The 144,179-nt window shown below is 36.5% G+C and overlaps 1 protein-coding gene and 1 pseudogene across 2 annotated transcripts in view; both read left to right on the forward strand.

The window, feature by feature from the left end:
* Positions 1–1,104, forward strand: part of LOC149158518 (bidirectional sugar transporter SWEET3b-like) — a 2,583-nt gene extending 1,479 nt beyond the window's left edge. For both annotated transcript variants that reach the window (XM_089437759.1, XM_089437760.1), the window contains exon 6: positions 473–1,104. In XM_089437759.1, the coding sequence (XP_089293885.1) occupies positions 473–715 (243 nt within the window). In that variant the 3' untranslated portion in view covers positions 716–1,104. The remainder of the gene's footprint in view (positions 1–472) is intronic.
* A 17,297-nt stretch (positions 1,105–18,401) lies between these two features.
* On the forward strand, positions 18,402–67,487 carry LOC149158519 (NAC domain-containing protein 13-like; annotated as a pseudogene).
* Positions 67,488–144,179: the final 76,692 nt, after the last annotated feature.

Consider the following 144,179-nt stretch of genomic DNA (forward strand, 5'->3'; position numbering starts at 1 on the left):
CTATCAAGTATTTCTTTTTAGATTTGTTAGTTTAGTTTTGAATTTGCGGTAACGCCATATGCAGTACCTCTCTATCCAGTATTTCTTTTTAGATTTGTTAGTTTAGTTTTGAATTTACGTTGATGGTAGATTTTGGGAATATCCCAAAATCTCGAAATTTGATTTCTTTAGAGAAATTAATTTTTCAAATTTTTCAAATTCTAAAATATTTTCAAAATCTACCATCACAAAAAAAAAATAACAAAAAAATGACCTTCCACCGAAAAAACCTGAACAATATTTTCAAAATCTACCATCCACAAAAAAGAATGGCCTCTGTTCAGAGTATGTATTGTTTAAAATGTATGTACTAAAGATTAATTTTTAAAATGGTTTAAAATCTATGTACCAAAGATTTATTTTTAAAACCTGAGATCTATGCTGTCAGATTCATTTTTAAAATGAGTTCTATGCTGTGTTGTGGTCAATGCAGTGTCCAAATATAATTGGCGTACCATTAGGCATAGGTCAGATAGTGTTGTATTGTATGTACCGGGAGCAACCAAGTAATAAAGAAAAGAAAGTGGGTCCATTTGATCCAGAGATTGGGTTGAAAGAGAAGGCAGTTGCAGAAGAGACAGATTCAACAGATGCAGAGGAAACAGGTCAACAAAGCCTGGAAATGGCGCAGATCCAGAAGATGGAACATACCTTCGATCGGGTTGCGGAGAAGTGACAAATCATGTATGCAATGAGGTCAGGTTGGAGGCAGTCAGGAAATATAAAACGAGATTGAACTGTTCATGCAACTTTTGTTATTAGTTTTTGTGAGGGTTATTACTAATAGACGTGGCTATATCCGAAAGAGAGGATGCCCGAGGTTGTAAAATTTTACTTGTGAATTTTTTAATTACAAAATTAGTATCATATGATCTTCCGCCGTTAGTCATCGAAAGAGAGAATGCGCGAGGTTGTAAGATTTTATTTCAGAATTTTTTAGTTACAAATATTAGTATCATATGATGTTCCGCCGGAATCTGTTTGTCATCGTGCTTGTCCAATACTACTTTTTAGCTTTTTAAAAATAATAATAACTTTTTTCTAATAAAAAAATATTTTCCTTTATATAGTTTTTTTATATTATTACTTAATAAAATAAATAGTTAAATTTATTAAAATATTTATATTTCATAAATGTTCATTAACTATTTAATATTGATATAATCACAAATCACATAAATTATTAAAAATTATGTATAAATTCAAAATATTTACTTTAATAAACAGTCGTCTACTGTTTAATTGATATGGTCTCATAATACTATTAAATTTCCAAATTTTTATCACCCTATTACATAATATTCTTTTTCAATGGCTTGTTCACTTCTTCCTCTGTCAGGCTGTCCACCTTATAAGCCGGTTGATAATCGTAATCTGGCCCCACGTCATTTCCCAATGTTCGCAATGATGAGTACTATAATATAAATTAATGTTTCCAAAATCGGATTCAGTTTCACCTTCTCTGTAACTGTTCATAGGAATGACACTTTTTCGGATTTGAACATTGCCATGACTCATTTGCCGATTTTGTTGACTTAAACCTTGAATAGAATTGAAATGCTTAAATACCATATAATTTAATATTGAAAACATGCTAATTATATAAAATTTACGAATCACTATCGATATATTTTAAGATTTTGGTATAAGTTGAAAAATGAAGGGGATTTTTAATATTAATTTTTTTTGAACTATTAATAAAATTAATAAAAATTGTTGATTTTAATTAGTTGCTATATTTTAATGGTTAGTTTGTTGTTATGATTTGGTTACTCATTTTTGTTTTGAAGATCAACCATATTTTTTATCTTGTCCTGAAGATTAACCACAAAAGCCTATTATGGATCACAAAAGCTTAAATTAAAAAAAAAATTAAATATTTTTACCAAGATAAAAGTTAAAAGTAAAATAATGATACGGATAAATAAGAAAATGACTTAGTAATGTTATTGAAACATAAGTAGATTTTTTCCCATAATTATATTATTTAAAAATATATTATTTTAATATTTATATATTAAATTATAACATAATTTTATTAATTCAAATTAGATTAAGTGATTTAAATTAATTATATAAATAATATTGTTAATATTTATTAATTTTTTTTTATTTTAATTTGATATATTTTGTATAACTAAAAATTTCTTTAACTTTTGCAAACAAGAATTTTAAGGATTTTTTTGGCTTTCAATATAAGTATGATTATTGATACTATTAAATCTAATAAATTTATTTATCATATTTTTATATATAATAAACTATTTTGGAAGAAATGTTTTTGAACAAATATTTTGGAATCAATATTCATCACAAATTTAATTAGAGTCATAGTATTGAAAAATGACCAATAGAGGGTGGAAAACATATTATAGGCTTGAAAATAATTGTAAATTGTTACTCTTACTATTTTATATTGATGCAAATTGTGGGAATTTGGTATCTTTAAAGAGTTCTAAAAAAGCAAGAGCATATCTAAATTCTTTTATAACCTATAATCTCAAAATTAAAGGAAATATGTTTTTTTATGTTCTCACAGAAGCAAGTCTTTTCCTATTGAGAGCATAATCATGAACAAGTTAAACAACATGAAATACGAGGGTCTTATTAAAATATCCTTAAACTCCATCCAAAATGACGTTCAGTTCAAGCGGGGTTGGCATAAGGATGCCTAATCTTGACCAAACCATCAACAAATAAATACAAATATTCTTTGATGCAATAAGGAGAATATTAAAAGTATTATTATATCAAAATTTAAGGAGAAAATGTGGATGTTAAGCATTACCATTATTTCCATTATTACAACTCTCTAATTTTGACCTTAGAAGGTTTTAGAGGAAAATTGAAATTCATAAGACTAAAGAAAATCATTTAATTCTCTTGAAGAACTGGTATATTTACCTTAAAAACATTTATGGATACCGTAATGCTATGGACACCATTTTGAATGCCCCTATAGAGGATGATATTTTTTCTTTGGAAACAGTGAGTTTAGGGTTAAGCAACTCGCTAATGGGAAAACTAGGGACATTGAAGGCTACCAACCTAGAATTTCTAAAATGGAAGAACAGATTCTCATCCTGCACATACACAAGCTCTTTAATTTGGCAATGAAGCAAGGATTCCTTAAACCTTTGGTACAAAACTTGATTGTAACTATCTTTAAGAGTGGGAATAAAATAATTCCCTCTAATTACAAGACCATTATGATTAACCACATTTTAGCCAAGTTGTACAAGATTATTTTGGAAAATAAGATTAATCTTTGGCTTGAAATCCATGTGAAATGAGCCAAAGACCAAACTACATTTAGGAGATATCATTCTCCATGGACAATATTGTTACTCTTAGGATAATTGTAGAGAAATGCCACAATAATAAAATTGAACTTCTCTTATTGTTTTGTTGACTTTAGAAAAACTTTTAACATATTTTCTAAAACAAATCTATGGAAGTGACTAGAAGAGAATAGTTTCTCCTGAGATGAGGATTGTTGTGACAAGGTTGTATGTAAATGTTATTTCCAAGCTTAGAACCATTGAGGGTTAGTCGAAAGAAATTAAATGCAATATTAGAGTCACGTCGATTTCACTAGGGGAGTAATACCATACCACGTACACTCATATTGGGGGATATATATTAAGGAAAAAATGATATAATATATAGATCATATAATAGGGGGTAAAGGATTTTATATGTTGTGTATAAAAAATGAAGCTCAAAGTTAATGAAAAAAATGGATACCTACAATATCTAGTGAAAGTAGGGGTTTTTTAAATTAGGAAGGTGTATTGGGTTTGTATTGGTAGGGGGTTAACTAAAGTGATTTTTAGAGGTATTTTATAATATGTATTCAAATTAAGGGTATTGTTTAGTATGCCACAAACACACGTGCTATATCAGAGATTCATTGAGTGAAGCCCCTCTGATAAGAGTCAAGAAAAGGTATCCCTTATCCCCTACTCTTTTCGGCATATACATTGATAAGATACACAAGTGTTTGGAAGATGAAGGTTGTGTTGGCTCCACACTCACTAGTATGGCCATAACTCTTCTCCCTTATTCTAACGATGTTGTTGTTTAAGAAAGGAACCATTATGATCTTAGCAAGAAATTCAGATCGTCTAGGATTTATCCTTCAAGAGTGGTATTAATGATAATACTCACAAAACTAAAGTCATGATAATTAAATCCAAAGTGATCACCTATGATACTTTTAATTTATGTCAAACACTCCTTTGGAGGAAGCTCCTTCATACAAATATCTAGGATACGACATCTATCATAAGCTCACTAGGAATTATAACATTAAGAAAAGGATAATTGGAGGTTGGAAATCTTACTATCAGCTTGAAAACAATTGTAAGTCAAAAAATCCTTGTCTATGGGATTTAAAAAAATTCATTTTTGAAACTCTCGTCAGTCCTTTTATTTTATATGGATGTGAGGTTTGGTGTTGCAGTATATCTAAGGAGTTATGGAGGAAGATTGAATAGATCCAAAAGAAACTTATAACTTACAACCCAAATATTAAGGAAATACTCCCTACCCTATCGTTTTGATTAAAACAAGACTTTCCCCATTAAAGGATGTATCTGAATATGTATCTTATGTATAATAAGTTATACAAGATGGTGGCCAAGAGGTTCCCTAAAATTGCTTATAACTCTAACCCAAATCCCCACCTTCAACTCAAGTAGGGCTACCTTAAGTATGCCCATTCTTGGCAAGATCATTAGGGAATAAAGGAGGAAATCATATTGCAGAATCCAAATAGTATTCAAATATTGTTACTTCCACATTTAAGAAGAAATTGTGGGGAAATTGAGAGTTCGAGAGAAAAAGGAAACTACAATATTATAAGGAGGTGATAAACCCCAATTTCAAAAACCAAAATTATCTTTCTATCTTGACTACAGTTAAGAAGAAATTGGACATTTCCAAATTAAGAACTATTTCTCATTAGCTTCATAGTGAAACTAGGAGTTGGTCAATTCCAAAAACACCATGCAAGAAAGAGTTTGTCACATTTGTAATCCTAAGAGGGTTGAAGACGAAAAGCACAAATTGTCCATCGTTTACACAAATTCAATATAGTTTTCAAAATATTTTTCACATTACCAACTTTCTTGACCTTTTAAGTCAGCAAAACTATGGTTATCTTGGAATACTTTCACACTTCCTTTTGAGCATTGAAATAAAATTTTAAACAATTATGGTTAATTTCTCACCTCATTAAGGTTCATAGACCATATAGGTATTAGTGGATGTATTTATTTATATCGTATAGAGGAATTGACAACTAGGTTGGGATCGTATTCACGTCACATCGGGTCAATTTCAGCCATTACCACCATAGCCTCTAAGTGAATCCATAAGCGCCCCAATGCACAAACCACATGGTACAATAGAGGGGATTTCAACCTTGAAACTCAAACTTCACAAAGACTTCATATCATGCTGATTGCTAATTAAGTTGCCCCACAAGAGAATAGTGGATGTTGATAATCATCATCATATATTTAAATTAAAATAATCACATAAATAAAATTAATGTATAAAAAAACAATATATATAATTATTTATATAAAAAATATATATTCTTTGTGGAGTAAAATTTTGTTTTTCCTTCTTGACAATAAATTACGTAAAAGTATTGAAAATTTTATGTCATTTGGTCACTAAGAAAACCTGACCATGTCAAAAAATTCACCATCCTTTGAGAAGAATAAGACATAAAGGTGCCTAGAAGTTTAAAATTTACCATATAGAGGCTAAAATACAAGCCTTTTCGATCATGGAAACAAACTGGAAAAAATAGGAGAAGACGAAAATAGGGAAACAGTAAGAGACTAAAGAGCGGGGTTTGAATTAGTAGTTCTGACCTAGATGGGATTCTTATTGTCACCAGGTGTGCCTCCAATTGGGGGAGGGATGCCAAGTTGTTTCTCAATGTGCTCCAACCGTTGATCTAGGTTCTTCCTGTGTTTGTGCAAGTGTACCATGGAGTAGAGAATATTTTCTCTATCCTCATACTCGTTTAGGAGAGCCCTTCCTAAGAGAAATTCCATATGCCAATACAAATCCATAGTGTGCATTTACTAGTTAAAGAACCCACATGCCATGCCCGATGTTCGACACCCAATCAGCCAGCTTAGCTAGAACCTCAGTATCCGAGAGGTGATGCATTTGGGAGGTCCCCTCTCTCTTTGCATCGGTGAGCTCATCTTGAATAGGGTTTGTGGTAATATCTCTAAACCGAGCAACAATTTCCTCCAATTAGTGTTGAGTATGTGTAGTACCTCAAGTGGCTCATTTGTGCTAATATGCTACTCCCTTGAAGACACGGGAACATTAACGATGCATGATGGGAGCACAAGAAAGGGGAAATGGCCAAGGAACTAAAATATGGATGTTAGGTGGAAAACAAAGACCCATGCGTGGGAGATTCAAGTGAGCAGGATGAAGCCACGAATGTGACCAAAATAAAAGAGTGAGGTTAATGAGACACAAAGGAGATGGGAGGGGAGCATGTGAGGAAAAGTGCCTAGTGGGGGACATGCTACTAGAGAAGGAGAGCCATGAGGGGGAGAGAGGATCCCAAAGAGGCAATGCACATAGAACTAATTGAAGAAACAACACTAAATGGCCACAAGGGTTGGTCATCCAAGCAATAATACTATGAATAGAAAACCAGAAAAGGAACCAAAAGGGAAGAAGTATGATCATGAAGAAGAGAAAGGATATCTGACAAGTATAAATATGTTCCATGGTGGTGGGATGCTTTGTCCAATTTTAGGAGATACCATAACCATTCACGCAATGAGTTTTGATCTCAAGAAAAGTGGAGTGCCCAACAATCCTATAGGGAAAGAGTGACAACTTTGTGAAGCAAATCTCTCGAGTGAACAAATAGTATTTTTCTTCAAAATTGCTTTTCAAATTGGAAATGGGTGGAGCTCCCTCGATGGATTTTTAGGGATGAACCAGAGTTTGTTCATCCTCACCTAAAAAGCTCTCGTGATTTACAGGGAGATGAATCAACATAACATCCTAATAATTGTTTACAATTTTTTCATTTCTTGGTAATGGCCATGGAACAAAATTCTCCCACGATTGGTGTCATTGAAATTGTGGAGTGCCAGAATTGAGATTGAAGTTTCCATGCTTGGCATTTGCAAAGAGTGATGCTTCACACAGGAGAAACTTTGAAATATAGATTGGAGATTTAGGTTGCAGTCGAGCCAAATGTGACTAGTGTGAGGGTTGCAGTGGTATTTAATGACCTTGATGTGTTTACAAAGTGGTGCCCGCTCATACCAAACCAAACATTTAATATGCTTTATGGGGTGTGCTACCATATCCCCTAATCGCATGGCTAAGAAAAACAACGACAACCTACCACAACCCTTTTTCTTAGATAACACCCGGTCCAAAATATTTATGTAATATAATTATAAAAATAAAAATAATTTATAAATTTAAATATCTAATATAAATAAAAAATATCAAGTTGGATTGTCATTATAAAATAAGAACTATTTTCTATATTATGATTATTTTAATATTTCAAATTTTATATTTCTACTCTGTATTTATTTTTATATGTTTGAAAAAAATAATAAAAAGATAAAGTTGATATTTTTGTCTGGCCCACGATACTTTACGATTCCATAATGATAAGACGTAAATTCTTATCATTTATGTATCCATTGAATTTTCTTATTTTCTAAGATGAACTTCTCAAAATAATAATTTTTTAACATTAAAAAATTATATTATATATTTTTTTATTAATAAAAAAAATATTTACTTTAATTTGAAAATTTAATATAATTAATAAATAAAAATTTAAATTATTGCTAGGCCAAAAAGTCACAAAATGTGACCATTCCAAAGTATAAGAATAAATGACATATATATCTATATGAAAAAAATAAAATAAAAAATGTTAAAATAAATGTTGATATTGTTCAATAATTTAAAAAAAAAATTCAAAATTTAAAACATAAACGAAAATATAATTATTAAAAAATTATATAAATTTATTGTAAATTTGGAGTTATTTTGGACATACTTTTTTGGTTGAATTTGTCTTGAATTTCGTAACTATTTGTTAGAATCACAAATTTAAGTTATGAATTCTTCACATAGAGCTTCATATTTTTAAGATATCGAATCCAAGTATACAATCAAAAACACATTTCAAATAACATAAAATCACAACTTGACCAAAAATTCTATTACTTAATTTCACCAAAAATTCTAAAATATATAATAATTAAACCATACTTAAATATACCACAAATTTATTATTAATTCAACAATAAATTATAACATTATTATACTAAATAAATAAAATACAATGTATAATAATAAGTCTAAAACCTATCAAAACCAACTTAAATATGTGAAATGCTAACCATAATAATATACTTTATAATTCCATATGAGGAATGTTTGTAATACACAATTAAGATAAAGATATTTAAGACAAAGATGATTGATCGGCCCAAACTTTCATAAAGTTAAGGATAAATAGTTTCCTTCTATTGTCCCTTAATGTCAATAAATACAACGATATGTCAAATCAGACTAGACCATCAAACAAGGAGATCAGAGTTTATGAATTAGGTTTGCCCACTCAAGTTTGTCCATAGACTAATGGTCTCTCAGCTGCTCAACAGTTTACCTTTACCTCAACACTTTCTCTGCTTGTTCTTAAGATCATGGGGGGCGATCGTCAGTGTTTTTCCATTACTGTGACGCTTTTTGTTAGTGGAATTTCTAAGGTTTTATTTTGATATTTGCGTCAAATACGGACTGACTGTAGTGAAATTCCATTTGCTATACTGTCTGAAGGGATTCTTGATACGGTTTGTGGGGTTTATGTTTATCTATTCCTTCCTGTTCACACTCATGGAATGTTTTCTTGTGGGAAAGGACCTCATCTTAACGGTAACATCCCTCCACGCAATTCGCAAAATCTCAGTAAAATTCACGTGTAAAAACTGAGTTTTATGATGTGTTATTTAGGGTGTCTGAATTATGCAAATATATAGCAATTATGTACATGGATAATTTTTGAAAATATAAATTTATAGTAGCGTTATATACATATAATGGATTATATGAGTTGAATTTTGTGTTGCAAAATATATATAAAAATGAAAATTCGCTTGCATCCACTTTTTTTTTATGAAATGACGTCATTAGGTTTTTAAATTTTTATTATCATTGACATGATTTAGGTTGGAATTAGTTTATTAAGCTATTGCAGTGTCACATGCGTTTAAGTTAAAAAATAAAGAATTAGGAATGGTGATTGATATAGTTTTGTAGGTTTATATTATATAAATTGAAAGAGTTGAATTTTGTGTTGCAAAATATATATAAAAATGAGAATTCGCTTGCATCCACTTTTTTTTTTTTTTATGAAATGACGTCATTAGGTTTTTAAATTTTTATTATCATTGACATGATTTAGGTTGGAATTAGTTTATTAAGCTATTGCAGTGTCACGTGCGTTTAAGTTAAAAAATAAAGAATTAGGAATGGTGATTGATATAGTTTTGTAGGTTTATATTATATAAATTGAAAGTGCATATTAAAAAAAAGAATTGAAAATTATATAATTCCATGATTAGTTACAAGTTGAGAAGAATATTAAGCATTGAGACTGACATGGTATTTTTAATAATGATAATAAGTTGAAAAGAAGGATGGACAATCATATGGTTAAGAAATGAGATAGATATGGTAGATATTTTTAATAATATATAAGATAAGAAAAATATATAAGATAAAAGGATTAAGAATTGATATTGATATAGTTGATATTTTTAATAGTGATATTAGTTGAAAGATATTAGAAATTGACATTAATATTGTCGAATTTTTAGTTATAAATTGAAAGAAATTAAGAACTCACATTAATGGGATGGAGATTTTAGGAATTGACATCAATATGGTTAAATTTTTATTTGTGATATAGACTTAAAAAGAAAAAAAATGGGAAAATTGTTAAGGAAAACCCATTTTTTTGTTTTTAACTTATTATTTAGTGTTTCTATGATGTTTAATGATTATATTAAATTGTAAACATAATTTTTTAAGTTCAATAATTTATATTAATTGTATATTATATATCTATATGTAATAATTATGTAAACAAGACAATTATATAAGTTATTAAGCTTTTAATATTCATTTTTTTTTATATATTATAACATTTTTAATATTTTGAAACAATATTTGGTTTATGTCTTATTTTGTAGATCTTTTACTAGAAGTACATTATTTTTTGAAAAATTCCACATTTGCAACACTAATTAACTATGAAATTCAATAGACAGAAAGATGGTGTTAAAGGAATGACATTCACATGGTCATGATGACCCTAAAAGTGGCAATGGGTCCATCAAGAATATGCACCCACAAGAACATGTTCACATTCCTAGAAACATGGATGTGTTCATGGGCACTAAGGCTCAACAAGCTCTAAACTACCATCCAAGATACCATCCAGGGAATCATACAGGAATGGCTTATGAACATGCATGCATTCTTAGGAATGTCCATGCATTTTTAATAATGCACACATCACTCTAGTGTGTTTTAATTTTTATATGTTTGCAGCCCTTTTTTTCATCATTTTGGATTGCACGATGCATTTTTGGAATGTCATTGAACCAAATATTGCTTCTTTGGACTGCATCAAGTGCCAATTCTATAAACTTGATCTTCTTTGGATTCAAGCTAAGCATTCCAATCAATTTTTTCACTTTAATGTTTTTTTTTTCAAATTTGATTTGAAATTGGAAAAAAATATAAATGATTCTTCATACACAATTATATTATTGAATTGTGAGAAACTTGGTTACCATGGAACATAATGAGAACCCAAACACACCATTGCAAACCCCCAACTTGGAACAACTAAACCCCAACCTAGAATAAAGAAATCTCAATGCCAAAATGAATGCATCATTGACTACTTTGAGGGCACTCATACATGATCTCCAAAGCACTAGAGATCCCTCATGATTGTATCTAGCAAGTTTGTTAAATCCAATCATATCATCCATTTCTAATGCCCAATGCCTATTAGCTAATTTTTTCTATTGCAAGGTTAGAATGTATGAATACTATAAAATTGATATAATTAAAAACCAAACTAGATACTTGAACATTTATAAATAAAATTTTCTATCATTGTTTATTGACCCTAGAAACAACCAATATATACCATTCAACAAGAGACACATTTATATGAACTAGTGCACCTACTAAGGTTTTTGAGACCATTGAATGGATAGGTAATTCATGTCTTTTGATAAAAATCCTTATAATAATAGGGAGGTACCTCTACATTTCTTGAGGAAATTATGGGCAAAGTTCAGGCTAGTACTCAATGTCCACTACTTTGATATGGGAGAATTCTAGGGGGTGGGTTTTGGGTCTACACAAGATAGAGATAATGTTAGGAACAACCCAACACTAGGTCCTTATTCACCTAGACAAAGGTATAACCTTGTTTCCCAACATCCTGTGGTAGTGGATAACATTATTAAAACCCAAACCATAATAAATACTTGACTTGCACCTTCGTGTAACATGTTACTTTGGTAGTGTCATTGTGCCACAAGTGACTAGCAGGAGATGTTGCATGAGGGGTAAGACCATCGAATTTTGCAACACAGTTCGACTAAGAAAGGCCACATGGAGGCTTATGTGAACCTCATAGATGTACCAATTGTAGAAAAATTTCCTATGAGTCAATGAAGGCCAATTGAAAATAAATGTTTATGGATGGCAATGTATTTTAGGTAAGTTAGAAAAAATATGACCATATTCCTCTTCTTCACTTCCAGCCAACCGTTTTAGTGATGCTTGCAACTTTTTGGTAAGATTACATGAAGTTTTCTTCTTTCCCCAAGGAAAATAGACAAGAAGTGGTGGATGATAATTTCAACAATTCGTCCCCTTCTCTAAAGGCTTGAATTTTGTACAATAACCTCTTCTGTATCATCCTATAGGAATATGCAGCCAACTCTTGATCATCCCCTTGAATTCTTGTTTCTCTCAACTTTCCTATTCATCCACTACATTGTTCATTTTATCTCTCTCTCTCTCTCTCTCTCTCTCTCTCTCTCTCTCTCTCTCTCTCTCTCTCTCTCTCTCTCTATATATATATATATATATATATATATATATATATATATATATATATATATATTTATAAATGTATATATGCGTATGTATGTATGGATGTATGTAATCCACTCATTTTTCCCTCACTATTGTCCATTTCCCTACTTTTTGTGATCCAAATTATCTCCATGGGGGAGCTTCCATCATTGCTACAAAAAATAGGGGTTAATCACCACCCACCTCCACCACCTTTTCCATACCATCCACCCATGAATGTTGCATCCATAGACCATCCAATAGTGTCCCTCCTTATCAGTACCATTATTTAATTTTTTGATGGCTTCTCCACATAACCCCCATGCACCCCCCAATCCATCAAGCCATGCTGGATTTAAATTCGATGTAACAATAGATGTTTCCTTTAAGCATGTTACACTACACCTACCAATAAATTTTTATTATTACTTAACACATTCAAAATGAGATTATTCGTTGATGAACATTTTTTGTTTCATGAATGGAATTGATTTTAGACATTTTTATTTAAATTCCATGTTTTGACTATTGTAACCATTACATGGTGGTGTAGTAGAGAGGTTGGTATTATAAAGGAGGGAAACACCCTTCCTATTGGTTATATGTTCTATAGTGAGTTTTCTTGTCTCGATTTAACAAGTATTAGTCTGTATGTGTTAATTCATTGTGAAATAAATCTTATGAGAATGATGTTTCTTTGTAAAATCCATAGAGAGATGAAGCACACCAAACAAGTAAAACTCAAGCTGTTATTTTTAATAAGAGGAGAAAGATAAACTTCGAGGATGAAAATGATGGTGTTGAGGGTGGAAGTGGGTAATGTGTGACCAATCAAAGCCATTTTGTATATAGGTAATCATACACCATACTTACATGTTTGGTCATGAGATTTCATTTGTATAGTAGATCCATTTTCTATATAGGGTACCATACTCCACACTTCCATGTTTGGCCATGACATCCCATTTTGGATTTTCAAGACATCTCAGTTAGGTATAGTCTTGGTGATACATGTAGTTGATGTTCATTCAAAACTAGCAAGATCACACTAGTATTGCACTATCACCAGGCTTCTTCAGTAGTATGAGACTATTATGTGAAATGAAATGTATAACCTTGTGGAAATTCCTTTCCAATCTCATTATGATAAAAAAAAAATGAGTATTTCATTTAACTTGGGATATTTATTCTCAACGAAATATGAATTAATTTTTTGTAGCATTCATCATATAAATCAAATTTTCTATCATTAATAGAATATTATTGTGAATCATTAATGCAGTGAGCCTAAAATCCTTTACAAAACCAACTATACAAACCCCATAGAATGCACAACTACTTTTATGCTATCACTAACCGAATTTAAAGACTAACAAAAACAAAGAGGAATTGAGAGTTATATGAAACAAGACAAGATATAATAACATTTTCTCCATTTTTTATTCATATTCACATCAATTTATTCTTACAATCTATGTATATACCTACTATGCACTATGAATATACATACATATTGTTTGGTCACCACCAAATAAATCAATTTTTTTTGTCTTCTCTTTGTTCCTCTATTCCTTTCTAGCTTCACAATATCCTCTATCCTTTGATTCTCCTCCATTTTTTTTTTCTATTGATCCTCTATCCATCTTCACTCTTAAATGTTAGTTTGGAAGTTGGAAAATTGTAGTGTTTAAACTTCATAGTTTGTTTCCGAATCCCTTCATTATTTCCTAAGATAGGTAGCCCACCGATTTTCCACAAAGTTCTATAAGACACATGGAATCATATAAAGATATGATCCATAGTGTTTTAGCCATGTTACTACACTACAGTAGCAATGGAAAGTTGAAAAGTTATAATAGTGATGACAACGTCACAACATGTAACAACAATGATGGAGTCATAACATTATAACAACAAGGAAGAGTCATATAAGCATTGCAATGGAAATGGTAGAGTCATAACATTGTAACAACAACGATAGATTCACAACACTATAAAAATAATGACATAGTCACAAAAATGGTGGAGTTGCAACAATGTAGCAGCAATGGCAAAGTGGCAACATTGTAACAACAATGGTGGAGTTGTAGCAATATAAAATTAATGACAAAGTTGCAACACTATAATAGCAAGGTGGAGTCATGAAACTATAACAAAACTCTTATTTCATCCTCTATATTAACTAAAATATGTCAATGTAGATAGATTTAGGCCAAATATGCTCATAAATCAATCATTATCACTAATTTTTATAGCTAAGAATATGGATTTTAAAAAAATGAGGTAAAAAGAAAGTGTATAAAATAAGACTTAATCATAATCATAAATTATTATTTAAAAGTGATGTATATGTTTTATCGTAGAAATTTTAAAACATACATTAACACAACTCTTTGTTGATCAAGTAATAATAATTTGTAAAATATTTTCATGTATATTTGATCGTTAATTGTTTCCACACTTGAAATTAAAAATAAGGGTCTACATTTCATCATAATAAAAAAAAAAAAAAAAAAAAAATCTACATTAAACATATGATGAAAGCACTATATCTACTAATGGGCTATAAAATTCAACTACGTGCTTCATAAAGTGTTGGGTAATTTATTCTATAAATGCATTTTCTTTCAAAGGAAAATTGAACTCTTTACAAATTGGAATATTATAAAGTGGTAGATTTAAATCTTGGCATGCCATCTTCATACATTGTAGTAACATTGCCTCCTTTCAATGAAATTCTTCTACACTTTATAATACAAAACCTCATGAAAAGATAACTTAAATAATTTCTATAAATAACAATGATTGACTATTGTGTTACATCTCTATTACTCTTTATGCAATGTTAATAATGTTTATTTAACCATATTTTCTATATCCACATTAACTAATAAATTGGAAATGTGACATTTCACATTATAACTACAAGAAAAAGTTAGATTGAAGACATTAATATTCATTTAATAACATATTTTTTCCCCAATGGGGGTGCTTTCACACTCATTGGTTCTCAGTAGGAGGTATAACCAAAACATCGACTTCCAACAAGTGGTTTAATGGGAATGAGGTTTTTCAGTGTAATTTTTTGGTTGAAGTTATAATTGACATGCGAACATCATGTATGGTTTATAAGATGGTGGCCCTAAATGTTAGAGACTTTCTCTACACCTCTCATCGCATGCCCCTCACATGGTGATCTCATGGGGTCCAAACCATGCCAGACCATCCTAGGTCCAATTGACTAAAATGTGAGAAGGTAGGAGGATGTAGTTTTGTGTACAAAAGTGTTCTTCGCAATGAATTCTTTTTTTATTATTTTAGATGGGTTTCCGCTCTCATGGTGGATTGGTTACGGATGGAGAAATCCTTGACAGTTGGGTAACTCCATTTATGAGCTTATCATGCCTAAGTGTTTTGGGAAGAAAGAGTACTAGTTTGCACTATACACTTGGCTCACCATGATGAGCATTGTTGCTTCTGAACTTAATCAACAAGCTCGACCTCTCACATCCTCAATTTGTTATGTTTGCATGGGCCTTGACCCAGGGTGGTAAAAAATATTGTGTTTTGGTTGTTGCTAGTGTATATCAATAATCGTTAATTTCTTCATGGTAGATAAGAGATGTTTATACTAGGCTATGTGGAGGTTTTCTTTCATTGTATTCTCCTCATGATGTCATTGTCTAGTTTCCTTTTAGCCTCCCATAGGTTTGATCTTTACTTGGTCGTATTGTCTCTAACTATAAGATAGTCACCTCTTCTCTGGTTTGTTGGTTCTTTCTCCATAGGTGTCAATTATATTTGTGCTCTTTCTACACAATTCAAAGTCTAGTCTGTCATTAGAATTGGTAGTAGTATTACCCTCAGCAACACCTCAAAACTCTGACCCTATCCGTATTCAGTTTAGTTGCCCTATGTTAGCTTGTAGAGTGTGGTACCTAGGTACCTTATCTATTTAGTTTTGAAAGGGAATAAAGCTTCATTAGAATCTCAGTCTTTCAAGTATTTCTGACTCTTTCGTTTCTTGGTGCTAAAAAATATTGGGGTTATGGGAAACTTCAGCAGGTTTCAATCTCAAAGAGTCATGGACTTCTAATTTTTTTTCCTTCATCCACATAATTTTCTCTCTTGTTTCACTTCTTGGTTTAGGGTTCATACTATTCTAGGCTCCTACCCTCCCCTTGTTTTGTTCGTCTATGTCGTTCATTTTTCTAGTGTCTCTCCTTTCTCTTTTTACAGGGCATTTGCCTATATGGCTCCTCGGGAAAAGCTTTCTAGTCGCAGGGGTGGCACACCTAGGTCATCCTCTTTGTAATATCGGTGTTTGTTTGGATGGGAATCAATGACCATTTTTTTGATGCATCTCCTCTACAGGTCCGAAAGGAAATTCTTCAATTGGAGGCCAAGGAGTTTGGTGATCATGTTTACTTTTTTGATTCAAATATTGGAGGCAGTAACCTTAAGTGAGTTCTAGATCTAGGGAAGTTTCATAAGAGAAGGCTTCATTTCTTTTATTCTATTAGTTTACATCATTAATTGAAAACTCTACTGAGCATGGTAATTCGAGATAAGAAAGTAGAAACTACAAGGTGTTTGCAGGCCAGGAGGAGATCAAGAGAATATTGAGGTATATTAGGTATATCTTGGATGCCATTGTGGTCATATTAACTCGGGTGGAGTGTTATGTGGTATTTTATTTTGAAACTGAAACCAATGAGATTCCATAGGTTCCTGGGGTCATCAACGCTCTAGCTCAGAACTCTCCTTACACTATCTCTTCTTCCATTTCACCAGTTATGATTTTGGACTAATAAGTCCACCATGCACTCTGTTTCAATGTCTATTGTGGGGTAAAACTAGTGTTCTGTAAGAAATATTATCATATTTTTTCATTATTTCCATTGGGTTGATATATGTATTAATGTAGTTCACTTTGGGTACTTTGCATGGCTCAGTACTAGAGCCTTAGTGAAACTGGATGATTGAAATTGTCTATGTTATAGTTTTAAGTTCTTAGGCATTAGAGTAGGGTACTCTTGTCTTTCTACTTTTGTATATTATTGGTTAAGTTGTGTTTGTAGTTATCCCTGGTGGTCCATACAACCTCCCAAGACACTCTTTTGGATATATTTTGAACAACTTTCACTGTAAAATCTTTTGATATTAATAGAAATCTATCGAAGAAATTTACAAAAAAGACTAACATATTTTTTTTGTTATTATTACTATTAATAAAGTGTTATAATTAAATTCATTAAAATACTTATATTTTATAAATATTGATCAACTATTTAATTGATATAATCACATAAAACTATTAAAAAATTATAAATAAATTCAAAATACTTAGTTTTTATATAAACGTTCATCAACCATGATATGATGTTATAAAACTATCAAATTTCCAATTTGTTGATCACCATATTATATATATATATATATATATATATATATATATATAATTCAATAGTTTGTAGTGTTGTTCACCTTATCAAGAGGAATTACCTATTTTAAACCATCACTTCTCTCTAAGGTTTTCCACCTGATAAGATGGTTGACACTTTAAAGTCTTATTAGCCTAATGATTGTAACCTAGCCACACCTCATTTCCCTGTGTAAATTAATGATTCCAAAATTCGATTCCATTTCATAGCTTCCATCATTTCTCTATAAAACTATTCAATTTATAAAAGGAATGACACATTTTTATATTTCAACGTTGCGAGGACTCATTTTCCGATTTTATTGACTTAAACCTTGAATGGTATTGAAATGTTTGAACATTATATAAATTAGTATTGAAAACATGCTAATTATATACAAGTTGCAAATAAATATTGATATATTTACACTGAAGGTATTCCTACGATGGATTTGGCTTGGAAGCTTCAACCAATAGAAGAGGCTCAATTTCTTCCTCCTCCATCAAAAAATTTTTCACCACATGGTAAAGAATTCACTAAGCACGATTATATTTTTTTCGATCCTTTGATAGGCATGGTGAATATGTAGCAAGGTTTCTGTGTTTTTTTGTTTGACTTTGCGGTCATTTTATGAAAGGAGGCAACACCATGGAAAGAGGTGCAGTCGACCATGAAATAAAAACCCTCGACCCTTCAGTAAGCATAGCTTTACATTCAGTTCACATCATATCACAAGTTTGGGTGTTCATGGTCCACTTGAATTTCTTACTTCCAGTATTTCGATTTCATCCAACAGATGAAGAGTTGGTCTACTATTATCTCAGAAGGAAGCTTTCTAACTCAAAATTGAAGTTGAAGTCCGAGTCAAAACATGTTTAATTGAATGCAATTACAGATATTGATCTTTACAAGTATGAGCCATCTGTCTTAGTAGTGAGGGCATGCTTCCAAGCTAGGTATCAATACTCATTTTTCTTTATAGAGGGGAATAGGATGAAATACCCTAATGGATCGCAGAAGAACCGAGCTATCGAACATGGGTACTGGAAAACCACTAGTAAAGACCACCTGGATTTGTTGAGAAGGGTGATTGGTGGGATGAAGAAGACTTTGGTGTTCCATAGAGGCTTCTCACCTGCCACAAATTGTGACGACTATGAGTAGAAATGCTATGATGGTCTTCTCGTCAGACGATTTCGAGATACCCTTTTCGACCCTTAGAAGCACACCTTCAAATATGAAGGGGAAGGAAGAGTACAAAGAAAGTGGGGACGAAACTGTCAAATTGGTAGGGATAATGGAGGAATTGGCCCAATAGATCGGAGTATTAATTATGAACGAATATATCATATATTTAGAGGGTGCAATATTGGTTAGGGTTAGATCCAAGGATAAAAACCATAAATATGGGTTATATATATCCTTTCATGTTGACACTCTTGTTTCATGCTTTGTATGTGTAACACCCCTACCTTATGTACTAAATTATTGTAAACCTAAGTTGAGTTAAAGCTAGGTGTGATATCCTCCCTTGTGTTGATCCAAAATGGATCCAAAACACCCTCTAAGTCTTCAAATATTCAAAACTATCACATGAGAAGAATTTTTGGAAAAAAAAGTTGGATAACACTATTGGGAGGCAAAAACATAGAGAAAACATTGAAAAACAGAGTATCGGTGGTCTAAAACTATTTTGCATGAGAGCCGCCAGATCTGGCCGATCAATGGTCCAAATTCGATCCACATATCGCAAATTGGCGGAGGCTATCAGAGGCGGTCACATAAATGTTGCGATAATGATCAAAGGGGTCAACAAGGACCATCGATCAAGCACGCAGATCGACAACCCACGTTAACCCACCATATCGCATCGGCAAATTATAGGGGAAGTGCTTACAACAGTCTTGGGCTCATGCGACATGAGATTGCAAAACGTCAGATCGCAAAATTACATCGGAGCAACACAGAGGAGCAGGGATATATATATATATATATATATATATATATATATATATATATATATATATATATATATATATGTGCGATGCGATAGCTAGACTTGATAGAGGTATCAACGATATTCCATAAAATTTGAGATCCGTCAAATGACAGTTTCTATGTATTTTCGCGTATTTCGTTTATTAAACGAAATATGAAGGGAAGCACTGATGCGATGAAAACCAGACCCGAAAGGGTTTGTGAATGAAAATATATATATATATATATATATATATATTGTTTCAAGTTTGATATAAGTGGGATTTTCATATTTTAATGTATCTTTTAATACAAAGGAAACAAGCAGGATTTCAGGAGGACCAAAGTTGTAAAGAGGTTTTGGCTGGGCTCCAGCCGAGCCCATACATTGGCTGCCACGTGTCCAGGCTAAGGAGAGAGAAAACCACCCTTATTCAGCGGTTAACCCCCATACGAAAGAGCTACCCGAAATGAACCACAACTGTTGGATCCAAATCTCCCAGATCAACAGTGGAGATGTGATACGATTAAAAGGTGGACCCGATAGGAGTTATAAGGTAGAATTGATAACATTTCAAATCCAATAAACAGAAGTTTGGTGATTTTTCACAGTTTTTAGTGTATTTATTTGTGAACATAGAGAACGTTGTTTCCGAGGATTTCAAAGGCCCGATGACCCATTATGTTATAGAACAGGTGGCCACCATCCCTAAAAGTGTTTAATAATGATTGCTAACGCTCAAAGGGGGATCTGAGTGGACAGAGGTTAGGAAGTCAGAGAGCCTGAGAAGGAGAAATGAATAGACAACGCCAATTGGCTTTAAAGCCACAGACAGAGAGAAAATAGTGGTAGGCAGTGCTGGGACAGAGCAATAGAGATAGAGAGTCTGTGAGGAGAGTCTGTGTACTCAAAAGAGACTTGGGGGATCCAAGTAAAGCCTTATCATTTTATATCTATTGTGTGAGGCTCAATTTGAGCTCATTGTTGTAAAAATCTATTTTTGAAGACATAATAGAGAGGTCACCATTGAAGGCTGGACCAGGAGACATAGCCCAGGAGTGTTGGGTGAACTCCTTATTAAACTTGTTGTGTTTATATGTGTTTGTCTATTATGTTATTTAACTACTTCATTGTCTATGTATTTCGCAATCTTATCGATCCATTGCACAAAGTAACATAGGCATATCCATGCAGATGGGTCTATAATACCTTAATAGTTATCTAAGATCTTATTATCAGATCAAGTGGTATTAGAGCTTTAGGTTTGCTAAGGTTAGACAAGCTTGTGCTGGATTGTTGAATGCTAACTAGGTCAAAGCTCAAATTAGGAGAAGGAGAACTGGTTGAAGCTAACCCAAAAATTGGAAGAGTCTATCCAAGGAGGAAAATGGCAGAAGAAATTCCCTTGGAATCAGACCCTCAGTTCATGGACAGTGTTATCACCCCAAGAATCTCACCTAGGTTGTAAATCAGTGATGCTCAGAAACATTACAAATTCAACACTTATGGTTGGATAAGATGATGGATAAATGAAGATATGTAGCACATTTAAGCTAGATAATCACTCCTACTATGATTATCCCCAGACATGGGTGAAAACCCCCAAACTACAGGGCTTTTAACTACCAACTACTCACAGTTTAAGATAAAGGTGATGATGGAGAAGACTAATTACACCAGCAGATGCACAGGACCCTGTGATGGCCAGCTGCAACCAGTTAGAAGATCTGTAAAACTATTGCTTAATACACAGACAGGATGACAGCTCCCTGATATTAAAACAACAGCAATCTGCAAGCAATTTCAATGAACCACTACATTATAACACAGAGGTGGGATGACAGCCCCTCTAATGTTAAACATTTACAGCACATCAAACAAATGCAAGCAGGCACAACCTGGAACAAGAAAGAGAAGTGGAAAGTGAGCAAATGACAGCAAAAGAAGCTTGTATTAGTTGAAAATCAAGACCAGAAGCTGCAGGTCTCATAGTATTTACAGTCTCCAGAAGTTAAAGGCTACAACAAAACATTCATTCATCAAATACTCATCAACCCCATTACATCTGTGTTCTCAGTATATATGGTGTCTCATTACACAATATCTCTGCTACCCATGCGTGGAGGAGCCCATAAATGGTCACCAACCACATTTACATTCAGAAATGGGCCTCTGATACAAATCTGGCTGTGTTGTAAATGGATTTGACCCCTCTGGTGCTCTGTAGTCCTCCTCTAAGCAGGTGGCGTGAAATAGAAAAGGAACCATAACCATTGAATGCTTTGATAAGATAAGCGGTGTCCTGCTTCCTCCTTGGCCATATTGTAGATTAATTGCGGCTGTTGAACATTGAAATGGCTCAATCATGACTGTGTTGCTTTTAAACAGTGAAACGCTGCCAAACTGCCCATTCCCGCCCATCACTGCTTCAATTTTGACTTTTAAAAGGTTCAAGCATGGTTCATTCAACTATCGTGTCCGCCTTTCAGGTCGCAATGCATATTTTAACAGGCCAATCCTTTGTTTTTTAATATTTGAAAAATACTCATAAAACTGCTGCAAAATCATGAAAAATGGCTTTGGCGGACCTGAATAATATATATATTTGACTTTCGAACCCTTTCAGATCTGAGACCCATCGCAATCGGCACCTACCAGGCATCCTTTGTATTTCCTTATATTTCATTATATACAGAAAATGTGCCCAAAACCATTGAAAATGGCTTTAGCGCGGACTTGAAATTTTATCAAAAATCATTCATAATCCCATCGAGTCTGGGCTTCATCGCTATCGGCACCCACCAAGGCTTCCTTTGTATTTTCTTTATACAAAGAAAATACACCAAAAACATTGAAAATGCGACGGGCGCGGCCCTAAAATTTTATGAAATGGAGCGTTGTATAGCCGTCAGGTCTGGCCCATCGCATCGCAACATAACTCATGTTAAAAGCCCTGCCCCTTTGACATCGCCGATAGCGATATCGACGATTGCAAATATATATGAGAAAGGCCCATACTCCATTGGAAACACTGATAGTGATACGCTGATATCGCTATCGGCGATCGCTCATTGTGCAATAATAAAGCCCAACTCTTTTGTCAGTCCTCCATTGCGATACACCGATGCGATATCGGTGATTGCTTATCGGCGATATTTCATATTGCTGCCACTGCCTGCCTCCTCCGACTTGCGATATGCCGATGCGATCTGGACCGTTGATCGGCCAGATCCAACGGCTGAGATGAATGCAGATCTTTAAGCCTGTAATTTTGATTTTGCATGGTTTTTGGAGTGTTTTTGCTCCCGATAGTATATTTCCACCCTCCTAAGGGCTTTCCTCTTGCAACTTTTTCAATCGGTGGAAGGCTTTTAATCAAAATTTGAGGATTTCAACAGCAACAATGGATCCTTTGGCATGATTATAAGTGTATTTGCAGCCTTTGAGAGTGTTTGAATCCATTTTTTATCCTTTTGCATAGCAAAGCTAACACTGGCTCCTTCTGGGGATGAGATCCTCCCTGTGAGGTCTCAAGAACCTGCAGATCAATGCCTTTCCAGCAACAAACAAATTAGCCAAAATTCCTAGTGTTCCATTGGGCATGGAGTCTACTACAGCTATACTAAAACTGATGAAAGCACAATATTTACAGCTTTTAAGGCCAAAAGACCTTAAATCACATAAGTTTTTAAGAACTGCCCATTAACTGGGCCATCAAAAACTGGTTCTCCTCCCATACTTTTCAGTATGAAGGTGTTGTTTCCTTGAATCTGTGAAATGATGAAAGGGCTTGTCCAGAGAGCATCAAACTTCCCATGATTGCCTTTCTTTTCTTCAAATGCATACCATTTTAGAACCAAATCCCCAACCTGCAAATTATTTCTTTTTGCCTTCTTGTCAAAGACTTCGTTGATCTTTTGCTGATGTGCTATAGCTTTTTCAATCAACTGCTCTCTGATCTGATATAATTCTGTTAAACCAGTGATTCTATTGGCCATATCATCTTCTTCATTCTGCGTTGTTTGGAGCAACTTTGCCACAGGGAGGGTAAGTTGAATTGGAAAAACAGCATCGGTACCATATACTAGCTTGAAAGGAGAGTAGCCTGTAGATTTCTTGATGGTTACCCTGTCCGCCCAAAGTGCATATTTGAGCTTGGCATCCCAATTCTTCTTATTATCCTCCAACAACTTCTTAATTATCCTGATCGGACTTTTATTAGAGGATTCTGGTAGACCATTCCCTTGGGGGTAATAGGAGGTGGAATGAACAAGTTTAATGCCCATTGAATCACACATTTCCGCTAACTCTTTTGCCCTGAAGGCTATTGCATTATCTGTTATAAGCTTATGTGGGCAACCAAATCTGCTGAAAATGTTTTCTGATAAGAATTTCATGACCACATTATGATCAGCCTTCCTTGTTGGGATTGCTTCAATCCATTTTGTAAATAATCAGTGGCAACTAATATCTACCTGTGCTGGCCACTGGAGTGTGGGTTGATTTCACCAATGAAATCCAAGCCCCACTGCTGAAATGGTCCTTTTGCAATTATTGGCTTTAGGGGCAGGGATTTTAACTGCTGCTTACCTTCAAATCTTTGGCACCTGTCACAAGTTTTAACAAAAGCAAATGCATCAGAAAATAAAGAGGGCCAATAGTACCCAGCTCTGAGAATCTTATGGGCTGTAGTTCTCCAATAATGATGTCCTCCACACATGCTGTTATGGAATTGCTGCATAACTTCTATTGACTGTTCTTTGTCCAGGCATCTTAAAAGCACTCAGATGGATCCCTCCAATAAAGCAAGCTATCGTTGATGCAATATTTCGTTGCTTTGAGCTTTAGCGTTCTTGCTTGGCTTTGAGAAAATTCTGAAGGAACTTCTAGCTTTAGAAGGAAATTAATTATTGCAGCATACCATCTACATGAAGCTAGGTTCTCGGCCACTGACTGTCCTCTCTGCGATTCAGCCATTTCATGCTCTTGTATCTGACCATTTTCTGCTACAGTGAACAAGAAATCAATGTCCAAAGACCTGCAATTTTCTTCAGACAACAACTTAGCAATCCCATGACCTTTTACCAGCTTTGAGGGCTTCAGCTCTATGTTGAATTCTATCATTTTTGCAATCCATTTCGCTCTTTTTCCATTAGTATCAGGCTGCTTTTAAGACATCCTTTATTGCAGCAGAAGGCACATATGCAACTATTTTGGAATGCAAGATGTACACTCTGAAAGCTTTCAGAGATTTGATAAGAGCATAAGCCTGCCTTTCAATAATATCATACCTTAGTTCAGCATCCCTCAGATTCTTGCTGAAAAAGGTCACTGGATGCTCTTGACCTGCTTCATCTTGCTGCAACAGGACAATTGCAATGGTATCCTTAGAGGCGAATGAAAATAGGTGAAACTCCTTACTATAGTCAGGGCTTATTAAAGTAGGAGCCTCCACAATAGCCATCTTAATGGACTCAAAATATTTTCTAGCCGCATCAGTCCACTTTACCTCTGCTCCCTTTTTCAACATGGAGGTTATGTGCTTGACTAGCTCAGCAAAATTAGGAATGAACCTCCTAACAAAGTTAATTTTGCTAAGAAAAGACTGTATGTCTTTCTTTGATCTTGGGAGAGCCAAGGCCTGAATTGCTTTGACTCTTTCTGGGTCAATTTGAACACCTGCAGCAGACACTACATGCCCCAACAGTTTGCCTTCTTCCAAAGCAAATTGGGATTTTTTGGGATTGAGTGAAATTCCAAATTTCCTGCACTTTAAAAACACCTTTTTAAAATGTTGTAGATGATCATGATGGCTGCCAAAATAAACAGTTATGTCATCAAGATATATTAGCATGAATTTATCCTTTTCACCCACAAAAGCAATATCCATAGCGCGCTGAAAGGTGGCTCCAACATTCATAAGCCCAAATGGCATTTTGGCACACATGAACGTGCCCCAAGGAGTGGTAAATGTTGTCTTTTCTTGATCATCTGGATGCAAAACGATTTGATTAAAGCCTGAAAATCCATCTATAAAAGACATTACTTTGGCACTTGAGACTTGCTGCAACAAATGCTCCATTTTTGGCAGGGGATAATTATCCTTTTTAGAGCATTTATTTACATTCCTGAAATCCATGCACAATCTGATTTCTCCATTCTTCTTCCTCACAACAACCAGATTGGCCACCCATTTAGAATATCTGAGAGGCACTATAATCTTAGCAGCCAGCAACTTTTTAATTTCTTTCTCAACCAGAGGAAGGAGCATAGGATTCATTGGTCTCAGCTTCTGTTTGAAAGGAATAGTGCCTTTCTCAAGAAGAATTTTATGCTGAATTATATTCCTGTCATATGTTTTCAGATCACTGTATTCCCAAGCGAACACATCAGCAAATTGCCTCATTAATTTGCAGTATTCAGCACTCTGGTCAGCAGATAGATTAGTAGACAGATTTATAAATTTGGGCTGACCTGGACCTCCTATATCATGCTTGCAAACTGTAGACTGATCTTCTTTTTGGGCAACTTTGTAAGGCACATCATTGTGGTCAAACAACCTCTCAAGAGGAATTAGACCCTTAGGGATATGGTTACTAGGAAGCTGGACTATGCTATTCTTACCAATTGTTATTTCTAAGCTGGGACTTGGGATCTTCTAACAAAGCATCATTATTTTGGTCAATTTGCATTTCAGAGAACTCATCAATGACTTGAAGGAACCTATTTAACTCATCATCATCATCAAAAACCTTCCAATGGTGGACATTATCAGGCAAGGAGGGTCTATACTTCATTTGTACCTCATAAACTAGTTTGGGAGGCGATGGAGGGATGAACAAACTAGCTGAAACAACAAGCTGATTTTGGGCTCTAGGAATATATGAAATGCAGAAAAAATCAAAGAACTCTTTGACTCTCCATACCTCATCTCTATAAGCTCTCAGCCTTCGATGCTTTGCCTGGAATGTTTTATTTACTTGCTGAATTATCAGATCAGCATCTCCAAACGCCTTCAGATTTTTTATCCCTCTATCTTTGGCTGCATGAAGGCCCAACAACAGTGCTTCATATTATGCTATGTTTTTTGTCACCCGAAAAACCAGCTTTAGAGACAATTGAACTGTTTCTTGTTGTGGAGATACTAGCACCACCCCTACTCCTGCAGTCTCCTTGGTACATGCTCCATCAAAGAACATCTCCCAAATCTGACCTCTTGTATCATGCTCAGCCTGAGCTATTGGTTTCCTGATCTGCAATGCAGCCTTCTGAGATTCTTCTATTTGGAGAATGCAAGCTCCAAAATCAGTGTCCACTGCATATATGGGATGGTTTGTAGGATTCTTCTCATCACTAATGATATATGCCAGCTGTGCTTCTTTGTATAACCTCCTTCTTTCTCCTCCAAACACTGGAACAGTTGCATATGATAGATCATTCTGCAATGTCCCACCTAGTCTCTTAATCCACCCTCTAGACAACAGCATACCAAACTTCGGAGGAACATCAACCACCACTATATCCATCATCATACTTTTCATGGGCAGCTGGGTTAAGGTAACGGCCAGATCCTTAATTAATCCAAGGCATTTTACCTTCCTTGAATCAAAAGAGAACAAATCATGATAAGGTCTAGTGATATCAAGGCCTAACTCTTCCATGACAATTTTAGGCATTAGATTGTGGCTGGCCCTTGTTTCTAGCAGGCAATTGTGGAGGATTTTATCATGGATAGTTAATGAAACATAGAAATATGGAGAACTATTATCAGTAGGTTCAATCATGGGGCTAAGCACAATAGTAGGCTTGTCATCTTGCAAATTGACAAAGTCAATGGAGGTTTGTTTAGATTCTAGTTCAAGGGCCTCAAGGATGGGTTTTATAAATAATTCACTCTTCACCAACTCAGCCAGAGGCATGGATATTTTCAATTTCTGAATTTCTGACTCAAAACTAAAAGAAGAGAATACTTTATCAGCAGTTTTTACCTCTTGAACTGGAGCTTTGAGGGTGACAGGATCAGCTGTTGGTCTTCTTTGCCTGCTATTCTGTGGCATTATTTGAGTAGCTGCTTCTTGTGCAACATTTTCTTTGACATTCTTTGCATTGGATCTTAGATTATATTTTTGCTACTGCTCACTAGATTGCAGAAAAATACCACTGTCCCACCTCTGACTGTTTTGCTCTTGCAGCAATGACTCTTCATATTTGGCCAATGTTAAAAATGTAGCGCTGCCCCTATCTTCCAAGCAGTGAATTTCATCCTCATCTTCTTCAAATTGTTCCCCCTCCATGACTACATTTTGAAAGGGAGCTTTAACTTGATGATCTTCTTTTGTTTCTTCACCCCTTTGCATAATTTGTAGCTGCTCATTTGCTTTTCTAAATGGGTTTGGATTTCTTGGAGCAAATGTGTTTTGCTACCTTGTTTTGCCTGAAGTCTGCTCGACCTTTAACTTAGAAATTTCAGCAGCCAATGACTCAATCATTTTAGTCATTTTGTCTAATTTAGGCTCTGAAGTTGAGGCAGGGGAAGAAGAAGCCTCACCTCTCAGCCTTCTTCTATCAGCTTGACTCTTTAACTTCTCTGCTGCCATAATATTGGATTCCACCTCCAGGGCTGCTTCTTACATATCACCCAGAGTAGCACAACGTCTTTCTATTAACAATAAGCAGAAATCAAAGTCAAAAGCATTGGCATATGTGAGTTTGGCAGCAGTGGGGGTAGGCTTTACCTCAGCTGGTATTTTACTATACATTCTATTAAATCTTTTATTGAAGTCAGGCAAAGACTCACCCTTTTCTCTTTTCAAGTTTCCAAACTCTGTATGATAATACAACAAGTCCTTCTTATCTCCCCATTGCTTCAAAAATACCTCATCTAATGCTTCAATATCTGTTATGGATCTTTGGGGTAATTCTCTAAACCACTTCCTAGCCTCTCCATCAAGGCTTTGGACAAAAACTCTCATCCATACATCATTCTCATTTATATCTAAATTATCAGCATAAATGTAAAAGGCTTCAAGATGTTCTTCTGCTGTCACTCCCTCTATTCCAGTAAATTTAGGCATATATTTTTGATATTCTCCTATAGGCATGGCATTTAAAGGTGTAGGCAATACCAAAGGTCCATATCTAGCGGCAACAATCCTCTCAATCCTAGTAGGTGCATGCTGTCCTGCCATGTTTGGAATATGTGGAAGAACACTAACAGATGGAGCGGTAGGAAATAATGTAATGGATGGCAGAGGTAATGGGATGTTTTGGACAGTATGGGAAGCTTTCTTTGGACTGAGATTCAAAGGGGAACTAACTGCACAAGGGGCTGAACTAATCTCTGAAGGAATTTCTATATTAACATTGCTGGGCTTTAAGCCTTCAAGCTGTAATTCTCCAGTTATGAATTCATCTTTCAGAGATAAATCGGAGCTTTTAGGCTTACCTGATCCTGATGCCCATTTCTGTGATGATTTCTTCGATTTAACAATTTTCTCAGGGTCATGCAACGGTTCAGCTGGAGACTTCTACGGATTTCTTCTAGTATGCCTCACAAACTGAGCCAGAACTTCAATGTGGAGTCACCAAAGGATGGTCTCCCACCAATGGAGTCGCCAGAGAGAAGATTACAACCAATACTGTGTTCAAACCTTGTCTGTCATCAAAGCTTGAAACTATGTCGTTCTCCCAAGGAAGCTTGAGCTCCGATTCTCCTCTCCCCGGCAACGGCACCAATTTATGTTATCACCCCAAGAAACTCACCTAGGTTGTAAATCAGTGATGCTCATGAACATTACAAATTCAACACTTATGGTTCGATAAGATGATGGATAAATGAAGATATGTAGCACATTTAAGCCAGATAACCACTCCTACTATGATTATCCTCAGACATGGGTGAAGACCGCCAAACTACAAGGCTTTTAACTACCAACTACTCACAATTTAAGATAAAGGTGATGATGGAGAAGACTAATTACACCAGCAGATGCACAGGACCCTGTGATGGCCAACTGCAACCAGTTAGAAGATCTGTAAAACTATTGCTTAATACACAGACAGGATGACAGCTCCCTGATATTAAAACAACAACAATCTACAAGCAACTTCAATGAACCACTACATTATAACACAGAGGTGGGATGACAGCCCCTCTAATGTTAAAAATTTACAGCACATCAAACAAATGCAAGCAGGCATAGCCTGGAACAAGAAAGAGAAGTGGAAAGTGAGCAAATGACAGCAAAAGAAGCTTGTATTAGTTGAAAATCAAGACTAGAAGTTGCAGGTCTCATAGTATTTACAGTCTCCAGAAGTTAAAGGCTACAACAAAACATTCATTCATCAAACAGTCATCAACCCCATTACATCTGTGTTCTCAGTCTATATGGTGTCTCATTACACAATATCTCTGCTACCCATGCGTGGAGGAGCCCATAAATGGTCACCAACCACATTTACATTCAGAAATGGGCCTCTGATACAAATCTGGCTATGTTGTAAATGGATTTGACCCCTCTGGTGCTCTGCAGTCCTCCTCTAAGTAGGTGGCGTGAAATAGAAAAGGAACCATAACCATTGAATGCTCTGATAAGATAAGCGGTGTCATGCTTCCTCCTCGGCCATACTGTAGATTAGTTGTGGCTGCTGAACATTGAAACGGCTCAATCATGACTATGTTGCTTTTAAACAATGAAACGCTGCCAAACTGCCCATTCCCGCCCATCACTGCTTCAATTTTGACTTTTAAAAGGTTCAGGCATGGTTCATTCAACTATCGGGTCCGCCTTTCAGGTCGCAATGCATATTTTAACAGGCCAATCCTTTGTTTTTTAATATTTGAAAAATACTCATAAAACTGCTGCAAAATCATGAAAAATGGCTTTGCCAAACCTGAATAATATATATATTTCACTTTCGAACCCTTTCGGATCTGAGACCCATCGCAATCAGCACCTGCCAGGCATCCTTTGTATTTCCTTATATTTCATTATATACAGAAAATGCGCCCAAAACCATTGAAAATGGCTTTAGCGCGGACTTGAAATTTTATCAAAAATCATTCATAATCCCATTGGGTCCGGGCTTCATCGCTATCGGCACCCACCAAGGCTTCCTTTGTATTTTCTTTATACAAAGAAAATACACAAAAAACATTGAAAATGCGACGGGCGCGGACCTGAAATTTTATGAAATGGAGCGTTGTATAGCCGTCGGGTCCGGCCCATCGCATCGCAATATAACTCATGTTAAAAGCCCCGCCCATTTGACATCGCCGATAGCGATATCGGCGATCGCAAATATATATGCGAAAGGCCCATGCTCCATTGGAAACGCCGATAGCGATATGCCGATATCGCTATCGGCGATCGCTCATTGCGCAATAATAAAGCCCAACTCTTTTGTAAGTCCTCCATTGCGATATGCCGATGAGATAGCGGCGATCGCTCATCGGCGATATTTCATATCTCTACCACTGCCTGCCTCCTCCGACTTGCGATATGCCGACTTGCGGATCTTTAAGCCTGTAATTTTGATTTTGCATGATTTTTGGAGTGTTTTTGCCTCCCAATAGTATATTTCCACCCTCTTAAGGGCTTTCCTCTTGCAACTTTTTCAATCGGTGGAAGGATTTTAATCAAAATTTGAGGATTTCAACAGCAACAATGGATCCTTTGGCATGATTATAAGTGTATTTGTAGCCTTTGAGAGTGTTTGAATCCATTTTTTATCCTTTTGCATAGCAAAGATAACAAACAGTTTCATGACCATGAGATCCATGGTGGAAGAAATGTATCAGGAATTTAAGAAGGATCGAGGTGAAAGCACCTCAACACCTGAATGAAGAAAAGGAGAAGAGGAACCTCTTCTATTTGCCCATTCAGACAGCAAAGGGAAAGGAGAAAATCCTCCTCCGTCAACACCTCCTTCTATCCCTGAAAATAAATAGAAGAAAACATCTTTGATTAAATTAGATGTAAAATTTGATTTGCCAGTCTATGATGGAGAATTAAATGTAGAAAAGCTAGATAACTGGATTAGACAGATTGATGTGTATTGTAGGGTGCAAAACATTGTTTCAAAAAGGAGTAAAATTCAGCTAGCTAGCCTTCACCTTTGAGGAACTGCCTTGGTGTGGTGGGAAGGCAGGACCCAAGCTGATTTGAAGAAGCATGGTAAAATTCTTTCTACCTAGAATGAATTTGTTTCTACCCTTAAAAGATAGTTCTATCCACTAGCTTATATGCAGCAAGCCATGATGAGTTGGCAAACTCTTCACCAATTAAAGGGGCAAAGTGTACAAATCTATACCCAGGAATTTAGAAAAAGAGCTTTAATTCTAGGCATTTCTCTAGACTCACTTGAAACTTTGTTGAAGTATGTAGGTGGTCTGCATAGCTATTTGAGGCACACCATTCTCATGTTTAACCCCACTAGCATAGATGAGGTATCCATTCAGGCTACACATCTGGAGGCTAGAGGCAAAAATGTGAACCCAGAGATTGGGGGATCATCAAAACCAACTGCAAGCAATAACAAGGAAAAGAAGAAGCAAAAATGGAAAGAGAGGAAGGAAAACATTGTACAAAAAGGAAAACCTTCATGCACTCACTACAAGAAGGATGGACACGATGATGAATATTTATGGGCTTTGCATCTGGAGCTGAAATCCAAGAAGTTCGATAGCAAGAAGAAGAAGACTTCTGTTGTTATTCAGAAAGATTTGGGGTTAGACTCAGGGGATGAAACAATAGTCACAACCACAGGTATAAAAGGTAAAAATTTAGAAGCATCTACTAGTAATTCTGCATAATCTATTGATAATGAAGAAAATGAGAGGATAAGACATGAACTTTTTCATATTAGAGTTATTTCCAAGCATCAAAAGATTGATACTTTATTTGATAGTGGATCACAAGTAAACTTGATTTCTAAAGCAATTGTAAAGAAGCTGGGATTACTAACCAAACCTCACAAGAAACCATATCCATTAGGTTGGGTATGTGATAAAGCAAAGCTACAAGTGACTAAACAATGTAAACTTAGGTTTGCTATTAGGTCAGCATTTGTAGATGAGGTTGAGTTAGATATAGTTCCCTTGGACATATGTGGAATTGTTTTAGGAAGTCCTTACTTGTATGATAGAAAAGCCATTTCTTGTAGAGCTGAAAATAAGTATCAACTCACCAAAAGGAATAGAATATATTGTAAGAGCTCATAAACTCAACAATAACTATACTCTCATAAACTCAGGGTAGATGAAAAGAATTGTAAATTCATGCAAGCAATTTTTACTAATGGTTGTAAAGGAAAAGAAACCTGATAAAAACAATGTATTTGAGTGCTGTGATGCTAAATAGAAAGCTAATTTAGAAAAAGTTGTTTTAGAATATGATATCCTATTTCAAGAACCTAAAGGTCTGCCACCCAAAAGGGAAATAGTACATGATATTCATTTGCATCAAGATGCTCCATTGCCTAACATCAGAATGTACAGGTTATCCGCTTTAGAGAATGTAGAGATCAAGAAGTAGGTATAGGAGTTTCTCGATAAAGGGTTTATAAGACCAAGCACATCACCATGTGGATCTCCAATTGTGTTGGTGAGAAAGAAATATGGTTCGTGGAGGATTTACATTGATTATAGAGCACTGAATAAAATAATGATCAGTAATCGTTATCCTCTTCCTCACATTGATGATCTATTAGATCAGCTGAAAGAAGTTGTCTACTTTTCCAAGTTGGACTTGTGTAGTGGCTACCATTAGGTCAAAGTTGCAGAACAAGATGCATGGAAGACTACTTTCAAAACAAAGCAAGGGCTGTATGAATGGCTAGTTATGCGTTTTGGCTTAACTAATGCTCGTGACACTTTCATGAGAGTTATGAATGATGCACTCTGACCTTTTATTGATGATCTTGTAATTATATATTTATATGACATTCTTGTTTTCAGTAAAACATGGGAAAAACATTTAAAGCATGTAAAGCAGACTCTAGATGTTTTGAAAAAATAATATCTCTGTGTTAAGTTATCAAAATGTGAATTTGGAAAAACATCTTTGAATTATTTGGGTCATATTGTAGGGGGTGGTGAATTGAAGATAAATCCCTCTAAGGTCGAAGTCATTGTGAACTGGCCTAAACCCAAATCTGCTATAGAAGTTAGGAGCTTCCTAGGAGTAGCACAATATTGGAGAAAGTTTATTGCTAACTTTTCCTTGATTGTAGCTCCCTTACATGCTTTAACAGGTTTGAACAAGGTGTTTCAGTGGGGTGGCAAACAACAGAAAGCCTTCGACACCTTCAAAGAAAAGATTAGTACACCACCAGTACTTGCATTTCCAGATCTTTAAAGACAATTTGAGATTGAAACAGATGCCAGTGACTATGCCATGGGAGCAGTGTTGATGCAACATGGTAAACCCATATGTTATCATTCTGATACATTTAATTCTGTAGTAGTTAATTATCCCACATATGATAAAGAATTGTATGCATTAGTATAGAGTGTGAAAAAGTGGAAACATTACCTAATGGGCAAAGAAATGTTTATACATACTGATCATCAACCCCTTCAATATTTACAGTCACAAACTAAATTGCAGCAATCAAGACACTATAGGTGGATGGGTTTTCTACAACAGTTTCATCTTGTCATCAGATATAAGAAAGCCATACACAATAAGGTTGTAGATATGTTGTCCAGACCAATCATAAATGCATCTACTATACTTAAGCATAACTCAGTATTGCATGAAAGCTACATTGAACAATATGCTCAAGATGTAGATTTTAAAGATGTATATGCAACTTTAAGTCATGGCAAACAAGTAGAAGAATTGAATTATCATGTTAAGGACCAACTCTTGTATCATTTGGGAAAGTTATGCATTCCTCAAACTGAAAGAGTTAACATAATCTAAGAAGCACATACTTCTCTAATATCAGGTCATTTTGGTGTAAGTAAAACAGTTGCACAGCTGCAAAGATTCTACTATTGGCCAAAAACACATGAAACAATTTCTATATATATTAAAGGGTGTACCATGTGTGCTAAAAGCAAGCCCAACAATAGAAAATTAGGCTTGTACACTCCACTTCCAATTCCTTCTCGTCCTTGGGAAAGTGTTTCCATGGACTTTGTTGGGGGATTGCCAAAATCTAGAAAAGGTCATGACTATTTATATGTTATTGTGGACAGGTTCAGCAAAATGTGTATTTTAATACCTTGTAACAAGCAGATTATAGTTGAACAAACAACGAAGTTGTTCTTTCAGCATGTCTGGGTTCATTTTGGGTTACCCACTTCCATTGTATCTGATCGAGATTCCCGGTTTGTTGGGAAGTTTTGGTCAAGTCTATGGGAATTGATGGATACCAGACTGAAGAAAAGCACAACCTTTCATCCACAAACAGATGGCCAAACAGAGGTGGTCAACAAGATAGTGATCCATTTGCTCAAGGGCTATTGCAACAAACATCCCAAGCTTTGGGATGAACATTTGTGTTATGTGGAACATGCTTACAACCATGCTAAACATTCTTCTACACAAAGATCTCCTTTTGAGAATTGTTTTGGTTTTATACCAAGATCTCCATTGGATTTTGTCTTTAGTAAAGACATAGCAGTTGATGGACATAGTGATGTGGACAAAGCAACCAAGTTCATTGAACAGATCCAAGAAATTCACTAGGCAGTGTAGGAACAGCTAGAACAATGCCAGGCCACGTACAAGGCATGGCATGATAAGCATCGAATTGAGCATAGCTTCCAAGTTGGTGACCAAGTTTGGCTGTACATCAGCAAAGACAAAATGCAAGGTGAGGGAATGAAGCTGAAGCTAATAAGGTATGGGCCTTTCAGGTTACTTGAGAAAATTGCTGAGAACACTTTTTGCCTTGATTTTCTAGCTCACATGCACATCTATTTAGTGGTTAATGCAGAAAATTTGAGATTGTTTGAACCTTCTTTAATTGAAGATCCCAAAGAGCAAAGTCAATTGCCTTCTATTGATGATCTGTTGCCAGAATATCTCAATGAGTTGCAGGAGGATACGGTGAAAACTATGCACAAAGGGGATATTGAGTACCTCAAAATTGGACTCAAAGGTTCAAAACCAAGCAGTGAATGATGGATGGAAATTGGACAAGTGAGGAAGCTATATCCTCACTTGATTGATGCCTAGAAACCAACTTTTGGTGGTCCAAAAGCCTTTTCAATGGGAAGGCGTGATCCAAAATGGATCCAAAACACCCTCTAAGTCTTCAAATATTCAAAACTATCGCATGAGAAGAATTTTTGGAAAAGTCAGATAACACTATCGGGAGGCAAAAACATAGAGAAAACATTGAAAAACAGAGTATCGGTAGTTTAAAACTATTTTGCATGAGAGCCATCGGATCTTGCCAATCAATGGTCCAGATCCAATTGACATATCGCAAATCGGCAGAGGCTATTGGAGGCGGTCACATAAATGTTGTGATAGTGATCAGCGAGGTCAACGAGGACCATCGATCAAGTGCATAGATCGACGGCCCATGTTAACCCACCATATCACATAGGAAGATTACAATGGAAGCGCTTACAATGGTCCGGGGCTCATGCGACATGTGATTCCGACAAGTCGCATCACAAAATTGCATCGGAGTTACATAGAGGAGTGGGGCTATATGCATATATATATGTACGATGCAATAGCCGGACTCGATAGAGCTATTAACTATATTCCATAAAATTTGAGATCCATCAAATGATAGTTTCTATGTATTTTCACATATTTCATTTATTAAACGAAATACGAAGGGAAGTGGCAATGCGATGAAAATTGGAACTGAAAGGGTTTGTGAACGAAAATATATATATATATATATATTGTTTCAAGTCTGATATAAGTGAGATTTTTATGTTTTAATGTATTTTTTAATACAAAGGAAACAAGCGGGATTTTGGGAGGACTGAAGGTGGAAAGAGGTTTTGGCCGGGCTCCACCTGAGCCCATACATTGGTTGCCACGTGTCCAGGCTAAGGAGAGAGAAAACCACCCTTATTGGGCGGTTAACCCCCGTACGAAAGAGCTGCCCGAAATGAACCACAACCGTTGGATCTAGATCTCCCAGATCAATGGTGGAGATGCGATGCGATTAAAAGGCGGACCCGATAGGAGTTATAAGGCAGAATTGATAACATTTCAAATCCAATAAACAGAAGTTTGGTGATTTTTCACAGTTTTTAGTGTATTTCTCTGTGAACACAGAGAACACTGTTTCCGGGGATTTCAAAGGCCCAATGACCCATTTCGTTATAGAACAGGTGGCCACCATCCCTGAAATCATTTAGCAATGATTGCTAATGCTCAGAGGGGGATCTGAGCAAACAGTGGTCGGGAAGCCTGAGAGCCCGAGAAGGAGAAATGAGCAGACAGCGCCGATTAGCTTTAAAGCCACATACAGAGAGAAAACAGAGGCAGGTAGTGCTGAGACAAAGAAATAGAGACAGAGAGTTAGTGAAGAGAGTCTGTGTACTCAAAAGAGACTTGGGGGATCCAAGTAAGGCCTTATTGTTTTGTATCTATTATGTGTGGCTCAATTTGAGCTCACTGTTGTAAAACTCTGTTTTTGAAGACATAATAGAGAGGTCACCACTGAAGGCTAGACCAGGAGATGTAGCCTAGGATTGTAGGGTTAACTCCTTATTAAACTTGTTGTATTTATATGTGTTTGTCTATTATGTCCTTTAACTGCTTCATTGTCTATGTATTTCACAATCTTATCGATCCATTGCACAAAGTAACATAGGCATATCCATGCACATGATTCTGTAATACCTTAATAATTATCTAAGATCTTATTATCAAATCATGTGTGTTAAATTATTGTAAACCTAAGATGAGGAAAGCTAGGTGTGATACCCTCCTTTTTGGGTTAAACTATTCTAAACCTAAGCTGAGGAAAGCTAGGTGATATGTAATATGAAAAGAAAATGTGTTATTAAATAAATTAATAAAATAAATCACTTGGAGGGTGGAGCACCAAGAGAGAAGAGATTGTTGCCAAATCCCACTAAAGAATGGGATAGAGATGAATCTTTCATGATAAATCTTCTCGAAGATTCTAGATAAGCTTGGATGGATTGGTGATCCATTGGATGGATGGGAGATAAAGATCCATCGAACATAAAATATTTGCGGGAGATAAAGGCAAGATTTTATGAGGAAAAGCCTCGTGGGAGATAAAGACGAGATTTTCCAAAAAAGACCTAGGCAAATGGAAAAATCCATAAAAGAAAGATACCTCTAATGGAAACTAAATCATGAAATAGGGTATTAAATACCCAGTGCATCGATCAATTGAGGACAATTGATCCTTGGCAAGATCTTCAGCTCGGGGGGAATCAGAGGTGATTCATGGTTGGGTGGTGGTGCTCCTCCCTCCAAGTGAGGTTTTAGTTGGTTTCAGATGCATGGAATGTTTTGTATGATGACTCTTACTCTCTCTCTCTCTCTCTCTGTTATAGTTCTAGTTTGTTTATGAGAAGAGTTCTTAAGTTTCTTCGCCATGAGAATGTTTGAGTGAATTACATATGCTTATGTATTAATAGATTTAATGGTGTTTCCCTCTAATATGATGAGATTCACTTGCATGGAATGTGTTTTATGTTAATCCTTACTTGTTATGAGGTTAAATCATTTAGCTCAGATATACTGATGGTTGAATTTATCTCTATTATGGGAATGCTAGATTTTCTTATGCATGTTGCAATCCAGTGTGAAGTTAACTATAGAAGAATATTCAGTGGGTAACAGTTCTAGTACCCATTCATGGTAGAATTTGCATGTGACAGTTATTCATAAATAGATTACCTGTGTTAATGTTTTTCTTATGAGAAGGATTGCAGTTTTATACATGTGACCCCTTTTTCATTCAAGAGCAGAGTTAATAGCAGAAGCATAATATGTAGTTGTAAATACTAACTTTGTTTATGAGGAGATCATATATAAATATACCTGATCATCTTGCATTTAATAATGGATTATAGTATGCTTATAATTTCCTAAATTGGTAATTTCTTATGCAAGCATAACAATTGTAGAAATAATGCTTCTCATGGTATGACCAATGGTTCAATTATCTGTGTTTGTGTGTTTAATAAGACTGCCACTACTTAGGCTAATTCTATCTAGCTATGCATGGGAATGAAAGGTTGGCCGATAACATATTGAATATGTGTACAAAAATATGATCATGATGTACAACCATGATAGCTACAATAAACTTAAATTAATGTCGATTAATGCTTGCAAGAGTTATTTCATAGTTTTGTTGGTTTCATATCAGGATTCATTCCCTTTCTGCAAGTTTAGATTAAGTTGAAGGACTAATCTAAGAGTGTTAAATATGGTTCATTATCTTACTGGTATTAAATAGCTAAGATTTTGAGTATAGTTGCCTAGATGATTAATGTGCATGTAATGATTTAGTTAACTCCACCTATGACTCCATTGAAATTTAACTATAAATAAAAAGAAAATTTTAATTAATGGAGCCTAGTAGCTATTTTTCCGAGGTAGTCACAAAGGGGTATGTTACAAATGTTATCATAGTATTAAGTTCAAAATTTTTGGCCTATGTGACAATCTGCCTCTGCGGGATATGACAAAGTAGGAGAACCAAATAAAAAAAAAAAACGCCCAAAATTTATAAAGGGCAAAGCTAAATTTTGAAACATAGAACATGTGTATATTACATTGATTTTTTGGAGGATATGATTCCTTGACGAGGAATCCCAATATTTATATGATTATGGAGGTGGCATGTATATGCTACTCCACTGTATATAACCTTTCCAAGCAGTTAAAAGTGATGAGGGTTTTATGCATTCGAGGAGAAATGCGGACCTTGTAAATGAGTTAACCTTGTGGCATCATGGGAAAATATTAAGAAATTTTTGACTTCTTTCCCATCTTGGGTGAAGTTTAAACTTAGAATATGTTCCTTGGCGTTAAAGGAAATTAGGATTCTTTGAGAATGAATCCAAATACTAATATGGTTATTGAGTGGTCAATAATATAAATTTCACTTGTATATAATATGGCCCTTATAAAATAAGGATTTAATGACTCGGGAGGATCTCGTTAGATCAGTTGCACAGGTTCATCGTCAGTGTTCAGTGTCGTCATCAACATTCAATTCAATGTCGTCAACTTCAATAGTGTTGTTTATGGTTCAGGTTGATCAGGTGATGTCAATGGTTTTCATGGTGATATGGTTTGTATCTGGCCGTCGACATGTGCTTGTCAATTAGTTCCACTAGAATTTGGTCGTCGACATGTGTTTTTCGTTTGCCTCGTAGGATTTGGTTTTCAACATGTGGTTGTCTTCCACCTTCACAGGATTTCGGTGTCAACAAAGGTTTGTCGTCACAAATGTATCTTGTGTCGACGATATGTATGTGGGTGAAAGTCACTTTGTGAAATTTAGTTGTAAAGGGGTTTTTCTTATTTGATGTAAAGTCCTAATGAATAAAACCCTAAACCTAAAACATTATGTTATGCAAACCTAATCCTAAACCTATGTTACATTACATACCATACACCTATTGTAACAATCATTATATTCCAATACATTAAAAGAACCTAACCTTAATCCTATACCTATCAGACCTCTTCATAATACAAACTATCTGTTAAACAATACACATAAAACCTAACACATAAAATCCATGTAACAACTCTCGGCTTTTACAACATTGTAAAACAATATAAATACATACCCACATTCCTAACTGTGGAGGAGACTGCAGAGGAACCGCGGCTCATGTGTGTGGAGTCAGAGTTAACCATTGCATCAACCTTAATGATGCAGAAGCATGAGGCTTCAAGCCAAAAGGCTTCAAACTTATTCCAAAAATCCAAAAAAAGTTTACAAGCAAAGGAGTGGGGTCCTTTAGCTGTCAATTTACAAAGCTTTCTAGTTAGGATTCGAATTAGAATCTAGGATTTGGATTATCATATAATAAATTCAAGTAGTTAGTTGTAGTGGAGATTCTCGAGGAGAATATCATGCAGATTAGATAGGATTAGTTAGTTCTATCCTTTGATTTAGGATCTGGTTGTTAATGAACTAGTACTTATGTAAGTTCTAAATCATTGGAAGGGGATTTTCACTGATTCGGCTTGTTTTAGCTATATATGATTAAGTTGCAGAAAACATAACTCTGTGTATATTTTGTGTGAAATTGGTCAATCCCGAAGGTGTTGCGTTCCTCCGCAATGTTTCTGTGTATCTTTGAATTTCTAGCTTGGCTTAAACCTCAGAGTTCTATTGTTCTATGTGATCGCATTTAATTTGATTTTATCGAGTATTAGTGACTGCGGCGTTAGAAGTGTATGTTTTCTTGATCTGGGATTGAAGTCCCGCACTTGTTATTAACCGTTGATTTCATTTTCAACGCATTGTGGCATAATCAACAGCGGCGGTTGGCCCTATTGTTAAACCTTATGTTAATCAAAGTCCCGCGAGCTGTAGATTCTGAAAAACTCTGTCATTCGGCATTAATCTCAAGTCCGGAACTAAATTGTTATAAATTGGGTATTATAAGTATATCAGCTCCGTGAGGTGGTATTGTCACATAGCTTTCCATGCAACATCACAGTGACTGTTGGATCACTGTTGATGTTGACTATTGGATCATTGGTTAATATCGCATCGCAAGGTTCAAGAGTAAACGACCCTGGTCGGCGAGGTTGCGAAATGCAACTTGCGAAATGAAGCGTGGCGATAAATATCGCATCACATCGTTAATAATGAACCTTCCCGATGAGCTTGTGATTGCGATATGTGATGTTTAGAGGGTCTGTAATGCATTTAGCGATTGCAGCTAAATCAGTGGTTCTGCTAATTTAGTAGAGTATCTAACTCTATTGGTAAATGACAGAGACTCCGAGGGAAATCCAAGAAGAAATTCCACCAGAATTAGAGGAAATTGTTTCCGGAATTGAACGTTTGTCTCTTACACCTACACCGTAGCCACCATTTGTGGTATCAGAGAAGCCTACTGACATTGGATAGGGTCTCAAGGATCAAAGAAAGAAATCAACCATGGCTTTCAGAGTTGGAAGAGGATGTGGTAGAAGAGGAAGACCTATTGCAAATGCTGAAGTGATGGAGGCTATGCAACAAATGCAAGCTGTATTAGAAGCAATGGAAATAGGGAGAGATGTAGATGCTAGAGATGTCAATGAACCTAAAGCTGAAGCTGTAGAGGAGGAGGAACCTGTAGAAGTTACTCCTGAGATGAGGTTCTTTAAGTTAGTGTTCAAATCCACATCTAGCCCTAGAACTGAGGTTTCAATTTATGTAGGAGGATTAAATCCTGAGGAGTTGATAGACTGGATTAATGACATGGAGAAATTCTTCGATTATGAAGAAACAGAGGATGAAAAGAAGGTGAAGTTTGTTGTCACAAAGTTGAAAGGGCATGCAAAACTTTGGTGGGCAGGGAAAAAGAAGAAGACTTGGCAAACAACCAATTAAGGATTGGAACAAGATGGTGGCAAAACTGAAAGGTAAGTTTCTGCCAAGTGATTACCAGCAAACATTATTTAGACATATGTAGAATCTTAGAAAGAGGTCTATGACCGTAATGGAGTACATAGAGGAATTCTACAAGGTGAGCATAAGAGCTGGACAAATCCAAGATATAGATGAGAAGGTTGCCAGATATGTGAATGATCTTAGAATGGACATTCAAGATGAGATACGTGCATTGTCTCCTAAAACAGTATAAGAAGCTTTTTAGATGGTACTGAAGGCTGAATAAAAACTCATGAGGAAGAAGTCTACCAGAAATAGAGGTACTTTCTAAGGAAGGGGAAGACAAGGTGGTAGAGGAAGATCTACAGCACCTAGAGATGAAGCTAGCAGCAGCTCAAGTTAGCATGCACCCACAGGATGTGATGCAAGTTGCAGAGGGAGTTTTTCTAGAGGAAGAGGAGGCAGAGGTAGGGGAAGAGAAGTTAGATGTTATAGATGTAACAAGCTAGGACACAAAGCCTATGAGTGCCCAGAAAATGCAAGAATGCCTAAAAGAAATGCAATTGTTGCTCAGATTGAAGAGGAAGAAACAATGATGATAGAAGAAGAAAATGTACAAGAGAGGAGAATATTTGGTAGTTAACAAAGTATTTCTAAATCCAACAAAGGAAGTTGTTGAACTAGCACAAAGGAACGCGTTGTTCAGCACTGTGTGCAAGGTTCAAGGAAAATGCTGTCAGATGATAATTGATAGTGGCAACACTGATAATTTGGTCTCTACAGAAGTGGTGGAGAAGTTGAAATTGAAGACAAAGAAACATCCAACACCTTACAAGGTGTCATGGCTACAAAAGGGACATCAGTTGTTAGTGAATGAACAATGTGAAGTGGAGTTGCAGTTGGGCAAGTATAAAGATAAAATTTTGTGTGATGTGATGCCTATGGATGTATGTCACATATTGCTTGGAAGACCTTGGCAATATGACAGAGGAGCTATGCATGATGGGAAAATAAACACATACAAATTTGGTAAATATGGTGTCAATCATACATTACTGCCTATGGAAGAAGAAGATGCATCAAGAAAGTCTAATCTGAAGACTCTATTGCTAAGTGGAAAAGAATACTTGCAACAGATTGAAGAGAATGAGGTGAATTTTGCATTGATTTGCAAGCCCAAGGTAATAATTACTTCCACTAAAGTTTCTGATTTACCAATTGAAATACAAGAGATGCTGGACAATTATTGTGATATCATTGTAGATGACTTGCCTAATGAGTTACCACCCATTAGAAAAATCAATCATCACATAGATTTGATTCCAGGAGAAAATCTACCTAATTAGGTAGCTTACAAGATGACTCCCACAGAGAATGAAGAGATCAGGAAATAGGTTCAGGAACTATTAGACAAGGGACTGATTAGAGAGAGTTTGAGTCCATGTGCAGTGCCAACAATGTTGAGCCCAAAGAAGCATGGAGGCTGGAGAATGTGCACTGACTCACGAGAAATCAATAAGATAACAATCAGGTACATATTTCCTTTACCTAGAATCAAAGATTTGATGGATTGTTTGAGTGGAGCTAGATATTTTACAAAGTTAGATTTAAAAAGTGGTTATCATCAAATAAGGATTAGAGAAGGGGATGAATGGAAAACCGCTTTTAAAACAAATGAAGGATTGTATGAATGGTTGGTAATGCCTTTTGGGTTGTCAAATGCACCTAGTATATTCATGAGGTTTATGAATGAAGTTTTGAAGGAATTTATTGGTAAATTTGTAATAGTATATATGGACGACATATTAGTTTACAACATGTCTAAGGAGGAACACGTGAGACATCTAAATTATGTCTTATAAAGGTTGCAGCAAGAGAAATTACTGCTAAATTTAAAGAAGTGTTCATTCATGAAGGAAGAATTGGTGTATTTGGGTTTTGTTGTTTTTGCTGATGGATTAAAGATGGATCTAGAGAAGATCAAGGCAATAATAGAGTGGCCTTCACCAAAAAGTGTTTTTGAGGTAAGAAGTTTTCATGGTCTTGCTAGTTTTTATAGAAAATTCATAAGGAACTTTAGTAAGATCAATGATTCTATTATCGACACTATAAAGAAAGATAAACAACCATTTAAATGGACTGCTGAAGTAGAAAGGAACTTTCAGCTGCTGAAAGGGGAGATCACTAAAAAACCTATTTTGATTTTGCCTAATTTTAATAAACATTTCCAAGTGACATGTGATGCCAGTGGAGAAACCATTGGAGGTGTTTTAAGTGAGGAGGACAGACCTGTAGCTTATTTCAGTGAGAAACTGAATGAATCAAACAAAAAATATTCCTCTTATGATAAGGAATTTTATGTAGTTGTGTAGTGATTGAAAAAGTGTAGACATCACTTGATGTCTAAAGAGTTCATACTTTATTCAGACAACCATGCATTGTAGTACATTATGCAACAACCAAAGCTTAATCGGAAACATGCCAAATGGATAGAGTATCTTCAAGGTTTTAATTTTGTCTTGAAGCATATAAATGGCCAGTCAAATAAAGTAGCATATGCCTTAAGTAGAAGAAACATACTACTTCAAGAAAGTGAAATTCAAGTGCTGGGTTTTGACTTTCTTAAGGAATTGTATGAAAAAGACTAGATATTAAAGAGGTAGTTGAAGATTGTAAAAATCCTGTTTTGTTAGACAGAAGTAAGTGGCTTGATTATTTCTTGCAAGATGGGTTGTTGTTTAAAAGAAATCAGTTGTGCATACCAAATTGTTCTATGAGGGAAAATTTAATCAAGGAGAAACATAGTGGTGGACTTGTAGGACATTTTGGTGCAGACAAGACTTATGAGCAGTTGAACAGGTTTTATTTTTGGCTGAAGATGAGGACTGAAGTGGAGAAGTATGTGAAAAATTGTAAAGTCTGTCAGTATGCAAAAGGAAGAAGCCAAAACACAGGGTTGTATGTTCCATTACCTATTCCAGATTAACCTTGGGATATGGTAAGCATGGATTTTTTTTTGGGCTTACCAAAGACTCTAAGAGGAAATGATTCAATTTATATTGTGGTTGATAGATTTTCAAAAACGACACATTTTTTTCCATGTTATAAAACTAGTGATGCTACTCACATTGCTAATCTATTTTTTAAAGAGATTGTAAGATTGCATGGGTTACCTAAGAGTATTGTTTGAGATAGAGACTCCAAATTTGTTGGGCATTTTTGGAAGACATTGTGGAAGAATCTTGGAACTAAACTGAGTTTCAGTTATGCTTATCATCCTTAGACGGATGGATAGATTGAAGTTGTAAGCAAAAGCTTAGGTAATCTTCTGAGAAGTCTTACAAGTGAACATCAAAAAAAATGGGATCAAGTATTGCCACAAGTTGAATATGCATATAATGACTCTCCTAATAGGAGTACAGGGCAAAGTCCATTCCATGTAGTCTATGGAATGTACCCAAGAGGAGTGTCTGAATTAAGAAATCTAGGAAAAGCTGAGATGAGAAGTACTGAAGGGGAAGATTTTGCTTTAGAGATGCAAGCAATACATGAACAGGTAAAACAACAATTTCAAGATAGCAACATAAAGTACAAGAGCAGAGCAGACTTGAGAAGGAGAAAAATTAACTTTGAAGTTGGAGATTTAGTTTTAACACACATGAGGAAGGAAATATTTCCAAAAAAAGAGTATAACAAGTTAAAGTTCAAGAAAATTGGACCATGTAGAGTATTGAGGAAATTTTTTGCAAATGCATATCAAATCGAATTACCCCCTAATATTGGAATATCTCCAATTTTTAATGTTGTTGATTTGTATAGGTATGAAGGTGAAAATGCAGATGACACAACAAAAGACCAAGAGAAGCAAGAAATTGATTGGGTAAAATAGTTACCTACAGCAAAGGAATTGCAACCAAATAGGATTCTTGACAAGAAATTGTTGAAGAGGACAAGGGGGTAGGAGTATTTTCGGTATTTGGCCAAATGGAAAGATCAACCTATTGCTGATGCTAGTTGGGTAATAGATGACATGCTACAAAAATTAGGAAGTTCTGTAGAAGATCTCATGGATAGGAGCCCATGAAGAATTTTGTCCTCAGGAGTCTGATGCAGGAGCATGAGGCTTGAAGGCAAAAGGCTTTGAACTTATTCCAAAAATCCAAAAAAAGTTTACAAGAAAAGGAGTGGGGTCCTTTAGCTATCAATTTACAAAGCTTTCTAGTTAGGATTTGAACTAGAATCTAGGATTTGGATTATCATGTAATAAATTCAAGTAGTTAGTTGTAGTGGAGATTCTCAAGGAGAATATCTTGCAGATTAGATAGGATTAGTCAGTTCGATCCTTTGATTTAGGATCTAGTTGTTAATGAACTAGTACTTATGTAAGTTCTGAATCATTGGAAGGGGATTTTGACTGATTCAGCTTGTTTTGGCTATATAAGATTAAGTTGCAGAAAACATAACTCTGTGTATTTTTTGTGTGAAATTAGTCAATCCTGGAGGTGTCGTGTCCCTCCGCAGTGTTTCTGTGTATCTTTGAATTTCCAGTTTGGTTTAAACCTCAGAGTTCTATTGTTCTGTGTGATCATATTTAATTTGATTTTTTCATGTATTAGCGACTGCAAGGTTAGAAGTGCATGAATTCTTGATCTAAGATTGAATTTCCGTACTCATTATTAACCGTTGATTTCATTTCCAATGCATTGTGGCATAGTCAATAACGAGGGTTGGACATATTGTTAAACCTTCTGTTAATCGAAGTCCCACGAGCCGTAGATTCTGAAAACCTCTATCATCAGGCGTTAATCTCAAGTTTGGAAATGAACTATTATAAATTGGGTTTTATAAGTATATCGGCTCCGTGAGGTGGTATCGTCGCATAGCTTTCCATGCGACATCACAGTGACCGTCGGATCACTATTGATGTTGACCATTGGATCATTGGTTAATATTGCATCGCAAGGTTCAAGAGTAAATGACCCTGGCCGGCGGGGTTGTGAAATGTGACATGTCAAAAGAAGCACGATGATAAAGATCGCATCACATCGTTAATAAGTAAAAGAACCTTCATGGTGATCTTGCGATTGTTATATGTGATGTTTAGAGGGTCTGTAACGCATTTAGCGATTGCGGCTAAATTATCTGTTCTACTAATTTAGCAGAGTATCTAACTCTAGTGGTAAATTATTGAGACTATGAGAGAAATCCAAGAAGAAATTCTGCCAGAATTAGAGGAAATTGTTTCCGAAATTGAACATTTGTCTCTTACAACTACACCCTAGCCACCACTTAACCACAGTCCTAAACCACCGACCTAAACTGTAGCAGAGTCTGATTGTGGTCTACAATGTGAACAAAGGAAGGTAAGCTGTCAGGACTTTGAAACTGCAGGGCTCACCGCAGTGGGACCGTAACAGTGGGCATGTGAATGGTAAGCCGTTCGAGCTATGCAACCGTTAATCTTACTGTGCAGAGAATCCACCGTAACTGTCGGAGGTAGCTGTCACATGCAGCATCGGCAAGCGGTTCCGAAACCGCGGGGTAAAACTACAGTCATGTCAGTTTATTGTTTGGTTGAAAACCTATTCACATGGGCAGTTAACAATTTCGTGCCATCAACTTGATCACCAATGACTATTTGTTGTTATAAAGTCTATTTTGGGTTTTTGTAATTAAAGTTTTGGTTATTTTAATACAAGGACCTTGTAACGAATGCCTAAGGTGTCAACTAAGCATAAGACCATGTATCTACCTATCCAAATCAAACCCATTCATGCCTATCTTAGCCATGGGAGCTTCAAATGTACCTGGAAGCTTTAAAAGAAGGTTTTTCTTATTGAAGTGGACATTAGTGGTTTTTGGATTTTGTATGCAAGTTCTGGAGGTCATAGTCATTTTTGTTTTCAGTGTAACAAGAGCATCTGGGGTCGGAATTGGGAACCGTGATAGGCATTGGAAAGTTGGTTCAAAGAGTTATCCTTTGATAGTGACTAGAAGTGCATACGTGCACATTTAGTTCGATCAAATTTTTGTGTAATCAACCTCCTTGATTTCAATCCTAATAAAGAGGTCGCCCATCTTGAAAGCCAACCTAGAGACTTAGTCCATCAGGGACGAATTACATAATCAATTTTGTTGTCTGGTATCATTGTGTTTTTGTTGTTTTCACTTTTTTTATGCATCTTACTTATGTTTTATCAGCTATCATAAAGTCTTTCTTCTTAAGCAGCTCCCTCAGTTTTTGCACTTTCAATTAACATTTTATTCATTAATGGCTAAAAAATTCTACATCAGTTTTAACTTATGATCATTTCAGATCATTTAAATTGATTAAATCATGACATAATGGTCTAGGATGAGAAATGAGGTTTGAGCTAAAATTAAGGAAATATAGAAGCACTAACATTCGTGTATGCTAAGACCACTTCATATAAAATATGATGATGATATTAAATAACATAAATACTGGTGGGTTCTATGTGTAAAGTGGTCCTTATCTAGGGAGGGTTTCAAGACCTGGGGTAGTTACCCTCAATCAATGATAAGAGGATGAGAGAAATGCTAATCCGTTATGTTGAAACCCCTTCTAGTACATGCATCATCTTAGTTGTTAGCAAGTCGGTAATGAGCCAGAATACAGTTAGTGTAAAATACAATTCGAGTGCGCATAGTAAAATGTGTGTATTGGATATATGGTGCAGACGGATTATTAACAAGGCAACAGAAGGCTATAAATAAGACCATGAAAGCCTAGCCATGGATGAAATGATGCCATTAAAACATCGGTTGACTCAATTAGGTGTAGAAATTACTTCTGCCTTCTAGTTAAACAAGGTCGTGACTACATGGAAAACAAATACAATGATGAAACTGGTATTGTAAGGGTCAAACAAAGGAAGTCATAGGCTTCAGCACAAACTATCGGACATTTTTTGTTAGATTGTTTTACAATTGGGATAATTAGACGACTACAGGAACATAGTCTCCTCGTGGTTGATGTTACCCATGTGTAACACCCCTATTTAATTAAAGTTTTTTTTTTATCTCAAAATAATGGATGCATGCCGATGGGTAACGCAACAACACATTCTCAAATTGAGTGGAGAAAATCACATGGGTAATTGATGTTTTTTTTCTACCTTCTGGGTTGTTTTACCACAGATGCATAGGTAATCAAGCGTTGGTCGAGTAAGGCACAAATTCACAGCTGGATGATGATTATCCTCAGAAGTATCTTCCCTCATAGATTGATGAAGTTATCTGATAACATTGTCATAAAAATATAAAAGCATAAAATTTCGTGTGGACTAAGTAGTTCCTCCCAACACCACCCTCTTTGACCATTTTTACAGATGGAGGTATCATAAAAGTGCTCAAAGAATAATTAGTGGCATACCAGAGAAAGCAATCAGTGGTAAATTAAGGGGATTGTTTCTAAAATCAGATCTAATCATTAGTCGCATGTAAACCTTGACGGCGTAAGGGTGGTTATGTTTTATGAAAAGCCGCAACTTTCTACTCATAACAATCTATTAAATTAACAAAAGACTGCCATAAAAGCAACATTGTTTCTGAAAGTTGCACACCCTTAAAAAGATTGTTTCTTAGAAGTGCTCGGTATTATGCATTGCCTTGCATCATCACATTAGGAAAAGTCATAGATAGTTGCTTCTGAATTTTTCATCAACTGTTTCCGTTCAAAGAAACCACTATCATTAAGAAGTCATTGTCTATGTATCATTATTTGTATGAATGCAACAAAGGAGACGAGCCAGTGTTGCTCACCCTAATTCTGCACTCTAGATTTTTCTTGGAAATACTGAGAGGGGGGTGAACCAGTATTTCTTTTCAATTATTATTTTTATCAGTTAAAAAAATTTATATTTGGAACACAGAAATAGATAACAAGAATAGATGCTTTTATTAATGTGATCTTTGTAATAAATCAAGTACAATATCAATATATATATATATATAGATATATATATATATATATATATATATATATATATATATATATATATATATATATATATATATATATATATATATATATATATATATATATATATATATATGTATATATATATATATGTATATATATGTATATATATATATATGTATATATATATAGTTTCAATTAGTTGCCAAGCACCAACTTGGATTCTTTGCGAGGCTCCAACCTCTAGAGCACCAACTCTATCTTGTCAAGGCACCAACCTTGAATTTAGGAGCACCAACTCCCTCGAAACCGATCCTTTCAGTTCTGAGGCACCAACCTCAAGGGCTCCAACCCTCTGCTGTAACTGTCTAGATCTATTTGGTTGTAATTCTTTGCTCCCAACCCTGCTGAACTTATGACTTACTTCTGTCCTCCTGTTCCTTCCACTTCTGCCAGAACTTCGGCTCCCTTTTTTTCTTACAGTTCGCCAACAACCCTTTGAACCTTCCTTGTTCACTGTTATAAAAGCCTGATACGCTTGATCTTTTGGCTTCCTCCTTTCTCGCTTGAGCTTCGGCTTCCTCAACACTCGCTCGACCTTCTGGCTTCCCCCCTCTGGTCGCTTGAGCTTCAGCTTCTTAATCTACACTTGCTCGTCCTTTTGTATTCTTTTCATAATCATGAGTTGTGAACTACCATTCTATTTTGTGATTGATACCCATAATAGATCATTTGAAATGATACGTCTTATCATAGATTTATATGAGTTTCACCAATTGAAAGACGCGTTTAGTGGAAGAAGGCCGACCGAATTGAATATTAAAAACATAGTGAAGAGTCTTCCATATTCACAGAAATCATATAGAATAGGCTATACCCATATAGAGGTCCCACATGCCATGTCATCTTTTTATCACAATCACAGCTTCTGGATGTTCGCACATAACGTAGCCAATTCCCAACTACTAACGGAGCAGATGCGATATGGTATTAAACAGTTATTAATAAGTCCGTCGGCTCCACACCCTTATCGCAATCACCGGTTTGACATTCCTTTGTATATTGTGATTACCATGGCTACAACATTTGATTAAGCCATGCTATAATGGTGTAATCAGTTCTGCAATTATATCACAATCGGTGGATTTCAATGTGGAAAAACTTTAACAAGGCTTGTGATATTGCGACGGACATGATATTACAATAGGGCATGTTATAATGTTGCAGTGGGTCTGCATACGTATCGCAATTGGCATTTTAATGTGGCAAGGATTTTAAAGAGGCTTACGATATTGCGACGGACATGATATTATATTACATCATATTGTAATGGTTGCGTGGGTCCCCATATATATATATGTATATATATATATATATATATATATATATATATATATATATATATATATATATATATATATATATATATATATATATATATATATATATATATATATATATATATATATATATATATATATATATATATATATATATATATATATCGCAATTGCATATTTTATCATGACAGGACTTTACACTCTTGCCGTATTCCTTAGCGATCCTCCACCATTGATCTTCTCTCTAGATCTAATGGCCCCGACTTAACCTGATCAACCCAAAACCATCTGTTGATCCTTCATCGTCAATCAACCCGCGCTAGATCCAACGGCCTACATGCATTTCGAGTGAGCCACTTACAAGAGAAATAACCACCCAAAAAAGTGGTTTTCTCTCTCCACCTGAGTACTATGTGTCGCTCAATTGGAATTGGGCACTCTCCTCTAAATACCACTTACTGCCTAGCATCCACACGATAACCACTGCCACTATTACAAACCCGTCGGTTAAATGTTGAATGCAGTTACACAGAGTAACGACTCTCCACTCTTTGCTTCTCATGGTTTCAAATGACTCTTCCTCTATGCTTCTCTTGCTCCTCTGATCAGTCTTCCCTTTGGATTTTGATAGTTCTTCTTTGGCATATATTACATGCGATGCTCCTCCATTAACTACTCTTCCACTGGCTTCTCCTCCTGATGCGTGTTCCTCTTTGTTCCTTATAATGAACTTCTTCCCTGCTTTGATAGCTCCGCTCTGATAGCTCCTATGGCTTCCTATAGTGGTTTCCCTTGGACATATCTCTCTGTGACTTCTGATGACTTTGTTTATGTACCTTCACTGATGCGATCCTCTTTCCAGTGGCTTTTCTCCTATTCTTCACAAGTCTGCTTTGCTTATCCTTGGCTTCATATTGACATTAATGACAATCCATATCAACAATCTCCCCCTTTGTCATTGATGGCAACATCTTCTTCTCTCCCCCTTTGAAATCACTGGCAAAGGAGTGCACAAGGACTCCCCCTGTCAAACTGCTTCCCCTGCCTTGCAACATCTTTATGAATCAACTTAAGTGATGCTAAAGAAATAACCCCCATCTTTTGACGATGATGTTCAAATGCTTCTCGAGGAAGAGGTTTCGTGAAATAATTAGCTATCTACTCCTTAGTATTGATATATTCCAAGATGATATTTTGTTCAGCTACTTGTTCACAAAGGAAATGATACTTGATTGGTATATGTTTGGTCTTTGAGTGCATCATTGGATTTTTGCTGAGGCTGATTGCACTTGTGTTATCACAATAGATGGTAATTGGTTGATTTGTACCTATGTTGACATCTTTTAGAGCTTCCTTCATCCATAGTATTTGAGTACAACAATCTGCGGTAGCTATATACTCAGCTTCAGTTGTAGATAGTGATATGGATGTCTGTTTTTTGCTGAGCCAAGATACTAAATAGTCTCCCAGGAATAATGCATTTCCACTAGTACTTTTCTGATCATTGACACTTCCGGCCCAATCAGCATCGGTGTATGCAGTCAAAGTAAGAGTTGAGCTCTTAGGGTACCAGAGACTAAAATCAGGAGTTCCTTTCAGGTATCTGAGAATTCTTTTTACAGCCAACAAATGGGATTGTTTAGGGGCTAATTGAAATCTTCCCACCATTCCTACTACTTGCATAATGTCGGGTCTCATAGCAGTTAAGTACAGAAGGGCTCCAATTATTGACCTGTAATGAGTTGCATCCACTGGAAGGGAGTCATCATTTTTGCTCAATTTGCAGCTTGTGGTCATGGGTGTGCTCATGGGTGCACAGTCTTCCATTCCATATCTTTTAAGCATGTCTTTAAGATATTTAGCTTGAGATATAAACATGCCTGTCATGGTTTGAGATACTTGTAGTCCAAGGAAGCGAGATTACTCTCCCATCATTGACATCTCGAACTCTTTTGACATATTTTGAGAAAACTCATGGCTTATCTCATCATTATTACTAGAAAAAATCAGATCATAAACATAAACAAGTGTGACTAGTAACTTATCCTCATCCATCTTTATGTAGAGATTACTTCCTGCCACCCCCTTCTTAAAGCCTTGTTGTTGTAGATAGTGATCCAATCTTGCGTACCAAGCTCTAGGAGCTTGTTTCAACCCATATAATGCCTTTTTCGACTTACAAACAAAGTCTTTTCCTTCTGTTAGATTAAACCCTTCTGGTTTCTCCATGTAGACTTCTTCCTTGAGTTCCCCATTCAGAAATGCTAATTTTATGTCCATTTGATAGATTGTGAATCCTTTTGAGCAAGAAAATGCCAAGAACATCCTAATAGCTTCGACACGAGCTACTGGTGCAAATGATTCTTCAAAGTCAATTCCTTCAATTTGTGAATATCCTTTACAAACAAGCCTTGCATTATTTCTGATGATTTGTCCATCTTCATTCATTTTGTTTTTGAACACCCACTTGCTTCCTATAATTTTTTTGTCCTTTGGATGAGGTACCAACTCCCATGTCTCATTCTTCTCAATTTGAGACATTTCTTCTTCCAAGACTTTTACCCAATGAGGATCCTCACTTGCTTGAGTAAATGTTTTTGGTTTTATCATGGATAGAAGAGCAACATCATTCTTCTTTGGTGTACTAGTCATCCTTCTTCGGGTTTGCATCCCTTCATCCATATTGCCAATAATCTACTCTTCTGGGTGATATTTTTGGAGAAATTTCATATTTGAAGGGTTTTGAGATGGTTCTTTTTCCTTGGTTTTTCCATGGTATTTTTCTTCTTTTTCAGGTTCTTCTTCTTCAATGAGAGGATCAAGTTCATGTTCTTCAATTTCTTTTTCTGGAAGGTCTTCATCAATTTTTACATCAATGCCTTCCACTATTTTCCATAGTCGGTTATTGTAGCACTTGTAGGCTTTGCTTCTTATAGAATATCTAAGAAAGATCCCTTCATCAACCCGTGAATCAAATTTTCCTGGTGAGTCATCATTGATTTTTATGAAGCACTTGCTTCCAAAAATCTTAAAGTATTTTACTGACATAGGTCTCAATTGAGTTCGATTCAATGTATAGACAATTGTCCTGATTACTTCTTTCGAGAATTTTGGCTGCAAGTTAGCTGCTATTAACATTGTTCTTGCCATTTCTTGAACTATTCAGCTTCTTCTTCCAACTACCCCATTTATCTTTGGTGTTCTGGCAGCAGAGAGTTCTCTTTTAATTCCATTTATTTAATAGAATTCATCAAATTCTTTTGATGTGAATTCTCACCCTTTATCTGTTCTGAGACACTTAATCTTAGAGTCCTTTTCATTTTCCACAAGAGCTTTAAAATTCTTAAAACACTCAAATGCTTCAGATTTATATTTTATAAAATATACCCACATCATTCTAGTATAGTCATCAACAAATAAAGAAAAGTACCTTTCTCCTTAGAGTGTTGGAGTTCTAGTTGGTCCACATAAATCAGCATGAATTATCTCCAAAGGTTTTGATGTAGAGAACTCCTTGGTCTTGTGACTTGTTCTAGTTTGTTTCCATGTTGACATGCGCCACATACTCCTTGATTTGGTTTGAATAATTTTGGAATGTCTTGTATTGCTTTAATCTTGTTGATATTGATCAAGTTATCGAAGCTTGTATGTCCAAGTCGCTTGTGCCACAACCAACTTTCATCTGTTTGACTTAAGTAGAATTTATCTTCTTGAATCTTGTTCAGAATATAGATGTTGTTTGGTGTTCTAACCCCTTTTGCCACAAGTTCCCCTGAGGAAGAGTTCCTTATTTCACAGTCTTTGTTGCTTAAGACAACATTATGTCCTTGATCATAGATTTGGCTAACACTCAGGAGGTTGTGTTTGAGCCCGTTTACTAGCAAAACATTTTGATATTTTCCTTCTCCATTAATAATAGTAACAGTTCCTTTTCCAACAATTTTGGCAGATCCACTTCCAAAGAATACATTTCCTTCCTTTTTGTTCAATGAGACAAACTTCCCTTTGTCCCCCGTCATGTGTCTAGAGCACCCAACGAATGATTTTCATTATTTTGAGCACATAGAGCTAGGCCACATTTATCCGTGTTGGGATTCTCACTTCTTGCTTTTCCTCTTTTGAGTGGGAAATTTTGTTCATTGTGTCTATTATTATTACATAATAAGCAAATCAGATCAAATTTGGCCAAGGGATCAAAAGAATTGTAGGCCTTGATTTGTCGTTGCCCTTTGGGGCCATATGGTTTGTTTATTTAATCCTTCAGTTTTGGTGTGTCATTCTTACGAGCCATGCAATGTCTAGCTTGATGACCAAAATTTTTACAATGGAAGCAATGCCCAAAAAAGATAGTTTTGTACCTATTGTAATAGCCATGTTTTGAATCAACATTCTTCCTTGGAGTTATTCCCGCTTCATTCTTTGGATTTGAGATGGGCCTTTGACGAAATATTGTTTTGTATCTGTTGTGACATCCATGATTTGAATCAACGTTATTCCTTGGAGTTACTCTCTCTTCATTCTTTGGATCTGGGATGAGCCTTTGATGAAATAATCTTTCTTCTTTTGGGTTGTTGGAAAGTACATCAGCATAGATTTTCACATTATTCTTAGTACTGATGATTCTCCTTTAAAACCTATTCGAGATTTGTCATGTTGAGGTTTTTGATTATTTAGGATAGTGTCAAGTATTTGAGAGCTTTTCCAACCCTTTTTAACTTGCTCCAATTCCTTCCTTAGAGATACTATTTTAGCTTCACGTTCTTCACAAGCTTCTTCTTTTTATTTTAGCTTATTTTTCAAGAGATCTTCCCTTCTTTCGGTTTCCTCATTTTCTACCTTGAGAGAAATGATTTTATTCCATAATTTCTCATTTTCTTCAATGGCACTTATTAACAATTCATCTACATTTCCATCTAGACCTGAGTCATCATCATTTATGAATGCCATGAATAATACTTCTTGGCTTCCAACATGTTCATTTTCTTCATTTGATTCTTCATTACCTCCTTTGCGGTGAGGGAACTGGTTAGTTGATTTCTTTTTGATGACTACAAATTCATCTTCATCATACTCATCTTGCTTAGAGAGGAAATTATTCTTATTGAGCCTTTTCTTTTTGTATACCATCCTTTTAGAATTTTCTTCATCATCACTATCATGCTTATGAGGACATTTTGTAGCATAATGACCTATTTTTCCACACTTGAAAGAAATAAGAGGGTATTTACCTTTTAGTTTAGATCCTTTCTTCAACCTTCATACAAATTGCACCAATTCGGATTCAACATTAGAGTCATCACTACTGACATTCCTTTCTTTCCCCTTTTTTGATTTTGAGGCCTTGAATGCTGCATCTTTGGAACTTGGGAAACCTTTTCCCATCTCATAGGAAATGAGGATTTCATGGAGTTCATCCATCTTTAGAGTATCTAGATCCTTCATTTCTTCTATGGAACTTACTTTGGAGTCAAATCTATCTGGGAGAGATCTTAAGACCTTTTGAACAATGGTGCTTTCTTTAATGTTTTCTTCCAATCCTTTAAGAGAGTTGACCACTTCAGCTACTCAAAGAAAGTATGATGCAATATCTTCTTCATCATCCATTTTCAAACTTTCAAATTTCCTTCTATGAGTTTGAAGCTTTCCCTTCTTGACTTTGGAGTCCCTGTCGTATAAGCTAATTAGCTTATCCCATACTTCTTTGGAAGAGTTACAATTCATGACTTTTGTAAATTTAGAATCAGTGATTCCACTAGTGATGGGGTTTAAGGCTTTTGCATTTGCAACGTATACTTTCCTCTCATATTGATCTGTTGGAAGAGTGGAAGGAGCTATGTACTCATTTAAGACTGAATGCCAAACTTCAGGTCCAAGAGACATTAAGTAGTAGGACATTCTCTTTTTCCAGAAACCAAAAGTTGTGCCATCGAACAGAGGAGGTCTTCCTAACACTTCTTGATTTCTCATCATGACTAAGAATCCCTCTTCAAGCTATTAGGCTAATATGAAGAAGCCATCTCTGGTACCAATTGTTGGAAATACTGAGGGGGGGGTGAATCAGTATTTCTTTTCAATTATTATTTTTATCAATTAAAAACATTTATATTTGGAACACAGAAATAGATAACAGGAATAAATGCTTTTATTAATGTGATCTTTGCAATAAATCAAGTACAATATATATGTATATATATATATATATATATATATATATATATATATATATATATATATATATATATATATATATATATATATATATATATATATATATATATATAGATATATGGTTTCAATCAGTTGCCAAGCACCAACTTGGACTCTTTGTGAGGCTGCAACCTCCAAAGCACCAACTCTGTCTTGTCAAGGAACCAACCTTGAATTTAGGAGCACCAAATCCCAGGACACCAATTCATTCAGTTATGAGGCTCCAACCCTCTATTTTCACCAACTTGGACTCTTTGTGAGGCTGCAACCTCCAAAGCACCAACTCTGTCTTGTCAAGGAACCAACCTTGAATTTAGGAGCACCAAATCCCAGGACACCAATTCATTCAGTTATGAGGCTCCAACCCTCTATTGTAACTATCTGGATCCATTTGGTTGTATTTCTCTACTCCTAAAATGTTGGACCTATGACTTACTTCTATCCTCTTGTTCCTTCCACTTCTGCCAGAACTTCAACTCCCTTTTTTTCTTACAGTTCGCCAACAACCCTTTGAACCTTCCTTGTTCACTGTTATAGAAGCCTGATATGCCTGACCTTTTGGCTTCCTCCTTGCTCGCTTGAGCTTCGACTTCCTCAACGCTCGCTCGACCTTCTGGCTTCCCTCCTCCGGTCGCTTGAGCTTCAGCTTCCCAATCTACACTTGCTCGTCCTTTCGTCTTCTTTTCATAATCACGAGTTGTGAACTACCGTTCTATTCTATGATTGATGCCCATAGTAGATCATTCGAAATGATACGTCTTATCATAGATTTATATGAGTTTCACCAATGGAAAGATGCGTTTAGTGGAAGAAGGCCGGCCGACTTGAATATTAAAAACATAGTGAAGAGTCTTCCATATTCACGGAAATCATATAGAATAGGCTATACCCATATAGAGGTCCCACATGCCATGTCATCCTTTTATCGCAATCGCAGCTTCCAGAGGTTCGCACATAACATAGTTGATTCCCAACTGCCAATGGAGCGGATACGATATGGTATTAAACATTTATTAATAAGTTCGTTGGGTCCACACCCTTATCACAATCATCAGTTTAACATTCCTTTGTACATTGCGATTACCACGGAAGCGACATTTGAATAAGTGATGCTATAATGGTGTAGTCGGGTCCACAATTACATAAAAAATCGGCGGATTTCAATGTGGCAAAACTTTAACAAGGCTTACGATATTGCGACAGATGAGATATTACAATAGAGGATGTTATAACGTTGCAACGGGTCTACATACATATTGCGATTGGCATTTTAATGTGGCAAGGATTTTAAAGAGGCTTGCGATATTGCAACAGATGTAATATTATATTACCTCATATTGTAATGGTCTCGTGGGTCCATATATATATATATATATTTTGCAATCACATATTTTATCATGACACAGCTTTACACTCTTCTGGTATTCCTTAGCGATCCTCCACCATTGATCTTCTCTCTAGATCTAATGGTCTCGACTTAACCTGATCAACCCAAAACCATCCGTTGATCATTTGGCGTCGATCAACCCACACTAGATCCGAAGGCCTACATGGATTTTGGGTGAGCCACTTGCAAGAGAAATAACCACCTGAAAAAATGGTTTTATCTCTCCACTCAAGTGCAACATGTTGCTCGGTTAATGGAATCGGGCGCTCTCCTCTAAATACCACTTACCACCTAGCGTTCGCTCGATAACCACTGCCACTATTACAAACCCGCCGGTTAATTGTTGAACGCGGTTACACAGAGTAACGACTCTCTGCTCTTTGCTTCTCATGGTTTCAAATGACTCTTCCTCTATGCTTCTCTTACTCCTCTGATCGGTCTTCCCTTTGGATTCCAATAGTTCTTCTTTGGCATATATTACATGCGATTCTCCTCCGTTAACTGCTCTTCCACTAGCTTCTCTTCCTGATGCATGTTCCTCTTTGTTCCTTCTAATGAACTTCTTCCTGCTTTGATAGCTCTGCTCTGATAGCTCCTATGGCTTTTGATAGCGGTTTTCCTTGGACATATCTCTCTATGACTTCCGATGACTCTGTTTATGTACCTTTCCTAATGTGATCCTCTTTCCAGTCGCTTTGCTCCTGTTCTTCACAAGTATTCTCTGCTTCTCCTTGGCTTCATATTGACATTAATGACAATCTAGATCAACAATTTCATGTATACAGATAAGGTTTCCATGGAAAGAATTGACCATAGTATGAAATAGGTTCTAAACTGGGGGCCTTGTAACCTCTAGAAAATTTTTTGGCTCTCAAGTTGTTGAAGCCCTATAAAATACTTTCATGCCTCTTCTATCTTTTATCTTTCCAGTGACATTTCGGGCTTGGGATCTCTCACAATAGACTGACATTGTTGGAATCTCTATAGTATTTTTCCACAACTTAATGAACTTAGACCAAGAAAAATATGGAAGCGACAGTTCCGTGATAATAAACAAACAAAAGGCTCGTCAACAATGATTGAACAATAGTATGGAGTTGAATCATGGTCAAACCTTTCATCCAAGAAAATGTGAATTGTTAGATATTCTCTTACACTCAGACTAAGAAAACTGTGGAAGTGGCAGCGTTGTGATAATCAACAAACAAAAGGCTCGTCAATAATGATTGAACAAAAGTAGGGAGATTAGTGATGAAGGTCATCAAGAAAGAGAGAACCCCAGTTACTGTAATGGAGTCAGTACCAGTGTCAAATGGTGAGACACTGATAACAAAACTACAATTTGTTCTCTGCGTTGTGCTCACAACGATACTCTCCAAGAATCTGTTATTAATTAGAAGGTAGTCGTGCTTCTCTATTTTTCAGAATTACATGCGTAATTTGCAAATTGTTGCTCATTCGGAAAATGAAAATTTTATTATATTTTTTCGATGTAGCAGAGAGCATCGATCTTTGTACGATCTGAATCACATCACATATTTGTGTTTGTGATGATACATTCATAGGAACTACAAAAGAATTCTCTGATCTTCATGAGACGATAGTGCCTCTCTACGAAGTTGCATGTGAACAACCTTACAACGATGCAATTAATAAATGTGAATTTCCATTGCTATTCTGAAGAGATTTCTGGTTGTAGCAGATTATCTGCTGCAACATTCTGCAATATGAGTATGTGTGGATGGGTGAGGAAGGCAATCATTCCTATGACAAGAAAGTTCGTGAACATATCATTTTTTTAAAGCATGAGATCAAGTTGAGATAAAGAGAAACAAAAATTTATTAAGTATAGTTGGATAAGTAACAAAGTGCAATCTAAAAGAGAAGGCCTCGGTGTTAAAGTAATAACCAAGGTATGGTCAAGCATGTAAAACATGAAGAATTTGTTTCTAAAAATGTTTTCTTTGTGAGTAGGGGAAAATTATGCATAAAGCACGATGAATGGATTCATTAATTGTTTAATTTTATATCACAAATTAGAATTGTTGAGGTACGTGCAACATAGATGTGAAAACTCTTTTGGCAAGACATAGAAATCCTACATGGAAAAAGTAGTTTGCATAAGCTTAAGAAAATAACTACTCATTTGGAATTGCATAGCAGAGTTAAATCCTTATGTATAATGATTTATGTTTACATGAGCAGAGGTAATTTTCTACTTGCAATTCTAGGTTATTTTGTTGGGTTGACTTTTCATGTAATTCTCTAAACTAGTCATGCTTGAGCATGTGGAGATTGTGGTTTCAGAAGTGAACGTAAAATACATATATATGCACGATAGAAACTAGATGTACATAAAAGGAAACTTGGGAGAAATTGGTATTATGTGTTTAAATGAATGGTATAGTAGTTGTATGGGTAAATAAAATCTCACCTAATACCTGAAAGGAGGATTATATAATGGAGGAATTCCATGGTTGTATCATTGTTTTATTATTTTGTATTGATACATATACCCATGTATTGTCATGGATTTTTTTGTATAGTCCGGTTAAGTATTCATTAAAATAAACATGTTGAAAGAGAATCATGCCTAATATCCATGCATAGTAATGAGTCATATGAGTCTTCCATGTAAGCACTTCTTGATGAATTCTGGTATTGATTCTGGATTCATTAGTCAACCTTATGGTCTCTTACATGTTGAAAGAAATTAAAAGTCATTGCTTAACAACCATAAATATGTTGGTTACCCCAATGCCTATTAAGGGGGAGTATGTTCTATAGAAGGAAAGATCACGATTGACCCCGTGATTATATTGGTAAAGTAGTGTGGAGTTGTTGTTGTGTTGTGATAGACTGTATGTTTTGTTTCTTAGATGTTGGGCATAGTTGTGTTGAGAAAAGATTGATGGTTTTTGACTTGTAGAACCAATGTTATGCTGCTAGCAATGCTTACAAATATGCATAGCAGGTAGAAATTTTCTTTTTTCCTCCATGTAAGAGTTTTCAGTTGCTTGAACTATATTGAAGTTATATTTTGTTAGCATACATGCATGGGATGTTATGTGCCAATAATAAATAGGAAAAGTATGCATGAATAACTTATGACTATGTTTAAGAGTCAGGTTGGACAAGGAAATTGAAGGTTATTAGTCCTTACTGTCAAGAAAAATCTTATAACTAAGTTGTTATAGCATGCAATGTGCCTTAGTGAGAAAATGCCTTAAAAGTAATGTTGTTAGATTTTGTTTAAGATTAATAACAAGTAATGCATATGGAAGGAAGATATGATTACGTGAGTGGCACACTTACACATGTTGCCTTCATGTGTGAAAGAATCACATTTTTTTCATAAAAATGGACTATGATAACATCAGAAAATAAATTTACCATGCTTATTTGAGAATATGTGGTAATTGACTCTGGTCAAAGATTAAACTATGGTCATCATGTTATAAAAACAAATTATAAATGGTATAATTTCTATGAAAGTATTATACCATGGTAAAGGTTTTCAAGAAATAGTGTTATGATGATGAGAATAGGTTATAGTACAAGACTATATAACTGTACAAATTGTCATTCAAATTAATCCTTTGATTAATGCATCTACTTACAATGTGATTTGTTCTTCAGTTGGAAGAAAGTATGATTAAGGGGAAACTTAAATTTAATAGATTTCCAGGACATATGCATCTTTCGATGGATATGCATAATGGAACATATAAGTATCTTTGAGTAAAAACCATAGTAATTGATGAAGTAGCTCAAATGGTATAGACTACTGGGTCAATTAAATGGTATCTAAAAATCTAAAATAGATTGATATCATATAAATTGAAATGCATAATTTGTATCAAGCGATTTTGAGAGGTCCCCTTATTGGATTGCATTGATAATGTGTCTGGACAACATAAGAAATGTTTCGTAATTCAAACAGGGATTCATAAAATAGATAACTCATCTTTCGGTTAAGAGTGATTTAATGTTGAAGATGAGCTAACATGTAAGTACCCTGAGAACATAAACACTTACAACTAAAAGGGGTGTAGGATTGGAAGTAGTAAAAACTTTCATGTATGACTGCACTAAATTATGCATGGCCAACAAGTTGTCGAGGCATAAAAGGGGAAATAGTAAATCATACGAGATTAATTAAGAATGAAGTATGATCTGATGAATATTAAACTTCAAAAGCTATGAGTTAATAGTCTTCTTTAGAACATTAAGCAGAAGGTATGAATAAGATGAAAAGATGCATGAATACCATACTATGCTACTGATATTGATCTGCACTTGACATAAAACTTTCTTGGATTACAGAAATGAACCATGCTCATATAAATTCCTTGTCAACTGAGCACAGTTGTTTTAATTGCTAGAAATAGATAAAGGAATGTTTGGCATGATACTAACATGGTAGAAAATATGTGGAAAAAGTTTTTGTCATGTAGGTGATACCATGGGAATGGTATGATGGGTTGTAGCACAAATAGTACTATGTACAATAGTACATACTATACCCATATGATTAAGTGTGTTACATGATTGAAATATGATATGTATATACCTTGTGTGTAGGTATACAGGGCAACCAACCTAGAGGTTACACAGAAAAAGGAAAGTAAGATTGGTATAAGTAACCAGGGTTAACTTCAGTTTGGCATACATACGATTATGATGAATATATATGATTAATATATATTGTTATGTGAACTAATCCATTACAACCTTGCAGGAATATTAATGTGAAAAATTTGCTAAGTGATGTATTATATGCAGAGAGACTGCAAGAATCAAGTGTTCAACAAGAACAAAAAATCTTGGAAGAATGCAAGTAGAGAACATGCATTATTCAGTTAAAATAAATGATAAGAAATAATTTCTTTAGTAATATTAAGTAACAAATTATGATATTTATCATAGTTAAAATTTTGCATCTATAAATTCTCACAAATGGTTTGAAAACAATGTTACAGGTAGCTATGGAAGGAGAGCACTCCTTGAGATTGATGTAGCTATGGAAGGAGATGTACTAGGAGCACTCCTTGTGACCGATGTACGTCGGAAAAATTTGCATCAGATGGCAGAGCCATGAGAGTTGTTGATTCGAAAACTAGCTACATGTGAACAAAGACATGATGCAATGATAGACCGAGGACAATGTAAAATTTAAGGGGGGAAGTATGTAACACCCCTCCCTTGTGTGCTAAATTATTGTAAACCTAAGCTGAGTTAAAGCTAGGTGTGATATCCTCCCTTGTGTGTTAAATGATTGTAAACCTAAGTTGAGGAAAGCTAGGTGTGATACCCTCCTTTGTGGGTTAAACTATTCTAAACCTAAGCTGAGGAAAGCTAGGTGATATGTAATATGAAAAGAAAATGTCTTATTAAATAAAATAATAAAATAAATCACTTGGAGGGTGGAGCAAAAAGAGAGAGGATATTCTTGCCAAATCCCATTGAGGAATCGATAGGGATGAATCTTTCATGATAAAGCTTCTAGATGTTATTCTAGATAAGCTTAAATGGATTGGTGATCCATCGAATGGATGGGAGATAAAGATCCACCAGAAATAAAAGATTTGCGGGAGATAAAGGCAAGAATTTATGAGGAAAATCCTCGTGGGAGATAAAGACAGGATTTTCTGAAAAATACCTAGGAAAATGGAAAAATCCATAAACACGAGATGCCGCTAATGGAAACTAAATCATGAAAGAGGGTATTAAATACCCAGTGCATCGATCAATTGAGGATAGTTGATCCTTGGCAAGATCTTTAGCACAGGGGGAATCAGAGGTGATTCATGGTTGGGTGGTGGTGCTCCTCCCTCCAAGTGAGGTTTTAGTTGGTGTCAAACGTGTGGAATGTTTTGTATGATGATTCTTACTCTCTCTCTCTCTTTGTTATAGTTCCAGTTTGTTTATGAGAAGAGTTCTTAAGTTTCTTCGCCATGAGAATGTTTGAGTGAATTACATATGCTTATGTATTAATAGATTTAATGGTGTTTCCCTCTAATATGTTGAGATTCATTTGCATGGAATGTGTTTTATGTTAATGCTTACTTGTTATGAGGTTAAATCATTTAGCTCAGATATACTGATGGTTGAATTTATCTCTATTATGGGAATGACAGATTTTCTTATGCATGTTGCAATCTAGTGTGAAGTTAACTGTAGAAGCATATTCAGTGGGTAACAGTTTTAGTACCCATTCATGGTAGAATTTTCATGTGACAATTATTCATAAATAGATTACCTGTGTTAATTTTTTTCTTATGAGAAGGATTGCAGTTTTATACATGTGACCCCTTTTTCATTCAAGAGCAGAGTTAATAGCAAAAGCATAATATGAAGTTGTAAATACTAACTTTGTTTATGAGGAGATCATATATAAATATACATGATCATCTCATATTTAATAATGGATTATAGTATGCTTATAATTTCCTAAATTGGTAATTTCTTATGCTTGCAGAACAGTTTCGGAAATAATGCTTCTCATGGTATAACCAATGGTTCAATTATTTGTGTTTGCGTGTCAATAAGACTACCTCCACTTAGGCTAATTCTAGATAGTTATGCATGGGAATGAAAGGTTGGATGATAACATATTGACTATGTGTACAAACTATGATCATGATATATGACCATGATAGCTACATTAAACTTAAATTAATATCCATTAATGCTTGTAAGAGTTATTTCAGAGTTTTTTTGGTTGCATGTCAAGATTCATTCCCTTTCTCCAAGTTGAGATTAGGCTTAAGGACTAATATAAGAGTGTGAATTATAGTTTGTTATCTTACAGTTATTCAATAGCTAAGATTTTGAGTATAGTTTCCTAGATGATTACTGTGCATGTAATGATTTGGTTAACTCCACCTGTGAGTCCATTGAAATTTAAATATAAATAAAAGAAAATTTTAAGTAATAGAGACTAGTAGCTATTTTTCTGGGGTAGGCCCAAAGGGGTACGTTACAGTATGGTACTTCATGCGAGGTTAGTTGGTAGGACTGGTGGCACTTTTTTAGTTGTGGCATTGCATGGGTCGTTGTGTTTACTCTTCGGTGCCCTATCATTAGTTTTTGGTGGTTGTTTCTCTTTGATCTCAAGGTGATATTTAGAGCAATATGTTTATTTTCAAAATCAAGAGATTTGGTCTATTATATTTACTTAAGATGCTTCATTTGATTTGGGGGGATAAAATGAGTTAAATTAGCAGCCAAGCTATGGGGTTGTTGATATTTAGAGAAATGTGTTTATTTTCACAATCAAAAGATTTGGTCTATTATATGTATTCAAGGTGCTCCATTTGATTTGGGGGGATACAATGAGTTAAATCAATGGCCAAGCTATGGATTTGTAATTTGGTGTTGGGAAGTTAATGACCTTTACATTCAATTTACTTTTACAATAATGCTTTTTATTTTTCCTAGATTTTTTATTTTTATGATTTACCATACAGGTAGTAATTTAGGGTTTTGAGTTTTGCATGGATACTTCAAGGTAGACCCTATGTACATCACATGCATGTGAATATTTGCTGAAGCGGACTTTGTGAAAGCAATTTAGGGTGAATGGGCAGTCAAGTTTTAATGTCAATTGATTCATTAGCAATCATTCTTCCAACACTCATACCATGTTTACACTAGATGTGCAGAGTCTGTTTTTTTTGGAATGAATAATTTTTTAATATTCAACTTTTCTATATGCTTATATATATTTTATAAGGTCTATGCCTTTCTACGTTGGGTCATGCACGAGTACATGCTTGTTGATGATGAGGTTGGGGAGTCTTCTTTGTTGGAAAAGTATCATTTTATTCTCTATCGAGTATTCTTGAAAAGTTGCTCTAGTGCAAAAACTTGGGAACAACATGGAGTTTTACTTTCAAGAGAAGATTCAAGATCAATAGATAATCAGTCTACAATTGTGGCATAAAATAGAAATTATAATGATGTTATACTCCCATCTTCAGGGGAGGGTGAGGTAGAAGAGACATATTCACCACTGAAGCCCCTTACTGCCACTTCAGAGGAAAACACCATTCCTTGGGATGAATATCATCTTTCCAAGTTCTTGCTGGAATGTCTTAATGAGCCATATAATGAACAATCTGCTTCTGATTAACCAAAAATTCTAGTTGGGGCTGATGAATGGTCTGGTTTAATTAATGATCCTTTTGCTGAAGTGAAGGGCGTCAACACTCTTGCTAATGAAGCGGACATTTTGATCAGAAATGATACACACGAACAAAGTTCAACTAATCAGAAATTACATACAGAAAGGAATGTTCACAGGGTTGATTATATGGATGGAGCAAACATTACTGAGAAATCAAATTTCGAGGCATTATTTTCTCTAGCTTATTTAGGTGGAGACTTTTTGGAGTTGAATGATCTAATTTCACCACTTGAGTCAAATTCCCTTCTCTAGGTCAATATCTATGATATACAAGGCTACCACATTAGTAGCCTAAATATGGTTGGAAGTGATAAGTATGCTTGGTTACTATTAACAAATTTATGTTGTGATTCTCTTGTGAATATTAGCGTCATTCCCGAAGTGGTGTCAATGAGACTAGTCGAATTTTGTAGGAGAACTTAGTGTGCTTCCTAGGGAATGAGTCATTGGCTTTGGACAAAGATTGATCTTGATCTTCGTATAATATTTATTTTATTGGAAATAAGAGTTTTTATGTTTAGTGATATAATTTTCCAAAATAATCAAGTTCCAAATTTGTTTTTCTTTTGGTGTACCTTTGCACCTTCAAGGGAAATTACTAGTTTTAGAATTTGGTATAAGTTGAAAATGAAAGGAATGGACATTGATATATGTTAAAATTGGAAACCAGGGCAAAACTTCATGTGGGTCATCTTATTCATGGCTGATAATATTTTTATTAGATTCCTCTCGTAGAGAGATGTAGGATTTCTATAAAGATCATCCGATTCCGATAAGTATTCATGGAGATATGAATTTATTTTGATTATCGAATTATTATCAAGCCGACCTACAACTCATGTAGGCTCAGAAGCCCAACAGTCGCATGTATTCACCCACCAACGTTGTGTATAAATATAAGAGGATTTTTCCTCATTTGGACTCATTCATCTCATCACATCTCTCTCTCTCTCTACTGTGCAGAAATGAGTCTCTTCTCTACTGTGCTGAAATGGGTCTCTCTCTCACACATGTGAAGCCGGAAGATGTTGAATTTGATGCCGCAACTGCAGAAGTAAAGATTGACTTGCGTGGTCTAGAAGATCTCCTCTTTGGAACTGCACTGTAGGTTCATCTGAACCTCCTCTAAAAGCCGCAACTTTTGGTGGTGGAATGAAGTTAATCCGAAGAACGGTTTGCAAGATATCAACTGCCCTAGTTTGAAGCCGGAAACTGCTGAAACTGAAGCTGCAACTGCAGAAGTAAAGATTGACTTGCGTGGCCTAGAAAATCTCCTCTTTGGAATTGCTCTGTAAGTTCATCTGAACCTCCTCTAAAAGTCGCAACTTTTGGTGGTGGAATGAAGTCAATCCGACAAACGGTTTGCAAGATATCGACTGCCCTAGTTTGAAGCCGGAAACTGCTGAAACCGAAGTTGCAACTGCAGAAGTAAAGATTGACCTATGTGGCCTAGAAGATCTCCTCATCTGAACTATGCTATAGGTTCATCTTAACCTCCTCTAGGAGTTGAAACTTTTGGTGGTGGAATGAAGTCAATCCGACGGTCGGTTTGTGAGATATCGTCTGCCCTAGTTTGATAATGAAGCCACTAATGTTGATGCTGCTGATCTAGGGTTTGCTACTGCTGATATGAATAAGATTTATTTTACTATTTCTCTCTGCTGAATTACTGAAGATAAAAGAAGATTTGATCAAAGGGTTTCCCCACACATTGTGGGGTTTGTCCCTGGCTAGCCGCCACATCTTGTGTCACTTGTCTTGGCTTGTTTTCTGTCGATCGTTTAATGTTCTATCTGCACTTTACTTTATTGGAATATAATAAGAAAAAAAAGTAAACTATTATAAGCATAGAACATACCATAACTTAACATGGTATCAGAGCTGAGGTGAAGACAAAGCCCGAGCAAGAGCAAGAGTAATCATCGAAGAGAAGATTGGCAAGGCTATCCTGAAAGAACTATGGGGTCCTCAACACTCTTTCCTGCCAAAGACAAGCTCCGTGAGAAAGCTGACTATCACAGATGGAAGATGTCTATCGATCTAACCCTTGAGAATCAAGGAGTGTTGGATCATGTGAGAGGCAATATTGTTGAGCCTCCATCAAATGCATCTGCTGCTGCCTGAAACAAATGGAAAAATGGAGAAGTCAAAACAATAGAAGATCATTCGGGACTCTATCGACAAGCACTTGGTGGTCTACATCTCTGAACTGGACACCTCTAAGGAAATCTATGATAGACTGGATTACCATTTGAATGGTACATGTTCAGGACTACTCTTCTGAACTATAATGTAATTCTTGGTTTCAAGGAATTAATGGCTAGATGCATTCAAGAAGAAACAAGGGAAGAAGTGCAAGAAATTCCCATGCCTAAAGGTCCTCCTATTGCCTTTTCTTCTCATGCTAAGAAAAGAAATAATTCCGGGACTAAATCAAAAGGAAAGGCTGGACCTAAGGCTAGAAGAAAATGACGATGTTACATTTACGATAAAGCAAGTCACTATGTATGAGATCATGAGCATCATGATGAATGAGATCATGGACATAAAGAGCAACATGAGATCATGGACATATAGGATAGCATGATGATGATGCACACTAGTTTGAGCAGCATTATGATGGATAAAATCATGGACATGGGCAGCATGATGATAATCATGATTAGAGTAGCGTGGTACAGTATGCAGTGGTGCAACTAGAAATCCCTCTGATGGCAATCAAAGGAATGAAAAATTCAACAGCAAAGGTAAGAGGAGAGCTGGGAATCAAGGAAGAGGACAAGCATTCAAGAAGGCTAGAAATTCCAAGATGTATTAAATGCACCTGACCTCAAAAAGAACCTAGTGTCCATCTCGGCAACGGAAGACAAAGGCTACAAGGTAACCTTCAGCAATGGCAAGGTACGTATATGGAAAAATAATGTTAAATATGCCTTTACTCTTGAGTTTAGTGTTGATTCATTATATCAAGTCGATGGAAGTCTTCTAGGTGTCATGTCTTATGACACATCTCTTCAGTCTGAACTTTGGCATTAGAGGTTTTCCCCCCTTCATTAGAAAGCTATACTCAGTGTAAGACAAATGGTGACAGGGATGCCTGAACTCTGAGTAGAGAAAGAAGGTGTATGTCCAGGATGTGCCGAAGGAAAGCTCAAAAGGGGACCATTCCCCTCAAGCCAAAGCAAGACCTCCAATATATTACAATTGGTTCACTCGGGCATACCTGAGGTTGGCATTAAGAGGGAGACTACTACACCACATACTCCTTAGCAGAATGGTGTGGTGGGAAGGAAGAACCGCACGATGATGGAAGCTATCCAGGCCATGCTACATGATCAAAGACTTCTGAAGTTTCTATGGGCTGTAACTACAATCACCACCGTATATGTACAAAATCGATGCCCTCATCAAGAATTGGGTTCCAAGACTCCTGAAGAAAAGTTCATTGCAAGGTGAACAATCTTCCGACTTTGAGGAGCTCTCAAGAAACCGACACCAGGGAACTGAAAGAAAAGGATGATGAATCAATGCCTGATGTAGAAGAACCCATGGATCTGATTGATTCTCATCCACATGAGCCTTCCTCTTCTAGGAAGAGGCCTTCATGGCTTAGGGGGATACTTGATGATGCTGAAGGACATGCTGCACCCTGAGGAACCTTCCATCAAAGTAAGAAACTTAACAGTTATCAGGGATACCTGACCATCATGAGCATGATCATACAAAATGAGCCTTCATCATTCTTAGATGTCATCAAGCATTAACTATGGAAGGGTGCTATGACCATAGAATATGAGTCTATTATGGAGAATGATGTCTGGGAAGTAGTTCCCAGACCCTGGACAAGACAAATATTACTTGAAAATGGCTTTACAGGATAAATCATGTAGCAAATGGAAGTATGGAAAAGTATAAGGTTCATTTTGTTGCTTGTGGTTTATCCTAGAAGGAAGGTATAGACTATGATATTTTCACCTGTTGCCAGATATACGACCATCCACTTGATCATAGCCCTTGTGGCTTCACAAGGATGGAACCTACATCAGATGGATGTCAAGACCGCGTTCTTGCATGGTTCTATCAAAGAAGAGGTCTATGTGGAAAAACCTGAAGGATTTGAGATTTATGATTGAAAATCTCATGTATGCAGGTTGAAGAAGGCTCTCTATGGGCTGAAGCAAGCACCTCGAGCATGGTATCAGAGGATCGATAGCTACTTGATGAAGCTGGGATTCACTAGGAGTGAAGCCGATCCTAACCTTTACTTTAAGGTTGAAGATGACAAGCCTCTCATACTGGTGTTGTATGTGGATGACCTCTTTCTAATAGTTGCAGACCCTCTCATTCACAAATGTAAGAGGTAGTTGGCTTCTGAATTTGAAATAAAGGACCAAGGACTTGAAGTATGACAGAAGCCAAGGGAAATTTTCCTATCTCAAGGAAAATATGTGGTAAAGCTATTGGAAAGATTTGGTATGATGGACTGCGAGCCTATGACTACCTCGAGGATATTAACTTTTAGAAGTTATATGGTAGTGATGTCAGACCAGACTTGGGAAATGCCTCTGAGTTTCAAAAACTCATTCGCATTGATGTTCTTGGTGAACCTCCGTCCGAACATATGCTTTGCAGTTAGCACTATGAGCTCATATTTGGTTGAGCCTCACTGCATTGATGCTAGGAATCTTCTGAGATGTCTTCAGGACACAATCTCTCATGGATTAAGATACACTATCGGAGATGTGAGACTACTTGGATATACTGATGTTGATTGGGCAGGCAGTGTGGTGGACCGTAAGAGCACTTCTGGGTGCTGTTTCACCTTGGGATGTGCTTCAATATCCTGGATGAGCAGGATGCAGAAGTTGGTGGCTTTGAGCACCGCCCAAGCAGGATATATTGTTGCTAGCATGACCTCCTGTGAGGCAGTCTGGTTGCGAAAGCTCTTCAGTGAGCTGTTTGGATTTACATTGGATACCACTGTGATTCTCTATAACAACCAGAGGTGGGATTCGATTATTGAGGAATCCCGTATTCGTTGATTGCTCCAGCAGATAGACATCATCTGGGGTTGATGAGCAAGGAGGCTCCATCGCATTAAGATGATGTACAGGTTGATACACCTTGTCAAAGCCCCGAGGAAATATCTAATCTGTGATTTTCCCAAACGAATTGGAGTCAGAAAGAAACCCTTGTACAAGGGTCCTGCATGTTGCATACATTGAGCTCTGGGAGCTCTGAGGGCTTGTGGTTATTACTGGAGCAACATATGACCACAGGGTGACTCACCCTCCCCTGGTGGTGCACACTAGAACAAGATGATTTTATCTCTTGTGGGACAAGATGATTCGCTCTCTTGTGGAATAGGATTATTCACTCTCCTGTGTAACAGGATGATTAGTTGTCCCATGAGGCCTGGATTGATGTGTTCTCCATGGCGATTGTAGCAGGATTGATGCTTTCTCCTGTGAGGACAAGATTGATTAGTTCTCTTGTCAAGGCATCCTACCCATGCAGTCTGGGACTCATGGGAAGTACCTCTCATCTGATCAATGAGCAGGGAAATGAAGTTAGGGACCATAGTAGTACCGATGGATGCATCATTGTATCTACCGTACTCCCTACACTAGGATGACCTCCATTGATCTGGGATCAATGATACTGGTCTGGGACGAGTGGTAGGAGTTGTACCATACTATGACACTAACTTCCGGTCAGTTGAGACTAGTCTAGGACCAGTGGTACATACTCCGAGACTAACTTCGTGTCAGTGCAGTACTAGTCTGGGACCAGTGAGAGTGGTACATACTATGACGCTGACTTTGGGTTGGTTGAGACTGGTCTAGGACCAGTGGTACACTCTCTGAGACTGCGATACTGGTCTGGGACCAGTGGTAGGAGTGGTACTTACTATAAAGCTGATTTTGGGTTAGCTGAGATTGGTCTGGGATCAGTGGTACACACTCTGAGACTGACTTTGAGTCAGTGGAGGATGATACTGGTCTAGGACCAGTGGAGTTATACTCACTATGACGCTGACTTCGGGTTGGTTGAGACTGGTCTGGGACCAGTGGTACATACTCTAAGACTAACTTTGAGTCAGTATGATACATCCTCGATCATTTCTTCTTCTCCATAATTCGAACAAAAGCAGAGCAGAACAGAGAAAAACAGTACCGATCAGTACAGGGCAGAACAAGACAAAGCATAATAGGTAGAATAGAGTAGAGCAGGGCAAGGGTCAGGCTGTATAGGGCAGTGCATTTGATTGATGAATAGTAATGACCGATAGATAGATTGCAGATGAAGTTCTCCCTGGTTGAGAGGGAGTGTTAAAATTGGCAACCAGGGCAAAAACTCATGTGGGTTATCTTATTCATGGTTGATAATATTTTTATTAGATTCCTCTCATCGAGAGGTGTAGGATTGATATAAAGATCATCCGATTCCAATAAGTATTCATGGAGATATGAATTTATTTTGATTGTGGAATTATTATCAAGCCGACCTACAACTCATGTAGGCTCAGAAGCCCAACAATCGCATCTATTCACCCACCAACGTTGTGTATAAATATAAGAGGACTTTTCCTCATTTGGACTCACTCATCTCATCACATCTCTCTCTCTCTCTACTGCGCAAAAATGAGTCTCTTCTCTACTACGCTGAAATGGGTCTCTCTCTCACACATGTGAAGCCGGAAGCTGTTGAATTTGAAGCTGCAACTGCAGAAGTAAAGATTGAATTGCGTGGAATAGAAGATCTCCTCTTTGGAACTTTGCTGTAGGTTCATCTAAACCTCCTTTGAAAGCCGCAACTTTTGGTGGTGGAATGAAGTCAATCCGACGAATGGTTTGCAAGATATCGACTGCCCGAATTTGAAGCCGGACACTGCTGAAACTGAAGCTCCAACTGCAGAAGTAAAGATTGACTTGCGTGGCCTAGAAGATCTCCTCTTTGGAATTGTGCTATAGGTTCATCTGAACCTCCTCTAAAAGTCGCAACTTTTGGTGGTGGAATGAAGTCAACTCGACGAACGGTTTGCAAGATATCGACTGCCCTAGTTTGAAGTCGGAAACTGCTGAAACTGAAGCTGCAACTGCAGAAGTAAAGATTGACCTGCATGGCCTAGAAGATCTCCTCATCTGAATTGCGCTGTAGGTTTATCTGAACCTCCTCTGGAAGCCGAAAATTTTGGTGGTGGAATGAAGTCAATCCGACGGTCGGTTTGTGAGATATCGTTTGCCCTAGTTTGATAATGAAGCCGCTAATGCTGATGCTGTTGATCTAGGGTTTGCTACTGCTGATATGAATCAGATTTATTGTACTATTTCTCTCTGCTGAATTATTGAAGATAAAAGAAGATTTGATCAAAGGGTTTCGCCACACATTGTGGGGTTTGTCCCTGGCTAGCCACCACATCTTGTGTCTCTTGTCTTGGCTTGTTTTCTATCGATCGTTTAATGTTCTATCTGCACTTTACTTTATTGGAATATAATAAGAAAAAGAGGTAAACTGTTATAAGCATAGAACATACCATAACTTAACAATATAAAATATTTTTATACCATAATTATATTATTTTATTTTTTAAGAATTTATTATTTAAATAATTATATTCTAAATTATAAAGTAATTTTATTAAATCAAATTAGATTAAATAATTTAAATTAATTATACAAATATTTTGGTTAATATAGTTATTATTATTTTTCTTTATTTAAATAATACTTTTTATAATGGCTTTTTTTTTTTAAAGTTTTTGGAAGAGTTTTTTAAAGTTTTTCTAGTTTTAGTATAAGTATGACTATTAATATTAAGCAAATTCAATAAAACATATTATCATATTTTTGTATATGACAATAATAACTTGGAGGAAGTGTCTATTTACATATATTTTGGAATCATTGTTCATCACGAGCTCAATTGAAATCATAAGATTAAAAACATGACAAATAGAGGGAGGAAAGCTTATTATAGACTTGAAAACAACTATAAATTATTATCCCTTTTATTTTATGTGGATGCAACGTTTTGGGATCTAGTATCTCTAAATATTCCTAAAAGAAAATATAGTAGATCTAAAATACTTTTATAATCTATAATCTCAAAATTAAAGAAATATCCTTGTTACAAAATCAAGCCTTTTTCTCATTGAGAGCACAATCATGAACAAGTTATATAACATGGAATAAAAAAGTCTTATTAAAATATCCTTAAGTTCCATAAAAAATGACCTTCATTTCAAGTGGGGCTTGGAGAAAATATATAATTCATAAGTGTTGGTGAAGTTTTCATTGATGGCAAAGGGTATTGAAGGAATGCTTATTGAAGGTTTCCCATGATTATCTAAGCCACAAATGAATATGGTATATGTTGAGTATGTGTTGCTTGTCAGACTTGCTTGTGAGCAGCCATAGAGATAAGGTTTGAAATCTGAGGTTTTCCCTAGATGCAAAACAAAGATATGGCCGAGATGTATTGCTAGTTAGAGATAGATAGAATATTGGTTTATAGTGTGTTTATAGTGTTTGTCTACACAAATATTTTGTGATGTAAGAGGATGCAAAAATGGGTGAAGAATTTTTATTTTTCCTTAGTTTAGGGGATAGACATAGATTAGAGTATGGCTACCAGCATCTATAACCCTGATTGATAGTGGATTATTAGTGTGTGTAGCCTAGATTTGAAATGGATAAACATAGTTTGTGTTTTGTAGCATGGATAAAGAAAATATCATCTTATCCCTGTTGTAGCTTTTTCTATCTCCTGTCACACAAGTGCTTTAGAATATATAGTAGCATCCTAGAGATAACCTCTGGGTTGATAGGTTACCAGTGCCTAGGGCATCCGAGAGGAGTGATTTTGAATATTAAGTAAGGGATTTTTGTTGCACTCCATATGTCACGTAATTGGAAGAGGGATAATTGAGGACTTGGTTCAATAGCCCTTCAATAAGATAAACTCAAGCAAACAAACAATGGCAGGTATGGCTAATTTCAAATAGAAATGTCTTGGTTATGGTGGCCAACACATAACAATATGCAACTTAATATTGGTGTTGTACTATAGGCGAACAGGAGGTAAATTGATGTAGAGGGCTAGACATAGCACATAATCCTAAGCAACAATCTCCAACATAATAATGGAAGAGTGAGGAGGTGAAAATGAAGAAAAGGTGGAGCGTGAATTAAGGTCTCAAGTTCTCTGCCTCATGAATACATCTATCATCAATTAGCATAAATAAATCTGTGTTTACATACATGTACTGTGACCTATCAAATAAGACAAGTAAATATGTTGTTACATAGGTACTTTTAATACTTAGCAGCGAATGTACAACCATGAATGAGAGTGAAACCAAAAACTTCATTACACGATTTCAAAGGAGGAAAGATATACATGAAGTGATATAAAAAGGGAAAAACCTATTGCACATTTCTTCTATTGGAATCAACAAAATTGCTTCATTATTCTTCGAATATGGAGTCCAAATTGCTAGCCCAATACATTTAACAATGGTATCAACCCAAGAACCTCATGAACAGACAAATTGAACCAAAGTGGAACCCTTTCTCTACAAACAAAGGGCCTCTAGAATGCATAATTTGGGAACCTGTGTTAAGTGTTTCTTCCCTCTATGTATAAGGAGAGGGGGAGCTTTGAACAATAGTTACAAAATATCTTAACCAAGCTCCAATTGTCTGATCGACTAGTTGTCTCATCATGTGATAGTTATGCTACCCAAAATGATTACAATCAGATTTGATTCCTTCTTTAAAATGCTACAAATTACAGAATATCAAAACATGGGAAAAATGAATCATGGTTGAGGAAAATATCTCCATGTCATTCTTATGATGGCCTCTGATCCAGCCATGTATTTGTGATGAAGTTCTTCGTCAGCTACTTGGTTGCCCAAATCATTGCAACAAATTTGATTCCTCTCTTTAAAGTACACAAAATCAAAAAAATATCAAAACAAAACAACTGAATGATGGCCAAGGGAATATCTCCATGCCATGCCTATGATTTCCTCTGATCAGGCAATGTATTTTCCATGATCCTCTTCTTTAGTGACTTGGCCGATTCCCCTGTTGATTTACTCTTAACTGCTTCAACTTCCCACTTTCTAGAGCTAGGAGTGATAAAGTATGGTGGCCTTGGTGGTGTTCAGGAATCATAGCTTTTGACTCATCCATCTCCTACCTCTCTGCATCACACTATTAGAGCCCACTATGCCTTGTAATATTACCATAGTGCTATATCATATTTTTTCCTTATCAAAACTTTATTCTTAAAAGACATTACAAAAAAAGTGAGTACCAATGCCCTTGACCCTTTTCGATTTATCCTTCAAAAGTGTATCCCATAATACTAAGGGCCATGACCTGCCGCTTAGCCTTAAGTTGCTAAGCCTTCATACTCCTACTGGGGGCCCTTCTCCCTTTGTTAACTACTCTGTGCCCTTGGCTCATTTAGCTCTTACGACCATGTGCCTGCCCCAATATCAGAGACCCCTTATCGAAAAATTTTCAAGTGCCAAATTTTATAAAGTACTGACATCCTCAACCTTCAATATGTGATCTTCAATATGACATCATCACTCCACATGGCCCCTCATGAGTGGTGACATGTGTCACCAAGATTTTTCCCCTTAGGCCTCCTCAAATTGCCAAAACTACCTTCCACGTGTCATTCTTACCACCACCTCATGCTAACGTCATATGCAAATGTAGATTTGTCAGAACCAATCATGTCCCACTATGTGTCATTATCGGATCCAATCATATGATGCCATGAGTCTTGATAGAGGAGAGAGAAAAGGGTCCACCCACATTCGGTTTTGTGATGAAATCCTTTGCTAATCCTTTATCGGTGTGCCCAACAATTTTTAACACTATTGATAGTTCATCCATATCGATACTTTTTTAAAAGGTTCAAACATTCAGAAGTTTTTATTCTCTGATCACCAACCTTCTGATGTGCCAATGCTCCAACTTTGCAATGTGCTAATACCTAACCTCTGATATGCGATCGACAAATGTCTGATGCTCTGATTTTGTGATCTATGTTATCCCTGGTCCTCTAATGTGTGATTGCCAATCTCCAATATTACTAGACCTCTGCTCTGATATGTGATCTTTGATATATCGAACCTCCGATATTCCTTCCCAAGGCTTCAATCCTTGAACTTCAACAAACCATATCTTTTGATCCACAAGTCCATTTTTGGACTTCCACATATCGTTGGAAAACTTGTTTAGAGAAATTTCCAATGGAGAGCATCTGATATAGGCTTTGAGTCCTTCTTTGACTACAATATGACTGCAAAATTTCTCTTCTGATTTACTCTTTAGACAATTGCTGACAAGGTTAATCCTCTCTATAGACATAGACAATCCATCTAGCCCAATTAGTGGGTCTAGCAATTGAAGATACAATCAACTAGACATCATCCTAGATTATGATTGAAAAATAGAACAAGAGAGAAGGCCTACCTTGCTCTCATGGTAATCTAATTTCCTTTGTTGAGATCCTTGAACTGCTTATGTCGAGGCTTTGTTCCTACTACTTCCAGCGCTTATGTATGCAAAAAAAAACCAAGGTACAACAAAGCATTCCAAAACCAGTAAAAAATCCAATAATAATCTATTTAGCTAATGAAGGAATGCCAAACAAATACATACATGAACATATCTATTGGGAAGATGAACCAGTAGTTGTATTATTATTTAAAGAATAAAGGGGAAGCTTACAACCATAACCTTGATGTTGAAAGGTTCTCCTTGAGTGGTATCCAAGTCCAGGCCAAGAAACTCTCCAACACTCCTTCTCCAAGTCTAATGAATAACCTCTAAGCACAAGCTGAGCATAGGGGTGTAAATGAACATAGATCAACCATTTAGGAATGGCAGAGGGGGAATTTATAGGCTGGGACAGGAGTTAGGCCTCCTCCAAAGATAGGTGAGGCCCACATCTTAAGGAGGTAGCTCATAGGGATGAGACCAAGAGGTCAAATTAGGACGATTTGACCTCATCTATGTGAAACCACCTCCAGCTTGCCACTCTGGAGGCTTCTAGATCACGAAGCTTTTCATCCTATTTCAGAAAACTTCCTTTTTGAGATAATCGGAAGTATGAGAGAAAATAGAGCGATGCCATCACTGGCTTAACAAGGTGCAACAGGTGATCATCATGGTTTTGAGCTTCATAAGGGCATTGATTCTCATTTTAGGGTTTCATGAACTATTTCTTCAAGGAAAGCTCTAGATATTTTCCAGGCAAAGTTAAAGGAGGGATCTGAGCTGCATACATTGATGAGTATATTGTATAATGATCATGTTTTGGGCATTTCAGGGTATGTCACAAGGAAGTGCAAGAGGCATAACAAAATAATGTGTAACAAATGCCCCCTAAAGGATGAAGGCAGAATGAGGAGTGATGGCTGAAATGCTTTATGAGCTTTTGGCAAGGATTAGGACACACACTATTAGGAGACTTGCAAATCAAGCACACATATACATATACATATTTGAGATTAAGACACGAATCCACATCATGGACATAACCATCTAGATGGTGAAGACTATATAAAAATATCCATGGTATGGGCGCAACCATCTAGATAACAGGGATCAGTATAAATACTAAGTCTCACGATATGGTCACAACCATTTGTATAGTACAAACATGTGTACAATCATGAATAACATAAAACTCCATGCAGCCTGAGCCATAATAGATAGGACTAAGGGTCTCGCACTCCATCCTAACTTGATTAATGTACAGATCACAACATGCTAGAACACCACCTGACTACCGGATAATGAGGTGGACTGTTAACAGGTACTAGAGAAACCACTAATAATTACAATGGCCGTAAAGGTACAACAGTACAATCCGTGAATGTGATAATGAACTTGAGGTCAAACACTCGTGGAATCACGTGACTGAAAGCCAATAATGAAGACCTATTGTCGGATGTGAAGAACTGACCATCAAGATATGCCAACTCTAAGGTACTGAAAGGGAGTTCCTAAGTCATCTTCCTAGATAGTGAGATGAAGTCGACAGGAAGTGACCCGTCGAAGGAGGGCAATGATGAATCCCCCATCATTGACATGAAACAAGTAATAAACTGGAATGATACGCAGGACTGTAGCAATGAATCAAACAATGTATTGGTAAATAATTGCATATTGGACTTTTCTTTAACATATTGGCGATACGACTTCAGAGTGTGGAAGCATCTGAATCAACATGGGACTAAAGGTCATGATGACAGTGTGGAATAGTCAAATGAGAGACAATATGGATCACCCAAACACAGCAGGACAAGTGACTAAGTGAGGATATCCCAAACCTGACACGAAAGCAAAAGAGTGTCGTGTTTAAGAGTGACATTCTGCCTATATAAAGGATGTCTCATCTTCAATTTCCCCGGCTATTTCTAATGAGTAGCCCAATTATTTTTAATCACAAGCTTGAAGGGGATAGCATATGCTTGTTATGTAAGTTTAGTCTTTGAATGAATCCATCCTAGTAAGTTTTACGAGCATTAGGAAGGAGAATCTCGGTCCCATCATGGTGACGAGCCTTTCATAGTAAGACTTTAATGATCCCTATGTAAGAATAACTTGACATCTTTTTCATGTTTAGAGAGATTGAAAAAGAAACGAAAAAGAGAACTCCACCATGTCCCTTTTTGTAATTTGCCCCTCGAACCCGAAAAGGTAGAAAAAAATATTCGAGGGAACCTCTTGACCATGTCAACCATGTTGTACCTTTTCATAAATAGTCAGTCTCAGCCTGAAAAACGGGTAAACATATATTGAGGCGATGTCGATTCATTTACTTTAACGAGTTCGGAAAGGAAAGTACTCAGCAATCTTTTCAATTTTCTAGAGATAGAAAAGAGCTGAAAGATGACACCACGGGGGTTCCTTTTTTAGTTAATTTAAGGATTCTGAAAAAGAGATCAAATAAAACTCCTAGAATCGGTCAACAATGATCACTATTCACATTGAAGGCACCTATAACATTTTACCAAACTGAGCTCCAAAAGTGTTTTTGTGCCCTAATTTCCTTGATTTTCCAGTGGTTGTTATGAGAGAACTGGGGGACCATTTCATGATCTGTCTGCGACAAGTAAGAGCGTCATCCCTGCTCTTGCATTTCATTACCCTTTTTGCAATTTTAACAGTTAATTTTAATCTAGAAAATGGGATTTTCAAAATTTAGGTCTCTGGCAACCATTGCATGTAAGGTCATAAGACCTGCAATAGTCACACTCGATACCAAAAGGCTCACGTGATGCCATCGTACTATTTTGAAAAATAGGCACGATGGTTTTGAGCGCAACTTTTAGAGATTAAAAACTCATATTAAAGCAAAAAATGGTGATTTTTATCCATGGAAATGGCACTAAAAAGGGTTTAAATGTTGTTTGCAGAAGAAAGATGGTCATATAGTGGAAGGAAAGAGGCCACGAGGCCGAGGATCACCAAGCATATTAAGGTCTGGCATGGATAAATTCTTTGAGGGATCATGGCCAGCTGAAATTCTTCCAGACCACAGGGTTGAGGGCACAGGTGGAGCTACTACCTTATCTGATCAGCCTTTGGGATGTAGATCGGGAGATCTTCATCATGAAAGGGCAGGAACTGGAACTGGACGAAATGGACATTTACTTCATCACCAGATTATCTCATCGAGGAGAACACATTCAAATCTTTGGATCTCACAAAGGAGGTGAGAAAAGCAGGATTCTACTCCATAGATACTTTCTTAGAACCAAGATAACTAACTGAGGTAAGGTGAAGATTGCAACAATCACCAAGAACCTCGTTCTAAGAACAATATTGTTCACCATGGTGCATGTATCCAATAGGCAAGCTCTTCATGAGGTTTCCAAGTCTTAGTTTCATTATGCCATCACTTGTTTGACCCCCCCCCCATCTTCAACTAGTGTGGAGGTCTTTTGGCTAACATGAAACACCAACTGATTAGAGGTAAGCACAGACACCTGAAGCAGTTTTGGTTTGGTTCCATACTAGTGACCTTATTCTTGGAGCAAATACCGCTCTTTTGGTATTAGTGGGAAGAAGTACCACATCCTGCCCCCCGAGGTTCGAGGCTTGTGAGATGGAGCCAACTCATGCCTTGAGGAGGCATAGGCCAACACATTCACTATCCACCATAGTTATTCACTTGGCTTGAATGCTAGTTGCTGATGGTAGATGACTATGCGTATGCCAACACAGATGTTAAAGGGGATTTAGATCTACCTCTTCCACCGGGTGAGCAGTGGACCAATGTAGGTAAAAACTTGTTTTCTGAATTTTTTCAAGTTTTTATGATTTTTATGAGAATGTAATGTAAGAGTCAACTTATGGTAAATGTGCATATGTGGGACCAGAGAGACCACCAGGAATGTCACCAATAGCATGGTGAGTTTCGCATTTGATAGTAGCTATAGACTACAAAGAAGGGGTTTACCCCTTAGCCAAGATGGAAGGAAATTTGGAGACAATCACCTGAGGGTTTCCATATTATGCCACCATCGAGGAAGTTCCACTGTGTTGGTAAAGACATATAGTGGGAGTCTCTACGAGACTACATTGTCTGTTAGGCTGAGTGATCAGAGAAGTCACATTCTACCATTAGCACCATGCAGTTTGATAATCCTTCTATTCTTTTACACATTTTGTAGGCTTCGAAAGCCAAGTGTCTCATAACACTCTATTTTTTGGCATTTTGGTGTAAACATTCTGGCAAATACAGAATATATATATATATATATATATGCATGTTTTATTTCTACTTATGTGTTCATAACATGATTCAGTTTTATAAATGACGTAAATGTCTATCAAGAACAAAATTTGCTAATGCATCAGTTAATGTATTTAAATTACGTGCAATATGTTGATATGTAATTTAATCAAAATTTCCTTTCCAGCAATCTAACACATAGATACATACACAATATTTGTGGATTTCTTACTGAATAATGATTATTTAATTGTAACATGACGAGCTGGGAATCCAACTTAACAACTAAATCTCTAATGCCAAGAGCAACTTCTTCTGACAAGAGTTTAATAACTGCACTATTCTTAGCGATATTATTGGTTTTTCGACCAAGGAAGATACCTTGTAAGTTAATAAGCTCCCCATTAGGGTCGTAGAGTACCCATGTTGCGGAAGAGAGGTGTTGTGTTCTACAACAAGAACCATCAACGTCAGGTAAGAGCATCATCCCTGCTCTTGCATTTCATTACCTTTTTATGCAATTTTAACAATGAATTTTAAGCTAGAAAAGAGGATTTTTTAAATTTAGGTCCTCGGTGACCGTCGCGGGTATGGTCATCAGACCCGTGATGGTCACACTCGAGCCTAAAATACCCATGTGACGCCATTACCTTATTTTGAAAAATAGGCGGGATGGCGCTGAGAGTGACTTTTAGATATTAAAACCTCATATTAAAGCAAAAAATGGTGATTTTTATCCATGGAAAAGGCACTAAAAATGGTTTAAATGTTGTTTGCAGGAGAAAGATGGTCATAGAATGTAAGGAAAGAGGCTACAAGGCCAAGGATCACCAAGAATCTCAAGATCGGCATGCATAAATGCTTTGATGGATTTTGGGTTGCTGAAATTCTTCCAGACCACAGGGTTGAGGGCATAGCTGGAGTTGCTACCTTATCTGATCAGCATTTAGGATGTAGATCACGAGATCTTCATCATCAAAGGGTAGGAACTAGAACTGGAGGAAATAGACATTTACTTCATCAAGGGATTATCCCATCAAGGAGAACCTATTCACCAAGGATGTGAGAGCACAAGGAGTCTAGTCCATAGATATTGTCATGGAACCGAGATAACTAACAGAGGTAAGGTGAAGATTGCAACAATCACCAATAAACTCGTTCTGAGAATAATATTGTTCACCTTTGCACGTGTATCTGGCATGCAAGCTCTTCATGAGGCTTCCAACTCTTAGTTTCAATATGCAATTGCTTATTTGACCCCCACCATCTTCAACTGATGTGGAGGCCTTTTGGCGAACATGAAATGCCAACTGAGAAAAGGTAAGCACAGACACCTGAAGCAATTCGAGTTTGGTTCCATACTAGTGACCTTCTTCTTGGAATGAATATTGTTCCCCCTGATATTTGAGGCTCGTGAGATGGAGCCAACTCATGCCTCGAGGAGGCACAGACCAACACATGCACTATCCAGCATAGTTCTTTGCTTGGCTTGAATGCCAACTGTTGATGGCAGATGACTATGCGTATGTTAGGACAAATTTCAGAGGGGATCCAAAACTACCTCTACCACTGGGTGAACAGTGGATGGACGCAAGTAAAAACTCGTTTTTTGAATTTTTTCAAGTTTTTATGATTTTTATGAGAATTAATCTAAGACTCAACTTGTGATAAATGTGAAGATGTGGGACCAGAGAGACCACTAGGCATGTCACCAATAGCAAGGCGAGTTCCCCATCTGATAGTGGTTGTAGACTGCGAAGAAGGGGTTGACCCCTTAGCCGAGATGGAACATAATCTGGAGGAAATCACCTGAGCGGTTCCAGATTATGTCACCATCGATGATGTTCCACTGCATTGGTAGAGACATACAGTGGGCACCTCTGCAAGACTACGTTCACTGTTAATCTGAGTGATCAGAGAAGTTTTGTCATACCATGAGCACCACGCAATATGATATTCCTTCTAGTATTTTACACATATTGTAGGCTTCGAAAGCTAAGTGTCTTAGAACACTCTATTTTTTGGCATTTTGATGTAAACACTCTGGCAGATGCAATATATATATATATATATATATATATATATATATATATATATATATATATATATATATATATATATATATATATATATATAATGTTCATAACATGATTTAGTTTTATAAATGACGCAAATGTCTATCAAGAACAAAATTTGCTAATGCATCAGTTAATGTATTTAAATTACATGGAATATGTTGATATGTAATGTAATCAAAATTTCTTTCCAAAAATATAACACGTAGATACATATGCAATATTTGTGGATTTCTTACTGAATAATGATTGTTTAATTGTAACACAACGAGTTGGGAATCCAACTTAACAACTAAATCTCAAATGCCAAGAGCAACTGCTTCTGACAAGAGTTCAATAACTGTACTATACTCAGCAATATTATTGGTTGTTTGACCAAGGCAGATACCTTGTAAGTTAATCAGCTTTATATTAGGGTCGTAGAGTACCCATGCTATGGAAGAGAGGTTCTGTGTGCTATGAGAAGCACCATTAGAGACAGGTAGGAGCCTCATCCCTACTCTTGAATTTAATTACCTTTTTATGCAATTTTAACAGTGAATTTTAAGCTAGAAAAGAGGACTTTTAAAATTTAGGTCACCAACAACCATCGCGGGTATGGTCATTAGACCTGCGATGGTTGCACTCAAGCCCAAAAGGCTCACATGATGCCATCGCACTATTTTGAAAAACAGGCGAGATGGATCTGAGAGTGACCTTTAGAGATTAAAAACTCATATTAAAGCAAAAAAATGGTGGTTTTTATGCATGGAAAGGGCACTAAAAATAGTTTAAATGTTGTTTTCATGAGAAAGATGGTCATGGAGTGGAAGGAAAGGGGCCATGAGGCCGACGATGACTAAGAATCTCAAGTTCTGGCATGCATAAATGCTTTGAGGGATTGTGTCCTACTGAAATTCCTCCAAACCACAGGGTTGAGGGCACAGGTGGAGCTAACTAGTCTTTTTCTAGTCTTAATTTATTATTGGCCTGGATGGTTGGTGTCTATATCGGCGGCTTGGAAGCTATTTTTGGATCAAGGATGTGCGGATAGATAGGGTGAAACTCCTGGCTTAAAGCCTGTAGGAGGTGGCTTCGTCTAACACTTATTACTATTACCCGGAACCTCATTCAAAGTAGTGGATGCCGGAAAGGTCCCGGAGGGGTTTGCGCTTCCTAGTGCAAGGAAGATTACCTTATCTGATCAGCCTTTGGGATATAGACTGAGAGATCTTCATCATCAAAGGGAAGGAACTGGAAATGGAGGAAATGAAAATTTACTTTGTCATGGTATTATCCCATCGAGGAGAACTCATTCAACGCTTTGGATCTCTCCAAGGAGGTGAGAGCACCAGGGGTTTAGTCCATAGATATTGTCATGAAACTGAGATAACAATGGAGATAAGGTGAAGATTGTAAAAATCACCAATAACCTCATTCCAAGAATAATATTATTCACCATGGTGTGTGTATCTAGCATTCAAGCTCTTCACGAGGCTTCCAAGTCTTAGTTTCAGTATGCCATCACTTGTTTTTGGTGGCATTTTGGCAAACATGAAACTCCAACTGACCAGAGTTAAGCATGGAAACTTGAAGTAGTTTGGGTTTGGTTCCATACTAGTGATCTTCTTCTTGGAGAGAATACGACTCTTCTGGTATTAGTGGGTAGAAGTACTACATCCTTCCCCCTGAGATTCAAGGCTCGTGAGATGGAGCCAACTCATGCCTCGAGGAGGCACGGGTCAACACATGCACTATCCACCACAATTCTTCGCTTCGATTGAATGCCAATTGTTGATGGTAGATGACTATGTGCATGCTGGAGCACATTTCAAAGGGGATCCAGATATACCTCTACCACCTTGTGAACAGTTGACCGACGCAGGTGAAAACTTGTTTTTTGAATTTTTTCAGGTTTTTATGATTTTTATGAAAATGTAATCTAAGAATAAACTTATGATAAATGTGCAGATGTGGAACTAGAGAGACCACCAGGCATGTCACCAATAGCATGATGAGTTTCCCATCTGATAGTGGCTGTAGACTACAAAGAAGGGGTTGACCCCCTAGCCGAGATGGAACGCAATATGGAGGCAATCACCCGACAGGTTCCAGATTATGCCACCATTGACGATGTTCCACTACATTGGCAGAGAAATACAGTGGGAGTCTCTGTGAGAGTACATTGGTTGTTAGGCTGATTGATTAGAGTAGTCGTGTGCTACCATGAGCACCACGTAGTTTGATAGTCCTTCTAGTCTTTTACACATTTTGTAGGCTTCGACAACCAAGTGTCTTAGAACACTATTTTATTTCTACTTATGTGTTCTTAACATGATTCAATTTTATTATTGATGCAAATGTCTGTCAAGAACAAAATTTTCTAATGCATTAGTTAATGTATTTAAATTGCGTGGATTATATTGATATTTAATGTAATCAAAATTTCTTTCTAGCAATCCAACACGTAGATACATACACAATATTTGTGGATTTCTTACTGAATAATGATTGTTTAATTGTAAGACAATGAGCTGGGGATCCTACTTAACAACTAAATCTCTAATGCCAAGAGAAATTGCTTCTAACAAGAGTTCAATAACTGCACTATACTTAGCGATATTTTTGGTTGTTCGACAAAGGTAGATACCTTGTAAGTTAATTATCTCTCCATTAGGGTCATAGAGTACCCATGCTGCATAAGATAGGTTCCATGTGCTAATTCAAGCACCATCAGTGACAAGTAAGAGCCTTGTCCCTACTCTTGTATTTCATTACCTTTTTATGCAATTTTAATGGTGAATTTTAAGATAGAAAAGAGGATTTTTAAAATTTAGGTCATCGGCGACCATCACGGGTATGGTCATCAAACCCTCGATGGTTGTGCTCAAGCCCAAAAGGCTCACACGATACCATCGCACTGTTTTGAAAACCAGGTGTGATGGCGCCAAGAGTGAGTTTTAGAGATTAAAAACTCATATTAAAGGAAAAAATGGTGATTTTTATCCATGGAAAAGGGACTAAAAAGGGTTTAAATGTTGTTTGTAGGAGAAATATGGTCATAGAGTGGAAGTAAACAGGTCATGAGGCCAACGATTGCCAAGCATCTCAAGATCCAACACGCATAAATGCTTTGAGTGATTGTGGCCCGCTGAAATTATTCTAGACCATAGGGTTGAGGGCACAGGTGGAGCTACTACCTTATCTGATTAGCCTTTGGGATGTAGATTGAGAGATCTTTATCCTTAAAGGGCAGGAATTGGAACCTAAGGAAATGGACATTTACTTCATCACAGGATTATCTTGTCGAGGAGAACCCATTCAACTCTTTGGATCTCGCCAAGGAGGTGAGAGCACTATGAGTCTAGTCCATAGATATTGTCCTCGAACTGAGATAACTAACGAAGGTAAGGTGAATATTGCAACAATCACTAATAACCTTGTTTTGCGAACAATATTATTCACTATGGCCTGTGTATCTGGCATGCAAGCTCTTCATGAGGCTTCCAAGTCTCAGTTTCAGTATGCCATTGCTTGTTTGACCCCCAACATCTTCAACTAGTGTGGAGGTGTTTTGGTGAACATGAAACTCCAACTGATGAAAGGTAAGCATGGACACCTGAAGTAGTTCAGGTTTCATTCCATATTAGTGATCTTCTTCTTGGAGTGAATACCACTCTTTTGGTATCATTGGGTAGAAGTACCACATCTTGCCCCCCAAGATCCGAGGCTTGTGAGATGGAGCCAACTCATGCCTCGAGGATGCACGGGCCAACACATGCACTATCCACCATAGTTCTTCACTCGGTTTGAATGCCAGCTGTTGATGATAGATGACTATGCATAGACAACATATATTTCGGAGGGGATCCAGATCTACCTCTGCCACTAGGTGAACAGTGGACTGACGAAGTAAAATCTTGTTTTTTGAAAATTTTCAAGGTTTTATGATTTTTATGAGAATGTAATCTAAGACTCAACTTATGATAAATATGTAGATGTGGGACCAGAGAGACCACCAGCCATGTCACCAACAACACAGTGAGTTTCCCATCTAATAGTGGTTGTAGACTACGAAGAAGGTGTTGAACCCTTAGCCAAGATGGAATGCAATCTGGAGGCAATCACCCGAGGGGTTGCAGATTATGCCACCATCGATGGTGTTCCATTGTGTTGGTAGAGACATATAGTGTGAGTCTGTGTGAGACTACGCCGACCATTAGGCTGAGCGATTAGAGCAGTCATGTGCTACCATGAGCACCACGCAGATTGATAGTCCTTCTAGTCTTTTACACATTTTGTAGGCTTCAAAAGCCAAGCGTCTCGGAACACTCTATTTTTTGGCATTTTGATGTAAACACTCCAATAGATGCGATATATATATATATATATATATATATATATATATGTTTTATTTCTACTTATGTGTTCATAACATGATTTAATTTTATAAATGACGCAAATGTCTATCAAGAACAAAATTTACTAATGCATCAGTTAATGTATTTAAATTACATGGAATATGTTGATATGTAATGTAATAAAAATTTCTTTCCATCAATCTAACACGTAGATACATACGCAATATTTGTGGATTTCTTATTGAATAATGATTGTTTAATTGTAACACAACGAGCCGGGAATCCAACTTAACAACTAAATCTCTAATGCCAAGAGCAACTGCTTCTAACAAGAATTCAATAACTGCACTCTACTCAGTGATATTATTGGTTGTTTGACCAAGGAAGATACCTTGTAAGTTAATCAGCTCACCATTACAGTTGTAGAGTATCGATGCTACACAAGAGAGGTTTCGTGTTCTACGACAAGCACCATCAATGACACGTAAGAGCCTCATCCCTACTCTTGCATTTTATTACCTTTTTATGCAATTTTAATGGTGGATTTTAAGTTAGAAAAGAGGATTTTTAAAATTTAGGTCCTCGAATACCATCGTGGGTATGGTTATTGGAGTTGCGATGGTCACACTCGAGCCCAAAAAACTCACTTGACACCATCGAACTGTTTTGAAAAACATGCACGATGGCACCAAGAGTGACTTTTACAGATTAATAACTCATATTAAAGAAAACAATGGTGATTTTTATCCATGGAAAAGGCACTAAAAAGGGTTTTAAATGTTGTTTTCAGGAGAAAGATGGTCATAGAGTGGAAGGAAACAGCCCATGAGATCGAGGATCACCAAGAATCTCAAGATATGACATGCATAAATGCTTTGAGGGATTTTGGCTTGCTGAAATTCTTCCAGACTACAAGGTTGAGGGTACAGCTGGAGCTTCTACCTCATCTGATCAGCCTTTGGGATGTAGATTGGGAGATCTTCATCATCAAAGGGCAGGAACTAGAATTGGAGGAAATGGACATTTACTTCATCACAAGATTATCCCGTCAAGGAGAACCCATTCACCAAGGATGTGAGAGCACCAGGAACAGAGATAACTAACTGAGGTAAGGCGAAGATTGCAACAATCACCAATAACTTCATTCTGAGAATAATATTATTCACCATTGTGCACGTATCCAACACATAAGCTCTTCATGAGACTTCCAAGTCTTAGTTTCGGTATGCCATCGTTTTTTTGACCCCCACCATCTTCAACTGGTGTGGAGGCCTTTTGGCAAACATAAAATGCCAACTAACCAAAGGTAAGCACGGACACCTAAAGTTGTTCGGGTTTGGTTACATACTAGTGACCTTCTTCTTGGAGCAAATACTGCTCTTTTGGTATGAGTGGGAAGAAGTACCACATCTTGCCTCCCGAGATCCAACGCTCATGAGATGGAGCCAACTCATGCCTCGAGGAGGCACATGCCAACACATTCACTATCCACCACAATTCTTCACTTGCCTTGAACGCGAGCTATTGATGGTAGACGACTATGGGTATGCCGGCATAGATTTAAGAGGGGATCCAGATCTACCTCTGCCATTGAGTGAACAGTGGACCGACGCAGGTAAAAACTTGTTTTTTGAATTTTTTCAAGTTTTTATTATTTTTATGAGAATGTAACTAAGACTCAACTTATGATAAATGTGCATATGTGGGACCAGATAGACCACCAGGCATGTCGCCAATAGCACGAAGAGTTGCCCATGTGATAGTAGTTGTAGACTATGAAGAAGGGGTTAACCCCTTAGCTGAGATGGAACGCAATCTAGAGGCAATCGCTCGAGGGTTTGCAGATTATGCCACCATCGACGATGTTCCACTCCGTTGGCAAAGACATATAGTGGGATTCTTTGTGAGACTACGTCGGCTATTAGGCCAAGTGATTAGAGCAGTTGCGTGCTACCATGAGCACTACGTAGTTTGATAGTCCTTCTAGTCTTTTACACATTTTGTAGGCTTCGAAAGCCAAGTGTCTTAGAACACTCTATGTTTTCAAATTTTGATGTAAACACTCCGACAAACATGAGATATATATATAGATAACATGATTCAATTTTATGAATGACGTAAATGTCTATCAAGAAAAAAAAATTGCTAATGCGTCAGTTAATGTATTTAAATTACATGGAATATGTTGATATGTAACGTAATCAAAATTTCTTTCCAGCAATCTAACAAGTAGATACATACACAACACTTTTGGATTTCTTAATGAATAAAGATTGTTTAATTGTAACACAACGAGCTAGGAATCCAAGTTAACAACTGAATCTCTAATGCCAAGATCAACTGTTTCTGACAAGAGTTCAATAACTACACTATACTCAGTCATATTATTGGTTGTTCGACCAAAGGCAGATACATTGTAATTTAATCAACTCGCCATTAGGGTCGTAGAGTACCCATGCTGTAGAAGAGAGGTTCGTGTGCTATGACAAACACCATCAGCAAAAGCAACGTAATGACCTAATGACATCTACAAACCGAGTGGAACATGCATATGCCTGCAAAGCAAACAAAGACACCAAAAATCAAAACACACACCAATGAATTAACACACTAATGTACAAAAGAGTAAATTTACATGAATTCCATGCCTGAAAGTTTCGGATGGAGTCCATTTGTAGACTTGGGTAATCAATCAACAGAGAACAAAACTGGAGTTTCACCGTTGACATGACATATAAGCATCGACTTGACCAAAAATAGAGTAAAACTAATAGAAGGCTCTTCCCCCATTCCCTCTAGGTGAGTGAGGGTTACGAGTCATAAGATGAAAATCCGATTGCTATAATGGGAAAATGGTAGAGACTCGGTGAAAAAATCTCACAAAAGGAGGCATGAAAAACTTGATCTCATGAAATGGAAAAGGTGCCCCCAGTTGAAAGATTTTGACAATTTCAGGGTAAACTAAAATGTCAACAAATAGAGTTGTAGTGATGTTCCCCATATTACCCTCTGACAAAATTTCGTGTACCTGAACAAGCTTTTGAAATGGAGGTGTAAAAGGATGATAAACAGACACTTCAGGACAAGAAGGCATATCACTAAGGTGGGGGAGAAAGGAAGAACGATGATGTAGACCATTCCATGGAACTTCCTCAAGACACATGACTTCCATGATACTCTCATCAGTGAGGAATGTCTCATTCAAGGGACTCGGAGAATTTGGGTTCATATTGAAGACAATAGGACTTTCTAAAGTGGCCATCGAGGCTAATTTTTATTGATAATTTATCTCCAATGGACTTAAAGGCATAACATCACCAAATGATACAATTTGATCGCTGGAAGGGATAACAAAAGGATCCGTGGAATCCGAGATCATATTGACTTAATGAACATGCGGAGGTGGAAGGGTAAAAGTACCCATCAAAGTAGAGTCATTGAAGAGACATGTGCCCACAATCTCATAAGGAATCTCAATATTGCCCACATAAGGAACGTTACCATTGGACGAACCAGAAGAAAATAAAGATAGTTGATCAATTGTGATTATTTTTCCTTCATGAGGAAAACAAAGTACGTGGAACAAAGAAGACACCACACAAAACATGGTGTGAGTCCAAATTTGCCCGATAAGAAGGTTGTACTTGAGATTGGCATCTACAACTTCTACTTCTAATTCAATAGTCTTGCCTTCTAATGTAATCAGTAAGTTTGTGAGAATACCGTATGGTTGTGAACCTTTGCCATCAAAGGCTTCCAAGTTGTTCAGAGATTGGTTAAGAGGAGGAAATCCAATGGCTTTCCAACATGAAATAAACACGATGTAGGTCAAGGCACCTTCATCAATAACTGTGCGATGAATTGTCTTGCCTTTGATAAGGACCTGGATCAGAAATGTGATTTGATGAGGAAGACGAGGTACATGATTCTCTATATCGAAAGTAATCAGACTCGAATTAGAAGGATCAAGAGCACCTATAGAAGATAACAGTGACTTCTGTTGCATTAGAAAAGATTGAAGAACCTCCAAGGCAGACATCACCGAAGGTGCCTGAGCTAAATCCTCAACAATATTATAATGTTGCGTAGCTCTGGAATTTAGATTGAAAGATGCCTTTTGAAGAACATATTTAGGGGGTGGCTGGAAGACGAACTCACTATTAGGGTGCTCGATATGGAGCGGACCAAAAGAAGACAGAGTACAAGTAGAGGGAACATCATGGGCTTCTTTCTTCATGGTCTGTTTAGATGTAGCTTGATGGCCCTTGGTTTGAGTAGCGATTGAGATAGGTGACGAACCTTACATCATAAACACTTGGGAACCTGAGCAAGCAAAAGACTGAGGTTGGTCTACCAATTAGGTCTATTGTGACAGAAAGGGTTCTTTTAAGATAGCCAGAATCCCTTTTAGCAAGCAACTAACTTTAGATTGTCAGGGACAACTTTTAGTGTAATTATCCTCCTCACAGATGAGGCAAGGGTATTTCAGCTTTCCTTGAGAAGCATCATCAACAGAAGATTTAGGAGGCTCCTCTTTCAGGGCATCGACTTTAAATTTACCTTCTCCTTTATTTTTACCTTTAGAGAATTTATCTACTATGGTAGAGTGGACAACATGAACCCCAGAGGTTTTACCAGGACTCGATGAATTCTTAGAGGGATTATTGGAACCAGTGTTCGAGACCGATTTCAGCTTCAAAGAAGCTTTCGAAGGAGTCTCAGACATGGAACAAATCACATCGAGAACACATGGTGTATCCAGAGACTTCGATGTTGTTAGATTCGATGATGGTATTAGAGCATCAGGTAACATCCCATACAATGTGCCAAATTGCGAATAGACTAGGTCTAAACACTGAGCATGGGTGATAGCTTGCTCTTCAGTAACACATCCACCCATGGCTATGTCCTTAGCAATTTTTATTATGAATGCTTTTGTGAACCATTTTGTCAACAAATCATCAGCAATCTCAAACTTGATGAGGCAACATTGACATCTCCATTCATGGATATGATTAGAGATGTGGGTCGCAGTGTCTTGATTTAGTGACATAAGAAAATGGGTGCCAATTTCATAGCAAAATGGTAGGTGGAAATGAGTGAGAAAAGCCATAGCAAGAGAGTTGAAGTCACTATAGGTACCTCAAGGAAATTCGATGAACCACTTGGCGGCAACACCTATGAGAGTCCTTTAGAAAAGTCGAAGATAGATAGAATCATTGACTTACAAATTGGAGGAGCACCAGAAGTGATATGTCATCACATGGGCTTGTTGATCCTCCCTCGCTTTTCCCTCAAACTTAGGGCAATCAGTTGCAATCTTTGATGGAACTAGAGTCCATTACGACGAATGAAGAATGGGATCATTTGTGAGCCTGGAAACATCTGGCAGCTCCAACGTAGACAAGAAAGGCAATTGCATATTAAACGACATATAAGGCCTTTGAGGAGACCCAAAATACGGAGTCCATCCTTGTTGGTAAGGATTTTTCCCCCATAATGGTGGATTTTTTCCATATGGAATCCGATTTTGTCCCCATTGAGGGTTACCTTGCCCATAAGGAGGACTTGGTCCTGGGTAGGTTTGATACTACCTTGCCATAAGCCACTGATGGGCATTTTACATGGCATATGAGTTAGAAGGCCACTGAACCTCCTGACCCTGGACGTAAGGATTTTGAACCTGTTGATGCAAGGGTTGACCTTGACCTTGCAAAGTCTGAACTCACTAATACGCATATAAGGCTTGCTATTTCCAAGGCTAGGCTTGTTGTTGTAAAGGTTGGCCCTGTAGCTGCAGAGGTTGGCCTTGTGAGGACAAAGGTTGGGAGGACTACTGAAAAAACTGCGTCTACAACTATAAAGTTTGTTGTGAGTGTTGCAAAGGTTTCCCTTGTGGTTGTATCAGTTGTCCTTGTTGCTACAATGTTTGCCCCTACTGCTGCAAACATTGCCCTTGCTGTTGTGAAGGTTGTCCTTACTGTTGCGAAGGTTGTCCTTGTTGCTGCAAGGGTATCTGGACAGTTCCTGGGGTGATACCCTGAGGGCATTAATAGTTCCTGAATTGGATCTGGCCATATCCCCCAGGCACAGTGGATTGAATAGGTTAAACATAAGGCCTAGATTGAGGAATGTAAGGCAGATTTACCATAGCTTGCGAACCATATGGAACACAAGTCAGTTGGAATGGGACCTAAGCCATATATGGTTGCTGGTATGGGATGTTACCTAGCCCAAATGGACCAACAAGGTTAGGAATAGTGACGTAGAAGGTTTGATTCATTCCAATCATGTGAGTTTGTAATCCACTAACAACAGTTCCACCATACATCATAGGGAGATTTAGATCTTTCCCCCCAGGCAGTGGTACAGCCTATCCACTTTCTCAGGGGATAGAATAACTTACCGAGACTTGAACTGATATTATTGGTTGAACCCGAAGAGTTGGTCGAAATGACGAGACACGTTGAGATGGAATGGTAGGTTGAATCAGAACTGGAGTGACTGTAGTTTGCACATTCGATCGAGATGTCTTATTTTGAACGAACATACCTGATGTACGCATAGCGCCAGAATACCAGATGGGGTTCTGATACAACGACGAGGCACTAGGAGTTCCTGAAACCAACTGAGCTAGAGAGGTATAACCATGCAGAAATATGTGGTCACTTAACTCAAGATAAGAGAGAGACAAGACTCTTCCTGTGAAATGGAAACCTTCTATAGGGAACTCATATCCCTGCTCATCATCTACGCGAGGAGTGTGGGTAGCGAAAAATTTGGAATGAACTGAAGAGGAGACTAAGATCTCACCTTTTGACTCCATATATGGAAACAATTGGCGACGAGGAATCAAATATGTTCGAGGAATACCAAGAATACCGAAGGAATACGAGGCCGATCATATGGACTATATCGACGCTATGGAGATATCACAACAAGATCGAATAGATGGTTCGGTGGATAAATAAATAGCCTTTGCGGAATTTCTAGAGTTTGCAAACTCTCGAGTATCCGTATGGGATTCTCAGAGGAATCCGGATCAGATTCTTATGGTGACCAAAAATCTGATGGAGGCGGGTGAGAAGACAAAGGTTGGATACTCAAAAGAATTCCAAGTTCAACACTTTGATCCTCAAATGACTGAGGATGTTCCGTATGAACTCCTTGTGAGGACCCTTCAGTATCAGACAACGAAGGGGAACTATGAGATGGGCTCAATGGTTCAGCCACGATGGCTTCCCCTCAACAACAAAAGTGAAAGGAAACAATTTGATTAAGGCTTTAACAATTTTGAAATTAACATGGAATTACTCAATTTGATCTAAGAAGAAACTTCTTGGGATGACATGTTTAACGTGGGAAATTATATTTTAGAAACAAAAACATTTCCTTTTCATATTTTAAGAGTTGAGAAAAGGGCGAAAAGGTGACTCTAGTCACCTTCAATAGTTTTGCAAGTGCGAAAGGACAAGTTTCTCGATTATCTTTTCAAATTTAAAGAGTCAGAAAAGATCATATGACTGCTCAAGTGAATCTAGGTAAAAGGAGTACCAAGTAACCGTGAACTGCAATATACACCTCAGTGAATAAATTGAGCAAGGACTTGACATACATTCATGCAATCTCCCTGAATGCTTTGTTCGGTGTATCACATTTACAGGGTGATAGACTTAGCTTCCTATGGATAAAAGATTGCAACTTGGAGAGGTCTCCCTTTATATACATGACGGTATGGGGAGCACAAGTCCATGATAGCACTATCTAATGTCAAAGCTAATGACAACTTCTAAGTTTTAAAGATGCCAGAACATGTCTCTAACCTAGACCACTAGATATGATCTTTAATGTTTCAAATGCTCCTTAGGTTAATTGACAGATTTTAAAGTTGATCTTGTAATCATGTTTCAATTTCAAGGCCCTAACGATATTTCTTCTTCTTAAAATGCAAACTAGATGATGAAATGAAATATTTTAATTCAATGAAGGCTAGCTATGTAGGGAAGAAAATCACTCAAATTATGCATCAAACCAGATGCAATATGCATCTATAACCATCTTCAAATGAAAAAAATATGAAATCTAATCTTTCATATAATAAGAAAATACAATGCCAAAACAAATCTTAAAGAAATTTATCTAAGATATAATAATGATTTTTTCCTTCTCTTTTTGAAATGCAACAAATGTAATCTAGTGCAAAGGGAAATAGAATGCAAGCAAACCAATAAGTAAACAACTTCAAAGAAAACACTTTATTTTGAAACATAAAAAACTTCAAAGAAAACAATTTATTTTGATTCCAAAGAGACAATCAATTTGTAATCTATCACTTGTCGAATGAAGCCTAAGCAACTTTCACTATATCCAATAATGAAAACAACTTAAGGCACAAGAACCAAAAGTAATCTGCAAGTAGCTCTGAACACACAAAGACTTTTAACGCAAGCAAGCAATCTATGATTGTAAGACCTACAAGTGTACTAAGGTTGACCTAGAAGATATAGAACCCTAAAAGGCTAATCAAACTTCAGGAACACTCATGCCAGGTCAAAAATCAATTGTAGGCAGACACAGAGAGAATCAATGAACAAACACAGTGGTTAATCTCAAGGAGAAGACAACTGAAACTGAAAATCAAAGAGAAAACCCTAAATTTCTAAGTTTTCTGCAGTCATCACACCTGTCAGAAGTAAAGTAGCATTCATCACTACCATGACTAGAAAAACATGATATCATCGCGACAGTTAGGATCATATCCTAGATGGTTGAGGAAAAGGACAAAGAAATATAAAATCTTCAAACACAGCTCATGTTAACAACCTTCAAATGTCTACCAAGTAATGACACTGACTTCAAGCAAGCAATGAACTCTAAACATCAATGGTTGACCAAACTCATCAAAAGACAAGGTGAAGGAGAGGAAGGAAAGGGTCATAGGCTCCCCAATGGAGTCGCCATTTTGTTGACAAGGTTAGTCCTTTCTATAGACAGAGATGATCCCTCTAGCCCAATGAGTGGGTCTAGCAATTGAAGGAACAATCAACTAGACATCCTCCTAGATTATGATTGAAAAATAGAACAAGAGAGAAGGCCTACCTTGCTCTGATGCTAATCCAATTTCCTTTGTTGAGATCCTTGAATTGCTTGCGTTTAGGCCTTGTTCCTGCTTCTTCCAGTGCTTATGTACCTACACAAACAACCAAGAGACAACAAAGCATGCCAAAACAAATAGCAAATCCAATAATAATCTATTTAGTTGATCAAGGAATTCCAACAGATACATACATGAACATATATATTGGGAAGATGAACCAGCAGTTGTATTATTATTTAAAGAATAAAAGCGAAGCTTACAACCATAGCCTTGGTGTTGAGAGGCTCTCCTTGAGTGGTAATGCAAGTCCAAGCCAAGAAACTCTCCAACACTCGTTCTCCAAGTCTAATGAATAACCTCTAAGCACAAGCTCAGCATAGGGGTGCAAATGGACATAGATCAACCATTTGGGAATGGTAGAGGAGGAATTTATAGGCTGGGAGAGGGAGTTAGGCCTTCTCCAAAGATAGGATTAGGCCCACATCTTAAGGAGGTAGCTCATAGTGATGAGACCAAGAGGTCGAATCAGGAGGATTTCACCTCATCCATGCAAAACCACCTCCAACTCACCACTCTCAAAGCTTCTAGATCACGAAGCTTCTCATCCTCTTTGGGAAAACATCCTTTTTGAGACAATCATGAGTATGAGCGAGAACAAATCGATGCCATCGCTAGATTAACAAGGTGCAATAGGCGATCATCACAGTTTCGAGCTTCATAAGGGCGATGATTCTCATTTTAGGGTTTCATGAGCTATTTCTTCAGGGAAAGCTCTAGATATTTTCCAGGAAAGTTAAAGGAGGGATCTGAGCTGCATATATTGATGAGGATATTGTATAATGATCATGTTTTGGGCACTTTAGGATATGTCACAAGGAAGTGTAAGAGGCATGACAAAATACTGTGTAACAACAACTGAAAACACATTTTACAATAAGTGACAACATTGGCTCCAATTTTGGACAATGCCTTGCTAGAACGGTGTTGAGAACTTACAGACTAGTAGCCTTCACCATTGGGTATGGAGTCAAAAAATATATTGAACCATTAAAACCAAAAATTCTCCATGGTACTTTATTTGTCAAGGGTCCTTTCCTCATAAAACTAAAATGCAAAACTAAAACTCAAAAAATTGGAAATTAAACACTGACATAGTGAGCTTATTTATATACAACTCCTTCTTATGCATAATTCTTAATTCAACCAAGTGAGGTCAACCTTCTAATGGTACTAGGTCAGCATTTGGGTGATGGAACTAATTCCTCCATGCTGCTGAAATTTAAAAGTCAAAACAAGCATGCACCATGAAAAATCTTCAAACAAAAAACTTGATACATACCCCATAAACAACATTTGTTGCTGACCAAATAATGTTGTCGTGTAGTCAGCTACTGGGTCATAGAACCAGTGAGAGAAAATTGCAGCTGCATCATTTTCTTGAAATTTTTGCTGACCAATATCTCCTTGGTTAGGGCAGGCACAAATACTGTTCAACTGTTCAAATTTGGGTTCTTAAAAAAAAAAATTGTTGCTGATTTTTTGCTATCCATTGGCCAATGGACCAACCCTCTTGGAAATTTGCAATTGAATCTTCATTTTCTGAATTGTAAGATTCATAGACTTGAGAATCTATTGAGGATTCAAAACCCTCATTTGAAAGATAAGTATCAGAAATAGTTGTACCAGAAAAATATGAAAAATATGACCTTCAAGAGTTTGTCTACAACTGAATGGGTTTTTCTCTTTCATAAGAAAAGAATTCATAAATTGGCATCTAAATCCCAAAAAAGATAACTCCAAAATGAAGACCACAAGTGAAAATATACATCCAATTTTTGAATCTTGTCACCTTCAATAATTAGCTCCAAATGTAAATGAAACCCGGGGAAACAATTTCTAATCTGTTATGTGGGAAAGATTCAAATACTGGAGTCACCAAGGTGAGATATCTTCAACACACACTTCCCTCGCTCACCTGACAGAGGGAAAGTAAAAATTGTTGTACCGAGGAAAAAATGTTTTGATTCCTTCCCTGGAAACGGCTCTAGAAAGACGTATATTTTTCTATCTCATGTCACATAAGTGCTTCAGAAGATACATAAGCCTCCTATAGACAACCATTGGGTTGATAGGAGACCAGTGCCTAGGGAATCTACGAGGAGTAATTTTGAAGATTTCCTAAGGGATTTCTATTGCACTCCATATGTCATGTAATTGGGAAAGGGATAATTCACGGCTTGGTTGAATAGCCCTTTGCCAAGGTAAACTAAAGAAAACAAACGCTAGTAGGTATGGCTAATCTCAAAGAAAAATGTCTTGGTTCAAGTGGACGACACACAACAATATACAACTTAACATTGTTGTTGTAATATAGGAAAACATGAGGAAGGAAAGGAGGTAAATTGATACAGAGGGTTGTACATAGCACATAATCCTAAGCAAAAATCTCCAACAGAAATATGGAAGAGTGAGGAGGTGGAAATGCAGAAATGGTGGAGCATGAATTAAGGTCTCAAGCTCTATGCCTCATGAATACATTTTTCACCAATTATCATAAATAAATCTGTGTTTACATACATGTACTATGGGCTATCAAATAACACAAGTAAATCTGTTGTTACACAGATACTTTTTCTACTTAATAACAAACATACAACCATGAATGAGAGTGAAACCAATAGCTTCATTACATGATTTTAGAGGAGGAACGCCTTACATGAAGTGATATACAAAGGGGAAAACATACTACACATTTCTCTGATTGGAACCAACAAAACTTCTTCATTATTCTTTGAAGATGGAGTCCAAATCACTAGTCCATTACATTTAATAGTTGTATCAACCCAAGAACCTCATGAAAAAACAAATTGAACCAAAGTCAAAACCTTTCTCTGCAAACAAAGGGCCTCTAGAATGTAGAATTTGGGAACCTTTGTTAAGTTTTTCTTCCCTTTATTTATAAGGAGAGGAGGAGATTTGAACAACAATTACAAAATATCTTAGCCAAGCTGTAGTTTTTTAATCGACTAGATTTCTCAATGTGTGATGGTTCTGCTATCCAAAATGATTACAATCAGATTTGATTCCTTCTTTAAAATGAAACAAATTATAAAATATCAAAACATGGGGAAATTGAATGATGGTTGAGGAAAATATCTCCATATCATTCCTATGATGGCCTCTAATCTGGCCACGTCTTTGCCATGAAGTTCTTCTTCACCTACTCGACCGCCCAAATCATTGCAACAGTTTTGATTCCTTTATATAAAGTACAGATAATCACAAAAATATCAAAACTGAACAACTAAATGATGGCCAAGGGAATATCTCCATGCCATGCTTTTGATTGCCTTTGATCAAGCCACATCTTTGCCATGATGCTCTTCTTTATCTACTTAGCCAATTTTCTTGTCACTTTCCTCTTAACCACTTGAACTTTCCACTTTCTAGAGCTGGGAGCAATCAACTATGGTGGACTTGGTGGTGTTCAGGAATCATTGCTATCGACTCATCCATATCTTACCTCTTTGTGTCACATTATCAGAGCCCAATATGTCCTGTAATATTACCATAGTGTTATATTGGAGATTTTCCTTATCGAAACTTTATTATTAAAATACATTATGAAAATAGTGAGTTTTGATGCCCTTGGCCCTTTTCCATTGCTCCCTGAAATGTGTATCCCATAAGACTAAGGGTCGTAACCTGCCTCTTAGCCTTCAGGTGCTAAGCCTTCAAACTCCTTATGGGGGCGCTTCTCACTTTGTTAACTACTCCACGCCCTTCGTTCATGGAGCGCTTACGACCATGTGATAGCCCCAATATTGGAGCCACCTTATCGAAATTTATTCAGGTGCCAATTGTTAGAAAGTGCCGACATCCTCAAACACTGATATGTGATATCCAATATGATGTCATCACTCCACGTGGAACCTCATGAGTGGTGACACGTGTCACCCAGATTTGTCCCCTTAGGCCCCCTCAAAACACCAAAACTACCTTCCATGTGTCCTTCCGTACCACCGCGTCATGCTGATGTGAGATGCCAATGTAGATTTATCAGAGCCAATCATATGTTGCCATGTGTCATTATCGTAGCCAATCATATGGTGCCATGCATCCTACTATAGGAGAGAGAAAAGGGTTTGTCCACATTTCATTTTGCAATGAAATCATTTATTAATCCTTTATCAGCGTTCCCTGTGGTTTTTAACACTATCGACGGTTCACCCATATTGCAAATTTTTAAAAGGTTCACATGTTCAAAAGTTATGATTCTCCAATCACTAACCTTCTGATGTGCCAATGCTCTGACATTGCAATGCACTGATACATTACCTCTGACATGCAATCACTGATATGTCTAATGCTATGATGTTGTGATCGTTGATATTCCTGATGCTTTGATATGTGATCTCTGATCTCCGATGTCGTTGGACCTTTGATATGCAATCGTTAATATGTCTGATGCTTTGATGTTGTGATCGTCAATATTCCTGATGCTTTGATATGTGATCTCCGATCTCCAATGTCTCTGGACATCCTATATGTGATCTCTGATCTCCAATGTGTCTGGACCTCCTATATGTGATCTCCGATATATCGGACCTCCGATATTCCTTCATAAGGCTTCAATCCTTGAACTTTAGCAGAACATATCTTTTGATTCAAGAGTTCATTTTTGGACTTCCACATATCATTGGAAATCTTGTTCAGAACTTTCAAATGGAGAGGGTCTGATGTAGGCTCTGAGTCCTTATGCGGCTTGGAAGATGATTGCAAACTTCTCTACTCATTTACTCTTTGGACAACTAAAAACAAATTTTATAGTAAGTGACAACAATCCTAATAAAATTACATGGTCTTGGCATTATGTTGACTTATGCAATGATTATAGTTGGCTAAGGTTACTCTTTGAAATAATATTTGGTGGAGCATTAATCTTGTTTTGATATTAAAGTTTGAAAATGTGAAACGAATAGCTAGAATACAATGAAGTATGCTTTTCATTTCAAATTCTTACACAAAATGATAATAGTCAGCAAGTTATGTTTATAAAAATATGTTCTTTTGGAAGGTAGAGTTACTTTGTTAGAGAATTGATTGAGTTATGTAAGATACCTACTTCGTGAGTTACCTAGCACAAAGATAAAGAGGAAGAATAGAAGATGTGAAGTTGATTTGAGGAAGAGAAGGTAAAGACAAATAGATGTAGGTATGCAGAACTAAAGACAAGGTAAACTAGGACATTAAACCTTTTATGTATCAGGGTATTTTTGTCTCCTTTTAGGTAGTAGCCTGAAAAAGAGTAGGTTGGAGCCTGTATAAGAGGGAGTAGGAGATTCCCAAAAAGTGGTAGTTGGCAAAAGAAATTCAAGGTAAGAGTCTCCTGTAGGTAGAAGCTTGTAGAAAATTGAAGTAAGTGGGAGTGGGAGATTCCAACAAGTTGTAGCTTGAAAAATAGTAGAGAGTTTGGATTCTCCAAAAGATAATGTAATAGAGGAAGTGAGAACTTTCCTTTCCTTCTCAACAACAACAAATTCATGGTTTTCTCCCTTTGTGGGTTTCAAGTTATATCTAGTGTCCATGTGTGTTTCTTTTGTGTGATGGTTCTTATGTTTTAGTTAAATGATTTTCATATGTTAAATATGATTTTTATATAATGTACTACTACTCATTTAATAGGTTATATATTCATTAAAAATGAAAAGTAAAAATTGATTTGGTGTCCATAAATACACTATACCAATTCACGCCACCCCCCCCCCCCCCACCCTCATCTAAGTATAGTGAAGTCTCCAACAATTGGTATAAGAGTAGGTTCCCTCTGTATCAGCCTAAAGGCTAGAAGGTAGGCTTGGTTGAATCATGGATTATCAAAGTGTACTTGTGCTCATTACTGCAAAATTTCATTAATGAAGAGAGAAGCTATAATCAAAATTGATAGATCATAGACTTAATGTGTGGAAGTTAGTATCTGATGGATATAGTAAGGATTCCCCCTGAAAGAAATAGCAATAGTGGAATTCTTAGACTAAATGTGTAATTTACAACAATCTTCACAATATGGATGTGAGGATGGTAATAGATCTCAAATATGAATAAGAAATATGGGATAGGATGTAGGTCATGCATGAAGGAGATTCCAATAGCAACAACGAAGGACAAGAGAAGAAAAGGAAAAGGAAGAGAAAGGCCTTTCAAAGAGAAATTGTTCAGTCAAATGAGACTTGTTTTGTTAGTATGAAAGTACTTGATTATTGCGAAGACTGAAGTTAGTTGAAGACCAAGCTAGATTTAACTCGGCTTTGGTTGGAATAGAAGGACTTGCAAATGAAAACAAAGATCAAAAGAAATTGTTGCAAATATGTGATGAGAAAGGGCATGAGTTCAAAGAACAAGTCATTAGCTTAAGGAAACAATTAGAAGATTTGAGGAGAGTTGAAGTGGTGATCAACATTCAACTGAAGGAAAGAGAGGAAGAATGTGAAATATTAGAAGAAGAGGTAATTTTAGCAAGAAATTACCTAGATAAAAAGAGAAAACAATATGAAAAGTTAGAAGAGGAGGTTGTCTCCATGAGAAAGAAGTCAGAAAAGAGTAGTAGATGAAGTCTAGCAATAGAATATAATAAAGGAGCTCTAAAAAGGCCTATAGGATAAGATGTCAACAACATGGTTAGTAAGGAAACAAGAAAGAAAAAGAAGCAAGACCAACATTGGAGGAATGAGTCAAAGAAAGTGTATTTTGAAAAAATGTAATCTACCCCTAGAGTTGAATTTAGGAAGCCTACAAGATTTCAAAGGAGGAATAAAAAATACTTTGATCCCTTATTGGATTATGTCAAGTTCTTTTCTTACCATAAACTTGGGCATGTAGTAGTTGAATGTAGGAGTAATCAAATCAAGTATCATCAATCGAAGATATAGCAGAAAATGAAGTTCCCTCAAGCAAGCAAACAAAAAATACCTTTCTCTATGAAAAGAACATCTACCATTAGGTACACAAGTCATTTGTATGGCTATTCTTATTCATGCAATGTGTTTGACCATAAAGTTGTTTATTGAAAATCCCATACATAAAAAAGCAGGCATGAATATGTGGATAATAGCAAGACACAAATCCTTTCCTCCATTTCTTGGTCACACAAGATGTTATGTATGTGACAACCTTGGCCACATGGGCAAAGATTGAAATCTACAATATACCTTAAAGAAATATAGATAGAAGGAGGAGGTCATTCAAAATAGAATGAACATTAGGCCAGAAGAAAATACACAAAGAAAAAGGCAACCCACTAAAAATTGGAAAAAGAAGAAAGAGAAACAATAACTTCAATAAAGAATTGAAGTCAGTGTGGCCTCACGGGGATAGGCTCAACTAAAAGTCAAAGAATATACTAAGCTTTTATATTAAATTAGTGCTCAACCATTTTCACCTATTATGGAAGTGAAACTTTCAAGGGGAGAGTGGCTTAAATCTTAGAGATAATGTTTTTTTTCTTAAGAAAAGAAGAGCGTGTTGGTTTAAAAGCCATCCTGACCCCAAATTTTGAAATGGAGGTGACAAGTAAATCCCTTGAATTTCTTAAAATGAATCCATTAGGCAAAGTTTCAGTTTTGGACACACTAGAGGGTTGAGAGTCATTCTATTTCATGTTATGTTGCATGATTGAAGGTTGATAACTCCTTGTTTGGATCTTTAGTGATTGATTATTTCCATGTTGAACACTAGATATATTTTTATTCTTCAGAAATAGAATTCCCACCTAGCTACAAATACCTATCTAGTTGGGAATTCCATAACATTAGCTGACATTATTATGATATATAACATGTATTTTGGTTTTACAAAATGCATGACAAAATATATCACTAAAGAGTTATCCACTAATACCATCTCTAGTATAAATGAAAGTTATCAAAAGGGTATCAAACTTTCTTAACAAATGGAACAAAAAGGTTGAAGGAAGCAATCTCCAATCATGAAAACTTGATTCATTGTTTAAAAAAAAAAACCATTATAGACCATTGTGAGGCATCCTAATGCCATCCAAGGACTCAATCGCTAACCCATTATTAAATCCTTCCAAAAGAAACCTTGAAACCCTATCTTGTGTTCGAAAATGGTAGGAAAATGTAGTTTGACATAAGTGCAGGTGCATATCACAAGCAACACAACAATCAAGAATGAATGAAAATTGAACAAAGATGACATTTCGTAGTTGGGGTTTTTCTACATGAACATTGAAAGCCATATTTCACAACAAGATTCAACAATATAAGCTAGTGTTGTGGAGAAATCAAAAGAAGCATATGATTAATTTTTGGGCTTGGCTTATGAAAGATCTAATGATTAATAAATTAAGAAAAAACGTGGTGATATACTGTGTGCTTGTGAAGCACTTGCCAATGTTGATGAGAAAAAGAATACACAAGATGATGTTAGTATTATCATTGAAAACTTTGGGAGAGTTGTATAGGAGGATGGACTAGAGGAAGAGAAAAAATTTTGAAGTGAAATTTTCCAATTAAGATCAACAATAGGTATTCATAGGACCATGTGATAGAACTAATCACAAAGAGAAAATCATCATATGAACATGAGAATTTGATGTGTTACACCTTAAGCAAACCAAAGAAAATAATTTAGATTCCAAGCAAAGGATACGAAAGAGCATTGAAGGTGAGTTATAGTTAGAAAACTTTCAAAGAAATGAAGGATTGTTCCCTTGCAGATCCTCTTTCAGGTCAGAGCAATCGATGCCTAGATACTAAATGCTACATTATTAGCATAAGACAAAAGTGGAAAAGAGTGTTAACCCTTTAACAAGTCTATAGACCTAAGGCATTACATAGACTAGAAGAGAATGTTATACCTGTGAAATTCAAAACATTATGATGAGAATGCCAAAGCAGCTACCACACAATTGATATGTGGGACGTTATAAGTTATAGCATTGCTTAATATGCAAATACTGGAATATTTTCATAGACTACATTGCATATATTTGTTAAAGGAGGGAAGAGTAGAGGATGATAGGTCAAAGAATATATACATTTACAAATAGAGGATGGTATGTGTTAAATGATGGTAGACCAGAGGATGGAAGGCCAGGGTGTACATAATCGTGTATATAGTATAAGATGCCAGATCAATGACAATGGAGTTACAAAGAAGAATGGAGGGCATGTATGTCAAGTTCGAAGTGCTAATGTTACATGTTTTTCATCCTTGTCTCTTCACACAACTCAGGAATGCAATCACTTCAATTTTCTTGGAATGGGAGCTTCTTTAAAGTATCGCCTTGTTGATAAAACCTTTTGATATTTGGAGTTTGTTGCCAAATCAAAGATAGAAATCTTGCATTGAAAGTTTTCCTTTATTCATAATTTATGGAAAGACTATGGGATATGTGTAATTATTCTTGGAAGGGGTAATCGACCAACACCAAATGGGGATATGTGATGCAATTTATGATGGGTTCACATCTCTATGTGTGGACACCTTGATGCACATGATTATGATAATCTTCCAAATTCTATAGGATGGTATTAGCATAATCAAACTTTTATATCTAAATATTTATGTATTATTTCAAATTTGAAGAATTTCTTTGCATGGTAATTTCATTGTCGTGTCTAAATACAAATGGAATCTACAACTAGAACACTTGGAAATGTTATGTAATAGGGATTCAACATACAAGAGTGAAGATAACACCTATACATGCTCTAGTAGCTTGGTATTTGGAAAATGTACTACTTATATTATAGAGTTATGAAATTATTCCCATTCCTCTCTTTCTCACGGTTGGCTTTCGATAGCATGCCTATAGAAACCCAAGGACTATGTTGTGAAGTTTTCTCCAGGCATTAATTTTTTTTCCTTATATAAAATTTATTAGAAATTTTCTTTTCCTCATGTTTGATCTCTTGCACAGTCACATCAGTTGACTAATCATCAATGCATCATTTAGAACAAAGTAAATTTTGTGGCTTCATCAAATGCAGGTCCACTCAATTTTTGATCCTAGATTATATCATCAATGTTCTCAACAGAGAGAACTTAGTGATTGGTTGTCAGGGTAGAATCAAACTACTATAATATTATTGTAGTGTCATAGAATGCTAATAAATTAGAAAGAAAAAGTTCTTATCAAAAACTTGCAGGACAATATCACCTAGATGTAAAATGATGCACATGGTAGGGCATGGATAGGGCTACAACAATGTGGCAGGAGAGGAAGACTTTGGCGCATACATGTCATATGAATATGTTGCGAGATTTCAAACAAGTTTCACTTTTCTCAATGGACATTAGAATTGTGTTATTGTTGCAATATTCATAACTAGTTTTCTTTGTGTGGTGGATGTTACAATTTTTACAGTGTTGCTCTGTTGGATATTATAGTTTTTTTAATAAAGTGAGATTTAGAACTAGTTTTGTTTATCTCGAGGGCATTAGAAAACCAACAACTATTTTTGAATAAAAAGTGGCATACTTCAAAGAAATCTTGATGAATTTGCAATGAGTATTGATTATTTTTTGGCAGTACCGATTACTGTAGACAGGGATGGAACTAAACTCTTTCAATGACTGTGTATATTTACATGCTGAAAATGGTCTGTTGTAGTTCATGAACTTGTGATGGCCCTTTTTGCGATGACATAATATGAAGGGAAGTTATATAACTGAAGAAATTCCTTTTAACGTTATGATTACTCGTGTATGAGGCTTGATACAAGGGTTTGAGAACCTAAGTGCAATCATTGGAGTTCATACTTTTTAAAAGTGTTAGGCAAGTATTTTCTTATTAATTTTCATTTCAACTAGACCCTATTGCCCTATGATGTCAAAGGGTGAGGTAAGCAGAGGTTAGGATAAATAAGGAGAAATGTTTCTCAAGACAAAATGGGGAGGACCAATGTGTTTCTGTCAATACCAAAGGGGTGGATTGTTGGCCATGTTGTTATTGTTGGAAAAGGGTGTTAAAGGTATGCTTGTTTAAATTTTCCCATGATGATCTAAGCCGCATTTGAATATGGTATGATGTTGAGTATGTGTTGCTTGTCAAAGTTGCTTGGGGGCAACCATAAAGATAAGGTTTGAGGTATAATGTTTTCCCTAGATGAAGAACATAAGTATGGCCTAGATGTGTTTCTAGTCAAACATGGACATAGTATTAGCTGATGGTGCTTGTATAGATAAAGATGTTGTGATGTAAGAGGATGTAAAAATGGATGAAGAATTTTTATTTTTCCCTAGTTCATGGGATGAGCATAGATTGGAGTTTGGTTACCAACATACAAATCCCAAATTGATAGTTGATTATCAGCGTCTGCAACCCATATTTGTAGTGGGTAACTAGAATTTGCGTTTTATAGCATGGGTAAAGAAAATATCGTGTTATCCCAATAAAATTACAATGTCTTAGCATTATGTTGGCTTATGCAATGATTACAGTTGGTTGATGTTACATTTTGAAATAATATTTGGTGGAGCATTAATATTATTTTCATATTCAAAATCTAAAAACATGAAACGAATAACTACAATACAAAGAGACAAATTTTTCCTTTTAGATTCCTACATGGAATAATAACAATCAATAAGTTATTTTTCTAAAAATATGTGCTTTTGGATGGCAGAGTTAGTTGGTTATAGAGTTGATTATGTTATGTAAGAGACTGATTTTTTGAGTTACCTAACATAAAGAGAAAGAGGAAGAAGAGACGATGTAAAGTTGATTTGACGAAGAAAAGGAAAAGACAAAGAGATGGAGGTATGTAGGATTAAAGACCAAGTAAACCAACACATTAAACCTTTTATGTATCAGGGGATTAATGTCTCTTTTCAAGTAGTATCCTGAAAAATATAAAGTTGCAGCCTGTATAAGAGGGACTAAGAGCTTCCCAACAAGTTGTAGATTCTAGAAGAAAATCTAGGTAGGATCCTCTTGTAGGTAGAATCTTGAAAAAAATTGATGTAAGTGGGAGGGGGAGCTTCAAGGAAGTTGTAGCTTTTAAAAAAAAAGAGGCTAGAACCTCCAAAAGATGACGTAATAGAAGAAGTAGGATCTTTCATTTACACCACAACAACAATAAATTCATGGTTTTCTCCCATTATGTTTTTCCACTTCTATCTGGTGTCCACATGTGCTTCTTTTGTGTGATGATTCTTATGATCTAGTTAAATGTTGTTCATATATTAAATATGTGTTTTATATAATGTATTGTTTCTCATTTAATTAGTTAGATAATCATTAAAAGGAAAAGTAAAAATTTATTTTATGTCCATGAATGCATTATACTAATTCACCCCTGCCAGTATTGTCAAGTCTCCAACAATAATATTAAGTAAAATCATTTAATTCCCTTGAAGAACTATAATATTTACCTTAAAAACATCTATGAATCCCCTAACATTATGGGCACTATTTTGAATCCTCTTGTAGAGGATGATATATTTTATTTGGAATACATTGAGTTTTGGGTTAAGAAAATTGCTAATGGGAAATATAAGGACACTAAAGGCTACCAAGTTGAAATGTTTAAAATGAAGGGGTGCATTTTTTATATCATTATCGATTTTATGGGCAGGACAAGAAGACATGATGCAAAGTGCTTTATATGGAATCAAAAGAGGGTGTGATCCAATGCCCTACTATCCACCCACCATTCCAGCCCGGACCTCATCTCTTGCTGCACAACACACACCAAGCTCGTGAATTTGGTGAAAATAACTCATTTGTTAAGTACTTTTTATTTTTTTCACCCATTCAATATAAAAAAATTCTTTATCATTGATCCCTATTAGGTCCTTACTATTTTGGTCTTGCTTGACTAGACTGTCTTCTTATCCTTATCCCACAAATACATAATATCTTTAATTTGAAAGTGAAGCAAGGCTTCCTTAAACCTTGGACATAGAGAATGATTGTTCCTATCTTTAAGAGTGGTGATAAAATGATTCCCTCTAATTACACGACCATTATGATTAACCACATTTTAACCAAGCTATATGGGCTTATTTTGGAAAAGAAGATTAGCCTTTGGCCTGAAGGCCATGTTATAAATACTAAAGACAAAGAAAATCTAATATAAGAAGATATCATTCAATCATGGACCATATTGTTACTCTTAGGATAATTGTAGAGGAATTTTACAATAATAAAATTAATTGCTTCTATCATTTTGTTGACTTTAGAAAATATTTTAAAACTATTTCGATAACAAAGCTATGGAAGAGGCTAGAAGAGATAATGGTTCCTCTCGACTTGAGATTTTTTGTGACAAGATTGTATGATAATTTATTTCCAAGCTTAGAACCACTTAGGGTTGGTTGGAAGAAATTAAATGCAATATCAGAGACAAGAAAGGGTGTCCCTTATACCCTACCCTTTTTGGCATATACATTGATAAGCTACAAGAGTGTTTGGAAGAGAAAGGTTCTTTTGGGTCCACATTCATTGGTATGGTCATAACTCTTCCTCTTTATGCTGATGATATTTTTCTTTTGGTAAGGATCCATTACAATCTTGGAAATCAATTCAAGATCCTCCAGGATTTATCCTCTAATAGGGGTAATGATTGTTAACAACAACAAAAATAAATTCACGATAATTAAATCTAAAATGATCACCTATGATACTTTAATTTATGACAATAACTCCTCAGAGGAAGTTCCTCCATACAAATATCTAAGAATCAATATCCATCATGAGCTTACTTGGAATTATAACATTGAGAAAAGGATAACTAGAGGTTAAAAACCTTACTACAGGCTTCAAAATAATTGTAAGTAAGAAAATCCTTGGCTATGTGATAAAAAAAGCTCCTTTTTGAGATTCTTTTCACTCCTGTTATTTTATATGGATGTGAGGTTTGGTGTTACAGTTTATCTAGAGAGTCATGGTGGAAGATTGACTAGATCCAAAAGAAATTTATAACCTAGAACCTCAAGATTAAAGAAATACTCCCTACCCTATCCTTTTGATTGAAGCAAGTCTTCCCCTCCTTAAAGGCATGGCTATGGCTAGGTATCTTATGTATAAGAAGTTATACAACATGGATGCTAAGAGGTTTCCTAAAATTTCTTCTAACTCTAACCAAAACCCCCACCTTCGGCTCAAGTAAGGGTGGCATAACGATGCCTAGTCTTGGCTAGATCATTGGGGAATAAAGGAGGAGAACATCTTGTGGAATCAAAATGGTATTAAAAATATTATTACTTCCAAATTTAGGGAGAAATTATGGGTCAATCAAGAGCTACAGAGAAAAAGTAAATGCAATATTATAAGGAGGTGATTAACCCCAATGTCAAAAACCAAAATTATCTTACTATCTTCACTAGTGTTAAGAAGAAAATGAACATCTCTAAGACAAGAATTAATTCTCATGAGCTTCATAGTGAAATTAAGAGTCAATTAATTCCAAAAACGTCATGGAAGAAAGAGTTGGTCACATTTGTGATCCTAAGAGGGTTGAAGATGACAAGCATTTGATCTAATTTACAATATATTTGTCACACTACTTACCTTCTTGAACTTTTAAGTCAACACAACTATGGTGATGTTGGAATGTTTCTATCACTTCCTTTTGAGCATAGAGATAAAATGTTAAAGAATTTTGAGTAATATCTCACCTTCTCAAGGTTTGTAGACCATATAGGTATTAGTGGATGTATTTTTTTTAATAGATGAATCGACAATTGGGATAGGCTTGTACTCATGTGATGGGATCAATTCTGCCCACTACCATTGCAACATCTAGGTGAACCCATAAGAACCTCCATGCATGGCCAACATGGTACATCAGGGGGGTTTGATCCTTGAGCCTAAAATTCACAAAGGCTTCTGTTGGAAAGGTTAATCCTCTCTACGGACAAAGACGATCCCTCTAGCCCAATGAGTGGGTCTAGAAACTGAAGTGACAATCAACTAGACATCTTCCTAGGTTATAATTGAAAATAAGAACGAAGGAGATGGCCTACCTCATTCTGATGCTATTCTGATTTCCTTTGTTGAGGGCCTCGAACCGCTTGTGTCACGGACTTGTTCCTACTTCTCTTAGTGTTTATGTACATGCACAAGTGATCAAGAGACAACAAACCATGCCAAAATAAATACCAAATCCAATAACAACCTACCTAACTCATCAAGGAATGTCAAGCTAAGTAAATACATGAACATATATATTTTGGGAAGATGAACCAACAGTTGTATATTATTAGGAAATAAAGGTAAGCTTACAACCAAAGCCTTGATGTTGAAAGGCTCTCCTTGAGTGGTAATCCAAGTCCAATCCAAAAACTCTCCAAGCACTCCTTCTCCAAGTCTAATGAATAGCCTCTAGGCACAAGCTTAGCATAAGGGTGCAGATAGACATAGACCAATAGACCAACCATTTGGGAATGGGAGAGGAGGAATTTATAGGCTGGGAGAGGGAGTCAAGACTCCTCCAAAGATAGGATTAGGCCCACATCTATGGGAGGTAACTGATAGGGATAAGACAAGGAGGCTAAGTTGGGATAATTCGACCTCATCTATGCGAAACAACCTCCAGCTCGCCACTTTGGAAGCTTCTAGATCACGAAGCTTCTCATCTCATTTGGGAAAATTACCTCTTTGGGATCATTATAGGTATGCAAGGGAACATAGTAATGCCATCGTGGGTCAAGAGTGATGTAGCAAGTGACCATCATAGTTTTAAGCCTTATAAGAGTGATGATCCTCATTTTAGGGTTTTAAGAGCTATTTCTTGAAGGAAATCTTAAGGCATTTTCTAATCAAAGTTTTAGGATGGATCTAAGTTGTATACATGGATGAGTATATTGTATAATTGTCATGTTTCAAGAACTTTGGGGTATGTCACAGGGAAGTGCAGAAGGGATGACAAAATACTGTGTAACAGATGCCCCCTAAAGCATGAAGGCAGAACAGGGAATGATGGCTGAGATGATTTACGAGCTCTTGCAAGGACGAGGACACACACTATTAGGAGACCTGCAAATCAAGGACACATATACATATACATATCTGATGTCAAAACATGAATCCATGGTATGGACGCAACCATCCAGATAGTAAGGACTATATGAAAGGATCCATGGCATGGGCACAACCATCCAATACAAAAAGATCATCTGTAATCTAAGATCCAAGGCATGGATGCAGCCATCCGATATAGAAGGATCATCATAAATGTAAAGTCCCACAGTATGGTCACAACCATCCATATAAAAGAAGCATGTGTATAATCATGAACAATGCTTAACTCCATGCAGCCTAAGTTATATCAGAAAAAACTTAGGGTCTTGCACTCCATCCCAACCTGATCAAAGTACGAATTCTAACATGCAAATGAATGTGTCACAGTCGAACATGTTAGAAAACCACTTGATTACCAGCCATTGATGTGGATTGTTAACAAGCACGAGAGGAACCGCCCATAATGACAATGTCTCCCAAGGTATGACAGTAAAATTCGTGAATGTGATAATGAAGTTGAAGTTGAACACTCATGGAATCATCTGATCAAAGGCCGATGACAAAAACTTATTTTCGGACGCGAAGAACTTGCCATTAAGGCATGCAAGCTCTAAGGTACTGAAAGGGAGTTTCTAATTCATCTTCATGGATAATGAGTTGAAGTCGACATGAAGTGACCCATCGAAGGAGCATCATAATGATTCCCTCATCATAGACATGAAATGAGGAACAAAGTGGAATAAGTTTCAAGGTTGTAACAATGACTCAAACGGTGTATAGGTAAATAACTACAAATTAGACATCTCTTGAACATATTGGTGACACGACTCCAGAGTGTGGTAGCATTAGACTCAACACAGGACCAAGGGTCATAATGACGAGGTGGAATAGTCAAATGAGAGGAAAAATGGATTACCCAAACCTGAAATGACAAGTGACTAAGTGAGGATATCCCAAACCTGACATGAGAAACAAATGAGTGTCATGTTCAAGAGAGACATGCTATGAATAAAAAGGATGTTTCATCTTCACTTTTACCCCACTATTTCTAGTAACAATGTAAACTTTGAAATGGGAACTATAAACTCAAAATGGGAACTCTGGCCAAAAATCCTCGAAAAAACATCAAAAACAGTGCTAAAAATGAAAAGTGTGTATACTGGAATGATGGTTTTTTTTTTTAGGGTCAATTTTGAACATGTTTTAAAAATGGCAGTGAAAATGAAATTTTCGTGCAAAAAACACCTTGAAAACGAAAAAGTGATGATACTGGAATGATCCTTTTTCTTTAGGGTCAATTTTTAACATTTTTAAAAAATGCTACTAAAACCGAATTTTTATGTGCCAAACAAAGTTGTTTATGAGGAAAAAAACACACTAATGTTTTTGGTAGAATAACATTTTTCTTTCCTACTTATAAATTCGACATGTTCTCAACCATAACATGATAGATACAAAAGAAATTGAAATTTTTTCAACCATAAAATTAAAAAACCATGATATTATGAACAAATTACATGACTAAATGAATTCGAAAGTCATTATTTGTATATTCAATGAAACATACATTATATCTCTAATTTAATGTTGCATTGTAGATATTCTAAACAATAAAAATTATCATAATTAAGACATATAATCCAACAACATAAAAATGACTCATAACTTCTCATTTAACACCATATGGAAATCAAAAATTTTATTTCAAGATACAATGCAAACATTAGTTATATAAACTGTCTTAAACAATTATTCAAAATCACTCATATTTTCTTACACACCATCATAATTCACATCTTCAGATGAGTGACTGGATGCTGACGAAGATGTTCCATATTCTTCTCTTTCATCAACTAGTGCCCCATCTGAGTCCACATGCATGCCCACCATTTCAGGTTTCAAAATTCTTCTAGATCTACGACTGGTTTCAGCAGACTCCCATCTCAACACTGTTCCTTCTGGTAACAACCTTTTCAGAATCTCTATCGTCTTGAAGTGAAGAGTTCCTCTCTTTGTTAAATTGAAGTCATAAACAAGTATGTCAACATCCTCCAATTTTAATATGTTTGTGCAGTGGCGATTTATATTTGTACCCTTTCTTTTTCTCTTTCCACCATTTTTTTTGTCAACTACCATCTCTGGCTTATACACACCATCGAACGGGTGTGTATTTGTGGCATACCAATGTACTCCAACACCTGTAACATCCTCATTTTCTGTAAAGACCTTTATAACTTTAGTAACCCAGAATGAATAGCCATTGGGATCTCCATCTGCTAGCACTGCGATCATGCAACCCTCCTTAATATCCTGTACTGAACCCCTGTAAAGGTCTTCCATGGCTTCACGTTATACACGAGATCTTCTGGAACCAATATACATCTCTCCTTCCTCTACCTGTGAAGAATTAATAACACCTTGAGATTGTTGCTGTTCAATAATGTTTATTTCCTCATGTTTATTTGACACATTTTGTGGCCAAATAAATGGATTTTTCAAAGGTATATCTTCATTTGTGGTTGTTGAAATGATATCACTTTGATTATTGAAAAATGACTCCCACCAAACTAAATCAGCAATGTCAAAGTACTCATATGTATATCTAATACATTTTTTTATTTCTTCTAGGAAATTAGAATAATTTATATGTCTATTTTGTCTGTGTCGATTATGAACTTCACCAACTGATTGTAATAACAATATTTTTTATGAAAATATTGGATGATATGGAATGAACTTCAAAAATTCCAAACCTGATGATGGTGCCCATTCTGTAGTAGTTGAATACTTCTTGCCCCATATTAGTGTTTTCCCATCAATTTTTTTGATACAAAATTGATGTTGGAAGCTAATGTCATTAAGTTTTTCAATGCATTTCCCCTCACCATATGATCCCAGAATAAACCTTCAGATCTCAACAGTTTCTTCCAACACATCAAAAGTAGGCTCTGGCATGTATGATTTCTTAATACATTCAATTAATGATGGCAAGCTCCCAACTTCCTTCCTCCTCATGAGTGTTCCCAACAAGAAGGAAACCAACCTTTACCTTTTGAAAAATTCTCAATTCAACAAGCATGTTTAGATATCCAAAAACAACCTGATTTTTGTTTTCACGACAAGTGTTGTCCAATTATAGATACAAAACTTCAAGAATATTACCACACCAATGAGAAAGAACATCATGAATTATGGTTATGGTCAGATTTTCATCATTATGAATATCTGGAGCTATGAAGTACACCCTTGGCAATATTTTCCCATTGAAGACCATACAGCCGACCAAGTGGCACTGAATAAAATTTTCCTCTTGTAAGTTTTTGGGTGTGTGAACAAAATGTGGTCAAAGTGTATTCTTCTGGTCCATACCATCAATTATCAAACCCAAATATTTATTCGGATTATCATAACACTTCTTTTGATGCTTGTACAACTTTTTCCTTTCATTTGTTTATTGTTCACGATGCTCTTGAAGTTCTTTGACAATTGAATCTACACAACATAAAAGAAAGCCATTAAGAAATATGTTTTCATAGTTGATGACTATACAATTTTGAAAGTTAAAGTTATGAATGCTTACCTCTTTCTAACCCTTCACATTTGTCCCTTTTTTATTTAAGAGAAGCACATGTACTGCAAATCCCCATCCTTGTCTTCTTAGGAATATGAACAATGTTGAATTCTTTCTTCCATAACTTCACAAAATATTGATATGTAATAAACCGGCCATGTGCCTCAGCACCTTCTGCATATTCTTTGTATAAGTTATAGATTTCTCATCTTGAAAAATTATCTGGAATATGTATTGTCTCTCTATTTGGCATACACTCTCCATGCTTTGAAAAGAAATCTTTCATCCATGGCATTGCAGTATTTGATAATGGCCCAAACTATCTTTTATGACGTACTTCTAAATAAAATGTGGGATCCTTTTCCAAATTTTCTTGAATTCTCGAGGGATGAAAATTCACAATCGAATGAAACATTTTGAAAGCCTTTCTACAGATAAATAAAGTCCTAATATGACAATCATAACCTGACAATGTAGATTGCATGCACCCAACTAAATATTATTTTTGCATACTTTTATTCATTGACAAATATCTCTTCCTGCTCTCTAATGCAAATTTGAAATCCATATGTCTCAAGCAATCTTTTTGGCAACATTCACTTGAAATGAGACTACTGATAGAACTTCTTCTCATAAGATATTCTGCTCTACCCCTTGTATAATTAGAACATCTTGCATTGATACGAAAAGGTCTACTGCTACTCCTCAATACAATATTTCTTGGCAACATCTCCATCATTGGATCATCATTTGTATAGGGATTTTAATCATCATTAAGAGGAATGTTATCCAAACTATGATCAACCGTGATTTTCAAATACTGACTTGGAGGATATTCCTCATCTTCCCCTTCTTCAGTGCTACTGTCATAGTCCTTAGAATTCAGACTGAATGGAAAATTTGACTTCATGTTTATTGGATATTCTTCCTCATGTGCATTGTCAGTGCTGCTCTCATAGTCCATAGAATTAGGACTACGTTGAAAATGTGACTGTTTACTTACTGAAAATGCTACATCCTATCCTTTGTCACTGCTACCTTTATACTCATTAGAATTAGGACTAAGTGCATCATCCTATCCTTCATCACTACTGCTCTCATAGTCCTTAGAATTAGGACTAAGAGAACACCATGACACTCCATTCTTTTGAAATTCATCATCACGCTCTTCATCACTGCTACTCTCATAGTCCTTAGAATTAGGACTAAGAGGACACTGTGACACTCCATTCTTTTGAAATTCATCATCGCACTCTTCATCACTGTTGCTCTCATAGTCCTTAGAATTATGACTAAGTGGACACAATGACACTCCATTCTTTTGAAATTCATCATCACGCTCTTCATCACTGCTGCTCTCATAGTCCTTAGAATTAGGACTAAGTGGACACCATGTTTCCGAGAAAACTAGTGTCTTTTCGATATGCTAGCCCCACTAGGATTGGTAGCTTTCCTAGAAACAAACAATCAAAGAAATTTGAGATTTCCTCTATGTATGATAGATAAGAGAGAAGTAAAGGGACCAACCTAGATCTTTCGCTTGACTCCTTGCTTGATTTCTCCCCCCCTTGACAGATCTTGCGCCTCTTCACCTACCTATCCCACTCAATGAATACCTGTAGAGACAAAGTAACAAAACACCATCAAAGCATCTTGATCTATTATATCATAAGCATTGCAGAATTAGAAATATAATGAACATGCAATAGCATTCACAAATACACAATTGTATGGAGGAAAACTCAAAGAATTTTATTAATAATAGAAGGGAGAATTACAACCCAGCTGTCTGATCCAGCATCATCCACCCAGCTTCAAAGCCCTCTTCACCTCATGAAAAGCAAGATCACCCAACAATACAATGCTCTTTCTCAAATACAAACTATTAGCAGTTCCTTACAAATTACCAAATTCCAGCCTTAAGATCTCTCAAATGAGGGATCCATTTATAGATGTTTTCAAGGGTGTGAGTCATCTCTGGGTTTTTGATTAGTGTCATTCCACTTGTTGTTCTTGGTTCCACTTGGAGATTTCTTGGATCTCTCACTCATCCCTGGGCAAATTCAGAGACGCAAGTGTCATAGGAGAGGTTTTTAGAAGATTCTATGAGCATCCACTTAGAAAATTGTCTCGGACATTTATCCATTCTTGCTCATTGCACCTCACAGAAGGCCTCTTCAGTATGCATTGCACCTGGCTAGTGTAGAAGTTAGTATGCATCGCACCCTTATAGTGGAGCAGTCAGTATGGTCGAGGTTTGGCCAGTTCTGAGTGTTTTTTTAGGTGGAACTTCTGGGGAATGATGTAATTAGTTGACCTTGATCCTTTAGGGTAAGAAACAACACTTTTAGGGGTTAAAGAGCCCTATTTTATTGACATATAAGATTGGGTTTGAATTGCCAAAATATGTCTATAACAGTTGCCCCCTAAAGCATGAAGTCGTAAATCTTTTGATGTCGGGTGAAATGCTTTATCATGAGGATCCGAGGTATTTTAACTAGAAGGTGACCGATATTAGATACAATACAATAAATCATCATCATATTATTTTCATGATCTAGCTGAGGTGGGCATTCCCATGCTCGTATTTATAAATTCATTTCATGTACATAGAACAGATAATCGTCTGCAGTTGCAGACTGGTGATTCTTCATATGTAGGGTCATCGTCCCTGGCTTGGATGACCATCTGTGTAGCTTCTGTGTACATTTGATGTCTTTATATTCCTGAATATATCATAGCCCGGATGGATGAAACTAGATTTGGGGTCTTCAATATCGTTCAATCTTCGCTCGATGTACAAGTCGATCCATGTGAAAAGATGTCCTAAAGTCGAACATGGAAAGACATCGCCTGATTACCAGCCAATAATGTAAGTTGTTAACAGACGTGAGAGGAATCACCGATGATGATGATGATCCTCAAGGTACTACAGTACAATTCACGTGGTGCAAATATATGATCCGATGTCGAACACCACACAAAATATTTCGGTCGAAGGCCATTGATGTATACCTATCACCAGAAGTGAGAAACTTGCCATTGAGGCATGTAAGCTTCAAAGTACTAAAAGGGTTGTTTCTAAGTCAACTTCTTGTATAATGAGCTGATGTCGACAAGAAGTGACCCATCGTAGGATGACCTTAAGGCATCCCACATATATGACATGAAACGAAGCAAATGATTTTCTGGAGGTGAAAAACGATCTGACGACATAAGGTTCAGGAATGGTGGTCATGAAAAATTGGAGGGTGAAGGTATTGCAGTGGATTAGGCATTAACTAGATGGTGAATTCTTTGAATGAATTTTCTTGAACATATCGACGACACTGAGATGGATTGGTAGCATTAACCCCAAAAATAGATGGTGTGAAAGACCAATGGTGAAATGACCGGTGAACGGAATAACCCAACCCGACTCAATCATGATGATGGAGTGAAAATGTCATGTTCAAGAGTGACCTGCTATCATAAAATTCTTTAAGTTTTCTTCCCTTTTTCCCCAGTCATTGCTGACCAGTACCTCTTTATTTTTGTCAAGCTTGAAGAGGATAACATGTGCCTGTTCTATAATTTGCCCTTCGGGCAAACTTGTCACTATGTTTTAGCGAGTCTAGCGACAGTGAAACTCATTCTTGTCTGGGTGGACAAGTTTTTCATTATTGTTTTATTGAGTTTAATGACAAAAATAATTTGGTCCTTTTCATGTTTAGAGAGTTTGAAAAGGAACAAAAAAGAAACTCCAGTAGTTCTTTTTCGTAGCATAATCCCTTAAGTTTGAAAAAGATTACAATGATACAAAAGCAATGACTTTTCAATCACTTTAGCGAGCCAAAAAAGACAAACGCTCGATCTTTTTTGTGAGATAATCCCTCAGGTCCAAAAAAGATTAAAATTTACAGGATGGATGGCACTTCCAATCACTTTAATGAGCTGGAGAGGCCAATTGCTTGATAATCTTTTCATATTTACTGAGTCTGAAAAGGGTTTAAAGGGGACTCATTTTTTAGGAATGAGTGGTATCTGAGGTGGCAACTGGTTCCAAGTAATCTTGGAACTTCTCAAAACATGGTGATTTGAAGAGGGTGGCTAATAGGACCACTCTTCGCAGCTATTCCTCAAAACGGTAAACAATCAAGTGGAAGCGTATGATCGGCCAAAAGAATGGAGGTGATGGCACGAATACAACCAAGGCTCAAAAGGCTGATGTAATGGCAATCAGAAAGGTTATTTATCGAAGGTAGGTTCATTTTTTAACGAGCTTGAACCTTGCAGAAACTATGCTTAGTGTGGGTGTAGGTTCATTTTTTTAATGAGCTTGAACATTGTGGAAACTATGCTAAGGGGTAGGTTTATTTTTTAACAATCTTGAACCATGCGATAACATATGCTCAATGGGTTTATCTTTTTATGTGAACTAGAAATGACCAAACTAAAAGCTAGAAAAACTAAAAAAACTAAGGAACTGATGAGGTTAGGTAGGATGGTTTTATCAGCGGTTAGACAAAACAATTCCTTTGCTTCGTCCGCAGAATAGACGAAGGTGAATGGTGTGTCGGACCAATCACCTGACCTCAGGAGTTAAAAAACTAAAAAGCTAAAAAGTTAAAAAATACTAGGAGATGAAATTGGTCGTTTTTAGCTTGCATAAAAAGGTTTGCATGCCCCCAGCATGATGAAAAGGGGAGTCTCCAGTAGCCATATGGAAACTTACCATGGTTATGTGGGATGGTTTCATCCAGGAACAGAAAAAACACTTCTTGCACTTCATCTGCTAGATAGACAAAGGTGAAAGGTATCCTAGACCAATCACATAACCTACAGGGAGACCTCTTTTTTTAGTTGGGTTCGTTCGCAAAATAGACAAGGGTGCATGCCCCCTAAGCTTCATTACATTCACCAGACTACTCGCGGTAATTAGGTGGATGGAATGAAGGTTGAAGAGACACCGTGTTAGGGATGACGGTTGACTTGGAGCTATGCTTGAACCAGGAAATGAAAGCTGGTCAATGGTGACAATTTTGCCTTCAAGCGGGAAACACATCTTTCGGAAGAGTGTTGAAACAATAGCTTCCATGTTGTAAACATAGTCACATCCAAGGAGTAGATTGTAATCTAACAGTCCTGGGACTACCATCACGTTCAAGTGAATGGTTTTTCTTCCCAAAGTTATTGGTAACTTTGGAAGGCTCCCTAATGGTTGACTGGTTCCTTTGTTAAAGCCAAACAAATTCTATGTAACAAGCATAAGCGATGGCGAACCAAGCGCTTTCCAAACAGTTGAGGAAAGGATACTCACTGACGCACCCTCATCTATGATAGTGCCTGACACGATCATTTTGTAAACTTGTACTATGATCCAGAAAGGTACATAAGAAGGAAGGCGAGATCTTGCTAGTCGATTCCAATCAAAGGAAGTGATTAGACTACTTGGAGGGGGTACCAAATAAATGGGTGAAATAACCCCTTGAGTAGCGGGAACTGGGGGATTCTCTTCCTATTGTGAAGGAATGGGCGGATTGCCCCCAAGTTCATCGGACTCTAAAGTAACAAAGAGAATTTGAATGGTATCGTTCTCACTCTCTTGAGGATGGATATGATCTTCTGAAGGTAAAACTGGGTCAATTGCCATTTCGACCTATTGACTTTGGTCCGATAGGGACTCAGAAGATTCACTTTCAATGATAGGTCTTTCGACCAACAGTTGAGTTAAGTCAATTGTATTTTCCACTAGTAAAGGACTAGGGGAGATTTTCCTGTATCCAGGTGGAAGTCACTGCAATGAAGCAGGACGGTTATGCAAGACTCTTTTGGCCTCACCCAAAAAAGTACAATGGGGAAGTATATGGTTCCCTTCACATAATGCACATGGAACTTTGACATTTCCTTTTTGTCCATGGACTTCACTATCACTAGTGGATGGTGTATTATCAACATGATCAACAGAGGTTGATGATACCAATTGGTGCAAACGGGGGGACCATTCTCTCAAGATCCGAGGAATGCACAGAAAATCTCGATGATAATGGTCTCCTCTACAGATTATGCAAGGATATCTGGGTTTACGAGCTTTAATGTGCAGATTTTCACTAGTTGATGCATCCAAATCTATGGTTGGCTGGTTGCCCCCTTGCTGAATTGGCTTCTTCTTCTTCTCCTTACCTTTCTTCTTCTTCTTAGCCGCTTGGTTATTAGCATCACTACTTTCACCAAGCGAAGAGGAAGAAGGGGAGGGAGAAACAAACAAAGAAGAAGGTAAGGGGTCAATTTTAGCATCAACAGGATGCTGATTTGATTGCTAAGGAATCACGTTATTTTGAACCACAGAGGTTGAGAATAGCCATACTGGTAGGCCAATAGTAGGTCCCGAAAGAGACAAAGTGGCCATATGAGGAGCACCAATATTTCCTTGAGATGTAAAAGGACTAGGAATCCCCTCCAAAGGGATTCCTTGATTGGTGGACTCCATTATCTCAACCTAAGACCAATGAAGGAACATGGATGTTATTCCGAAATTAATAAATTTTAATCATGCTTTGACGCAACTTTTTCTTTTTCAATTTTTAAGAGTCGAGAAAAAGATAAAGATGACTCTAGTCCCCTTCGATTTTTAATGAGCCTGAAGTGACAAGAGCTTAGATGGACCTTTTCTCTTAAGGAGTTGAAAAGGAACGAAAGTGACTACTCTGGAAATCTAGACAAAGGGATTACCAAACCAATCACAAAACTGCAATATACACCTTGGTGATAAACTAAAGAGAAATTACCAAGGACTTATGTATAGCAGTCAATCTTCCCAAATGGTGTGTTCAGTGCATTGCGATCAATACGGTGGCAGACATGGCTTCCTATGGATAAAGGATGTAAGCCTATTGTGGTCTCCCAATATATACTCGATGGTATGGGGAGCACAAGTCTGTGCTATCACTTGTCCTATCAAAGAGAAGGAATCACCCAACCTTCGATGAAAATGATAGTTACTAGATTTTATGACGTCAGAACACGTCTCTAGCCTAGACCTCTAGATGTGTTGCATTAGGTTCCAAAGTGTTGTTAAGTTCATTGAAATTTATTTTAGAGTTGATATTGTTTAGAAATTTTCCTTTCAATGGTTCACCACATGATGTAGATTTAAAATTCCTAACTATACAGTCTACAATGATAAAGAATTGTTGTTTATTTTGATCAATGAAAATCCTAGCTACTAAGGAAAGAAGATTATGATTTCTTTCAAACAAAGAGCAAAGAGCACACACTAAATGCACTTTTCCTAAATCATTTTTTGCACACCTTCTAAATGCAAATGCAAATGCATGTATTTGTTTTTCATTCCCCTTAATGTGAAGAATGCCAAAAAGGAAAACTAAGTATAGCAAAGATCTGAAATATTTTACTCAAAGCGACATTTCAACAATTTCCTTTTCAAAATAGAAAGGAAGACTAAACGACACTTTTCGATTTCAAATAGAAAATGATTTTGAAACTTCAAATATCAACAAATCAAATCAAATACATACCCAAAAGTTCAATCGACTATCCAGAAAAGGAAGACTCAACGACACTTCTCCTTTTTGACACAAAACGACAGTTACGACACTTTTGTACCAAACTGACAGATCAATTTAAGCAAATTTTCGACAAAGGATTGTAAATGATGGAAAAATACATAAAAACATTTACTAATCCTAATCAATAGAGGCTGATCTATCTGATGCAAGGAGGCTTCAATAATGAGGTATTGTTCATAAGCAGCAAAAAAACTAAACAGAGCTGAAAACAAGGACAAAAAACCCCAAATTTCAAGGAGAGAAATAGGATTGCTCAGTCATCGAACCTGTGCTTCACAAAAATAGGGATGCATGTCACCTTCCACACTTGGGAAGTGTGATGCATACTAGCTTCTAGTGACAAATAGTGCGATGGGCCTGTTGGAAATAATACTGAGAGGGGGGGTGAATCAGTGTTATTAGATCAATATAACTTTTCACTTTCCATGTTAAGATTCATATGTGATGCAACAAGTATATATCTAGTAAACATATGATTTAGTTAGTTGATCTCTAATGAGTGCATCAAAACATTACTAACCATATGAGCAGTAAACCGGAACAGTAAAATAGAACAGATCATCACACACAAGAAGCACACGAACACCATGATGTAAGGTGGAAACCCAATGTGGGTGAAAACCACCTGCTGCAAGTCGTCTCAATCTTCTTTAATAAGAAATACCTTTTACAATAGTTTTGTACTGGTGCAGACTTATACTAGTACACATGCTTCTACCTGCAGAAGGCTACAACCTTTTCTCGTTCTCCAGTCTCTCCTGGAAGGGAGCTACAACCCCCATAGTTCTTGTACTAGCCGATCCATTTACTAGTACGCAAGCTGCTACCTGCTACAATGCTCCAAAGTTTTCAACTGCTACTGGAATGGAGCTACCACCCCCTAAGCTCTTGTACTAGCTAAGATACTAGTATGTAGGCGTCGGCCTACACTCTTCTTTTCTCAGGGTACCACGTTTCATACATTTTCAGACTGGATACTCCTGAAGCACAACACATAATCTAAAAGGCCACGTTTCATCCAATTTTCATACTAGACCCAACAACAACATTGAAGCACAAGAACAATCAGTATTGCAAAACCCATCAACTACACTTGCATCATCAATCTCTGATTTATCCAATACTGTAACACTGTGAATCAACACAGTCACATAACAGACAACAGAACTCTACAATAATAACCAGAACCAACTGTATCATCAAAAACATGCATCAGAGTGCATACGTTAGTTGGAAGTGCTGGACCTGTGTGTATACGCAACTTCACCAATGTGAACTAGCATATATGTCATCAATTACTTACTTATAACTTGATGCACTTCCTGACTTCAGACATATCCAGATTATTACTTGTACAAGGATAATATGTGTGTTAGCAACCCGATCTAGTCCATTAGATCACATAAATATGAGTCATTATGATCCCGATCCATTATTAGATCTCATCCATCAACACAATCAATCAAACTGAATATGTAGAATACTGACACCATTAAACAGTCATCAGAACACATCAAAAACCTGAACCACCTGTAACTTTAAACATCATAGCTCAAATGGTATACGCTACTAAAATGAACCAAACCTACATACATACGCGCTTTCACCAAAGCCAACCCATGTACAGATCTATACATATTCAATCATGACTTGCAGCGATTTCAAACTTAAGTTATACCCAGCTCAGATCATTACAAGCGTCAGTATACAGATCTAGAATAAGCATAATAAACTATATAGATATAGTTCATTTCAAACCATTTGATCCCGATCTATCCTTAGATCTTGTTCTCCATCAACCGGTGAGATCCCTCTTTAGCTCAGATCCAGATTTGTACCATAACCCAATCACAGTATTCCAGATCTAGCACTTTATCAGATATTCAATAATTTAGATGATGCTTTGCCAAATGATCTCCTTCCTCTTTTATAGTCTTAGGCCTTTCACAATACCACGGTCCAAAACCATAATAACACAATACCACGGACCCAATACTTGGGATAAACACTTTTGGATGCAATACCACGGACCAAAACCATAGGATCCAAAACTATCGGACTAATACCATGAACCAACCATGAAAGTGCGTGAGATCAACACTTTTGGATGCAATACCACGGACCAAAACCATAGGATCAAAAACTGTCGGACTAATACCATGAACCAATCATGAAAGTGCATGAACTTTTCTCTTGCATGAAGGGAACTTTTCTCTGCATGAAAGTGCGTGAACTTTTCTCTACATGAAAGAAACTTTTCTTTGCATGAAAGTGCGTGAACTTTTCTCTACATGAAAGAAACTTTTCTCTGCATGAAAGTGCGTGAACTTTTCTCTACATGAAAGAAACTTTTATCTTCATGAAAGTGCGTGAACGTTTCTCTACATGAAAGAAACTTTTATCTTCATGAAAGTGCGTGAACTTTGAAGATAACTTTACTGCACTATAATTTATCATCTGTGTGATTTTCCATCAAGGACAACACTTGTCTCATAATGCCAACAATCTCCCCCTTTGGACTTGATGGCAAAGCTAACCTGAGAACTGTCATCTGATTCCTTTGAGTTGTCCGGCATCCCATGCACTCTGTCACATCTGATATCTCTTCTGTAGATTCATCTAGATATATATAAGTGAGTTGATGTTCTATGAGTTGGTTGCCATCAAGTACAACACATGCATCATAATGCCAACAATCTCCCCCTTTGGACCTGATGGCAACAATACCAAATCACTCTCCCCCTTTGACATCAAGGGCAAAGGATGGACCAAGATATTCTCTTCCTTTGCTGTCCATACTCCCTTGAGTACCTGCTAAAATCTCTGAATGAGCTCCCCCTTTGTATATGCCATGGTGCACCAATCTGTCCATGCTCTTTCTGAGAACATGCTGAAATCTCTGCTCTGCTGAAATATGCTTGTTCATGCTCCCCCTGACTATAAGCAAGGTCTGCAAAAAGATGTTCTACAAGAAGAACATGACTCTATACATCATAAATGACCTTCCTATCACCAAAGACTCATACATACATCTATCTCCCATCACAATGGTGATATATGATAACATAAGAGAATGACCTTCCTATCACCAAAGACTCATACATACATCTATCTCCCATCACAATGGTGATATACCAAAAGTTTACATATGATAACATAAGAGAATAACATCATTCATTAAGGGCATAGTGGGGAAACCAACATAGACCGTTACATGACCTGAGGAGATCTCATCAAATGACTACAATAGATAGAGACACACTATTACATCATGAGTCTTGATATGACCTTTACATCGAATGATATACATGACATTTATAACAGAGACCAAACACCTAAATAAGATCATGATAAACATCAGCAACGACACTGTATGATTTGCTCCATAGCATCTGCCAACAGCAACTAGACCAGCAACTTGTATTAGTGCAAGAATCATTAAGGTATGTCCGTATCAATTCATCCTTTTGAACAGAATTCTGTATATACAAAATCATTCTATCATATGTGAGAAACACCATAGCCATCCAAATCTGCATGGACCAAGTATCATCAATTGTGAATATCTGCATCAATCAACATATGTATGAAACAACCTATCATCATATAGGTAAGAACTCATCATCATCATGTCTCCAACAATGCAACTTTTGAATAATCATCCATGTATCCAGCCAACAATCCTCATCCATATATGTGCCAAGAACAATAGGAATCCGACATCATAGCTGTAATATATGATCTTTATGCATATGACGACAACAGTGTATGAGTGACTCATCATCAAGTAAAGAAGATGTGAATTCAAGCTATGTACTTCTCCTTATCCTTATGAAGATCACCATGTAAGCACCATTAGAGAATCAACCACAAATCTGATCTAAATATCAACTATGTAACCCCAAGAATCATCTGAACAACTCATAACCATATCATTTATCCATATAAGCATCATCACCAAGGACTATTAACCATAATGCCAACAATGCATTAACAGCATATGCTCCCCCTAAACCTGTGCCATCTTAGTTACTGTCAGATCTGATCATGCATAAGAAGTATCAAGACATCATCATTATCAAGTTAGAAACAAAACACTTCTAACCATCAAGTCATTTCCACACATCAACAACAAATTGTAACCATTATCAAATAGCGCAAATAATAAACCGAATCATAACTGATCCTTTTCCTGAACCTGTCCCTACTGCCTTTCCTCAAACAATCATATACGCGACTATGCCATAACCAACTCGCGTATATACATGACTTCTCTTTAAGAAACTTGCGTATGAGATTTAGGACACTGAAGTTTTACACTTCCAGCTCCCTTTGATTCTGTTATGTCTGAATGTTGTGCTGTGCCGCCTCTTTCTGATTGTACTTCTTTCTTCTTCCACATCTTCAAGTGTGATGATGATGCTTTCTCCTTTTGGTATGGTGCCCATACTTTGTTCCTGCATTCCTTAGCTATATGTCCAAGCTTGTTACATTTGTAACATCTTACATGTCTCATATTTCTTCTATAGCAATCAATAGCTCTGTGACCAAACATATTGCAAGCAAAGCAATATCCATTAAAGTACCTTGAATGTGATGATCTTTCTGCATGATGGTCTTGAACCCTTCTTCTTCTACATCTGGTTGCAACATGTCCAAGATTATGACATACATAACATTCAACATTATTCATAGGAGGAGTAAAAGATTTTCTTTGAAGAATTTATTTCCTTGGTTGATGATGAGATTGACCTTTCATCTCCTTATTGAGCATTTTAGATTTTGCAGTAGAGTCCCTTGTCTTACTTCGTGAACTAGATTCACCTTCAATAGATTCATGAAAACCAAGACCAATTTTGATAGCAGAAGACCTTTGACTATTAAGAATATCATCCAAGACTTTAGTACTATCTTGAAATCACAAAAGCTTATCCTTTTCTTCTAATTTATCTTTTAGAATATTTACCTCAACTTGATGTTGCTCTTCCTTTTCAAGATACTGCTTGTTCACGTTTTCTTCAGCATTTCTTTCTTCTTCCAACTGACGTCTTAGTTCAAGAACTTCATTTTCATGAGCTTGGAGTAGTTCTTTATTCTGCTTCTTTTATTCTTCAAGATCTTTTAGCAAGCGGATCGTGGCTTCAAGACTTTCATAGTAACTGGATCTATCTCTAAGTTTCTTGATGGTTGTGCTTCTTTCATTGGCTTCATCTCTTAGTGATGTTACTTCATCCTGCAACTTTTAATATTTTTCCTTGAATAACTTCCTCACCTTGTTTCCTTCCTCTAGTTGAGCTTTTAGTTTGGAAGCTTCTTCTTTGAAGATACATTCCCTTTTGTTCAATAGATCTTGTTGATATCTAATTTTGTCTGTAATCCTTTTAAATTCTGCCTCTATTTGATATCATTCTTGCTCACCCATAAAAGCAAACTCAGTTGTTTAGCTATCACTTTCATCTTTTCCAAATGGATAGATAGCTGGAACATCAGAGGATAACAAATTCATACCTGATAGTTCATCTTCATTCTAAAATGATTCTGGATCTGAAGTGCTTCTTCCACATAATCCCCAATCGATTCTCCCACCATCATAGTTCTTCTGAGATGTCTTCTTCTGCTTAGGCGCTTTCTTCTTAAGCTTCTTTCCCATTGTTCCATGGATCTCCTTCAAGTGATCAAGCTTCTACAAAAGGACCTACTCTGATACCAATTGTTGGAAATAATACTGAGAGGGGGGGGGGTGAATCAGTATTATCAGATCAATATAACTTTTCACTTTCCATATTAAGATTCATATGTGATGCAACAAGTATATATCCAGTAAACATATGATTCAGTTAGTTGATCTCTAATGAGTGCATCAGAACATTATTAACCATATGAGTAGTAAACTGGAGCAGTAAAATAGAACAGATCATCACACACAAGAAGCACACATGAACACCATGATGTAAGGTGGAAACCCAATGTGGGTGAAAACCACCTGCTGCAAGTCGTCTCAATCTTATTTAATAAGAAATACCTTTTACTATAGTTCTGTACTGGTGTATACTTATACCAGTACACAGGCTTCTACCTGCAGAAGGCTACAACCTTCCCTCGTTCTCCAGTCTCTCCTGGAAGGGAGCTACAACCCCCATAGTTCTTGTACTAGCCGATCCATTTACTAGTACGCAAGCTGCTACCTGCTACAATGCTCCAAAGTTTTCAACTGCTGCTGGAATGGAGCTACCACCCCCTTAGCTCTTGTACTAGCTAAGATACTAGTATGTAGGCGTCGGCCTACACTCTTCTTTTCTCAGGGTACCACGTTTCATACATTTTCAGACTGGATACTCCTGAAGCACAACACATAATCTAAAAGGCCACGTTTCATCCAATTTTCATACTGGACCCAACAACAACATTGAAGCACGAGAACAATCAGTATTGCAAAACCCATCAACTACACTTGCATCATCAATCTCTGATTTATCCAATACTGTAACACTGTGAATCAACACAGTCACATAACAGACAACAGAACTCTACAATAATAACCAGAACCAACTGTATCATCAAAAACATGCATCAGAGTGCATACGTTACTTGGAAGTGCTGGACCTGTGTGTATACGCAACTTCACCAATGTGAACTAGCATATATGTCATCAATTACTTACTTATAACTTGATGCACTTCCTGACTTCAGACATATCCAGATTATTACTTGTACAAGGATAATATGTGTGTTAGCAACCCGATCTAGTCCATTAGATCACATAAATATGAGTCATTATGATCCTGATCCATTATTAGATCTCATCCATCAACACAATCAATCAAACTGAATATGTAGAATACTGACACCATTAAACAGTCATCAGAACACATCAACAACCTGAACCACCTGTAACTTTAAACATCATAGCTCAAATGGTATACGCTACTACAATGAACCAAACCTACATACATACGCGCTTTCACCAAAGCCAACCCATGTACAGATCTATAAATATTCAATCATGACTTGCAGCGATTTCAAACTTAAGTTATACCCAGTTCAGATCATTACAAGCGTCAGTATACAGATCTAGAATAAGCATAATCAACTATATAGAGATAGTTCATTTCAAACCATTTGATCCCGATCTATCCTTAGATCTTGTTCTCCATCAACCGGTGAGATCCCTCTTTAGCTCAGATCCAGATCTGCACCATAACCCAATCACAGTATTCCAGATCTAGCACTTTATCAGATATTCAATAATTCAGATGATGCTTTGCCAAATGATCTCCTTCCTCTTTTATAGTCTTAGGCCTTTCACAATACCACGGTCCAAAACCATAATAACACAATACCACGGACCCAATACTTGGGATCAACACTTTTGGATGCAATACCACGGACCAAAACCATAGGATCAAAAACTGTCGGACTAATACCATGAACCAACCATGAAAGTGTGTGAGATCAACACTTTTGGATGCAATACCATGGACCAAAACCATAGGATCAAAAACTGTCGGACTAATACCATGAACCAATCATGAAAGTGCGTGAACTTTTCTCTTGCATGAAGGGAACTTTTCTCTGCATGAAAGTGTGTGAACTTTTCTCTACATGAAAGAAACTTTTCTCTGCATGAAAGTGCGTGAACTTTTCTCTACATGAAAGAAACTTTTATCTTCATGAAAGTGCGTGAACTTTTCTCTACATGAAAGAAACTTTTATCTTCATGAAAGTGCGTGAAATTTTCTCTACATGAAAGAAACTTTTATCTTCATGAAAGTGCGTGAACTTTGAAAATAACTTTGCTGCACTATAATTTATCATCTGTGTGATTTGCCATCAAGGAAAACACTTGTCTCATAATGCCAACAATCTCCCCCTTTGGATTTGATGGCAAAGCTAACCTGAGAATTGTCATCTGATTCCTTTGAGTTGTCCGGCATCCCATGCACTCTGTCACATCTGATATCTCTTCCGTAGATTCATCTAGATATATATAAGTGAGTTGATATTCTACTAGTTGGTTGCCATCAAGTACAACACATGCATCATAATGCCAACAGGGCCAGGGAGCGCAACTGAGATGGGTTTTGGCTCAAATTTGCAGCTGGTTTCAGTGAATTAAGCTGATCTATTATGGAAAATAAAGAACAAAGCATAGAGGTATGATCTTGGGAGGTTACTAAGCTATCACAAGGGCATCTAGAATGTTTGTAAGTTAGATGTTCAGTTCATAAACTAAACCAGAGATTGACTAAAGCAACATTCATCTACTATGCAATTACAAAGCAAGAGCAGTTCGAAGGCTATCTGGCTAACTTCAGGCTCCATCTATAGTTTATAAAACAAACAAAAATAACCAACAGACATCTATTCAATCCCCAGTGGAGTCACCATTTTGTTTCCAGGAAAACTAGTGTCTTTTTGATCTGCTAGCCCCACTAGGATTGGCAGCTATCCTAGAAACAAACAATCAAAGCAATTTGTGATTTCCTTTATGTATGATAGATAAGAGAGAAGCAAAGGGACCAATCTGGATCTTTCGCTTGACTCCTTTCTTGATTTCTCTCCCCCTTGATAGAGATTGCACCTCTCCTCCTACTTATCCCGCTCAGTGAATACCTATAGAGACAAAGTAAAAAAACACCATCAAAGCATCTTGATCTATTATATCATAAGCATTGTAGAATCAGAAATACAATGAACATACAATAGCATCCACAAATAACCACATTCACAAATATACAATTGTATGGAGGAAAACTCAAAGAACTTTATTAATAATAGAAGGGAGAATTACAACCCAACTGTTTGATCCAGCATCATCCACCCAGCATCAAAGCCCTCTTCACCTCATGAAAAGAAACATTACCCAACAATATGATGCTCTTTCTCAGATACAAACTATCAGCACTTCCTTACAAATTACCAAATTCCAGCCTTCAGATCTCTCAGATGAGGGATCCATTTATAGATGCCTGCAAGGGTGTGAGTCATCTATGGGTTTTTCATTAGTGCCATTCCACTTGTTGTTCTTGGTTCCACTTGGAGATTTCTTGGATATCTCACTCATCCCTAGGCGAATTCGGAGAGGCAAGTGTCATAGGAGAAGTTTCTAAAATATTCTATGAGCATCCACTTAGCAAATTGTCTCGGACATTTGTCCATTCTCGCTCATCACACCTCACAAAAGGCCTCTTCAGTATACATCACACCTGGCTATTGTAGAAGTCAATATGCATTGCACCCTGATAGTGGAGCAGTAAGTATGGTCCAGTTTTGGCCAGTTCTGAGTGGTTTTTCAGGTGGAACTTCTCAGGAATGAATTAATTGGTTAACCTTGATCCTTTAGGGTAAGAAACAACACTTTTAGGGGTTAAAGAGCCCTAGTTTATCAACATATAAGATTAGGGTTGAAGTGCCCAAATATGTCTATAACACACCATGACACTCCATAATTTTGAAATTCATCATCGTGCTCTTCATCTCTACTACTCTCATAGTCCTTAGAATTAGGACTAAGTGGACACTGTGACACTCCATTCTTTTGAAATTCGTTATCACGTTCTTCATCACTGTTGCTCTCATATTCCTTAGAATTAGTACTAAGTGGACACCATGACACTCCATTCTTTTGAAATTCGTCATCATGCTCTTCAGCACTGTTGCTCTCATATTCCTTAGAATTAGGACTAAGTGGACACTGTGACACTCCATTCTTTTGAACTTCACCATCATGCTCTTCATCATTGTTGCTCTCATAGTCTTTAGAATTAAGACTAAGTGGACACCGTGACACTTCATTCTTTTGAAATTTGTCATCATTATCTTCATCGCTGCTGCTTTCATAGTCCTTAGAATTAGGACTACGTGGAATTTGTGACTCTTTATTTATTTGAAAGTCTCCATCCCCTCTTTCATCAATATCGCTCTCATAGTCCTTAGGATCAGGACTAAGGGGAAGAATTGACTTTCTATTCATAGTGGAAGAATTCCCGCTATATTCATCAATATGAATATAGTTGTTACGCGATGAAGATGTTGATGCTGTACAAATCGAAACATCACTATTAGGACAATCCATCCCTTTCAAATAGAAGATGTTGAATGACACAAATGGAGAGTCTCCTAAAGATATTATATAGCTTAGAGAATGAAATTTTCCCTCCAAAACGTCTCATGAAAATATTTCCCTCCAAAATGTTTGTTAGATTTATTTCCCTTCATTATTTTATTCTACAATTTATTGAAAAATGTAAACTAAATTTTTTTATGAAATAAATCTTTAAAGTTAAAATTGTAAACTACAACTTTTACCTAAATTATTTTAATAGTTAAAGTATATAATATTTACTAAACAATTGAATGTTTTTTTTTAATTTTTATAATACATTCTAAAACAAATTAATTCCACATTCACCCCACTGTAAAAAAATTCCATAATATTCACTTTATCATATTTTCCTTCGTCACCATAAAAAAATTAACATGTTAATTTTTTTTAAAACAAATTAATCCCACATTAACCGTATGGTAAAACATCTCTGTAATTTCACCTATATAATAAATTCCATTATCACTATTACTCACATCACATCAAAATTTTTTGAGGTTCGTTGAAAGACTTGGAGCGGGTGGGCTATCGGGGTGGCGCGAGGGGGAGGGGCTACCACAGCCTCCCCCCCGCGCCACCCCAGTGGCCCGCCCACCTGTAGGGTGGCGGACGATTCCCAGAATCACTCGCCACCCCGCAGGCGGGCAGGCCGCTGGGGTGGTGTGAGGGGGGCTGCCACAGCTTACCCTAGCGCCACCCTAGTAGCCCACCTGCCCATGGGGTGGTGGGTGATTCCTAGGGGGGGGGGGGGGGGCGGGGCTACCACAGCCTTCCCCCCATGCCACCCCAGCAGTCCACCCGCCACCCCGTGCAGGGGGGGCTGCCACAACCTACCCCCGCACCACCCCAGCAGCCCACTCACCCGCGATGGGCGGGCCACCAAGGTGGCACGAGGGGCCTTCTACCATTTCTCCCCACATTGATCTCCTTCTCCATCTTCAATCTACCCCTCAAGGGGGAGGTTGAGGGTTAGATTGAAGACGGAGAAGGAGCTCAATGTGGGAAGAAATGATAGAAGTTGTTGCTGCAAGCCCCGCGCCACCCTGGCAGCCTACCCGCCCACCACCCCGTGGGCGGGCTAGCTGCCAGGGTGGCGCAGGGGGAGGCTGTGGCAACAACTTCTACCATTTCTCCCCACATTGATCTCCTTCTCCATCTTCAATCGACCCCTCAGCCTCCCCCCTGAGGGGTAGATTGAAGATGGACAAGGAGATCAATGTGGGGGGAATGGTAGAAGTTGTTGCCACAGCCTCTCCCCACGCCACCCTGAGCCGCCGGGGTGGCGTGGGGGGGATGCTGCGGCAGGGCGATATATTAATACTAAGAAAATTTTAATTTTCTTAGTATTAATATTTTTTTAATTTCAATGATCTGATTATACAAATTAAAAATTTATGATATATTTTCATTGTTAATTTAAGTTAGTTTGCTTTTGTTATTTACTGATTTATGTGTTTCTTTTTTTAGGAAAATGGCATCAAAGAATATTTCTGTGAATATTATCTAAACCAAAGACTCTTAAAGGTGGATCTTCAAAAAAAAATGGTGAACGAACTCTACTTGAGCTCATGGCTACAAATATTTCAAGTGCCTCAAATTATAAGAAGATGATTTCATACTGGAAGAATTCAAAAGAATTGAAATTTCCATCAAGAATCTGGTATGTGAAAGAAAGAGAAAGCCAAAATCTGAATATATATATATATATATATATACCAAATGATAATGGAATTTATGATGTGATGGGAAGAGTCATAGATATGTGTTTGGTACCGGACAGTGAAGTTGTTTACATACTTACAAAACTGCCCAAGTCACATGAAATGATTAAATACTGGCTATCATATTCATTGTATGAAATGAGAGAAGTGTCTACAAAGTTGTGTAAACAAATTGTAAATAAGATGAAACAAAATATCATAAATATTGTTATTTATATTCATATTTTTCATTCTTGTAGCTGTCTCACTATATTTTTCAACTTTGTTTTTATTGACATATGATATTTTGTTTGGCAGAATTTTGTTGAAAGTTGTTCAATTAGGTTGGGAGGCATTCATTTCATAGAGCATGATATTATGAAAGTTGTTAGCAGTTTCTACTTAGTGTTAGAAGAAGATATGGCAAACAAGAAAAATGTAGTAACTGATGATGCGAAAAAACTACATCCAAGGGATCAGAAAAAAAAAAGGCTTCTAGTGGATAAATCTAGCAAGGGTAGACAATTTACTTTTGAAAATGATGAAGTTAAAACTAACAGTGAAGCATATGTTGCCGTTACTGAAGATGACATTGGAACTGAGAAGAGCCATAAAAGACCAAAAGTAATAATGCTGAAGACTAGATTTGTTATAGTTAATGATGAGAATGTTATTAAAAAGAAGAGTAAAGTTGAAGATTTTGAAGTAGTCATTACCAACAGTCGAGAACCTAGTGAAACTTCAAAAGAAAATAGAGAAATCATTACAACAGGAGTTGATTTAGAGGATGGCATTATCAAAACAAAACAAAATTCCATTTGATAGAATTTGACAAAGAGAAACTTAATTGAGGTTGGTCGTACATTTCAACTTAATGTCAGACAAACCTATAAGGCAAGCGAAGGACAATGTCAATATCAAGTCAGAAAGCCACATCATCTGCATGTTCACAACTTGAAGACATTAATGACGTACAATCCATATGCTCGTGTGGTTATTTATGTGTTTCTTGTTGATGCAGTTCAAGTTCCCAACAAAGAAGCATTTGAGAAGTCAAAATGTTTTGAATACAATTATTATGTGCTTGGGGGGAACCATTCTGTAGAAGCTCAAAGATAATTGATGGAGGAATATCCCAATAACCCATGTTTTGAAACAATGAAATGTATCATTTATGCTGGTTTATCAGATAGAGAAGCAAAGTTAATGGCATGGGATCATAATTTAGATAATCAATATAGGATGTCTATGACTTTCATCCAAAGAGTAGATTTATTCATAGTAAATTTGAAGAAAAATGTGGTGGGGATAGGATAAATATTACTGTAGATTTCCGAAAGGAATGTTGTATGGAAATATGCTATCAAATTGAAGAGAAAATTAATTCAAAAGGTGGAAAAGGCGAAAAAAATAGTGATTTATTCAGAGGTGTTGATAACATTTTCCAGTTGGAATTTAGAACTGGAGATATATGGGAGTTGATTAATGAGATTTTTAGCATGTGGGAAAACATTGGCATTAAAAACCAGAAGGTCAAAAAATCTAAGCCATTGATATGTAGCAGCAGTAAATCAAGTCCTAAAATGAAGCAGCTTCCAGAAGATATGACTATCACACCTTGGAGAGAAATGCAAGGAGCGAAAGATGAAAAAATTGTCAAAACAATATTATCTCATGTGAGGTCAGGAGAATTTCAAAAGTAAGTTTATTGAATTATTTTTATTTATTTCTAGATTATAATTTTTTTTTGAATAAAACGTATTGTTCTTGGTAGAATTTGTTATACATATCATTATATTAACTTTTTGTTACTTTATCTTTGCAGTCATAAAGTTTACATGAAAATTCAAAAACAAATGGTTAAATTGTTGAATGAAGATATTTGGGATGATGTTGTACGCAACTATCTAGATTCAAGTTCTACATCAACATTAAAAGTTTTTTATCTTGCATTTAAAAAGGTATCTTGATTTATACATTCATTTTTATTCGTCTGTGTACTATTTTTAATTTATAACTTACACATATATTTGTTTATTTTATAAAAGATGAAGAAGGATGATAATGGAGCACCAGATAGTTCCAGGACCTTCATTCAAAAAATAAAGATCGAAAGATTGAAGAAGCAACGTATTAAGAATGTTGAACTTGATCCAACTCTTACTCATTTCATTTGGAATGGGCTATACACTATTCAATATTAAGTAATACAAGGCGACTATGAAGACATTGCTAAACTCATACCTAAAAGGGATTATTCCCTAGTTATTGTAGATATTCCCCATGGTTTCAATATTCCAAACATTGATTATGATAGTGACCCTTATACTTATCAAGCTCTTAGTAAAGTGATTGCAGGATTTCTAGAAGTCACGTCATCACCATTATGGATATTCGTGACATTTCATTCAGACACACAATTAGCAATGGTATTGTCAAGCTTCAAGGGGAAAACAAATTTAAGGATGAAGCTTACATGGTAAGATGTTTAAAATGTATATTTCATTAATGTTGAAAAAATCATTTATGTACAAGTTAATTGAACTTTTACTATTTCATGTTACAGGGAAAAGTCAAATCTTCTTAACTGTGAAGATCAACTATTTATAAATTATTGTGAATTCATTTATATTGATAGTTGGGCAAAAGATAATAGCTATAGGTCTATGACTTTTAATCGGGTAGACGGAAAGATTCATAGCCAAATACTGACTTATGATGTTGTTGTGAGAAAACTAACATATGAAGACAAAGAAGAAAAATGACAGATAGTTAACATTTATCAAAAACCACAATTATTGATTAACTATCTTATGGACATATGTTCAAATGAAGGAGATTGGGTTCTAGATTTATTTTCTGGCTCAGCTAAGTTTTATTATATGGAATTGAATTTAAATATGTTATTTTTTAATTAATATGTCATTTTACTAACTCACTTCATTATTTCTTTTGTGCTTGATAATTAGGTACAACACTAGCATGTTGCCTTCAAAAAAGAAGAAATTTCATTGCAATTGAAAAAGATCCAATACAGTACAATTTCATTCAACAAAGAATTAATGCTCTTCAATTTCTTCTACATGCAATGCAAGAAATTGGATTGAAGAAAGGGGACTTTAGTGAATCATGTGTGGCAAAAAAGGCAAAGGAACTCCAACCACCATTACACAGAATGTTTGGAAAGACATACACTGGGAGATTTGCAAACATCAAAGATCCAATAGAAGAGGAAAATAAACAAAATGAAACAGAAAATATTGTGGGAGAAGACAATGATGAAACTCTAGAGGACAAAGAGTTTGGATTATGTGACATTGTTGATTAAATTTAAGTTATACTTGGAAATCAAGCTCATTTTTTGTAACTATTAATTAGTTATACTTGTAATGTTTTGACTTTGACATTTTACGAGAAGAATATACACTCAATTAAGGTTGTTATGTGTTCAATATTTCTATTATGTGATTTTCGCATTAATTTTTAAGTTAATCATTATTTTTTGAAAAAAAAAAAGTGATTATTATTATTTTTTTAACATGAAATTTATAAAAAAAAACTATTATGTAACCATTTTTAGTTAAAATTTTCCTATAAAAATTGTGATTTTGACATGTCATTTCTAGCAAAAAATTATCAAAACGTGTAGTTTTTTAGTTATATTTATGTTAAAAATGGTTATTTTTATGTTAATTGTTAAAAAATATTGTTTTTTAGAAACAATTATTTCATGTGGATTGAAAAATTAATTAACAATTATAAATATGTAGAATATCATAAATTCAAAATATCGACCTTCTTCTTTAAATATGCAAAACAATAAAAACCTCACTACAAAAAAATTAAAATTAAAATAAAAACAAGAAAATATGAAGAAGAAGACCACTTCAAAAATTATTAAATTTACAAAATAATTATTTACATTTCATACATTAGAAAATAAAAAAAATAAAAAAATAAAGCCTTTTAAAAAAGGGCCTGGTGTAGAATTACCACTTTTTTAAATCAACATCAAAATCACTACCATTTTAAAATGCAATGTACATAAAAAAAATTATAGTGCGAAAAACTATGCTCTAAAAAAACATATGTGTTCTACATCACCCCTTTTCAAAATCGGGTCACTTTTTTGCTATCTCTACAAAACGGGTAACAGTATGAGTTCCCATTTCAAAGTTTACATTATTTAGTGAGTACTTCTTTATTTTTACACAAGCTTGAAGAGGATACGATATTCTTCTCATATAAGTTCACCCTTTAGATGAATCCATCATAGTAAGATTTCTGAGCTCTAGGAAGGAGAAGCTCAGTCTCGTCATGGTGACAAGTCTTTCGTCATTTAATTTTTACGAGTCCAACGGAAGAGTAACTCAGTGGCTTTTTCATATTTGGAGAGTTTGAAAAAGAAACAAAAAAGAAAACTCCATAAGTTTCCTTTTTGTAATTTGTCTCTCGAATTTGAAAAGGTAGAAAATAATATTCGAGAGAACCTCTTAGCCATGTTTGACTAAGGTGTACCTTTTTCGTAAATAGTCAATCTTAGCTTGAAAAAGGGGTAAACATATAATGAGATGATGCCAATTCATTTAATTTAATGAGTTCGAAAAGACAAATACTGGACAATCTTTTCATATTTTTGGAGTCTAAAAAGAGCTGAAAAGGGACTCCACCTAGAGGAACGAGTGGTATAAAAGGATAGCAACTTGTTCTAACAATGATGGAACTGCTCAAAACATGTAATGGTCAAGAGGTTTTCTAATAAAACCACTCATCATAGATGTTCCTCAGGCAAGTGTAAAGCAACCAAGTGAAATCAAATGACCAGCCAAAGAGATGGTGGTGATGGAATGGCCAAAACCAGGGATCATCCAACAAACAAGCTGATAGAAACAACAATCACGAGATGTAAAGAAGGAATGGTTTCATTTTTACACAAGCTTGAAATGGAGACAAACTATGCTTGGATTTGGTTTCATTTTTACACAAGCTTGAAACAAAGATAGACTATGCTTGGGTTTGGTTTCATTTTTACACAAGCTTGAAACAAAGATAAACTATGCTTGAGATAATTTTTCATGGCCCTGGCATAATGACTCAATTCAAGGTACATTCCCCCCAAGCTTCATTTCATTCAGCTAAGTGGATGGAATGAAGGTTCACCTACAAGATCAAGTGAAAGACTCAACTGGTATTTTACGAGATCTGATCAAAGACTCGAATTGGAAGGGGATTTGTTTCATTTTTTAACGAGCTTGGCACAGGAAAAGAACTATGCTCATATCCTTTGTTTCATTTTTTAAGGAGCTTGGCACAAGACAGGGAATTGTGTTCCATAGTCCTTGTTTCATTTTTTAAGGAGTTTGACATAAGACATGGAACTTTGCTCTAGGAGACCTAATTCATTTTTTAACGAGGTTGACATAGTAAAATAACTTTCCTCATAATCCTTTGTTTAATTTTTTAAGAAGCTTGACACAAGACAAGGAACTCTGCTCCAACCCTTGTTTCATTTTTTAGGGATCTTGACACAAGACAAGGGACTTTGCTCCAACCCTTGTTTCATTTTTTAACGAGCTTGACACAAGAAAAGGAATTTTTCTCCAAGGTCTTTGTTTCATTTTTTAACGAGCTTGACACAAGACAAGAAACTTTGCTCCAATATATTGATCACAGACCAATAGAGGCCATGGATTCCAAGAGTTTCTCATCATACGGGAGAAAAACACTCTGGAAGGGATACATGTCAAGGGATCCAATTGAAAAATCAAGTTCCAATGCCTCAGTACATGGTGTACTACATCACCTACTAGATCATCAGTAGATTTTGGCATGGAACCAGTGGTCACATAATTAACGTGTGGCAGGGGTGACACTTCTTGAACATAAGAACCATTTAGGGATGATGGTTGAGTGTGAGATGATTCAGGACCAATGAATGTAAGTTGATCAATGATCACAATGTTTCCTTCATGCTAGAAACACATGACTCGAAAGAGGGAAGAAACAAAAGCTCCCATGAAATAAATATAATCACGGCCAAGGAGTGTATTAAAATATAAAGGGCCTTGGACAACCATCATGTCTATATAGATAGTCTTTCCTCCCAAATTAATAGGTAACTTAGGAAGGATCCCTAACGGTTGACTGGTTCCTTTGTTAAAATCTAACAGATTCTGGGTGACAGGGACAATCAGAGGAGAACCTAAAGCTTGTCAAGCAGTTGAAGATAGGATGGTAACATCTATGTGCCCTCATCTATGACTGTGCTAGGTATGGCCATATGGTAAGCCTATACTGTAATTTGGAAAGGCATATAAGATGGAAGGTGATATCCTGCAAGTCGACTCCAATCAAAGGAAGTGACTAAACTACTCGGAGGGGGTGTGGTAGGAATGTGAGATCTACCCTCTTGCTCGATAGGAATAGGAGAAATTGTGTCATGCACCCCAGGAAAAGGAAAATTTACCTCCAGTTCATTCAAAAATAAAGAAACCATAAGAACCTGAGCAGTATGGGGTTCACTCTCTACCAGAAAGGTACGGTTAACAGAAGGTGGGGTCAAGTCTATCGATTTCTCAATCTATGGTTGGTCGAGAACAGACTCACGAGACTCACTTTCAGAGCAAGTGGGATTGAAAAAAGATGAATTTTGATCAAACATTGGATCAGCTAGTGGAGGATCAGGGGATAGCTTTCAATATGTTAGGTGTGGAGCCTGAT

The sequence above is a fragment of the Pinus tabuliformis genome, chromosome 5_2 (genome assembly GCF_031772625.1).
Source record: "Pinus tabuliformis cultivar Carrire ecotype Pingquan chromosome 5_2, CPIR1, whole genome shotgun sequence".
NCBI lineage: Eukaryota > Viridiplantae > Streptophyta > Pinopsida > Pinales > Pinaceae > Pinus > Pinus tabuliformis.